The 144,179-nt window shown below is 42.0% G+C and overlaps 1 protein-coding gene and 2 non-coding genes across 3 annotated transcripts; 1 reads left to right on the top strand and 2 right to left on the bottom strand.

Moving 5' to 3' along the window:
- Positions 1-21,361: 21,361 nt before the first annotated feature.
- On the bottom strand, positions 21,362-119,447 carry LOC124613759 (odorant receptor Or2-like). Its single transcript, XM_047142476.1, has 8 exons — positions 119,426-119,447; positions 102,518-102,831; positions 93,533-93,766; positions 67,975-68,240; positions 57,272-57,374; positions 50,707-50,808; positions 27,803-27,958; positions 21,362-21,418 (listed from the first exon to the last, which is right to left on the bottom strand). Exons 1-8 carry the CDS (start codon positions 119,445-119,447, stop codon positions 21,362-21,364), a joined length of 1,254 nt encoding a protein of 417 aa, XP_046998432.1.
- On the top strand, positions 29,182-29,255 carry Trnat-ugu. Its single transcript has one exon. It is a non-coding gene; the product is annotated as a tRNA-Thr (tRNA).
- On the bottom strand, positions 76,648-76,722 carry Trnal-caa. Its single transcript has one exon. It is a non-coding gene; the product is annotated as a tRNA-Leu (tRNA).
- Positions 119,448-144,179: the final 24,732 nt, after the last annotated feature.

Here is a 144,179-nt window from a genome sequence, read left to right on the forward strand (position 1 = left end):
TAGTGGAGAGAGAATGCTACCTTGTGTGAAACACCTATTAGTAGAAAAGATGTCTGAGAACGTGTTATTGATTCTTACTGTCGCTGTGTTGGAAAGACCAGTTGCCTGATCAGGTATGCCAGATGCCTCGGTGTCTCGGCGTATCCATCTCGATGAGGTCAATAACTTTGACCATTTCACTCTGTCTAAAGATCTTGATGTTATATTCCTTTGGCTTCTCTACGAGCTGCCACATGATTGGACTCTGCTCACGGGTTAACTTGCCTGGAATAAACCCAATTTGCTCATATGATAATCTGCGATCCATTTTCCTAACCTCACACAAGTTATATCGCGCTTTACCTCTACGTCAAGTGGTCCACTCCTTTGAATTACTTCTGGGAGAATAAATGGCTTACTCAGCTAATTTTAAGCACTACCACAGGTCCACTTTCGGGACTAGGTTTTGTTTTGACATTGCGGAAAGAGGTTTTCTATCTCTTATCAACAACCCTCTTCCCCCCTTCTCCAGGCAACGTGTCACACCAGACGAGTGTAACTCCAGTGTTTGCTTGGTAGAGTAATTGTGGTGTACACGTACGTGGAGACAGTGTTTGCGCAGCAATCGCCGGCATAATGTAACTGAGGCGGAATAAGGGGAACCAGCCAGCATTCGCCGAGGCAGATGGAAAACCGCCTTAAAAACCATTCACAGGCTGGCCGGCACACCGGACCTCGGTGCTAATCCGCCGGGCGGATTCGTGCCGGGGACTGGCACGACTTCCCGCCCGGAAAGCAGTGCGCTAGACCGAACGGCTAACCGGGCGGGCTGATATTTAAACATAGTATTCATAATGTAAAATTTTTAATCGGTTGCAAACTGCAGCAACCGACTGCCTTCCTCATGACGTATTCCAAGACTATATTGTCCCACAGTCTCACAAAAGTGGTTTTCGATCGAAGTGACTCCGACTTTCGCCCCGAAATCTCCCAGTATGACCGTGACTCGTCTTGGTTTTAAGACTGTAATGCTACCTTTGCATAGAAGTCTTCAACTTCTTCGTCATCTGCAATACTTGTCAATCGATATATATGGATGACATGTAATTTATATGATTTGGTTTTGCATCGTGAGAGGGTCTGTAATCGTCAACATATTGCGCCTTACGTTTGCTGACAAGGAACTTGACGCCATTCTGCCCTGTGATATCCTCTCAGACAATCTATACGATGTGATCATAGGTTTCAAAATGCTCACAGTCATTCCAGCGAGCTTCAGCTAAGCCACATATGCCAATTTGATGTTTAGTCTAGTTCTGCAATGTGAAGTTTCCCCGTTCGAAATAATACTCTCGTGTTCCATGTAGCTATTGTTTTACCTTTGGGAAACTGGCCTGTCTTCGGACGATCAGTAGCAGAGTGACAGTGCAAGGTTTGTTCGTTCGCATCTGCACGGTCGTACATTTCACATCGTTTGGCCTGAACTCAAGTCGACACCGATCGCTCGGCATAACATGTTGCACTTCCTGACGTTTCATGAGGCTTTCGCGGGATTTTGGTTGGTTGATTTAAGGAGGGGACCAAACAGCGATGCCATCGGTCCCATCGGGTTAGGAAAGTATAGGGAAGAGTGTCAGCCGTGTTCTTTCAAATGAACCATACCAGCATTTGCCTGAAGCGTTTTAGGGCAATCACGGAAAACCTAAATCCCGATGACCGGACGCGAGTTTGAACCGTCGTCATCCCGAATGCTAACCACTGCGCCACTTCGCTCTACCACGTCTTTTTAATCAGGGAGTTTCCTCTTTCCTGCCTGATATTAATGCCGTTGGTCATCTAGTGGCTCCTCCGCCTTTAGGGGCAGTTTCCCACCCTAGGGGCATGATGATGCCCTATGCCTGTATCCGGTCACCCGCCCTTCGAAAAGGCCACTGACAGTTGTAGCGGACGGGTTACTTCTACCGGTGGTCAATAATAAAATAACAAATCTCTTCCATATTTATACTGATATATTTTGTTATATTAATACTGACATACACTCCTGGAAATGGAAAAAAGAACACATTGACACCGGTGTGTCAGACCCACCATACTTGCTCCGGACACTGCGAGAGGGCTGTACAAGCAATGATCACACGCACGGCACAGCGGACACACCAGGAACCGCGGTGTTGGCCGTCGAATGGCGCTAGCTGCGCAGCATTTGTGCACCGCCGCCGTCAGTGTCAGCCAGTTTGCCGTGGCATACGGAGCTCCATCGCAGTCTTTAACACTGGTAGCATGCCGCGACAGCGTGGACGTGAACCGTATGTGCAGTTGACGGACTTTGAGCGAGGGCGTATAGTGGGCATGCGGGAGGCCGGGTGGACGTACCGCCGAATTACTCAACACGTGGGGCGTGAGGTCTCCACAGTACATCGATGTTGTCGCCAGTGGTCGGCGGAAGGTGCACGTGCCCGTCGACCTGGGACCGGACCGCAGCGACGCACGGATGCACGCCAAGACCGTAGGATCCTACGCAGTGCCGTAGGGGACCGCACCGCCACTTCCCAGCAAATTAGGGACACTGTTGCTCCTGGGGTATCGGCGAGGACCATTCGCAACCGTCTCCATGAAGCTGGGTTACGGTCCCGCACACCATTAGGCCGTCTTCCGCTCACGCCCCAACATCGTGCAGCCCGCCTCCAGTGGTGTCGCGACAGGCGTGAATGGAGGGACGAATGGAGACGTGTCGTCTTCAGCGATGAGAGTCGCTTCTGCCTTGATGCCAATGATGGTCGTATGCGTGTTTGGCGCCGTGCAGGTGAGCGTCACAATCAGGACTGCATACGACCGAGGCACACAGGGCCAACACCCGGCATCATGGTGTGGGGAGCGATCTCCTACACTGGCCGTACACCACTGGTGATCGTCGAGGGGACACTGAATAGTGCACGGTACATCCAAACCGTCATCGAACCCATCGTTCTACCATTCCTAGACCGGCAAGGGAACTTGCTGTTCCAACAGGACAATGCACGTCCGCATGTATCCCGTGCCACCCAACGTGCTCTAGAAGGTGTAAGTCAACTACCCTGGCCAGCAAGATCTCCGGATCTGTCCCTCATTGAGCATGTTTGGGACTGGATGAAGCGTCGTCTCACGCGGTCTGCACGTCCAGCACGAACGCTGGTCCAACTGAGGCGCCAGGTGGAAATGGCATGGCAAGCCGTTCCACAGGACTACATCCAGCATCTCTACGATCGTCTCCATGGGAGAATAGCAGCCTGCATTGCTGCGAAAGGTGGATATACACTGTACTAGTGCCGACATTGTGCATGCTCTGTTGCCTGTGTCTATGTGCCTGTGGGTCTGTCAGTGTGATCATGTGATGTATCTGACCCCAGGAATGTGTCAATAAAGTTTCCCCTTCCTGGGACAATGAATTCACGGTGTTCTTATTTCAATTTCCAGGAGTGTATTTCTGCACACCTTGAATTAACAGCAAAAGTTACATTGGAATGTAATCAGGTGGAGAAGAACACAAAAAAGATCGAACGGTTTATATGATACACAACCCATAAATATTAAGATAACGGAACGGAAAATGTAGCTTGAAACATGTCGTTGATACCCTCACCCACATCATACAGGAAAAATACGATGTGGAACTTCACGTAAAAATCGGTCATTTATAGAACAGTAATTATAACAGCAGCTTATGGTATCACAATATCAACTTTGTAAGGTTTACCAAAACTCTAGAGCCCAGCCAACACCAAAATTTTTCTAATATTTGAGATCTGCATTAGGTTTCTCTGTCCTCCCACCACCGTCATTAGGAACAGTATGAAAGCAAAGTCTTTGGTTGATTACTCATCTCGATTACTGATACCACTCCACACAACGTATTCGGCAGTTGTCTGGGCAACCACATATTCACGATTCACTAAAAAAGTGTGATTTCCAATTGACTATGAGGATTAGTGCTTACTATAGGTGAATATCCTTTTCTTTACGTCCAGTCTCTAAGTAACGTTATGGTGTGAGCCTTTGTTTAATGCACGGAGTGTAGCCAGTGACTTTCAATAGATTGTCTGTATGCCAATTTTTTATGGTAATCACAACATGTGCTTTCCACTTTTCAGGTCCACGTATCTCGAGTCATCACCTCTCCTAAATACTACTAGAGACTCACTCAATGTACAAGTTCTCTTCCTTCGTCTTATTTGTGGGCTAGGACTATCTAGGGGCCACGTTTCAATCGCCTTTCGTTTTTCTTTAGTTTCTTCCAATATTCCTTCAGTGTATCTAGGAATTTCTTTTCCCTTTCTGTAGATAACTTCGTTCTTGTTTCCTTTGACTTTCTCAAACTGAAATTCCTCGACATTAAAAATATTGTGCTAAACATAGCTCTTCCAACTACTTGTTCTTCTCTTATGCCTATTTCTTTTTAAGTCTTTCTATAGCTATTGAATCCTCGTAGTTGTTGAAGAAGCTTTCGATTAGTCTGTTGCAGCTACTGAGTGAATACTCGTATGTCCCAAAAATAACCATCTCCACCTCCTCACTATTTATATGTTTCTAATGTTCTAATGAACTTAATTGTTACTTCTTCATGGCCGAAATACTGAATTTTTAGAGGATCTAATATTTTACTTGCAATTTATCTTTCAAAAAACTTATGCTTTCCAACCTTATGCTCTAAGCACTTGCAAGGATGTTGGCGTTCCACTGTCAGTAATATGTTTTAGTGCTTTGTTTTAAGACTTCTAGATACGCATACTTTCTTGCATGTTTTCTTAGCTGAATCTTAATATCTTTCCATATCATGTACCCACTCCTCTATAGAAAATTGTACTACACGTCTTTCTTAAATTATTTTCCACAAATACACACATCAAAGGAGTTTTGCATCACCTCGGTTCGAGAGTTCCGGAACCTGTACAGAAAATTGGAATAGAGATCAACATAAACACCAATTCGCCCTTTTTATTGCTCATGAAAGCCACACATAGAATGTTGTACCACCATACAGCGAGATCTTCAGAGGCACGTCCTCTTGAATTGATGCATGCATGATTGTGTCACTCCTAAACGGCGATTCGGCGTAGATCTCTCAGAGTGGTTGATGGGTCACGTCGTCCATAAACAGCCCTTTTCAATCTATCCCAGGCATGTCCGATAGGGTTCATGTCTGGATAACATGCTGGCCACTCTAGTCGAGCGGTGTCGTTATCATAAAGGAAGTCATTCACAAGATCTGCACGATGGGGGTGCGAATTGCCGTCCATGAAGACGGATGCCTCGCCAATACGCTGCCGATTGGTTGCACTATCAGTCGGAGGATGGCATTCACGTATCGTACAGCCGTTACGGCGCCTTCCATGACCACCAGCGGCGTACGTCGGCCCCACCTTGCTGCACTCGCTGGACAGTGTGCCTAAGGCGTTCAGCCTGACCGTGTTGCCTCCAAACACTTCTCCAACGATTGTCTGGTGGAAGGCATAAGCGACACTCGTCGGTGAAGAGAACGTGATGCCAATCCACAGCGGTCCATTCGGCACGTTGTTGGGCCCATATGTACCGCGCTGCATAGTGTCGTAATTGCGAAGATGGAAGTCGCCATGGACGTTGCGAGTGAAGTTGCACATCATGCAGCATATTACGCACAGCTTGAGTCGCAACACGACGTCCTCTGGCTGCACGAAAAGCATTATTCAACATGGTGGCGTTGCTGCTGCGAGCCATAATCCGTAGGTAGCGGTCATCCACTGCAATATCAGGCCTTGGGCTGCCTGAGCGAAGCATGTCATCGACAGTTCCTGTCTCCCTGTATCTCCTCCACGTTCGAACAACATCTCTTTGGTTCACTCCGAGACGCCTGGGGACTTCCCTTGTTGAGAGCCCTTCCTGGCATAAGGTAATAATGTGGGCGGCATCGAACCGTGGTATTGACCGTCTAGGCACGATTGAACTACAGACAACACGAGCCGTGTACCTCCTTCCTGGTGGAATAATTGGAACTGATCGGCTGTCGGGTCCCCTCCGTCTAATAGGCGCTGCTCGTGCATGGTTTGAGCGGGTTTAGTGACACCCCTGAACAGTCAAACGGTCTGTGTTTGTGATACAACATCCAAGGTCAACGTCTGTCTTCAGGAGTTCTGGCAACTGGGGTGATGCAAAACTTTTTTTTTTATTTGTATATTTGGTTTACTTTGCCTTATTTGCTGGCCAGCTTTGATTGTTACAAAATTTCTAGCAGTTTTTACATTAATCATAAATTCTACGTTCTCTGAAGATATTAATGAGCCTGATCTATCGTTTATCTCTTCCAAGAGAGAGTCTTATATTGCTAAACTTCACAGAAATTTATAAAACATTGAAAAATGACTTGTAAACGCTAGACACTGTACTGCAACACCTTTATTACTTCCTCTTAGCATGAGAGCTAACATTGCGTTTTCTTTAACGTTTACACTATAAATTCTAACAATTTTTTCCAGGAAACAGTTGATAAGGAGACTAAGCCGTCGCATTATCTGACACCAATAAAACTGCACTTATTCTGAAAGGCCAAAATGCATTTCTCATAAATTTTACTTTCTTTTGTTTTTGTGTTTAAGAATTAGGTATGGCAGTGTAGATTTAACTCCCAATTAAAGAATAACTTTTCCCTCTTAAAAGAATTTATCACTTCTTTAAAATTTATAAATATTGTGACTAAATGCGTAAAAAATTTATAAATATTATGACTATACGCGTAAAGTTCATTAAACGGTAACGAACCATCTCTTTGAGGTCGAAATCTGCTCAGGACAAGAGCTTCCTCTTTCGAACGCACCTTGACATTCAGCCTGTTGATTGTCAGACGTAGATTTCACCTTTTCACGTAATACTGTTTACAATATTTTACTCTGTCCAGTCATATTAAAGTGACCACCTGTCAAAAGCCATCTGTTGCAGCGCGGACCACTGTGTGACGTACAGCGAGAGAGCCAGTGAATTTCTGGAAGGTACCACCAGGGATGTGGAGCCGTGCCGGCTCCAGTGGCCGTGGCCAGCTACGCTTTGTTCCTCGGTCGATGATCCGTGGCGTGTACAGCCCGATCGAGGTGGTCCCACAGATTCGCGACTGGGCTTTAAAACCGGAAGTTTGGTAGCCAGGGGCGAACGATAACCTCATCCTGGTGTTCTTTTTACCAGGTTCGTACACTGCGAGCTGTGTAATACATTGCTTTGCTGTGACGAGAAAAAAATAAGCTGCATGTACGGGTGGACATGGTCACTAACAACAGATGCATACTTATGTCGGTCCCGTGTACCGTTTATAGTGACCAAATCACCCAGAAAATGCTACGAAATACATTCTTCACACCATAATACCCTCTGCTCCGGCCTGAAACGTTTCAATGACTGTTGCATGGTGTCTGCTTTCAGACATTTAACGCCGTACACGCCAACTGCCACCTATCCTATGGAGCATAAAACGTGATCCATCTGGAAAGGCCACCTGTCGTCACTCACTCCAGTTACGCTAATAATACGCAAAGTCCAGCCTTCGTCGCCAATGAACAGCAGTCAGCATGGGTGAATGAACCAGGCGCCTGCTGCGAAGGCCCGCGCGCAGCAACGTTCGCTGAATGGCCGTTGTGGAGACACTGCTGGTAGCTCCTCGATTCATCTGGGCGGTTCAGTTCTTCCACTCTCGTTCCGAAAGGAAATGATAATGCCATTTTGGACGTCAGATAATCTCTCCGTTTCTGCATTATGGTAAGGACTGCACCGTTTTCTGCGTCCCTCCCGAACCGCTTTGTATACCCTCCACTGCTAGTGCTGCCATCAGCTGTCTTTCAATGGTTATAGCACGTTAACGTCGAACATAGGCGGTGGTCACATTAACCTGACTGGACCGTGCACAAAAGTCAAAAACCTGCCTGCTACCCTTTTTGTGCGGTGGCTGTATTAGAGCTACGTACCATCCCCGGCACATCTTTCCTGTTTCCTGAATTATTTCAAGGATTATGTATAGATCTTAAATGAGTTTTGGGGCTGTTCCAAAAGCTCAACTGTTGGGGAGTCTTTCCCAATGACAGTGATATTTTTAGAGATTTTAATATTTCTCTTATTTCTTTAACGGTAAATGGTGAATCAACTTCTGGGTTTTACGTGTATTTCTAGGAATTCCAATCTATAGTTTGATTCAGGTCTGTTCGTAGGTCTTGGGAGAATGTTACAATTATTTCACAATTCTCGATGTTGTTAAGGCCACTTTTACCATTTACATATGCGAAACAAATAATCGAGGCCTGATAGCTCTTTTAGTTGTTCCTGAGGCTCTGGTAGAAATGATTTTACGAAATTATCCTTAATGTCTACTGGTTGAGAATTTTTCTACGTTATATTTTAACACTCATTATTCTTGTTGATCCTTATCGTCTTAGCGTAAATAATTCATAGTCTTCACTCCTTATTGACTGTTCACCATAACTTAAGTGTATTTTTAGTTCAACAAAATATTTTTTTTACTAATTTTCGATGTGGAAACCAGGTCTGATAATTTTAAAGAATTACTTAATTTCTATCAAACCGACAGTTTAAATGAGTACTTAGTATTGAGCAGTTCACTCATATGTGGCTGAAACGCAAACTTTCGTGTACGTGTGGTTTGTTGATACCCATTCCGAAATTGTGTTCATTGGTAACTATGTCATTCATAAATCTCCTACCATATGATTTATGTTATACACTATTTACTTGGATAATGTGCCCACATAACAGCAGTTGTCAGTGAGCACACTCTCGATACTAGCTACTCATGCTTAATGAAGCATTCATTTAGATTCATTTTATTTGCTGCATTGCTAGTTAGTCTGATACTTCTTGCTACTTACCAACTTGAGCTATTTTCATTTCTTCCTGGAGCTCTTCTATTGTATCTCGAATGATGTTGGACCCGTTTATGTTACACTTCATTACTGCCCTGTTTCTTTTGGGTTTTATTATGTAGAAGTCCAATTTAATTCACTAATTTAGAAACTGGCTTTGCTTTTTCTTCTGAGTTGTCTGAATAAGCTGGTATTAATTTCAGATCAAATGATTTAGATATATTAGTCAGTCATATGTTTTTCTGTGTGTGAGAGAGATATTAACCGAAAATTTTTCTGGAAACTTCCTCTCAGAGTATACCCACATTAAAATCACCCAGTAGAAAGATGATATTTGTTCTTCAGACTCTTGAAATTTAATCGCCCTGGAGATTGCAGTGTTCTTCAGTTTTATTAGCAGTCTTTTCATCTTCATTTGTTGGTGCATTACAGTTATAAAATGTGTACTTTTGTGCTCACATTTGCTTGTTAGAAGTGATAGTCTTTTTGAAGTATATATGAATTCTGTTACACTGTCAACTATTGATTTATAGAAGACTGTACCTAGTAATGGCACTCATTTCACTGTTTACTGACTTGGCTCTTACGATGCGGTAGTCTCTTGTTTGTAACATTTTCGTCCATAACATTTTTGTCCTGAACTAATAAGATTTTGATTACGTATCTTCCTTACAAATTTGTCAGCTTTTACCAAGGATTTTACATTCTGAGGCCATGCAGAGCATTAGTTCTGGATTTTAAGCAGGGAAGATTTCTAAGGCTGTTACGGTCTCATTTTTACTATAGACGTAAGGCTTCTTAAAACCTTAGACCTGACGCACTTTTCTGTATTTATTTATTCCACCCATGGTAGAAGCACTTGGTTTCAGTAATGACCCATGTACAGTCAGTGATTGTTGAGCCATACACGAAGCTAGCTGGTAGTGCGGCAAAGGCAGTCCCAGTTGGACTATTTGAAACGGTCTTTCCAATTTTGGCATTTTCCTTACAACCAATGAAAGTTATAGAAAACCTTGTCAAAAGTCGGAGATGACAACCATGTATGACATAATTTAGGACAGTCTGTCCCAAAAAAAGTTGAGGCCTGTTCCATGTTAAAATCACTCCGGTAAATGACAATCAACGCCTCTGTTGGTGTAAGGAGGGTAAACGTTGGATGATTGAACAGTGGAAAAACGTTGTGTGGAATGACGAATCATGGCACACAATGTGGCGATCCTATGGCAGGGTGTGGGTACGGCGAATGCCCGATGAACGTCATCTGCCAGCGTGTGTAGTGCCAACAGTAAAATTCGGAGGCGTTGGTGTTATGGTATGGCCGGTTTTTCATGAAGGGGACATGCACCCCTTGTTGTTTTGCGTGGCACTATCACATCATAGGCCTATATTGATGTTTTAAGCACCTTCTTGCTTCCCTCTGTTGAAGAGCAACTCTGGGATGGCGATTGATCTTTCAACACGATCGACCACCTGTTCATAATGCACGGCCTGTGGCGGAGTGCTTACACGACAATAACATCCCTGAAATGGACTGGCCTGCACAGTGTCCTGACCTGAATCCTATAGAACACCCTTGGGATGTTTTGCAACGCCGACTTCGTGCCAGGCCTCACCGGCTGACATCGATACCTCTCCTCAGTGCAGCACTCCGTGAAGAATGGGCTGCCATTCCCCAAGAAACCTTCCAGCACCTCATTGAAGGTACCCCTGCGAGAGTGGAAGCTGTCAACAAGGTTAAGGGTGGGCCAATACCATATTAAGTTCCAGCATTACTGAGGAAGGGCGCCAAGAACTAGTAAGTCATTTTCAGCCAGGTGTCCGGATGCTTTTGATCACATAGTGTGTATTGCAGTCGCTCATTTTCTGACTCAATGCGTATATCAAATTCACTATATTCAAACACAGAGTTATTTGGCCACGCACCATTAGTTTCTTTCAGCCATCAATACAGGAAATCACAGTAAGCGCTATCATGACTATTCATATGTCTAGTTACACAATGCAAATTTTCTTTAATGCGTTCTGAGTCGTTAATTTTCCGATAAACGTCCTAGAAATCATAGTGACTTCGTTCGTCAACTGTAGTCGATTCAGATCGACTATGCAAGTCAGCCGTCCGAAGTGGCCGTGCGGTTGAAGGCGCTGCAGTCTGGAACCGCAAGACCGCTACGGTCGCAGGTTCGAATCCTGCCTCGGGCATGGATGTTTGTGATGTCCTTATGTTAGTTAGGTTTAACTAGTTCTAAGTTCTAGGGGACTAATAACCTCAGCAGTTGAGTCCCATAGTGCTCAGAGCCATATGAACCATTGGACTATGCAAGTCAGTTCATTTTATGAAGTTGTGAAAAGCATAGGCACTATTACGCTTTTCTCTGGAAGCGCTAAAAATTGCGTTTCTCCTCTCCTATTGCTACACATTGGAATGTCTTCTGTGTTACGGAATACCTCAAGGATCCAGATATGTTTAACATTATGACTTTATCGGTAACGGTATGATGTAGTCAGCAGAAATAGATATTTCTTTTGTGTCGCAATGGGCACGACACCATTTAATTTGTGACACGATCGTTCAACTTCAATTTCACGGCGGTGTTGTTGAACGGGACCGCTGGGCGACATGGACAGCGCTGTTGCCCCCACCTTGGCCAAGGCTTACGGATACGCGCCGCCCTGGATAACAACCAGTAGGCCAGCGTAGAACACCGGACGTGACAGATTTTGTTGAGGGAAGGACCAACGTGATACATGAGCCCTGTGGCATACGTCACCCCATATGATACTACAGGTTTTACAAGTTGCAGCTACCGTCTCCAGCGGGGAGAGAGTTGCTACGTGAGAGCACTTCAATACTTCGCAGCCACCCTTTTAAATAGACTCACACGCCTGATAACGTATTACAAAGCTAAATACTTTATTGTATTCATCGGACAGTGCAACCAGTGTGGCGTCACAGGTTCGTTGCTGGGTCTGTGTTTCCCATTATCCACATGCGAAGATCACTGATTTCACGATGTGGACTTCTGTGTACCATCGACGCTGCCATAGGATGTTCCCTGCGTTCATTACATGTATCGTAACTCGGTTGTTGTTCAGCGCAATCCAATTAAGTTATTTGTGTTGTGTCACCACAGTCACCAATTACACAGCACCTTTAACCATCGGTACCTTGTCTTAATATTATGTTGGTTAAATCTTGTCCATGTTTTTCCTTGAGACTTGTTATAATATCTTTAACGAACTGTTGCCCTAGCTGATCTTATGCATAAGGATATTTTGCTGTCGTGGGACATTATTAATTAGAACCGCTAGTTAGTGGGGCATGATGTCTTCTTTAAGACAGTGGTATAATCTATGTTTCTAACCTTACAATATAAAATTCCTGAATTTCAGAACGGTTTTAGTGTCATGGTTCATTATTTTTGAATTATTTGTGATCCTCTCATGCCTACATTGAACTTCCAATTTTGAGGAAACAAGGCCAACTGCGATAAATATTTTAATTACCTGTTATAATAGAACTTTCTGAATTACCGTAAGACGTATAGAGTCTGTATGAAAAGTATCGGGAACAACTTCTTCATGACGTCACTGTAGGCGGTTCATGCTTGATGGTGGCAGGGTGTAAAGTTGAAACCGCGCCAGTCACCTGCGGAAGTTCGTTCAGGCGAGATCGTGTTTTTAGTGGAACTCTGTCCAGCGCCTTGGTGCAAATGTAAAATGCAGCGAACAAGTGAACAGTAGTGCTCCATCAAATTTTGTTTTGGACTGAGAAAATCAGGTACATAGATTCGCTAAGTGTTCAGTGATGAAAGCATGTCACAAACAGCAGTTTTTTAAAGTGGTTCAAGCGCTTCAAAGATGACCAAGAGAGTGTGGGAGACGAGCCCAGCGCTGGAGCGGCACTGACGTCAAGAACCGACGACGATGTGCAATGTGTGCGTGAAGTGTTGAATTCATGCCATCGGTTAGGTGTGCCCATGGTCGCAGATGGAATTGGCGTTGATCAGATGACAGTGCACACCGTTATCACTGAAGATTCGGTGATGCGAAAGATCTGCGCTGAGCTCGTCCCGAAGGTCTTCAGTGACGACCGAAATCAGACGCGAGTGACTGTGAAGACCTTGTGCAATGCGTTGAAGAAGACTCGGTTTTTGAACAATGAAATCACGCGAGAAGAAACCTGGATACACGAATACGACTGGGAAAGTAAGCGACAGAATTATAGCCGGCCGGAGTGCCCGAGCGGTTCTAGGCGCTGCAGTCTGGAACCGTGCGACAGCTACTGTCGCAGTTTCGAATCCTACCTCGGGCATGGATGTGTGTGATGTCCTTCGGTTAGTTAAGTTTAAGTAGTTCTAAGTTCTAGGGGACTGATGACCTCCGCTGTTAAGTCCCATAGTGCTCAGAGCCATTTTTTTGACAAAGTTATGAATGGCACGCTGCAGAATCACCTAGTCCAAAAAGGCTCGAATGTGCAAATCTACCATGAACGTCATCCTCATCGTTTTCACGACACCAAGGCTGTGGTGCACTAAGAATTTGTACCTGAAGGGCAGACGTTAAATGATGTTAAAAAGACTGAAGAGAAGGACCAACCATGTTAGGCCATCCATCGCCGGAAATTATAAACTGCATCATGAAAATTCACACCACTACAATTGTTCCAAGGTCACCGACTATCTGACTATAAACGGCATCGTGACGATTCTCCAATTCCTTAAAAGTCCAAACTTGGCACAGGCAGACTGTTTGCTATTCATAAAAGTGAAATTTTCCTTCAAAGGACATCATCACGGGACCCTCAGTGCCATCAAGAAAGCTTCCACGCGTACTCTTAAAGACACGCCGGAATCTGTCTACAGGGAACCTTCGAGTCTGAGAAAAGGGGCTGGTAAAAGTGTACCGACGCTCATGGGCTGTATTTATAATTTTGCGGCACTGCAGCAATAACTCAGAGAAATCGGTTTTTCCCAAACTTTACTGATACTTTTGCAAGCCGAGTACTTCATGCAGTCACTCCAGTTCCACAACTTTCAACAGCATGAGTAGGTTATTTTGGTGTTGTGTTGCACTGATTGATACGATTTTCTTCGTCAAAGATCGAGTTTACTTAGTACCTCGTTTACTTAGGTTATGTTCTGGAACGCAACTATTCCGTGTGTTTATATGACATCATTATGTATTTGTATAATATACAAACACTTCCAATTCATTGGACAGAAGGTATACTTATTTATCAAAAGGCCTGTGAGGGCAGTAGTAAATAGGTACACCTCATGGAGGTGAAATCATAGATTTGAGAACAGAACGTGACTGTATAGATACCTCCCAATTCATATCCTGAAAAGAATCAGGATTCAGTCAATCGCAGCAGCAACAAGTACACAGTTTTGTCAAACCCAAGCGTCAGGCAGTGCCACAACCACGGCCAGCCCTGTGCGCCATATCCATCGCCACAAGCTACGCAAAACCGACTGTGATATGTGGGCTGCGGTGCTACGTAACGTCCATCATCTCTATCGATTAATAGACATCAGTATCTTCAGACCCTTTGAGTCTTAAACAGGTGCATGGATCCCAAAGAGCTCCAGATTTTGTCTGCTTTGGGGTTACAGTTTTAGCTAAACCAGACTGCCGGCCCCCATTGGGTAACGTCGGAAAGGTACCCGTATTTGGTTTTATGCCTGTGTTTTAAAGTACGGCATTGCCTTGCCAACATATTCGGGCTTGAAATGGGGTTTTCCAGAGAGCCCATTGCCCGGTTTTGCTTGATCGCTGTCGGCTGTTTTGACATCTGTGATTTGTTCTCCAGTGTCGGCAAGTTTCGAACGAGTTTCGCTGTGGTTAATGATGCGCGCTTCTCAGGTGTTCTTCACGGATGTGATGGCGGAGGTGGTGTGATTTATTTTCCAGGCCACCACGGACGTAGCTAGCTGAAGTGTTTTCAAAAAGTGCCGTATTTAGGTGATCATTGTATATACAAGGTGTCCCAAAATAGTGTATACACTGTTTAAATCTAAATGTATCTTTAATTAAAGCAGTAACAAAGAAAAGTTTTTGATGTTGTATACATTATGGTGCAACTTGAAATACTGTATGTTCTAACTGAACACCTTCCACCACAATGCATCGTCGTCAACGATACTGAACAAAGTAACATACTAGTTGTATTCTTTCTAATGGAATAGCATTTGCAGCCTTGTTCCATTTGCTCTCTTAAATCATCCAGTATGTGTGTTTTTGCGACGAACACAGTATTCTTGGCAGTATCCCAAAGACAGAAGTCTAAAGGATTAAATCCGGTGATGGAGCTGTGTACTTCAAACACTTCTCCTTCGTCCTCTTAGTCTCGAAGGGATTATGTGTCTGAACAACAGTGATGAGGCCCCTCATCGTGTTGAAAGTAATAACCTTCCATTCCAAAAATGTCGTGAAAACCGGGAGTTCCACACTCGTAACATTTATGAGTAGAAGTCGCCTCTGACAGACTTCAAAGAAATACCACCCCATGAAGTTTCCAGACGACTGGCCATACCAAACTGATAATCGTGGAAGATGCGTATGGCTTTTCGTTGGCACAGGACAGGCATTTATGGTGGTTAATTATTCTGTTAAGCCTAAAAATCGCTTTATAACGACCATGGATCAGATCCTTCTTCTTCTTCCCAAATGTTGATAAACCACTCATAAAATGTAATCCGTCTACAGAGCACGGAAAAGTGTCGGAATAAAAGGCTTCTGTCCGCGAGTCCACAAAATTCTATGAACACTGGTTTTGCTGATCCCAGTCTCACGAGAGCCTTCTCTGACAGACTTCTCTTAAAGATTTCCTCGGGAACTGTGTGTACGCCTGAACCACTGCATCAATATTTACGTTGCATCCGTGTTCACATCATACACCTTTACAAACTCTTCAAACTCGTCTTATAACTGCTGACCGTAAAGGTTGCGGTGTTCCAAATTCAGCTCTCTAACGTCGTCGAACTTCACTCATATTCTCTGCTTACCAGTAACGTTTTAACACCCACTTCCGTTCAACGAGCCACAAAGACATGTTTATTACCAGTACTGCTACAAACGGAAGTTTTCCGCTGATTTATGAATTATTACCAAAAAATGTTAGTTCTATATGATTTAATTGCAGAAAAATACAGTTTCGAAAAGTGTTAAGATCATTTTGGGATACCCTGTATTGTAGACTCCTTGCACAAAGCAGATCTGGAGACAGAAGAAACAGTTTCATCAGATAAAAATGCTGCAGACACCCTTCAGAGAGGTCTTGGAGGTATGAGGGACCACACCAACGATAATGTGCAATGCAACAACTAGTGTATGCACTGAACAAGATTGACGATAAAAATTTTGAAATTGATATCACCGTCTTCTGCAGTCCTGTCGCCCTCAGGTGCTTGTAATATTTCCGTATGTTGATAATGTTTACTTCTGAACCATCTAATTACAACTGAATGAAACACAGTTTTCGTGCCATACGCGTTTCGCCTCTATTCTTTGAAATACGTCTTCAGTGGCAGGTTCCTTGCACGTTGTTCTACATGTTCTGTTTTTGTTCCGTTTTTGACACTGTTCTTCTTCTTATAATTGCCATTTTAAATCATTTGAAGTTTTATTTTCCAGACTTCACAGCACTAGGAACTGAACTCTTGTTTCGATGCTACCGAAAGTAGGTATCACACCGGCATGCTTCCAACGAAAAAATTAAAACAGAAAAAAACGTATTTGGCAGATGTGTGTGTGGTTGGTTGGTTGGTTCGGGGAAGGAGACCAGACAGCGAGGTCATCGGTCTCATCGGATTAGGGAAGGACGGGGAAGGAAGTCAGCCGTGCCCTTTGAAAGGAACCATCCCGGCATTTGCCTGGAGCGATTTAGGGAAATCACGGAAAACCTAAATCAGGATGGCCGGACGCGGGATTGAACCGTCGTCCTCCCGAATGCGAGTCCAGTGTCTAACCACTGCGCCACCTCGCTCGGTATGGGTGTGTGAAACGCCTGGTTAAATCCGCAGGACAGAACAGGTAGTTGGAATTGTGGAAAGGGCCCGAAAAGGAACATCTGTCAGTTACACTCGAACACATATAACTTTATTTAGTTGCCCAAACATTACAGCGCAAATTTCCGAGCTTAACTATCGACCGAATATGTCACACAATTTTATGGCTAAAGAGCACAACCTCTTTAATTTCTTAAAACGGCGGAAGGCCCATGATTTAAAACCCAACTAAAAGCATACAAATTCAAACCATCAGCTATGAGCCATTAAAATACTCAATTAAACACCAATAATAAAAGGCAGTACAGCCAGCGGTGCTCAGAAGTTTCCGGGGATCGGTCTGCACTTGAAATATTAACGTTCGCTTAGGGGACACAGGTAGTCGGCCCAACTATATCCGACCCGCCGGCAACCTATCCAAGAGACAGTCACGTACCCACAGACAAAACGACTTGCTTTCCACCCGACCAGTACACAAGGAACTCCAATGCCAAAACATAAAACGCATAGCCGCCCATAACCAAGTATGCATAAGCTGTCAAAACTACACACTCGTGTTGGACAGCGACAACGCGGTGAGGAAAGGACACTGCCTGAATTTTACGTCAGCAGCCAGGGCAGTTAACCAGACCGCTAACGGCCACAAGGCAGAAAATTCCGCTGGTGCACTTGGATTTTAAATTACCAAAATACAGTTAAACTCCACTGGATGGTGGCCGAACTTTCGCGAACTCGAACACTTGCTGTTGCTCACGGGAATACCCCCAACAGCCAAGCATGAAAACCAATGGCACAATATGAACAGACTGGCTTCAATAATTAAATCACCACTCAGCTCTGATGTCCTGGGTCGGTGACCCACGAACCTCGTAGCAATAGGAACAGCTCCCACACACTCCGACACTGCGTAGAGACCGCCAGAGGACACGGCCCACTGCGCCGCGCGGAGATTTCCTGGCTCATCCACACAAACCGACCGATTCCTCGCAGCCAGTACCCCGACAACAATTAAAATAACATGTCAGTCAAAATCACCCAAACTACACACTGTTTCACGAACCCTTGCACGAAGAACTAGACAATGTTAACGACAGTGACTGTTCAATAACAGTGACGAATCACGAGTCGGCACACACAGCCAACCCATTAGCGATTGTTGGATGGCTGGCCAAATACACGTCATCCGGCAAGACGACCGATCGACGACCAACCAAATCGTCCCCACTCCAGTCACGTGTGTCGGCAACAGTCGGGCGAGACATGGCGGTCCGGACCTCACTGCTGTCACGCCACGACTGAACTTGTGCCGTGTGCCAACTCAAACACTGCCAGGTCCGAACTAACTGCTGACGCGTTCCAACTCACTGGTCGACACACAAGGACTGGGAAGTCATAGCAGTCCAGCAAAGATAATACAGCAGGGATTATATCGATAAACATTGCTGCTGCCGCTCACGGGCAGGCAAAGCAGCAACTCAGTGACACAAGTAATTGAAATGAACATAGCGAGGTGGCAGTACTGCAAAATAAATAAATAAATAAAATAAAATAAAAAACCGGATGTTAAATAAGAGATGGCACGAACACGAGCCACGCACGGCTCAGGGTGCCTTTCAGCTAAGTAAATGTATGTAAGAAAATTTAAATAAGAATATGACCACATCAAAGTTTACAAAGTAATGGGTAGAGATCTCCTATTGTGGAACAGTTTAACTCTAGAACTGAAGTCAAACGTGGTTCGCTCATACTTTTGGCCTCTACGAAAGCGACGCCCTTTACCAAAACGTACGTGGGCCATTTGAACGTACTTGACCACTTTAGCTTCATAGAGTTCTTATTACTCCAAGGCCTAACGTGGAGAGCACACAGTAGGTGACTCCACATTCAGACTGATCGCTGAGAAGTAATGGCATTCACTAAAGCTCCACAATAAAATGCACGTTTTCCAGTTATGTTGTCTTTCACTAACAACTGACGCACAAGAAAGTTGCCTTGAGATAGTAATTAATGGTACACTATTGGTGTCTTTTTAATTTTATGTGTGGCGGACTAAATACTGTAAAATGCAGCCGCATTCTAGGCGCTACAGTCTGGAACCGCGCGACCGCAACGGTCGCAGGTTCGAATCCTGCCTCGGGCATGGATGTATGTGATGTTCTTTGGTTAGTTAGGTTTAAGTAGTTGTAAGTTCTATGGGACTGATAACCTCAGAAGTTGAGTCCTATAGTGCTCAGAGCCATTTGAACGATTCTTTTATAAAATGCAACCACAATAAATCTAGTGATCCAAGATAGATAATTTTCTGCAAACAGAAACAACAGCAAAGTATTTTATTTTCATTCCTACAGATGGCGAAAGTAATCCTTTTATTTGGTGCTAATGGTAAATTTCAAACTCAAGTGCATTTATTATGGTTAATTAGCTTTTCTAGCTGCAGAGCATAATAAATCTATCACTGCTCACATTAGATACGCTACATATTGCTTAATAATAAAAGCACCTCTACTAAATGGCACCGCTACTTCTCCTGCTTTCATCCCTGTCATCAACCGAAATGCTACATGCAGATTACTCCAGAAAAATTGCTTAATAAAAGGCGTTTACAAATTGATAAATCTAAGTGTAATTAGTTCTGCATGTCTTCTAAAAATGCAACAATTGAAAGGTGGATGTTTACTGTTTACTGAACTAATGAATGATGATTTCGATTTTTATGATCTGATCATATTCTTCCAACTTAAATAAATTCGGTCGAGGAAAATCTTCAGTTACCATCTAAATTGGGTTTATCGCAATCTGCTTCCATTCCTTAATAATTCAGTGGGCTGGACAGTGCCTATTTAAAAACTTATATTCCTCTTATACTCAACAATATTCATCCGTGGAATATATATATTTTTGTAGGTGGTTTCTATAATGTACAGTATGATCCTAATTAACTGTTAATAAACGGCAATGTTTATAATTGTATACCGTTCTTAACTCAACAATTATTTTTCTATGTAAATTTCAATGTTCTTCATGTGCCACTACGTTTACCAGTTTGTTAAAAACTTTTTAATTATTTATAGTCCTCTCTTTACCCTTCTCTAAATCCAGATAACATTGTTACACTATGCAGTTTTCGCAACGCTGAATTCTGAATTTACTCGTTGAAGTGGGATGGGCCCTTTCACAAGAAGTGGTTTATGGCGAGGCTGTGTGATATAAATAGACTCAGGAAACGCATTGTTTATTCATTGAGGTTAAAATACGCATTATTCTTCTCAAACAGAGAATTGTACTTGTTTACCTTTACTGTGTCGCATTCTTCACATTCTATAAATCATGTAATATTCGTAAGGATATTGTACGATACTACAGTTCACCAAGGTGAGAAGAAGGCTTCGCAAAACCTATGTATATTAAAAATCTGAGGAATGTTAATCGTTTCTAACACTACATTAAAACATAAATACATTTATTTGTAACAGACAATTATTTATACCATCTCAGCAACAAAATCTGATAGTGGTAATGACATATAATTCACTTTACAGTATTATGTATGCAGAACCTCTAAATATCTAAATTACATATTCAGTAAGTCTACTGAGCATCATTTTTGGTCCCTGGACGAGGTAGAAAGTAGTGGAGTCGAAGAGTTACTTGTCCACTTAAATTGTAATGAACCGGGGATTTGTATACTAATCTGCAGATTTTGTTAGCTTAATATGCCATATTTAGACTTGTTTTACTTTTAATCGGCTTTTTTCTGTGTTTCTGTTCTAGTATTAATTATAAGGATATTCGTTTGGCTTATATATCTTTGGTTTCGTTAGCATGTTTTCTTTGGAGGTGCCGCCGAAAGTATCTGTATCGATATACTCAGTTCCTATGTTAAATGATGTATCATCATCACGACGAGCGTCTAACAGAGTTTCTTGCCTGTAATTTGTTCTCTTACTGAGGCACGTTCATTTTGTTGGTACTCAGCTTTAAGCACAGCGTCAAATATGAACGGAAGCAGTGCTACAAAGTAGACGATGATACAGATAGACGTATTCACCTGTTTCTTTCTAGTTAAATGTGTGACTTACACACAAAAACATGATATGAGTCCCAGACAGGGCAAATTTTGCTACAGCAAGAGAGTCTCTTTCGGTAAATTGCCCCTATAAATACTGTGACTACTTATCAGTTGTTTAAATTCTACATAATTTGATGCAGAGGAAACGTCTATCCGCTGAAACGAAAAGCTAGGTCCTGGAAATGTCAACTTACATGTCCTGTATAAGTAACTCTATATTGTAATATATCTCAAAATTTCATCATTTATTTGTTCTTGAGGATATTGAGCTAGTTAAGAGGAATAGGGATAATATTTTTGAACACATGTACAGTAATATTTTTGAACACATGTAAAGTTTTAAATATATTTACTGTTATAGATTTCCTAATGACCGCTAACATTTCACGAGAATTGGTTTTGGTACTCAATCTTAGCTGAATGCTCCAGGACGTTGACTAATTTGAATTCAGCTGATTCAGCAGTGCGAAGTAGGAGTAGGACGCATTTATCAACTGTAACAGAAATGAAGAAGATCTATTTTAATTAAGCCCAAAGAGGAAAATATATCACGCATGAGCTACATTTATCCCCACAAAAATCCTTTGTTACAAACACCCACGCACGCACACAAACACACACACACAAACACACACACGCACGCACACTCACACAAGCACACACACATGTAAACAAACTTTCTCACCAACGCTAACATAAATATACAGAAACACACTTGCACATGCACCTTTTCATGTAAATATGCGCAAACACAAGCAAGCGCACAGGTAAAAAGAAACAATATGAATATGAGGAATTAGATCAGCATATTAAGCTCTATAGGTTACGACTATTGCCTGACTTCTAGGTGTTTTACCATCAAATTCTGTCAGCAGGATGCAGACAGTGGTTAATAAGGTATCAGTGGTATAATTTAAATGTAATAATTTGAACTACTGATAACCAGCGTGAATATAACAGTAACTGACTAATAAATTGAAAATAAGAATCTCTCCTTTTCTGGTCGAACTTTTCCCTTCAAATCTTTCAAAGTATACATTGTCTGGAGTTATAAAACAGCTTTTTATGACTCGTTGAGAACAACAGTCTTGGAAGTCTTGGTTTAGCTCATAAAGACTGCATACCAAAACAGGAAAGAATTAGCTAAATGTGTTAAAAAGTGACATATGTTTACGATTAATGATTCAGTGAAAAATAATATAAATTCTGAGTGCTAAATCATTTTTTGTCCACAGTAGGCTGTCATAAACTTTATTACGCAGATAAACCTTATTATATCACATATCGCATTACAGTACTGGCAAATTTCGGCTTTTGGTCATTTTCAGATGCAGTTGTGTTCGTGACATGAGTGTCCTCGTATTTAATAAGTAATACGAATTTTATTCCAGCAAGAATAGCTATATGTGTGCCTGACGTGGTGGTATTTCCTGCTATACATTGAAGGACTATAAATGTCAAACCAGCCTGTTGTAGTAAAATCTCGGATGTGAGAGGGAGGTCAAATAACAATAGCACATTTTGAAAACGTTGCAGACCTTCCAGACAAATGTAAAGGATATTCAGAATATAGATTTATGTCACGTGATTTTGTACGTAGACAGCCCGAGTGGAAGGCGAGAGATCCTGATTTCAGATTACACACGCGACCGCAAGCGCCTTGGCGGGGTTTATGACTGAGGCCCGCGTGATTTGACACCTAAGATCGGTTTCACAGGAGTCAGTGGGGGCCAGTTCACACTTCTCTCCACATATGGCAGTGTCTTTGAGACGGGAAAAGCCCAGGTGGTGAAGGCGAATAATGGAGACCTTTTCATGGCTGCATTGCGCAACTACATGAAAAATAAACTTATTCAAAATTAATAACTATGGATTAATATGTGTCATTAAGGAGCTACTAGGCTTACCCTAGGAAGAAAAAAAGGCTATTACGGGAGTGAAGACACGCTCTCGATACCTGCATTAGTTTGAAAGTTTTTGCAAATTAAATATTTTGTGTGGTTTCTGAACCACAAAGGGAAATATCTCGGTAACACATTGTGCAATTGTAGAACGGAATACGTCTATGGATACGTCTCGTCGAGTTGTATCTGACAATTTTAGAAGACTCATTGAAATTGTACACATTTTTAAATAACGAGGCCGAAATGTGTATTTCGCGCAATAAAAACAGTTTTTGCTAAATAACTATAAAAATTCTAAAACAGTGCCAGTGCTACAAACTTGAAATAAGTAGGAAATTATTGGAATGTATAATCTAAATTATTTATTAATATTTACTCTTAAAAACCTGAAAAACTAATGATAGCCACAGAAAAATGTTATTTATAAAGAACCTATGCCAAGTACAAGAAAACGAATGCACTATGTGATTTCTCGGAAAACTACCTTGTAAATTGCTATACTGATGTATAATATGTATGTTAAATGTTTAAATTATGAAATTCAGCAATTGTCTTACTAAGTTGTTTGTTTGAATTCGGCTGTTGTAGATCGGGGGTTTATAAGGGCGGCAGCCATCTTTGAACGAGGAGTTCAGTATAGACGTGTCTTGTTGGCAGTTTCTGTAAGTCGTTGTGTTTGAAGAGTGGCAACACGGCCACTGTTTGTGAGCGCTGAATTATTCTAAGTCCCCAATTTTGGACCTAAAGAATTTCATGCTGGGTCGTTCCTAGGAGCTTGTGAGTTTCTTTTCTGTTTGCGTGATTGGCATTATTCTAGGTTCCCAGTCTGGACTTAAAGAATTTCGTGGTGCGTTGACTGCGAGCAGAACAAGCTGTTTCAGTGAGAAGCTAGAATGGGGCATGTAGTTTGAACTAGTGCTTTGGGACTTTTTCTTTTCTTGGGGAAATCTCATGTCATTTATCGTAAATTAGGTGAGAGCATCCATTGCTACATAATCCCTCGATCGGACTGTGATTTTTTAAGGATAAACTGTGAATTACATTCTTTAATTTTGTTATTTTTCGTGTAAATAGGAAAAGCAATGAATTTCAGTTACAAAACACTTAATCAAACGTGAAACTGTACATAATTTCTAGTGTAGAAATTCCTGCCTGCATTTATTTAAAAAAATATTTCGGGTACATTGCCATAGGTGTGATATGGCTCCCTTGGCTACAAACCGCAGTTACATTATGAAGTCCAAAAATTTCCTACAGAGCCCGAGCCCCATTACTGCATTGTGTTGGGTTGTCTGTGGGTGATATTTTCGTGCACTACCGTGTGAGGGTTCCGAGCTGATTTTTAGAGGAAAGGTGAGCCGACTGACATTAATTTTGGCACCACCACAGCGCTAGCAGAAGTCCATGTACGGTCGTAATGTGTACATCACAATGGGCTAAGATATTAGGAATAGTATACTAGAAATTGTAGTCATTAGCAAAGCTAAATATTTGCAAAACAGACAACAATCTGAATGCACAACACACTCAGTCGAAATAATAAACAGGAAGGTCAGGGTTTAAGGCCCCCCCCCCCCCCAGCAAGGAGGTCAAAAGTGAGTTCGGATTGAGGAAGGATGGGGAATAAAATGTGCAATGTCCTACTGAAGGAAATCATCACAGAGGCCGCCTAAGGCGATGTAAGGGGATCACAGAAAAATTAAGCCAAGATGGTCGGAGGGAGACACGAACCCTGCTCCTCCTGAAAGCAAATCCAGTTTCTTATCACTGTGCCATCTCATTCATTCTGATTTTTTATAATGTTGAGTGAAGAATACATATGAAGATAGCGAGTTTAATATAAGAAACTGGAACACAGAAGTAAACGACTCATCAAACTCGTGACGGAAAAAAAGACGTTAAGATTTCCCTTGAAGACAGTCAGTGCATTGAAGTATTAGAAAGTAATAAAGTTCTTAAACTTAATACTGTTTATAATAAGATGATTCATTTCTGATATTACATTCAAATTTACAAGAAATATACTAGTGAAAGAGATTTATAAAGTAAACAAGTGGTGACAGTTTTCTTTTCTAGTCACAGGCAATTCAGACGATGAGCACAAGCATCGTCTCTCAGGTTGATAATCTGTTACGACGGGTTTGTGAGGTGTTCCCAGTAATTCCATAAGTATGCCCTGAAAATTTCAATGAATGTTATTTAAATTACGTCTGAGGGACCTAAACGTGATAAACCTCGTCTTGACTTTGTGCTTCATAGCTTCAAAAAATTATATGAAAAACATTCTTATATCATCCAAACGTTTATATTAAATGTTATCGTATTCTATAACTAGTTTGTACACAGCAGTTTAATATTTTTAAGTATGTCACATGATTTGGGTTATGATTTAAAAACAACATTTCGATAAAGTAAGACCAACTTCCATATAAAAACATATATGGCATTCGTCTTTCACTTTTATGCGAGGCAGAACTATGTCAGTCGGTATATTCGATACTTCCTGAAACAGTAAGTACTCTTACAATTTGTAGATGATGTGACTAAATTTCGTAAATATAGTTACACTAATATCGACAGTCGTATTAACAAATATGCTCCAGTGTTGGTACTCTATTTGTAATGCAAACAAATGGACTTGAGGAACTACTTAATGTAGCTGAGATTATAACATTACCTGAAAAACTAAAATAATTTCTACGAATTCTAAAAATACAGACAGTTTATAATAACAAGATAATCTTAAAGCATTGAACTCCTTTAAGTAAATGATGTGGTTATTTCGAATCTTTTCGACAAATAACGTAACAGGGAAATGTAGTGTTTCGTGGAATCTTGTTCATTTCAAAATCCATAATTTCAAGATAAACGTATTTCTTTTCAAACAGCTCCATAAACAGAGAAGAGAGGTGCATTCGAATACATGTAAGAAAATTAAGAGTACGTTATGTAGATGAGAGGCTGCAAAATTGTACAGTATATGAAAGCACTCTCTTGATACGTTTCTACTCTCTACTAATAAAATCTCCAATGCAATCACTGATTAATAGAGGAAATAATATTACTCGCAAAGAATTGTTATGTCATCTGCAGTACACCAAATAATCCTGCTTAGGAGAATGAGTGAATATCATCAGAATCTCGTCATACAAGCTGTGGTACACCAAAGAATCCTGCTTAGGAGAACGAGTGAATATCATCAGAATCTCGTCAAACAAGGCCAAGAGATTTGTACCTCTGTCCGCTTAGCACTTCCATACGCTACCGGCCATTAAAACTGCTGCACCAAGAAGAAATGAAGATGATCAACGGGTATTCATTGGACAAATATACTAGAACTGACATGTGATTACATTTTCACGCAATTTGGGTGCATAGATCCTGAGAAATCAGGACCCAGAACAACCACCTCTGGCCGTAGTAATGGGCTTGATACGCCTGGGCATTGAGTCAAACAGAGCTTGGATGGCGTGTACAGTACAGCTGCCCATGCAGCTTCAATACGATACCACAGTTCACCAACAGTAGTGACTGGTGTAATGTGACGAGCCAGTTGCTGGGTCACCATTGAACAGACGTTTTCAATTGGTGAGAGATCTGTAGAATGTGCTGGCCAGGGCAGCAGTCGAACATTTTCTGTATCCAGAAAGGCCCGTACAGGAACTGCAACATGTTGTCGCGCATTATCCTGCTGAAATGTAGGGTTTCGCAGAAATCGAATGAACGGTGGAGCCACGGGTCGTAACACATCTGAAATGTAATGTCTACTGTTCAAAGTGCCGTCAATGCGAACAAGAGGTGACCGAGACGTGTAACCAATGGCATCCCATACCATCACGCCGGGCAATACGCCAGGATGGAGATGACGAATACACGCTTCCAACGTTCGTTCACCGCGATATCGCCAAACATGGATGCGACCATCATGATGCTGTGAACAGTACCTGGATTCATCCGAGAAAACGACGTTTTGCCATTCGTGCATCCAGGTTCGTCGCTGAGTACACCATCGCAGGCGCTCCTGTCTGTGATGCAGCGTCAAGGGTAACTGCAACCATAGTCTCCGAGCTGATAGTCCATGCTGCTGCAAACGTCGTCGAACTGTTGGAGCAGATGGTTGTTGTCTTGCAAACGTCCCCATTTGTTGACTCAGGCATCGAGACATGGGTGCACGATCCGTTACAGCCATGCGGATAAGATGCCTGTCATCTCGACTGCTAGTGATACGAGGCCGTTGGGATCCAGCATGGCGTTCCGTATTACCCTCCTGAACCCACCGATTCCATATTCTGCTAACAGTCATTGGATCTCGACGTACGCGAGCAGCATTGTCGCTGTACGATAGACCGCAATCGCGATAGGCTACAATCCGACCTTTATCAAAGTCGGAAACGTGATGGTATGCATTTCTCCTCCTTACACGAGGTATCACAACAACGTTTCACCAGGCAATACCGGTCAACTGCTGTTTGTGTATGAGAAATCAGTTGGAAACGTTCCTCATATCAGCACGTTGTAGGTGTCGCCACCGGCGCCAAACTTGTGTGAATGCTCTGCAAAGCTAATCATTTGCTTATCACAGCATCTTCTTCCTGCCGGTTAAATTTCGCGTCTGTAGCACGTCATCTTCGTGGTGTAGCAATTTTAATGGCCAGTAGTGTATATATCTAGACAGTAACTTAGGGGGTTCAATGGATGTAATCAGTTTGGTATCACCCAAACTTAGTACCAGTACATGATAGTTGGAGAAAGAATTTTACTAATGTAGAAATTTTTATGGTGAACACACTGTGTTGAAATGCATTTAAGAGGAAAATAAATGAAGTTTGCTGATAATGAGGCCCTGAATGCGATTATCTTGACATAATTAAGCAATTAAAATTTTATGTAGCATATCCTGACGCAGAGAGCAAGTTGTTTTTTTTTTCAGAAAATGAAAATTTGCTGTATGGCTCAGATTTGCTGATCGCTCACCAGTAGGAATGTCTCCCTGGTGATGGTGTAGAACTTGCTGGCGGTGAGCAGCAGGGGACGCCCCGTGCGGCACTGGAAAATGCGCAGCTCCCTGAGGAAGCGCGGGGATCCCCCGGTCCAGTCGCAGCTGTACACAGACACCTGCAGGCGCTCGCTCTGAAAGCACAACGGAAGAAAAAAAAATATCTTGTGATGTTTCTGAATGAAAACATGTTTGCACAACTGCCCGAATTTGTAAACCTTCTTTGTGATAGGCCAACTTCAACAGCTGGGCTTACTCGTTATGTTACCAGAACAGTTTAAATAATTACAATATTATACAAAAGCTATATGAATACATAAACTCACTCGAACTGAAGCAAGCTCCTTTCCACATAATTTTGTGCAAACTGTAGAGTGTCGAAATAAAATACCGAAAATTGTCAAATGTTAAATGATAACTATCACTGAACAGTAATTCTTGCGAGCGTTATCAACTTTAAAACTACCGTATTTGATTCTGAGAAATGGTGATGATTCAGAAGAATAGTAAAATTTGACAAATGCTATTCAACATCTGTCCATATTAGGAGTTTTATTTTTAAAGCTGAGAATTTGCACAAACCTATGTGTAGACATAACATACAGTTACATATATTTATTACCTAACATTCTAAATATTTAAACAATAGTATTATTCTGATAATTCCAGGTGTTTGAAAATGGGATATCAGGCGAAACTGGACAAACATATAGCTCACAAATTTTCTCGGTTGTGGGAGTTGGGTTGGGTTGTTTGGGGAAGGAGACCAGACAGCAAGGTCATCGGTCTCATCGAATTATGGAAGGACGAGGAAGAAATTTGGCCGTGCCCTTTCAAAGGAACTATCCCGGCATTTGCCTGGAGCGATTTAGGGAAATCACGGAAAACCTAAATCAGGATGGCCGGACGCGGGATTGAACCGTCGTTCTCCCGAATGAGAGTCCAGTGTCTAGTCACTGCGCCACCTAGCTCGGTCGGTTGTGGGATCATGCTTTTATTTGAAAAACTGAAATTGCGTCGGGACCCGCGAGGCACGTAATTTATATTGTGGGTTGTATGGTGGAATCAGTTTTCTCGTTTCGAAACGCAAGACACTCCTTAGATTGTTTTATCAAGTGGATAAATAGTCAATAAAGTTTCCATACTAAGATACCATCTTAGTATGTATATAGTTAAGGCTCACCGGCCACTTGACCATCTTCTTCTTATGTGCGAATGCACAAACAGTGCCCGAACTCTTACCGGAATCGGTAACGCGCCGCGAGTAATGAGTGTAGTGCGGGACAATACGTTGAGAATGTGAGTTTCGCGGGAGGCGTGCCAGAGATAAATCCCTGCAGCCGCACTGTCCTCTGTGTCCTCGGTGGCTCAGATGGATAGAGTGTCTGCCATGTAAGCAGGAGATCCCGGGTTCGAGTCCCGGTCGGGGCACACGTTTTCATCTGTCCCCGTTGACGTATGTCAACGCCTGTAAGCAGCTAATGGTATTCATTTAATTGTAATTTCCATTATAACTCTGAAATTTGTTCATTAGACTCGCAACTTTCACTGCTGAAATTATTTCGTGTGTTAATTACTCGCAGGTTCAATTCCAAGATGCACGTCTGTTCCTAGTTATCGGTTTCTACAAACGCAAGCGTCTTTGGGACATCAGTAAGGTTTGGTGGGCGGACTCACTCAGTTATGGTTATACGAGTCATTGAGATTCGTACGCGCCATGTGACGTTGTCTGTGCCGCAGCATCACACAAAAACTTGGGAAGTCGTATGGAGGTGTCTGATCTGATCGGTGCGCTGGCGCTGTTCTCTGGATTGGGCACTGCCGTTTGGTAGGAGAAAGTCTGGTTTTGTAGGCGAAGAGTACATCTGTAATATGAATCTGTTAATCAAATGCTTTACATTGCGAGGTTGGCAATGGAGAATCGCGACGAATCTCTCATCACTGTGAAGAGCGTTCTCGATGTCTCTGTGTTTTTATGAAGAGCGACGACAAACGTTTGCTATTAATCCATCCTAATTGTAGAGCATTTACATTTGTCACACACAGTGACTTTGCGAAGCAGTTCTGGTCTTAAAACCTTGTCCAGTGCAGATATAAACACGCCTGCGCCAATGTTCAATCCAAAAGGTAGAACACGGAATTCGTAACTTCTGCCACCACAAACAAGTTCTGTATATTTTCGACTTTCTTCGTGGAGCTTTATTCGCTAGTAGGACGCCTTGAGATCGGTTATACTGAAATATTTTGTATTGTAAAACTTTAGAAGCTGTTTGTCCAAGTTGTCTGATCTTATGCGTATTGGTACTAAAATTTTATTACCACCTCTAGCATCGAGAACTAATCTTACCGACCTGTCTGCTTTACTTACTGGTAATATAGGACAATAGGGTGAAAAATTAAGGTTGTATAGTTCCCCATTTAATCATATGATTGATGTCTTCCCTTACTGCCTCTCGTTTTGCTCATGGAATAGGATATGACATTACACAAAATGTTTCATGTGAGTATACTTCAAATTTATAATCATAGCCTTTGATTGCTCCTGACTACTTACTAAAAACATTTGCGTACTTAAATAACAAGTTAGAAAGTTCTTGTCGTTGCATATCATTTAGTACCTGCGATTCACTTAGTTTCTGCTCTACAATTTAGTAACTAACGTCAGTGTTTGCTTCTTGTTCAGTATCAAATTTGTTTGTGTAATATACAGTGGGAAACGAATATTGTACTACAACATCTGACTAGTTTTCTTTTGTTGCTTTCATCAGGTGTTTTGACTAAATCAATAGAAAATATATCATCCTTTACACAAAAGAGGCATTTACCATTACCTGTGTCAATCTGTGTTTCGTATGTTCTAAACGTGCCCATGCCAATAAGACAATTATAGAAGTTTTTATCAATTATAAGAAAATTGTACTTTACTGTAAAATGTTCAATTTGTAATGGAATAAGTGTCTCATTTTTAACCATTTTAGTCTTACTGCTTGTAGCAGTTTGCATCTTGCAATTTTGGACGGGAAATGTTGGGAATTTGCCTCTCTTCTTCAATTCACAGAAAAATGTATTTGACATTAGGTTGGTAGTTGAATCTGCATCTAAAATTAACTGTGTGTCAATATTAAATATTTTCCCCTTAATGATGGCTTGTACTTGTTCTCCTGGATATTATTTGTTGTATCCAACTCATGCTGATATAGATCATCCTTGATGTCACCTTGTTTGTCAAATCTTATGAAACATGTTTGTAGTTTTGGTTTGCCCCCACTCCCAGAGAGATCAAGAGCCTGAGGCTTAACTACGACAGGTTGATGTTTTCCGACGGCGTGTGTGACTTAATTCATTATCTGGAGAAATTTCAGTTAGTTGCACTGTGTGGGTACTTCTCCAATTTGTCTCGTTGGCTGTTGTGGCGTTATTTTGCTGCCCGAAGGTCGTGTGCGGTACAGCGTAAGGAATGGCATTGTTCCCGCGCGTCGGCCACTGCTGCGGCTGACTGCTTCTGTTCATGTTCGGCATAGGGCCTTGTGATTGTGGATTGTAATTCGCTCGAGCACTGAAATTACTCCTGTTGTTTTGAAAATTTCTTTTAAATCGTTTGTTTTCTGCGTTCCCGTTACCGTACTCGTCATCTCTGGGTATGTAACTTTGCTGTTGTGTTTACCATCTTTGCTGCGTGTTTGGTTCACGTTTTAGTGACTGATTTACATGACTATGTTGTTGTGACTAATTTTATGTTGTTCTATTGGGTACTGGTCTTTCCACATAGATTAAGTCGATAGACTCAAGAACTGAAAACATTCAGTGTCATGCTCTGGCGTTGTGACTAATTTTTCTCTAACGTGCGATGGTAAACGACTTTTCAAAATTTTTAACACGTCTACGTGTGATACTGGGTTCGTAGTGTGTCTTGTGCAGGTCCATTATAATTATCCGGGCTGTTATGCCGTGGTCGGTTGATGAATTCTGTGGTGATTCCCAACGTTTCGTCTCCGACTGCGGGAGACATCTTCAAGGGGGTCCGTAGCTTGATGGAAGGTCCAACACACACACTGGCTCGCTACTGACTGCCGCTAAATTCCGTGTCCGCGCGCCCCCGCGCCGCGGCGTGACGTCACGTGTTTTGAAAACGTCAGTGCAATTGGCCGCTGTCCGTCGCCGTCGATCGCCGTTGCCATCACCCAGTAGTGGACGGGTGGTACACATCTTCTTTAACACCGGCATCCATATACCGTTTAATTTGACGCCCTCCTCCTTTCGGTTGAAATTATTTGGGTGTTTAGCGATTTCGATTGCCTCCCTGTAGAGCCTTTCGTAGTATCCGCTCGTGGCCGCTAGTACTTGCGTCTCCTCGAAACGAATATTGTGGTTCCCTGGCTGGAAAGCATGCTCCGCAACAGCTGATCGTTCCGTTTCTCCTCTTCTACAGTTTCCCTTGTGCTCTTCCAAACGTTTAGAAACAGTTCTTTTGGTGGTACCCACATAAACATCACCACAGCTGCATGGGATCCTATACACTCCAGATTTTTCCAAAGGTTTGCGAGCGTCCTTGGCAGGCCTAAGGAACCATACATTTGGTTTCTTGCTGGCAGTACCTAAGGCCTGTTCTTCGAATTTCTCCATAAAGAAGTTAGCAATTACGGGACTTAGGGGGCTTCCCATAGCCACGCCATCCGTTTGCTCATAAAACTGTTCATTCCACTTGAAGTATGTGGTCGTCAAACAACACTTAAACAGCTCTAAAATATCGGCAGGAAAAATTCTAATCAGCTGTTCCAATACATCATTAAGTGGAACCATGGTAAACAGCGATATCACATCGAAGCTGACCAATATGTCCTCCGGCTGGACCACTATGCCATTCAATCTGCTGATGAAATGTGTCGAATTCTTTATATACGAGTCCGAACGGCCCACATGTGGTTTTAACAGCGTAGTCAAAAACTTGGCTAACGAGTAGGTGGGCGAACCAATGGCACTTAGTATCGGTCTTAACGGAACATTTTCTTTATGAATTTTGGGCAATCCATAAAGCCTCGGTGGTAGCGCAACCGAACTGCAGAGACCTTTCTGCACACTCTCTTCAATGGAGGACTTTTTTATTAACCGCGACACAGTTCTGAGAACGTTGTTAGTGGGGTCCTTATTCAGCTTCCTATATGCTTGCGGATCCAGTAGATCCGTAATTTTTCTCTGATAGTCGGCCACATCCATAACCAGCGTTGCGCTTCCTTTGTCAGCTGGGAGAACCAAAATACTATCGTCGTCATTCAGGAGTTTTAAAGCTCTTCTCTCACCCACAGTTATATTACTTTTCGGTGGTTTTGCATTGGCTAATATTCTCACTGTTTCTATACGGATGCCGGCCGCGGTGGCCGTGCGGTTCTGGCGCTGCAGTCCGGAACCGCGGGACCGCTATGGTCGCAGGTTCGAATCCTGCCTTGTGCATGGGTGTGTGTGATGTCCTTAGGTTAGTTAGGTTTAAGTAGTTCTAAGTTCTAGGGGACTTATGACCTAAGATGTTGAGTCCCATAGTGCTCAGAGCCATTTGAACCATTTTTTTCTGTACGGATTTCTTCAGCTGTTACAGAATCTACACTGCGAATTCCTGCTTCTACATTGGCTATAATTTCTTCCGCGGGCACAAAACGCGGACTAACAGCAAAATTTCCTCCCTTGGCAAGCGGTATATGGATGCCGGTGTTAAAGAAGATGTGTACCACCCGTCCACTACTGGGTGATGGCAACGGCGATCGACGGCGACGGACAGCGGCCAATTGCACTGACGTTTTCAAAACACGTGACGTCACGCCGCGGCGCGGGGGCGCGCGGACACGGAATTTAGCGGCAGTCAGTAGCGAGCCAGTGTGTGTGTTGGACCCCCTTGAAGATGTCTCCCGCAGTCGGAGACGAAACGTTGGGAATCACCACAGAATTCATCAACCGACCACGGCATAACAGCCCGGATAATTATAATGGACATGATATTTCCGGCCGTGAAAGTTTACATTTTAGTATCTTGTGCAGGTGTTTTTCAAAGTATCCACGTAGACTACCGTATTTGCCACTGAATGGTGCGGGGTTGAATATCTCGTGTCTGAGACTTTCCTGCACTGCCTTGAACCAGAATCTGTCGAGGAAAGCTCGTTCAAATTGGATACAAGCGCTGCAACGTTCGGGCACTTCAGTTGCCCATAAAAGAACGTCACCTTGCGTATACAGGGTGAGTCAACTAACATTACCGCTTGATATATTTCGTAAACCACATCAAATACTGACGAACCGATTCCACAGACCGACCGTGAGGAGAGGGGCTAGTGTAATTGTTTGATACAAACCATACAAAAATGCACGGAAGTATGTTTTTTAACACAAACCTACGTTTTTTTAAATGGAACCACTTTAGTTTTGTTAGCACATCTCAACATATAAACAAATACGTAATCAGTGCCGTTTGTTGCATTGTAAAATATTAATTACATCCGGAGATATTGCAACCCAAAGTTGACGCTTGAAACCTCCGACGTTCAGTTGCTTGTTGTAACAAACACGGGCCACGGTCGGCGAGCAGCATCTGCAGGGACATGTTTACGATGACGACCGTGTTTACGAGTGTGGCTGTAGTGCACTGTTGTGGTTTGGTCTAGCTGTCGCAGTGTCCGCATGTAGCGCTTGCTGCTATTGTTATTCTGCATTCGTCTCCGCACGCAGACCAACTGTAGTACACCGTGTTACTAGACGTCTGTGATAGTGTAGTTAACAAATGGTTCAAATGGCTCTGAGCACTATGGGACTTAACTACTGAGGTCATCAGTCCCCTAGAACTTAGAACTACTTTAAACCTAACTAACATAAGGACATCACACACATCCATGCCCGAGGCAGGATTCGAACCTGCGACCGTAGCGGTCACGCGGTTCCAAACTGAAGCGCTTTGAACCGCACGGCCACACCGTCCGGCGATAGTGTAGTGCTGTAGGAACTGTGACCTTGGTTTATTCGAACTCTGAAAAGGCGGAGATGATACTCATCTATGGCGAGTGTCGACGAAATGCAGCTGAAGCCTGCAGGGTGTAAGCAGAACGGTACCCGGACAGAGAGCATCCAACGTGCCGCACATTGCAAAACATCTACCGCCAACTGTATGCAACAGGTATGGTCGTAGCACGCAAACGGGTCCGTAACAGGCCCGTCACACGAGAAGCGGGTGCAATTGGTGTGTTAGCTGCTGTTGCCATGAACCCACACATGAGTACACGGGAATTGCGAGAGCCGGTGGACTGAGCCAAAGTAGTGTCATGCGCATACTGTATCGTCACCGCTTTCACCCGTTTCATGTGTCGCTACATCAGCAATTACATGGTGATGGCTTTAATCATCGAGTGCAATTCTGTCAATGGGCATTAACAGAGAATGCGTTGCAGTTCTACCTGTTTACCGATGAAGCGGGTTTCACAAACCACGCGGCAGTGAATCTAAGGAACATGAATTACTGGTCCGTGGACAATCCTCGCCGGCTCAGACAGGTAGAGCGATAGCGACCGTGGACTGTAAATGTATGGTGCGGAATCATTGGCGACCACCTCATTGGTCCTCACTTCACTGGAGGGGCCCAAACAGCTGAAACATACATCGCGTTTCTACAGAATGATCTGCCAACGTTGCTCGAAACTGTCCCACTGGAAACGCGTCGACGTATGTGGTATCAGCATGATGGTGCACCTGCACATTCCGCAATTAACACTAGGCTGACCCTTGACAGGATGTTCGACGGGCGTTTCGTAGGACGTGAAGGACGCATAAATCGGCCAGCCCGTTCTCCTGATCTTACACCTCTGGACTTCTTTCTGTGGGGTACGGTAAAGCAGAAAGTGTACCGTAATGTACCTACAACCCCAGACGATATGAAACAACGTATTGTGGCAGCCTGCGGCGACATTACAGCAGATGTACTGCGGCGTGTACGACATTCATTACGCCAGAGATTGCAATTGTGAGCAGCAAATGATGGCCACCACATTGGACCTCTATTGGCCTGACATGTCGGGACACTCTCTATTCCACTCCGTAATTGAAAACGGAAACCACGTGTTTACGTGTACCTCACCCCTCACGGTAATGTACATGTGCGTCAGTGAAAAAGACCAATAAATAGGTGTTTGCATGTGGACGTAATGTGCTGTTCCAGTCTCTTCTGTACCTAAGGTCCATTACCGTTCCCTTTGGATCCCTACGTAATTCGGTGCTCTCCGATACACACGATCGAACAGCGGAGGAGTGGTACTCAAGCGTCAACTTTAGGTTACAATATCTCCGAATGTAATTAACATTTTACAATGCAACAAACGGCACTGATTACGTATTTGTTTATATGTTCAGATGTGCTAACAAAACTAACGGGGTTCCATTTAAAAAAACGTAGGTTTGTGTTAAAAAACATACTTCCGTGCATTTTTTTATGGTTTGTATTAACCAATTACACTAGCCCCTCTCCTCACGTTCGGTCTGTGGAATCGATTCGTCAGTATTTGATGTGGTTTACGAAATATATCCAGCGGAAATGGTAGGTGACTCACCCTTTATACCACGGTACATGTGATTTTCTGTGCTTCCGTCCAGTTGCGTGGAAATACATGACAAAATCACTGACACATACTAGTGGATTCATTCTTTTACCTTCGATACTGAATGTAGGGAACTGTCGATGTCTCAGCAGACGTTCGTCTGCGAAAATAGTTGACAGATACGTGGCATTTTCGGTCGTATTTATGTTGTTATTGTAGTTACCTGTAATTCAGACTGGTAATTGTCCAGGTAACGGAGTTATGGGCATGTTTATATTTTGCACTCTACAGTTGTCACTGGTACCTGCTGTAGGACCCGCTACAATTTGTGGACAAATACCGACAGGTTGTGGTTTGTTCACTGTAGCCTGTGTATCATTTACGTGCATATTTCCAGATCTGGTAACATTTTCTTCTAAAAGACTGCGGATCCTATTTTCCACGACCTGTAGCTTAATGTTTTTCATGTTCGCTATTTCATTTTCTTTTTTCTGAATAGCTTTTTCTACTACATCTGTGTGTAACTTACAATCTGTTAGTAACTTCTCTGCAATGGTGTTACCCTTATCTAACGTACCTGCTTCAGCTTGATTAATATCACTCAGATTTTCATTGATCTTCTCTCTCTCTCTCTCTCCTTCTTAGCGTATGCTGTGTAATCTTCTAATATTGCTACCGTTAAAGTAAGCTCTTCTACCGCTGGAGGTACACTTCATAGACTTCATTTAGTTTGTTAACGACAGTGGTTACCTTGTGGCTTCAATATTTGTATTTGCTTCTGTGATTTTCTTTATCTGTTGTTCTACTAGATCATGAGGGTCGTTAAAAGAATCTGCCTTCTGTTTTAACTCCGTAATGTTACTGTTAACTTTAAAAAGTATTTCATGCTTAACTGTTTTTTCCTATCATTTAATTTTTCGTCGACTTCAGTGCAAAGTTTTTAGCTAAGCCATTGTATTTCTGTGAGACCGTGTCTTGAAAATCCTTGCATATTTGTTTTTGTTCTTGCTTTATTATATTTAGATCTTGTATAACAGTGTTTTGTTGTTGTTTTACCGTGTTCATATCTTGTTTGACGGTGTTCAGATTCTATTTCAAATTGTCAATTTGGTATTCATATCTTGTTTCATATCACTGAAACTGGTGTTCATATTATCTATTTTCTTGTTTATGTTAGATAATAACTGTCATAGCAGTGCGTCAATTACAATGGCTGTGGTTGCTGTCAGCAGTAATTTCCAAGTCAATGTTCGTGTTGTGCCCAAGTGGTGTTCGTAACGTGTTGTCAAGATTCATACTTGAATCGCTCTTCAATGTTTCATGCATGACCGCTATTGTCTCATCAGTTGTAAACATTGTGTCGTCAAGGTCAATGTGTTGTGGAGCATCCCTATCATTTGTCACACTGTGACACTCTGATCTACTTAAACTTTCTGCAGTAGGCATGCGTGGCGCCTGAACTTCAATTGCTCGAACGCGCAATTCTACGCCATATTGGCTGATGGCGTTTTCGCTGACGCTATCAACAACGGACATATATTTTTCGGCCACGTTGTATGAATATGCAAAAATAAAAATTTCATAAAAATGATAAAATTTCATTTTCTAATTATTATAGTTGATAATTGTAGTTTACGTGATGTCAAAGCCTGTTTTACGTCTATTATGATAGACAAACTATTGTGCCGCAATTCTTTATGTTTTACTGACAACGAGTACCACACTGAAAATTTTTTGTAAATTTTCCACAATAAAACCCAAGGAAGGGAATAATGAGGAAACGGTTTCTATCTACATCAAAAGAGGCGCTACCAAGCGTAAGCATCGTAGCTGCCCTACCTTTGCTGTACTGAACAAAGCAGCTTACTATGAAAAATTTTACGTAACCTGTGTCCACTTCTTATTTCTTTCCAAAATGATCTCCTCAATTTTTGCCTTTTTGCTTTACATGCTCCCCGTTGCGATTCATGCAAGCAGAAAATATAGACAATTATTTTTATGACTAATAACAATGTCACAGAAAATTACATACATACGAATGGAAAAAATATAAAGGATAATACAATTGCATTATTAAAAATGTTCTGCTTGTATGAATTTAGGTTATTCGGACTTCCTCTCATACATTTCAATTGTAGATGCAGGCAGCCGATTTCAAGGAGACCAGTGCGTCTCAAAAAATAAAAAAAAAAGCTCCTTACTTGGCACCACTTCACTTCAATAAAAAAATACTTAATACTGTTGTTAAGTCGCCTCTCTTATTCAGACAAACATATAATACATAACACTCGTAGTACTTCATGCTTTAAGCAATACATCTTAACCATCCTTCTATATACGAGAGAGTCAAAACAAAATCATATATAAAGAAAAATGAATGTTTTTTTTTTTTCATTTGTCTGCGCCTTACCACGCGTTCATAATTAACGTCTTTGCCGACGCTTATGGTCGATCGCTGTTTAATTTTTTTTAAAGTAAATTTTAACCTTACCATATCCGGGGGGGGGGGGGGGGGGTCTATCACCATGTACCTACACAACGGCTCACTGGCGTGAATTTCTGAAGTCACAGCCATACATTCTCAGTTACTTTCGTTAGTAAAACATGACAAATTTCGTCTGATATCAAAGTAAAAGAAAGTAAACCTGGAGAACACATGTCCCATCCACGTACTATCTATCAGCGGCGATTCCTGGACCAATACTTCGACCTGAATTTTATGGGACACTTTTGTTTATCAATAGTTTAAAGAACTTAAATTTACAGTTGGACATTTTACAGTTGTACATTACAAGGACCGGTCTAACAGCGAGCTCGTGCAGAACCACAGCTGACAAACGTTTCTTTCAACTTTAAGCTGCATATTAGTGGTATTTGTGCTTGGTGTTCGCGAAAATCTAATCTGAAGAAACAAAAATTAGAGTTTAGTGCTCGGTAATTGACGAACATTAAGATGCAACACAAGCTTTTATCGGATCAGTGTGTTAAGCCATTTAGGCGAATCACAGAAAGATTAATTGATATGGTCGGATGGAAAGATGAACCCCACTCTCTCTGAAGGCAAATCGACTTTCAATTCACTGAGCCCCTCACCCTGTTATAGAATATATTACTTCTTGAGGAAACTTTACGACCCCTATGGCTCTATCAGCGGATTTGTGGCATCAGTCATAGCCCACGAACCGACGTTTTGTACCTTTGCTGATGGTCGCAAGCCGCCCAAGATTGGCACCTGTCATCGTCTATATAAGAAAGAAATTTTGTACAGATGCCAGATCACGAGGACTGAATTTCAAGTTCACCACTTTTTATGACATATCATTTTATTTCTAGTCAGTTTTACTCGACTTCCATACCTTTGACTGCAGATCGAGTTAGATTCCAGGGACGGTTCCACGCATAATTCAAACGTCGCTGTAGTAATTTTCGTTCTTCTTGCTGACTATTAGAAAATAGAAAAGGCATAGCCGCCATTGCATGAATCCCACTTGTCCGTCAGATCTCAGTTCTATGAAAGCCCACTTCGGCACAAATTTTTCACAGGTCTTACTTCAGCATTAGAGTTTATTGGACTGGTCAGATAATATACACATTTTGAGAATTATTTATTGGCAAAAGTATAATTTATCTTTGCGATGTAGTTACGTGGAGTTCATTCTAACATGATATACGTTTACTGTGAATAAAGCCATAGATAGTTGCTATTAATTATAATTGTGTTTTATTTACTTATGGGCATTGAATTAAAATCTAAGAAAGGGCGTCTAACTTAAATTTCATGTGCACTTCCGTAATGTTATCTGGAAGGCTTGAATTTGACAGTCGCTGTTCATACAAGTATTTATTCTGACAATACATGAACCAACTAGACATGTCAAATATAATCGTTCAGATCATTAAAATTGAAGCTTCCGAAAACTAGTAACCTTTTCCAATCCCAATTTGAAAGGTATATACACAGGGTAAAATTTTGTAAGAAAAGTATATATTGAACCAAAGATGATCAAATGTAGTATCGATTGTGTAGTAGCGTCGAGGCTCAACATCGATCGGTGGTTCAAGGTATTATGGGTAACGTGTTAGAGTAAATTTAGATAGAGATGTATGGAGGACTCTCAAGTGCAAAGACGTGGTGTCTCCGATGTGTGCAATTACTAATGAAACTGGTACGTGACCATCAGCACTGGACGTTTATGCAGTGACAGAGCGTTGCCCGGTCTGGTGAATCCCGATATCTTCTTCTGCACGCAGATGGGAGGGTGCTGGCCCCCAACTCGCCAGGTCTGAACCCGATCTAACATATCTGGGTTGTGATTGAGCGTGGTGTCATAGCTCTTCGCTCTCCTGCCTCGAATTTACAGAAATTTCATGACTTGGGTGCTTAGACGTGGTGCCAACTCCCTCCAGCTGCCTACCAAGGCCCCATTGCTTCTATGCCATGTTGCATCGCTGCTGTTATCCGTACCAAAGGTGGACACATGGGCAGTGGGTAGTGGGTCATAATATTCTGGCTCATTAGTGTATTAATGTTTTGAAAACGGTTAAGAAAAATTCATAATTTTTACTTATCTGACAACTGATTTTTATAGTTGTGAAAAGACCACGTACCACACGTGTTGAACAGCAGCTATGAATATACTATCAGTGTTTACACTGTTTTATATATATATATATATATATATATATATATATATATATATATATATATATATATATCAACCCCTAAATAACGTTTCTAAATGAGCTATGTCGTATTGACGAGCTAATTGTGAGAAAGCTCTAAGATTGGACAGGCTGCCATTACATAACTAGTCATAATTGCCAACTGCCACCTAGCAATTTGATCGCCCTTCATATTAGGGAACCTATGTAATGGGCGTGGGAGAGCCAGTCCGGAAAAACTCTACCATCTGGTGAGCAAGATGTATGAAATAGGCGAAATACCCTCAGACTTCAAGAAGAATATAATAATTCCAATCCCAAAGAAAGCAGGTGTTGACAGATGTGAAAATTACCGAATTATCAGTTTAATAAGTCACAGCTGCAAAATACTAACACGAATTCTTTACAGACGAATGGAAAAACTAGTAGAAGCCAACCTCGGGGAAGATCAGTTTGGATTCCGTAGAAACACTGGAACACGTGAGGCAATACTGACCTTACGGCTTATCTTAGAAGAAAGATTAAGGAAAGGCAAACCTACGTTTCTAGCATTTGTAGACTTAGAGAAAGCTTTTGACAATGTTGACTGGAATACTGTCTTTCAAATTCTAAAGGTGGCAGGGGTAAAATTCAGGGAGCGAAAGGCTATTTACAATTTGTACAGAAACCAGATGGCAGTTATAAGAGTCGAGGGACATGAAAGGGAAGCAGTTGTTGGGAAGGGAGTAAGACAGGGTTGTAGCCTCTCCCCGATGTTGTTCAATCTGTATATTGAGCAAGCAGTAAAGGAAACAAAAGAAAAATTCGGAGTAGGTATTAAAATTCATGGAGAAGAAATAAAAACTTTGAGGTTCGCCGATGACCTAGTAATTCTGTCAGAGACAGCAAAGGACTTGGAAGAGCAGTTGAATGGAATGGACAGTGTCTTGAAAGGAGGATATAAGATGAACATCAGCAAAAGCAAAACAAGGATAATGGAATGTAGTCGAATTAAGTCGGGTGATGCTGAGGGAATTAGATTAGGAAATGAGGCACTTAAAGTAGTACAGGAGTTTTGCTATTTGGGGAGCAAAATAACTGATGATGGTCGAAGTAGAGAGGATATAAAATGTAGGCTGGCAATGGCAAGGAAAGCGTTTCTGAAGAAGAGAAATTTGTTAACATCCAGTATTGATTTAAGTGTCAGGAAGTCATTTCTGAAAGTATTCGTATGGAGTGTAGCCATGTATGGAAGTGAAACATGGACGATAAATAGTTTGGACAAGAAGAGAATAGAAGCTTTCGAAATGTGGTGCTACAGAAGAATGCTGAAGATTAGATGGGTAGATCACATAACTAATGAGGAAGTATTGAATAGGATTGGGGAGAAGAGAAGTTTGTGGCACAACTTGACCAGAAGAAGGGATCGGCTGGTAGGACATGTTCTGAGGCATCAAGGGATCACCAATTTAGTATTGGAGGGCAGCGTGGAGGGTAAAAATCGTAGAGGGAGACCAAGAGATGAATACACTAAGCAGATTCAGAAGGATGTAGGTTGCAGTAGGTACTGGGAGATGAAAAAGCTTGCACAGGATAGAGTAGCATGGAGAGCTGCATCAAACCAGTCTCAGGACTGAAGACCACAACAACAACAATGTAATGATCTCCACTGGAAAAAGCCATCACTAGTAGCAATACTGATTATTTATGACTACATGTAAGGCTACAGTGAATTTATTAGAAATAAAACATTTTCTGCATCAGTCACTTGTTTATTTTGCCACTATGCGTTTCGATGGTTCACACCATCATCTTCAGGTAGAGAGTCATTTATTCACATGTTTGGTGTTAGTGAGGAGTACAGACGTCTTTTCACAGTAGCAGACAAAGGTCAGTGTAGGTTATTTTGCGTCTTTTGCTAATTATGCTGGCGTAAGCTGTCGCCTGCACACCGGTCGGCAAACATGAAGAGCAAAGATCGATTATTAGGCTTTGGATTAAGCGCGCCTATAACGAGAGAGACCAGAGACAGCCACAAGCAACACGCGGACAACGCCTCCTCGACATCATGCATTTAGCCCGCCGCCACTGACTGGAGGGCCTCACTCAATCATCCAGTTTGGTGTCTGTGCGTTTAATCGCAGAGCGGGTTTAGTTCATCACAGGCTACAACAGTACACAGCGACAGGCTTAGCGACTATAGCGGCACTAGTTTACCTCAAGCAGAATTGTACTTTACTAGCAACGAGAAACTAAAGTTTGTAGTAGCAAGACTGCCAAGACTGACATTACATCAGTCTGCAAGAGGACTGTTACTGCTGAGCATGAACCGCAGAACATGGACTCTATTCAAGTTAAGTAAACGTTCCCAGTTCATGTGTTGTAGAGAGAGGATATCGACCGCCCATAACAACATACTCTCCCTTGCTTTCTTGCGGTACAAGACTCTACAGTGGCGAACGATGATAATTCAGTGGCGATCGAAGATGAAAGGTAATCAATTTGGCTGAAGATTTTGGTTGCTTCTCTTGTCTTTTAGCTTGTAGGAGTGATTGCGTTCAAGTGTTTCTATTTGTTAATTTGTTGTTGTTGTATTCTTGCATGTGTACCAGGTTGGGAGCCGCAGAACTTACCAAATTTCTGTTTTCAGACGCTTTGCTTGCTTTTTGATGTAACGTATTTGGCGACACCATGAATTCCCCGCCTCCTTTACCCCTTGTCCCAGCGTCTCAGCCATAGACGGCCAATGTGATGGATCTGACCCAAGCGTAACCAACAAAAAAAAAGCTACCGTACTGACGACGGTACAATAACTACTGGCTGCACAAGATACGTCGACCGCACAACCACAACCGACAACCAAACAGCCCAACAGATGCCGCCAACCAGTATACCACCGTTCCGCAATTTAAGAATACAGAAAAGTAGTGGCTCAAAAATGCATTGCTTAGTGACAGACGTTTAGTGCATTTTTACCCCGCCGAGGCAGTAGTTTCACAAGTCGACGCTTTTTCCTAAGGAATCGGCGCTGTTCTTTAGCACAGAATTGGTGCACAAGACAGACCCGTTGCTTTTGCCTCAAAATTGCTCACTCGAACTCAGCGCAATTATTCTCAAACAGAAAAAGACATAATTGCTACTGTGTATTGTAGGACAAAATTCCATCACTATTTGTATGGTCGCAAGTTAGTGACAGATCACAAGCCTTTGCAGCCCTTATTTCATCCATCAAAGCCGGATCCTAGATACACTGCTCAAAAATTGCAACGTTGGGCTTTGTTGCTTTGGCACTATCTGTATGAAATTGTGTACGGCAAAGTTCGGCAATGCAGACGCCCTATCTCGCCTTCCGATTGGTCCAGACACTGATATTAATGCATCTACCGCGTCTTGTTGCCAAATCGATGCACAGGACTCTGAATTGCCTGAATCTTTTCCCTTGCACTACAAAAATGGTGCACAGGCCACAGAAGCAGATCCGGATTTCAAGATTTTGTTGCATTTCATTCGCACGTCTTGGCCTCGTTCGTTGAACAGTATCCAGAACTACACAATTTTACGTTGTCGCATTGTCGAACGCTTTTTCCAGGTCAGCACATCCTATGAACGTGTCTCGATTTTTCTTTAGCCTTACTTCCATCATCAATCGCAAGGTAAGAACTGCCTCAGTGGTGCTTTTACCTTTCCTAAGGCCAACCTGATCGTCATCTAACACATCCTCACTTTTCTTTTTCCTTCTTCTGTGTGTTACCCTTGTAGGCAAATTGGATGCATGAACTGTTAAGCTGATTGTGTGATAATTCTTGCACTTGTCAGCTCTTGCAGTCTTGGAAATTGTGAGGATGGTACTTTTCCGAAAGTCAGGTGATATGTCGCCAGACTCATACGTTCTACATACCAACGTGAAAAGTCGTTTTGTTGCCACTTCCCCAATGATTTTAGGAATTCTGATGAAATGTTACCAATCCCTTCTGCTTTATTTGATCTTAACTCATCCAAAGCTTTCTTAAATTATGATTCTAATATTGGATCCCCTATCTCTTCTAAACCGACTCCTGTTTCTTCTCCTATCACACCAGACAAATCTTCCCCTCGTAGAGGCTTTCAGTGTACTCTTTTCACCTATCTGCTCTCTCCTCTGCATTTAACAGTGGAATTCCCGATACACTCTTTATGTTACCACCGTTACTTTTCTTGTTGCCGAAGGTTGTTTTGACTTTCCTGTATGCTGAGTCATTCCTTTTGACAACCATTTCTTTATCGATTTCTTCACATTTCTCATGCAGCTATTTCCTCTTAGCTTACCTTCACTTCTTATGTATTTTATTCCTCGGCGACTTGTATATCTGTATTCCTGAATTTTCCTCAACATTTCTGTTCTTCCTTCTTTCATCAATTAACTGAAGTATTTCTTCTATTACCCACGACTTCTTCGCAGTTACTTTTTTTGTACCTACGTTTTTCTTTCTAGCTCCTGTGATTGCCCTTTTTTAATTTCCATACCTACTAAACTTCACTGCCTACTGCCTACTGAGCTATTCCTTATTACTGTGTCTATAGCATTAAAGAACTTCAAGCGTATCTCGTCACCCCTTAAAACTTCGGTATCCCACTTCCTTGCGTATTGATTCTTCCCGACTAACCGACTGTGTGTGTGTGTGTGTGTGTGTGTGTGTGTGTGTGTGTGTGTGTGTGAGCGTGCGTGTGTATTCTGGTGAGCGCGTTCATATATTTTAAAGAGGAGAAATAATTTTGTAGAAACCACTTAATCTTGTATCTCTGTATCCAAGGTAAAGAAACATATCTGTAGCATGTACAACTTCTTTGAAAACACAGTGTAAATGTAATGTGCAGTACAGGCGACATACATCAGGCAACAGTATGAAAGCCTTTTACAACTCTGTCATCACTGTAAGTACAATACCCTGCCAGGAATTAATGTTTTTAACCCCTAAAGTGTCTTTCCTAAATCAACAATTTGTATCATTAGCAAAAGACGCAGAATAACCTACACTAACTTTGGTCTGCGACTGTAAAAAGACGTCTGTACTCTTCACCAACACCAGCCACGTAAATAAATAATTCTCCACTCGAAGATGATGGTGTGAACCATTTAAACGCATAGTGGCAAAATAAACACGTGACTGACGCAGAAAGTGTTTCATTTGTATTGATCAACAGTCGCAGCCCTCGTAATGCCGTCCCTTATGGACGAAATATTCAATCTTCAGTGAATTTAGCATTAAAGGCAATCGTATGTTTAATTCCAAAGCGTAAGATGGATATGGAGTTCGGTAATTTTACCTGTCACACACACACATAAAATAAAGCGTTTCACTTCCTTCTTGCAGTATTGTTTTGATGCTAATAAATGTCTACCAACCAACAATGATTGATCATCGGCGGGATGAAAGGCGCAACTAATTCTTGCAGTATTGTTTTGATGCTAATAAATGTCTACCAACCAACAATGATTGATCAGCGGCGGGATGAAAGGCGCAACTAATTTTCCGTTAGCAAATCCTTCTGAAATAAGTACTGAATTAAATCAGTCGCCATTCCTGATGGGAAAAATTCTGAATATTCTTCCGTTGATGAAATGGATTACTTTAATAGAAGCTTTCTCTTATTCTTACAAAGAAACAAAGTAATCGACCCATACTTATAAATCATACAAAAGACTGGTAAGTTGCACAGTTCATAACACACAAGGAAGGAACTAGGAGTAATCCACTTATTTAAAGACACATCTCACTCACGTCGATTTACAGTAGGATTATGGAACATATACTGTGTTCGAACATCATGAATTACCTTGAAGAAAACGGTCTATTGATATGTAGTCAGCACAGACTCAGAAAATATCGGTGTTGTGAATCCAATTAGCTCTGTATTCGCACAAAGTAGGGGTTGATATCGATACGGGACCACAAAGTGATTCCATAATTTTACATTTCCAGAAAGCTTTTGACATTGTTCCTTACAAGAGACTTCTAATCAAATGTACTGATCTTATAAAAGTAATTCAGTTTCGTGACCGAAGCACAACTGAACCGGTTTTTTTTTTATTTTTTTTTTTTTTACCCCTAAGAAAATTTCATTTTAGCCCTCAGGGGATAATTACCTCCATGGTGGAAAACATTGTTGCAGCAAATGTTACAAGACCAGGCACAACATTTTACGCCGCGAACAGATCCTTGACTGGTCTATCCAGTCTTTTCATTCGGCACTCATAGAGCATGTCTGGGTGCGATGGCTAGACGTACATTTCCATACCATCCTGCAACCAGCAATCTTCGTGAGATAACACAGCATGTGTTGCAGACATGGATACGAATTCCTCGACGGATACTAGAGTGTATTTGTGGGGGTCACACATCACGTCGATGTTGACCGTCAAGTCTGAATGGAATAAAAGTGTTATGATTTTGTACTTGTTACGTGATGAATGCCAACGGCCTTACTGAAATGGTAATACAGGTTCCCATCAACCTATATATTATCGTCTCAGTTGTGCCACGGGATTCGTGATGTCCTACAGCATTTAGTAATCGACGGAATATCATATAGTGAAACAGGAGTGATACGCGACTTTTCCAAGGAAGTGTTACAGGCCCTCTGCTGTTTCTAATGCATATAAACGATTTAGGGGACAAAATGAGTAGCCCTCTTAAACCGTTTGCAGGTTGTGCTGTCATTTACCTTACGGTAAGATCATCAAACGAACAAAACTAGTTGCAAAATAATTTACACAAAGTACCTGTATGGTCTGAAAAGTGGCAGTTGACTCCAAATAAGAAAACGTGTGAGGTCATCCGTATGAGTACTAAAAGAAATCCGTAAAATTTCCGTAACACGGTAAATCACACAAATTTAAGGCTGTCAATTCGATTAAGTAACCAGGAATTACAATTACGAACAACTTATATTGCAGCGATCACATAAATTATGTTGTGAGGAAGGCAAACCAAAGACTGCGTTTTATTGGTAGAGCATTTAGAAGAAGCAACAGGTCTACTACAGAGAGTATAGCTGTGTGATGGGATACTTAACAGACAGGATTGACGGAGGACATCGGAGAAGTACAAAGAAAGGCAGCTCGTTCTGTATATCGCAAGACGGGAAAGGGAGGTATAATTTGTGAGTTGGCGTGGCGGTCTTTGAAACAAAGGAGTTTTTCGCTGCGGCGAGATCATATCGCGTAATTTCAGTATAATACACTCATGGAAATGGAAAAAAGAACACATTGACACCGGTGTGTCAGACCCACCATACTTGTTCCGGACACTGCGAGAGGGCTGTACAAGCAATGATCACACGCACGGCACAGCGGACACACCAGGAACCGCGGTGTTGGCCGTCGAATGGCGCTAGCTGCGCAGCATTTGTGCACCGCCGCCGTCAGTGTCAGCCAGTTTGCCGTGGCATACGAAGCTCCATCGCAGTCTTTAACACTGGTAGCATGCCGCGACAGCGTGGACGTGAACCGTATGTGCAGTTGACGGACTTTGAGCGAGGGCGTATAGTGGGCATGCGGGAGGCCGGGTGGACGTACCGCCGAATTGCTCAACACGTGGGGCGTGAGGTCTCCACAGTACATCGATGTTGTCGCCAGTGGTCGGCGGAAGGTGCACGTGCCCGTCGACCTGGGACCGGACCGCAGCGACGCACGGATGCACCCCAAGACCGTAGGATCCTACGCAGTGCCGTAGGGGACCGCACAGCCACTTCCCAGCAAATTAGGGACACTGTTGCTCCTGGGGTATCGGCGAGGACCATTAGCAACCGTCTTCATGAAGCTGGGCTACGGTCCCGCACACCGTTAGGCCGTCTTCCGCTCACGCCCCAACATCGTGCAGCCCGCCTCCAGTGGTGTCGCGACAGGCGTGAATGGAGGGACAAATGGAGACGTGTCGTCTTCAACGATGAGAGTCGCTTCTGCCTTGGTGCCAATGATGGTCGTATGCGTGTTTGGCGCCGTGCAGGTGAGCGCCACAATCAGGACTGCATACGACCGAGGCACACAGGGCCAACACCCGGCATCATGGTGTGGGGAGCGATCTCCTACACTGGCCGTACACCACTGGTGATCGTCGAGGGGACACTGAATAGTGCACGGTACATCCAAACCGTCATCGAACCCATCGTTCTACCATTCCTAGACCGGCAAGGGAACTTGCTGTTCCAACAGGACAATGCACGTCCGCATGTATCCCGTGCCACCCAACGTGCTCTAGAAGGTGTAAGTCAACTACCCTGGCCAGCAAGATCTCCGGATCTGTTCCCCATTGAGCATGTTTGGGACTGGATGAAGCGTCGTCTCACGCGGTCTGCACGTCCAGCATGAACGCTGGTCCAACTGAGGCGCCAGGTGGAAATGGCATGGCAAGCCGTTCCACAGGACTACATCCAGCATCTCTACGATCGTCTCTATGGGAGAATAGCAGCCTGCATTGCTGCGAAAGGTGGATATACACTGTACTAGTGCCGACATTGTGCATGCTCTGTTGCCTGTGTCTATGTGCCTGTGGTTCTGTCAGTGTGATCATGTGATGTATCTGACCCCAGGAATGTGTCAATAAAGTTTCCCTTTCCTGGGACAATGAATTCACGGTGTTCTTATTTCAATTTCCAGGAGTGTATTATATTTTCTCCAACTTACATGGCTAGAAATGATCATCGTAATAAAATAAGGGAAATCAGAGCTCGTACAAAAGATTTAATGTCTATTTTCCCCACGCGCTATTTGAGGGTGCCACGGTAGAACAATAACCTGAAGGTTGTTCTAAGAAGCCTCTGACGGGCACTGAAGGGAGAAGTACAGAGTAATCATGTAGATTTAGACGTGAATGAAGACGGACGCAAGCAGTTACTTTGATTAAGTAGCATTCTGATTATAATTTTGAAATTTAATTTGATTCGACTATTGGAAATAATTAGAGCTAAATTTTGCTTTGATCAAAAGTGAATTCAAATGAACCAAGTCAGAAAAAGGCGTACGGAAAGATGTAGGTGTTCGTTCTTTCCGCGCGCTATACGAGTTTGGAAAATAGAGAATTGTGAAAGTGGTTCGATGAACCCTCTGCCAGGCACTGAAATGTGATTTGCAGAGTATCCATATAGATGCAGATGTAGAAAGGCGACAAGTTCTATTGCAGTGATTTCATTAACAGCAGATTATATTCATTTAATGAGGAAATCCGTTGTTTTAATTGCACAAAAATTATCAATATTTTCTCCTTGGTTTCTGGGTGACACGTGAGGAAATTTTTCTCCATTGATAGGTACCACTAGTCTCAGTTGTTTGATGTCCACTGGAAATATATTTTTATAGCCTCTTCTTAAAGAGTACATATAATTTCCGTTTGTTCGGGGAATAATACTTCGCCAGTGCAACCGCATTGAGCCAGTAGTGTCCAAAACTGGATCAGAATCCTGATCTGCAGCCGCAGGTAAGATCACATCAAGCGTCGCATTGGAAAGGATTAAGTAAGGTTTCCTAACGCGAGTGATGTGCAACGCTGCACATGTATTAACCCAAATCCTACTGTGCGCAGAGTAACTACACGTAACTGCGATATAAGCTCACTCACGCTAGGCAAAAGTTTTCCTCCGTCTATACAGTGAAGACTGACTGTGCATGACTGTCACAATATGCTGCACTGTTAGCCACATACCTCAGCTAGGATCTCATCTCCGAACCAGCAGTACAGGAACATCTGCTCCGCAATCCCAGAGAGGTAGGAGCCGTACTTGAAAAGCCATCCTGAATCCGCCTTCTGCAAAGGAATTCGTCGTTGTTTGTAAACTATTACATGTATCGATACTCAGCAGCACAACTTACGCTTCAGTAATTTACTATGGTTGCCGTTGCAGGAAAAATTCTTACAGAAATAAAAAAATTGGTTGCAGATTTTGTGTCGAGATATCGTCTTCATCAAAGGAAATCATCTAAATGGGTTATACACAATGTTCAGAAGTATTTTATATTATGCGTATCCGTAGCTCTTGTAACTGTCACAGATCCAATACTTTATTCGCAGTAAAACTGCAAAAACAAAGACAACTGGATGATGTAGTTTAAAGTCAATAATTCCATACACTTCTTATCTACGGTGGTTTATACTATTACTGGCTCCAGTGGTCTAGTGTTATGGCTGGTTTTTCATACTGCAGTGAAGTCTGTCTTGTTGTGAAACTTCATAACTGAAATTTCGCATACGGATGGAACTCGAACTTGAATCTTTGGGCTACGCAGACAGTGCTGTTACTAACTCAGGTCTCGTCACAGCTTCCATATGCCACAACTACTCCCTCTTCCACGGTTTTTCTAAATCGCAACAAGTGAATGGCCACATGGTGACTCAAAAGTCAAACCCTTTCCTTGTTCGAGATTAACCAACTGATTAACTAATTTGGCACACTGTTAAACACCTGGTGACCACGAAACATATTGCGAGAAACGTCTGTTGCAGTATCGCAATTGGTCAAATGGTTTCCAGAAGTCATTTGTCGGACGAACACTGTGGGGGAGCAGTAGCAGATACAGTGCCGAGAATTCTTTAGGGTTACATGGCCGTGGTCCATGGAACTCTTCTATCCCTGACGTTTAGGGCAGAGCTACGTTGGACATCTTCTGAGGTGCTCCTGGTTGTGCTGAGTCGAAGAACGGCCTAAATACTGTGGAAAGTGGTCGTGGTCTGAATTTCACGTGATAGCAGAGGTAAACCTTGTCAAGGTAGATGTCCAATGCAGCTTTGGACGAAACGTCGGGGATGGAAGAGTTCCATGGACCACGGTCATACAACCTGGAAGAATTCTCGGCAGCTGAAACATCCGGTCGTGAAAGCCTTCATTGTATGAACAGATACACTGCCGGGGAAGAAAAATCGCAGCACCGAAAGATAATTAGTGTAAAGTAATTAAATTTCTGGAATCCGTTTGCGCAGGTATTTCAGTGATTACAATGCAAGGTCACAGGTTAATGTAAGCGCCAGATGAGGCACTGCAAATGGGAAAAGCTGGTACATTAATAAGCGATGTAGCCATCAGAACGTTTGATGCAAGCATGCAAACGTGTGTTGTACAGGTACCGGATGTCATGTGGGATGGAGTTCCATGACTGTCGCACTTGGTCACTACAGGGACGATTAACACTGTTTGCGGACGACGCTGGAGTTGCCGACCTTTGATGTCATATACGTGCTCGATTGCGGGCAGGTCTGGTCATAGAGCAGGCGAAGACAACATGTCGACACTGTGCAGAGCATGTTGGGTTGCAACAGCGGTATGTGGACGAGTGTTATCCTGTTGAGAAACAGTCTCTGGCATGCTATTAATGAATGGCAGCACATTTCCACATAAAATCTTTTCTTTATTTGTGTGTGAGGAAATTTTCCTGAAAGTTTGGCCGTACCTTTTGGTAACACCCTGTATACAATAACAAATGAGCGGGTACTGAAGCGAACTGCGAAAAAGTTGTGCCATAATTATGGCACAACTTGATGAGTTGATACACACATTCTGAGGCATCAAGGAACCGTCAGTTTGGCAATGGAGAGAAATGCGACGGATAAAAGTTGTAGAGGGATACCTAGGTATGAATCCAGCAAACAGGTTCAAATGGATGTGTTTGCAGTAGCTACACAGAGGTGAAGACGCTTGAGTAGGATAGACTAGCGCGGAGAGGTACATCAAGCCAGTCCTCGCACTCGAGAACGAAATAATATTAATAATGATAATAATAATTACTTCTGTGTTTTCTGTCATGTCTGTCACTTTCATGGTTCTGTGGCTGTGAAAGGTAATTAACCCTTAAATGCATGATTTTTTATTTCAAGCTGTAAAAATTACCATGTTTAGTTTATAGTGCCTACATTTCGAAAAAAATATTGAAAATTTTTTAAATTAAATTAACAAAGCACTATTGTTGAAAATCGCTTTGTAGCTGATCAGCTACATTTTGAGTTAACACCTTACGAGCCACAATAAATGTGCTTATTTTGCTCCCTCAATTTTGACCAAATCTCTCGTAATTTAATTGTTGATTATGATTAAATACTTTGTATAGGAAGGGAAAAATCCTAAAATAATAAATAGGACATTAATGTTGTAAATATTGAGCATTTACTGTATATTTTATACACTTTTATATATGAACAATAAGGTATCTAGTTCCAACAGGTTTGTACCCAAGCATGTGATAATCACTTTACATGAAAAGTTTGAAAACAGTTCTTTTGTTTGTGCAAACACAATGCAACTGCACATTTATTACACTGAACCCAGGAAAATCCCTTGCATCCTAGCATTTTGCACCTCTGTCTCACTTGCAAGTACGAAGGCAGGTGACCTACTTGATCCAGCCTTACATCTTGTGGAGGTACATGTGCTGTGGGCCCCTTTGTCTTCTTAGCTTGTATTTGGTTTTCGAGTTCATTACTTGGCCTTCCACGTTTTGCTGAAGTTTGACCTGAGCGACACAAACAGTGAGCAATTTCCATTCGAAACTCGGAGAGTTTCATAGTTCTCCTAATCCCTTTGGTTTCTGCTACTCTCCTATACAACAGCCAGGAATTGACTATTGCCATGTCCAGGATATGGTAAAACAATCTTATATACCATTTTCGACTTTTCACAAGAATTTTATGTCGACCCATTATGCTGTCAAGAAGGTCAACACCTCCCATATGTTTATTGTAGAGCTTAATTATTTGTGGACAAGGTATTGTTATTCTTGACTTTGTTTTTTTGTCATACCTCCCTGCTTCATGAATAGGCTGCTGTCCAGCAAGTGTAGAAAGCAACATCACACTCTTGTTATCTTTCCACACTACATTTGATATGTCGACACCATCCACTGTTGCGACGCGCTCTACTGATGCACCTCGTGCCATTTTCTCAGCTCAGCTTCTGAAGGGAGCTTGCAGTCTGGCACTCTGTTTCTTCTGACTGTCCCAAGTGAGTAAATTCCTTGTTTATGTAACCATACAAGCAGTGGCAGACTTGTGTAATAATTGTCACAGTACAGTTTGTGGTTCATATTTCTTGGTAGTATCCTACTGACTCGAACTACAACATTTGCACTTGCTCCCAAGTCTTCCTCCCCAGTCACTCTTTTTTCTGGTTCATTTCCATCTCCAGTGAAAATCTCAAAATCGTAGGCATAACCAGATATGCCACTAATAACAAATAATTTGTATCCATATTTATGAGGCTTGTTTGGCATGTATTGTTTCAAATAACTTCTAGCCTTTGTTGAACATATCTGTTCATCAACAGAAACACACTCCTCAACAGGTATTGTTTGAAACCGAGATCTCATCAATTCTATTATGGGTCTTATCTTGAAAAGTCTATCATGACCTTTTTCACCCCTGGGTATCATTGCACTGTTGTCATTGAAGTGAAGAAACTTACGTATTTGCTCATACTGATTCACTGTCATTGTTGTCTTGATCAGATGAGTACCAGTAACTTCTCCCCAGTAATCCCTCGTATTAGGTACATGAACTATTGACATTACGAGACAGATGCCTATAAATTTTTTATGTCATCACAGGATAAATCTATTGGTCTATCAGGATTACACTGCACACTGTATCTATGAGACTCTTCGACAATTAGATCAAACAATTTAGATGGAAATATATGTTTGAAGAATTGGTATGGAGTATTTAAGTTTATTACTTCTTCTGGTAACGAAGTATTGCCATGAAATTTTGACTGCAGTTCGGGAATAATCAACTGTTTATCTTTCCAAACCACACTCCTGCTGTTTTTGGTAACATTTTTGCTGCTGCATGGCAGTTTCAGAGCATTATCAGACAACTGTGACGTCGATTCCTTCATTATAACATCAGATTGTCTTGTTCCAGAAACATCTTCAGTCCTAATTACTGGTACTTGACTTTCTTCGTCACTACTGTCACTATCACAATCAACAGATACTGGAGCAACATATGTCTCATCTTGAATGGAATCGTCAGAGAAACACTCAAGATCATCATCACTGCTTAGTGGAATCTCTAACCATTCCATAAGCATTTCTTCTTGACTCTTTCGAGACATTTTTACGTCAGCACCTGAAATGCAGTAAATGAAAAATGTAGCTGATAAGCTACATACACAAAAACAGGCCTCATTTCAAATCTATCGCAAAGACACTCGAATTAACTGTTTACACCATATCTACTTACGTTTTCAAAATGAAAAAGTAATTTTCAAACCCAGAAATCAGTGCACAAACACCAAAAACACACCTCAACTTTCCGCCAAAACACACACTTGGCAGTATGTCCACACAGCTCACTGTCGAACTGCTTCAGCTCGTCCTGCCATCTATGATCGCTATGAAGAACTACTAGAAACTGCAGCGGAGTGTATACACTTAGCTACATAACGAATTTGATCGAAAATGTTTCTCCATATGGAATAAATCGAAGAAATGAGGTCTGTAGCTTATCAGCTACAGTATGCATTAAAGGGTTAAAACCAGATGATAAAATAAGAGGTTGAAAAACTGTCTGTAAAATAAATAAATATTGTGGAAGTTTTTTAATCAGACATTTATCTTCCTGCGATATCTATAACTAGCTTAACCTAATGAATTCGTCCGGCATGGAACTCCTTTGTGTCAAGTGTAGTTGTCCCTCTAACTATATTAATACTTAATTGTCCACTGGTACCTTGTTAAAAGTTCTGATTTTCATATTACGTTTCAATACAAACAGCTCTACTGGAGAGGAAGATGGGTGAAAGGCGTCTATTGGGGCCCACTTGTATGTGGCACCAGAACAAGATAAGAATATTAATCAATTAAAATGAAACTAGTCGCTGTCTGTGAGGGAAAGACGATGCAGTAGGCAATTTCTGTGGTGTGCTGTTTGAAGCCACCAAGAGTTAGATTAATGTAGGTATGTCAATATTGTTGAACATGAAACAGAAATCTTCAGGCAAATAAGGTAAAGATGTTCAATAATTACGATTTGTCTTTTTCCCGACATGTTAAAATAGATGAGTTCGCTGATAATTCATAATTGTTGAGTAACCCCAGAATGTGCGTAAACGATTTTGATAAGGAGGCTAGTTAAATATTTCATTTTTGTAATGCTTTTAAGATTTGTTAACAGAGCTATGTGTAATTAGATGCAGGCCGGTGTGGCCGTGCGGTTCTAGGCGCTTCAGTCTGGATACGCGAGACCGCTACGGTCGTAGGTTCGAATCCTGCCTCGGGCATGGATGTGTGTGATGTCCTTAGGTTAGGTTTCAGTAGTTCTAAGTTATAGGGGACTGATGACCTCAGATGTTAAGTCCCATAGTGCTCAGAGCCATTTTTTTGTAATTTGATAATTTTCATGTATGTTGGATTGATGCAGTTAGATAATACTTGCTGGTTAAATCTCATTGTTTGTGAATCGATTGTGAGTTATGTAACTTCAATTGTCAGATGTTTTTGAAAAGCCAATCATAACTTGGAATACAATTTTGCTAAAAAAACTGAGTGTTAGTAATTCACCATGATCAGTACCGCCTCCCAGTCCCAGTCCTATATTTTTTAAAGAATTTGTATTTTCTTAAATGTTCTTGTTTATCAGCCAAATGAATTTCATGTGCATTTCAAGTATTATGGCCATCATTGCACACTGCTGAGCCTGTAGCTAGCATTTACATTTCTTTTTTTTTATGAGAGACCAGAATATATCTCGTTACTCCGTTACTGCTTTAGAGGTAAGAAAACTTAATTTATTTGCTATGTGCAAAGGGACCAAAGTTATCAGTTGAACAGGGGCAGATGATTCAGTGCCTAAGGGGCTGAATGTATTTTGCAGTGACTGTATTTCATTATTGGAAGTGGGAGTTCCATTGCCCAATCAATTCGTGTAAAGTTTTGCTAACAGTAGCACAGAGTAAGCACACCAGTTGCAGTTACAACACGCAACACGACATTCCGAGTTCCCTATCCATTACACAAATCAGACTTTCATTCAAATAATCAGAAAACAAATATTTTTAAAAGAACGTTACATGGGAACCTAAGATAAGATAATTGTCCAGCGGATGACATGCGGTAAAATAAACATGAGTATCGTCTCTTGTTGTTCCTCAATGTATTTATGTCGTCTAATTTATTTGTTAGCTTGATGATGAAATCGTGTCCACAGCTAAGCTTGCAATATATTGTTGCGCCCCTTACTCTTAGTTTGGGACTTTGTGACGCACTGAGTGGGTAGTAGATCTCACCAGAGTCGTGGTGACGAATGCGCTGACGCTGACAGTGATCATGTCAGCTAGAAACTGGCCCAGCATGATGGGACCCACCAGTGTACTCAGTCGCTGGATTAACCTGCAACCAAAAGATAGCTCGCATCACGAAGGCACGCGCAGCGGTGCGTCTACCTGAGTGAATAAAAATGGTTATAATGTATGCTAATTGTTACACTGTAAGAAACATTAAGCATAACTGATTAAACTTAAAGCATCGAAATTGTAACTCCATTCCTTCCCAACTTACTATGCAAATGTAGACGAGATGTGGCTCAAATTCAAAGATATAGTAGCAACAGCAATTGAGAGATTCATACCTCATAAATTGGTAATAGATGGAACTGATCCCCCATGGTACAGAAAACAGGTCCGAACGCTGTTGCAGAGGCAACGGAAAAGCATGCGAAGTTCAGAAGAACGTGAAAGCCCGAAGATTGGCTAAAATATACAGACGCGCGAAATTTGGCACGGACTTCAATGCGAGATGCCTTTAATAGGTTCCACAACGAAACATTGTCTCGAAATTTGGTAGAAAATCCGAAGAAATTCTGGTCGTATGTAAAGTACACAAGCGGCAAGACGCAGTCAATACCTTTGCTGCGCAGTGCCGATGGTACTGTTACCGACGACTGTGCCGCTAAAGCGGAGTTATTGAACGCAGTTTTCCGAAATTCCTTCACCAGGGAAGACGAATGGAATATTCCAGAATTAGAAACACGAACAGCTGCTAGCATGAGTTTCTTAGAAGTAGATACCTTAGGGGATGCGAAGCAACTGAAATCGCTTGATACGGGCAAGTCCAGGTTGTATACCGATTAGGTTCCTTTCAGATTACGCTGATACAATAGCTCCCTACTTAGCAATCATATACAACCGCTCGCTCATCGATAGATCTGTACCTACAGATTGGAAAATTGCGCAGGTCGCACCAGTGTTTAAGAAGGGTAGTAGGAGTAATCCATCTAACTACAGACCTATATCATTGACGTCGGTTTGCAGTAGGGTTTTGGAGCATATACTGCATTCAAACATTATGAATCACCTCGAAGGGAACGATCTATTGATACGCAATCAGCATGGTTTCAGAAAACATCGTTCTTGTGCAACGCAGCTAGTTCTATTCGCACGAAGTAATGGCCGCTATCGACAGGGGATCTCAAGTTGATTCCGAATTTCTAGATTTCCGGAAAGCTTTTGACACCGTTCCTCACAAGCGACTTCTAATCAAGCTGCGGGCCTATGGGGTATCGTCTCAGTTGTGTGACTGGACTCATGATTTCCTGTCAGGAAGGTCACAGTTCGTAGTAATAGACGGCAAATCATCGAGTAAAACTGAAGTGATATCAGGTGTTCCCCAGGGAAGCGTCCTGGGACATCTGCTGTTCCTGATCTATATAAATGACCTGGGTGACAATCTGAGCAGTTCTCTTAGGTTGTTCGCAGATGATGCTGTAATTTACCGTCTAGTAAGGTCATCCGAAGACCAGCATCAGTTGCAAAGCGATTTAGGAAAGATTGCTGTATGGTGTGGCAGGTGGCAGTTGACGCTAAATAACGAAACGTGTGAGGTGATCCACATGAGTTCCAAAAGAAATCCGTTGGAATTCGATTACTCCATAAACAGTACAATTCTCAGGGCTGTCAATTCAACTAAGTACCTGGGTGTTAAAATTACGAACAACTTCAGTTGGAAAGACCACATACATAATATTGTAGGGAAGGCGAGCCAAAGGTTGCGTTTCATTGGCAGGACACTTAGAAGATGCAACAAGTCCACTAAAGAGACAGCTTACACTACACTCGTTCGTCCTCTGTTAGAATATTGCTGCGCGGTGTGGGATCCTTACCAGGTGGGATTGACGGAGGACATCGAAAGGGCGCAAAAAAAGCGTAGCTCGTTTTGTATTATCACGTAATAGGGGAGAGAGTGTGGCAGATATGATACGCGAGTTGGGATGGAAGTCATTAAAGCAAAAACGTTTTTCGTCGCGGCGAGATCTATTTACGAAATTTCTGTCACCAACTTTCTCTTCCGAATGCGAAAATATTTTGTTGAGCCCACCATACATAGGTAGGAATGATCATAAAAAAAAGAGAGAAATCAGAGCTCGAACAGTAAGGTTTAGGTGTTCGTTTTTCCCGCGCGCTGTTCGGGAGTGGAATGGTAGAGAGATAGTATGATTGTAGTTCGATGAACCCTCTGCCAAGCACTTAAATGTGAATTGCAGAGTAATCATGTAGATGTAGATGTAGATGGTATTATTTCTGCGAATCTGTATGATCTGTAATGCAGGTTAACTTACTAATTTTCAAATCACGTTTCGTTTTGGACACTTATTGATGCATTTAATCACAAATTACTAGTACTAAATAACTGTTTTCACAAGAGCATTGCATTATTTGGTGACTCAGAGCATCATTAACAAAGGAGAAGCTCTTAGGTATGAAAAGTGACTCTGGAAGAATTTTTTCTGCCTAAAAGAAATTTACAAGGAAGAATTTGATCTTTACTTGTTTCCATTTACTAGCCGTTGGTCTTTATTGCCCATACGACGTCCTGGTTTTACTAGACGCTATGGGCCTACGGGGCTGTGGTCACAACCTTACGGAATATTTCTCACTGTCGCGGTGCCTTAGGAGCGTGGGCAGAGTTCTGTCCCGGAAGATGCCGTTAGATAAGAGGATAAGGACTTCAAGCAGCTCTGTTAATGTGGATTAGTAGAACCTTAATAGATTTAGATGAAGTTATTCTCACGCAACTTGCAGCGTCGATTTCTGCCCACACTCGTAAGTAAAATATAGGCATCGTGGCAGCGGGAAAAATTCTTGAGTTCGAAAGGAAGTGGATCTAGACCGGTTCTAGATCTAAAAAGACGAAAACTGCCCACGGTGTCTAGCGAAATTAGGATGACGTGTGGGCAACACAGATGACTGCAGCCTTTTTACATTTTTATTAAATCCACCTAATTCCTTTTAGAACATTATTTGAAAAGCATGCAGTTTGAAATATTCAAGCACATCAAAGCACAACTTTTCTCATACTAAAAATCGTGATCGTTTTAATTTATCATTATATATTGCATTTTATTACAACGCAATCATTTTTTATGATGTCATTGTGGCAAAAATTTAAATCCACTTGAATTTTACTGTTTTTTATCACTGACGGTGCTTCTCCACAACGTAACATGGGCCATATATCTTTTGGCATTGATACTGTGCATATATAACCATTGTCTCTTCCCCTATTACATAATATATTTTTATATCCGTATTATGCAGAGAGAGTCACAAAAGAAGTAACACCTTTTTTATTTTGTGAACGGTTACATACATCGAAACGCGATTTTCTGGAAATGTAAGAGCGTCAAGGGGCACGTATATTTTTGTTTAGTTAATGTGTTTAGCGCTGGTATCAACGGGGATAGTGAAAGACGTACTATTTTTAAATCGGACCCTATACTTTTTATAACTGCATTCGATAGCTCTTGAGAAGAGAATTAAAGTGATATAGCGTCTCTTGATGTTGACATTGAAACCTGTCGTAAAATATTCGAGAAATGTCCTAGAATGTGAGAGCATCGCTGTAGGCCTGCGCTTCAGCTTTATTTCCCCTTTGAGCAATTTACGGCCTAAATGGTGGTCCACCTACGAATGTAGTGTTTGAAAATACGACATAGGCTAGAATCTAGCGTATCACAAAGGGCTTAAGAAAACTATTGCATATTTGTCTGTACTCCCAGATTTATGTGAGCTGAAACAGAGAAATCAACTGTTAATTCTTCAAAAATAACATCGTCTTAAAGCAACTACTGTATGAAAGATATAAATATTAGAAGAAAGACTTTACCTGGCTCTTCCTGTACGTAGCTGTGTGCTTCTTAGAGGTAAAATACATGCTGTCGGACACCTGTATCTACCTAAATTGCTCTAAATTATATCATGTGTGGTACATTTGTTGAAGTACACATGTGGTATCGACAGCTACGATGCCACAACGTAGGTGCGCTCTGCTAGGTTGGTACTACGACACCGACATCGACGATGCGCCCTCTAGCCGGCGCTGTGCAGCTCTACGAGCGCCGCTTCCGATTCAGCCCATGTGATTCCGACGAGACGACCTAGCAACATTGTTTTTACTTCATAGGGAGCTAGTCATTACAGACTTTGTTACTTCAGTTACTTCAAGGATAGTTTGTCCAACTACTAGTGGCTATTAGCGTTGATGCCTACCCAGCTTCGCACCTACGTGCTCTTCAGTGCAAAGCTACATATGTCATTGACTACTATTCTCTATTAAATGTTCTGTAAAGTTAAACTTAGTATCGAAGCATTTCACCTTTTCCTGCTCCTACTTACTTCCTACATTCGGCCTACCCTTCAGTTTACAGGAGCAGACCCACGCGCCGCCTTCCAGGCGGGATACAAGCAAACATTTTATTCAGAATACTTTGGTGATCACCTGTACACCACAAAATAAATATTCTTCTGAACGAAACGTCGTTTCATGCTGAACGTAAGCGCGTAATGACTGTGTTACCAGCTATGTGCAGTACACGCTGAAGAATTACTTGGTAATGCAGTGCAATTTGGTACACATACAAATGAAATAAACAATTTACAAGCAATGGTTTGGTAACCATCCAGATCATATAACACAAATTTTGTCCTCCAAAAAAACAACTTCACCTTTTATTTGAGCATGTGTTCAAGCTGTTTACCACGGACTGAAAGACACATTTGCAATCATCGTTGGAAAGAACGATGAACAGATGTGACTACAGTGGATGATATGATAGAGAATGTACTGGCGATTCGACGACACATAGCGCCTGGGGTAGTTGGAGCTTCGTCATAGACTGCATCTTTGAGTGCTTCCCAAAGAAAGAAATCTGGAGGAATCAAATCGGGGGCCTCGCACGCTATTTGAAAACAGAATTTCATCTTATCCAACATCCAGGAAAGTTCATTCAGTATTTGTATTGCAACACGGGACGAGTGAGCTGGACAACCGTCGTGTGGCAGCCACATACACTATCGAATACCAAGTGGTACCTCTTCTAGAAGAATATTCGTCAGAATGTGTACGTACGTATGTCTGTTTAGAGCCCCTGAGACTAAGTAAGGTCCCACAACGTAATTTCCAATGATGCCGCACAACACGTTTACGCTCCACGACAATTGATGTTGCACCTGACGAAAACAGTAGGGCACGGTAGTGCACGTTGTGCAAATTTACATTAGCGTGGTTAGTAAACGCTGCTACATCAGTAAAGAGCACTCGTTGGAAATACGTAGCCGCGCGGGTTTAGCCGAGCGGCCTCAGGTGCTGCAGTCATGGACTGTGCGGCTGGTCCCGGCGGATGTTACAGTCCTCCCTCGGCCATGGGTGTGTGTGTTTGTCCTTAGGATAATTTTGGTTAAGTAGTGTGTAAGCTTAGGGACTAATAACCTTAGCAGTTAAGTCGCACAGGATTTCACACACACATTTGAACATTTTTGGAAATACGTAGGGTGGACTCTCAGCTGCTGAATGGCAAACCGGCAAAATTCTGTACGACGTTCGAAATCACGGTCGTCGAATGTCTCAGGTAGAGACAGATGATAGAAATTGAAATTCTGTCTGTAACGCCGGAAATGCATATCCTGTTTCCATCTACTGCACTGCAAATTTTTTTCCTTATTTTGTTACCTGAAGATATAACATTTCTGTGTCTTTGTATATTGTAATTGTTTTACTATTTGTATATACATGCATTTATGTCGATGTATAATTGGTTTGTTTTGTGAATATTATTTGTATTTATACGCTGGGTCTGGCCTAGGGAAAACCATACTATCGAACGAATACATCGATAGGTCGTGTGGAGAACGAAAGTGTTTAGGATCTTTGGTAGTGTTAACTCTGCCGCGTGGAGCGCGGGCTGAGCAGAGAGGGCCTGGCTGGGGTGGTGCAGTGGAGCAGGTGTGTTGTATGAAGCTCCTGCGAGTTGCCGCTCTTTCGGGGTTTGGCAGCATGTAATTGCGCTCGACTTGCGATGATAGTTTCTGACATGGTGTCGCGGACGGGAAGCATTAGCTGGCGCACATCAAGAGCCCGTTTCGTCTGGTGACCGTGTCGAGAAGAAGGCGCGCCAACATCCAGCTTCTGCAACAATGACGGCCGACAATGAGTGACTGTCGCCACCTCCTCGATCGACGGCTTCAAACCTTCAATCAACCAACAAGGAGCCCGCATCTCGTGGTCGTGCGGTAGCGTTCTCGCTTCCCACGCCCGGGTTCCCGGGTTCGATTCCCGGCGGGGTCAGGGATTTTCTCTGCCTCGTGATGGCTGGGTGTTGTGTGATGTCCTTCGGTTAGTTAGGTTTAAGTAGTTCTAAGTTCTAGGGGACTGATGATCATAGATGTTAAGTCCCATAGTGCTCAGAGCCATTTCAACCATTTCAACCAACAAGGAAGACTGGAAGCACGTAAAGTTTTAGAACTGTATGGCAGACCTCAGCTTTTCAAACTTTTAAAATTGTTGCATCACAACATTACAGCAACTTAGCATGAACGTTTGTTGCTCATTGTCCCAATTGCATTACCAAGCAGGGTCCCTTCCTTTTCCGGAATGAACCCGAGTGTCGTTGAAATTCAAACGCCAGCATCATTCGATTTCACTGCTTTAATTTCAAAGTTCAGTTAAGGTATTCGTAGCTGGCTACAATATTTAGATTACACAAGCACAAATTAAGAGTGCGAGTTTTGTTACCGTATTTTAGCTTACCTGTGACTGCAGCTCAGCTTGGTACGTACTAAATTTTACTACTGTTAATTGTTCAGAATCATTTAATTCAAGTTCAAAGTTAAATCCCTTATTTCTAAATTGCGTAGATTCAAGTAGCTTTTGAAATGATTGTTGAGGTAGTCCAAGACTAACCGTATTTTACTGAATTTCGACGTGCTTCAGAAAGAAAGCTCACTATTAACTTCAGTCACTAAATTAACTTTCGATTTTCCCGTTTTATTAATTCTTTTGCTAAATTAAGTCAGAGTGTTGCGAAATTTATTACTTCTGACAAACTTTCAGTTTTCACACTGCACGTGTCAACCTTCAGTTGCCACGCTTCTAGTGATAATTATATGTGTAATAACCTTTCTTTTTCAGTTACTATAGTAATTGTCCTTAGGAGTGGCGACCGTAATTTCCCCCAAATCTCAAATATCTAATTACCGCTAGTTAATTGTTAACGTAACGGCCGCACATTTACTGTCTTTATTAACTTTACCCCTTTTCAAAATTAATTTCCACTTGTTTCATTAGCATTTTTCCTTTCATTTAGATGTAAGGCTTTCCTCCCTCTTTACCGACAGATTAACTTCGGTGACGATTGCTTTTCCCAAATTTCCATTAGGTACACGCGGTTTAATTTTTCACTGTCATCAAGGTCGATAAGTGAGGGGGAGGTTACATGTCGTTGCAGGATGCGACTGACCCTCGTCTAGCTGATTCCACATTGCTTGGCAATACGTCTCGTACGACTGTGCGGATTCATTAGCGTCGTAGCCAGAGCAGCTTCTTCGTGTTCTCTGTCAGTTGCAGTTTTCTTTCTTGTTCTCCTTTTGAAGTTCTAGCAGCATGTCTGGACCAGCGTCAAAATAAATCGTGTAAGTGCCTGGCGCTTCGGGCAGTGGCGATACGAATAGATAGCCCTATATCGCAATATAGTTTTTTACAGCAATTCTTTTACATTCACCGTATAAAAGTAGTATGTCCAACTTCTCCCCATTGGTGCACGCAGTGAATGCTACAGCAGAAATGAGCGGCCTGCAGTGCAGAAAAGAAACCAGGCAGATATGTTAGCGTTCGACACAGCGTAGCGTGAGAGCAGTCGAGAGCTTGGCGGTATTTGCACCGCTAATGCCGTTTCCGGCCGCACTCATCTCAAATTCTAGGACATATCTAGAGTTTCTTACAACACGTTTCAATGTCGGCATTGTCTTCTAAAGAGTTGTCAAACGCAGTTATAAAAAATATATGGTTACATTTTTAAAAAAGTACTTCCTCCAATATCTCTGCTGATACCAGCGCTAACTACATTAACCAAATAAAAAAAAAATCGACCCTCTAACTTCCGTCGAAAACCGCGTTTCGATATGTGTAACCGTTCACTAAATGAAATGGGTGTTACGTCTTACGTGAAGATGATGTTTGGCTTGTGGGGCGCCCAACTGCGCGGTCATCAGCGCCCGTACGAATTCCCAATTTCTACACAGTCCGAATGTTTTTACACAGTCTAGTCTGGCCGCTGTCACGAATGATGATGATGATGATAACACAAACACCCTGTCCCCGGGCACAGAAAATCCCAACTCGGCCGAGAATCGAACCCGGGACCCCGTGATGCAGAACAGCAACGCTAGCCAGTAGACCACAAGCTGCAGACTACGTCATACGTGACTCATCCTGTATAGTGGCAGTTCCAGATACACTTCACAATGGTCTAATGAGAAGCCGGCCTGTGTGGCCGAGCGGCTCGAGGCGCTTCAGTCTGGAACCGCGCGACCGCTACGGTCGCAGGTTCGAATCTTGCCTCGGGCATGGATGTGTGTGCTCTCCTTAGGTTAGTTAGGTTTAAGTAGTTCTAAGTTCTAGGGGACTGATGACCTCAGATGTTAAGTCCCATAGTGCTCAGAGACATTTTTTGAAGCCTAATGAGAAGACCGAAAGCGGTCGTGTGGACCTAATAAAGTTCTTATTAATCGCCTGCAGCAGCTTTTCATTAATAAACAATATTGTCGTTCTGAGGAAGATAGGAGAAACGTCAACGATTCCTCGATGAAGGAACTCCATCGGCATTTACATAATTCGGTAACTGACAGAGAAATGATGGAATACTAATACTACGGAAACCAAACTGTAATTAGAGCCAGTCACCCTGATCGCACTAATCGGTATTTCGGAGAGAGGCTATTGGGCATATTGGGCTATGTCTCTGAGGCTACATATCCTGGTATTCAAAGTTTCACCGTGATTTCAGGAGGATTTTCTTTGGTCAATTTCAAATAAATGAGACACGTGACTATATTCGGGGAGACAATTATGCTGGAACATGCATAAATAAGAAGCTGCTCTATTGAACAATCCTTCGTTCCTACCTGATGTTGCGAAAAGCTACTGGAGTGTCAGCTACACCAACGTATGATAATTCACTAGAACAATAGACTTCCATGTCTAGCAAATATTGCAGTATAACCATTAGCCGTTTCTCTCGTTTCTAGAACACGTAGAAAAACATTGTACATAGTTCAAATGGTTCAAATGGCTCTGAGCACTATGGGACTCAACTGCTGTGGTCATTAGTCCCCTAGAACTTAGAACTAGTTAAACCTAACTAACCTAAGGACATCACAAACATCCATGCCCGAGGCAGGATTCGAACCTGCGACCGTAGCGGTCTTGCGGTTCCAGACTGCAGCGCCTTTAACCGCACGGCCACTTCGGCCGGCGTACATAGTTCAGAAAACATTAATTAATAACTTACTAGCGAAAGAAAGTATTGTATTTCAATTCGTCCTTGAATTTTAATCATATAATTATGTTCAGATATTCATGTTTTCTGGACTTTACATCTTTATTCATTGCTGACTTCCATTCCACTGTTACGAAGGCGACTGGTATTGTAAGCGATTCGTAACTTAAGAAATGGATTCTTGTTCAGACTATCTTTTCTGTGCACATCACCAGACTTCGTTCACAAAACACGGAAAACCACACGTGCACGCAACAGTTACCGTACCAGCTAGTACTCCTTTTCCCGATAACGTCCGATAGCTTTCTCACGCCCAGCTGAAGCCGAATATATGATATACGCAGCAGCTAAATTAAGATTCACAAAACCGGCGGATAAATCAGACACCATGAGAAAATGAAAAATGAGAGAAACGGTGTTTTGGGATGAAAATAGTGTGTTTTTAGTACATGTGAGAAATCAGAAAACAGTAATAATGTCTTCACGTGTGGTATATATGGAGGTTTTGCAGTAGACAGATCTACGTAGCAAATTACAGCGCTTTGGTTGCAGAACAAGGGACTGATTGGAGCATGTATGACTTTAAAAAAAAGTTGGAGGAATTTTCACGAGAGTATTGGCGGTTCCTTTGTTCTTTACGCGTTTCTGAATAACCTTATTTAACCTGCTTGTTTAATTTAGTTATAGGAATGTAAGTATGCGACGCGAAATGACGTTAATGTGTCAAAATATTTTGGAATGAACAACTGTCAAACAAACTCTAAATTTCAACAAAGTTCAATTTTCTTTCATTATTGTTAGTATTGGCCCTACGATACCCTTTCTGAAGCAACCATGCCTGAATGGATTTGTTGTCCATTCCCTTAGACGATGGAAACTTTAGTCTACAGAGTTTAAATATTCATATTTTATGAGTGATTATGAGGTAGGAAAAAGTGTGCTTTTTAGCGACACTGAAGATACAAGTAACACAGTTTTAAGTTGCAATGTCAAACCTTATGGTGTGCAATTTACGTAGAAACTGTTCAGCTAGTACTGAATGCGCATATTTTTAACCAGTTACGCTACCTCTACAAGGTACGTGCGAACACTTGGAAATCTACGAGCGAAGTTTTTGACTGAGCTTAAAAATTGTGAAGGGTTGCAGTGAAGTTTCCGACAGACCTCTCAATATCATTGTGATAGCGAACGCACTCTCGAAGGCAACTCCTCATTTGCTCTTCGGAATCTGTGGCGGGAGTCACATGGCGACCAGGTGGAGTCCTGTTCCTGCTTCCATTCTGCTCGCCGCTGCACATGTTCCTTGCCATGAAGTTGAGGAATCGTAGGTGGCCAGCCACATAGATCATGAGTGAGCAGAAGGCGCCGTCTAGCGAGACGGAGATGAAACAGCCGTAGAACAGGCCTGTCGACACCACAGCGAATACCACCTGCGAACAGTGTGTCACGCAAGGTAACTGGAAATACTTCTTCGCATTTTCAGGACAACGCAGAAAAACAGTTAAACAACATTCTGTCACGGTCGGAAACAAAGATCTAACTTGACCTCGAGCTTGCTCGACAGAAAAGCACATTGGACATTAACTGGGTGAAGCACCTATTTACGAAGGGCGTTTGAAAAGTCCGTGCAAAAATAAAAACTTTTTTTATTTTTCGACATAGCCTCCTTTTAGACTGATACACTTCGTCCAACGCTGTTCTAATTTGTTGATACCTTCCGAATAACAGCAATTGTCCAAGTCTGCAGAATAGCTTTTAGTTGCTGCAATCACCGCCTCATTTGAATAAAATCTTTGTCTCGCCAGCCATCTCTTCAAAACGAGAAACAAACAGTAGTCTGCGGGAGCCAAGCCTGGAGAATAGGGGGCATGTGAAACGAGTTGGAATCTTGTTTCCATTAATTTTGCGATCACAACTGCTGAGCCGTGTGCTGGTGCATTGTCGTGATGGAAAAGGATATTTTGCGTTCCAATCGCCGGCGTTTTTCTTGCAGCTCGGTTTTCAAACGGTACAATAACATGAACAATATTCACTTGCAATAGTTTTACCCTTTTCCAGGTAGTCGATGAGGATTATCCCTTGCGAATCCCAAAAGAGTCGCCATAACCTTTCCGGCCGAAGGACTGGTCTTCGCCTTTTTTGCTGCAGATTCTCCCTTGTTAACCCATTGTTTAGATTGTTGTTTGGTCTCAGGAGTATAGTTATGTATCCATGTTTCATCCACAGTGACGAAACGACGCTTAAAGTCCTGCGGATTCTTCCTGAGCAGCTGCAAACCATCCCTGCAACACTTCACACAATTCCGTTTTTGGTCAAGCATAAGCAGTCGCGGAACCCGTCTTGCGGATAGCTTTCTCATGTCCAAATGTTTATGCAGAGTATTATATACCCGTTCATTCGAGATGCCCACAGCACTAGCAGTCTCACGCAACTTAACTCTTCTGTCATCCATAACTATATCATGGTTTTATCAATGATTTCTGGAGTCGTAACCTCCACAGGGCGTCCAGAACGTTCAGCATCACTTGTGCCTATATGGCCGCTCCGAAAATTTTGAAACCACTTATGAACTGTTCTAATCGAAGGTGCAGAGTCACCATAATGTTTATCAAGCTTCTCTTTAGTCTCCTGAGGAGCTTTGCCTTTCATAAAGTAATGTTTAATCACGACACTAAATTCTTCTTCGTCCATTTTTTAATAATCACTCGACTTCCTTGATTCACACGAATGCCAAACACAAAGAAATAGACCAATATGGCTGAAAATTGGTGTACCTTCTTTCCCAAGATGCTACTAACTAAACATGACCTCAATACGCGCCGGTGGTGCCATCTCTCGGTCTTTGCCCGGACTTTTCAAACTCCCTCGTATATGTGTATAAGAGAACGTTGTTTAATACAGTTACAGACAGAAAAAGTGCCACACCCTGAAGTGTCAGTCGGATATTTATCGAACTTTGTAGATGTATTCATCACATACAAAACTAAATTAAACTCCGTCCGAACAGGTCACGGAGGACACTAACGCTACAGACCGACCACCATGTCGTCCTCGGCCTATACGCGTCACTAGATGTGAAGATTGCTGGCTGCAGAATGGTATGGAAATGTACGTCTTGCCATCGCACCCAGACGTGCTCTACGAGTGACGAACGAGGAGACTGAATGGAAGTAATTACCCCCTGAGGGCTAAAATGGAATTTCCTTAGGGGTAAAAACAAAAGGATTCAGTTGTGCTTCGGTCACGAAACTAAATTATTTTTATAAGATCAGTATCACTGCTTCATAAGATTATAAAACTGATTACATTTTTTTTCGAATACTAACAATTAACGACCTGGCGCAGTGGTGATGGGTGTTAAACCTTGTGAAACGAATGCATGAAAAACACATTCCTCACACAGTCCACGCCGAGCGAGGTGACGCAGTGGTTAGCACACTGGTCTCGCATTCGGGAGCACGACGGTTCAAACCCGCGACCGGCCATCCTGACAGGCTTTCCGTGATTTCCCTAAATCGCTTCAGGCAAATGCCTGAAGGGTTCCTTTGAAAGGGCACGGCAGACTTCCTTCCCTATTCCGATGGACTGATGACCCCTCCCCGAAGTTAACCAACCAACAAACACACACAGTTCACGCGCTATACACGTATTTTGTGTTTGATGCCACATATCTATGGAAGTAAACTGGAGAGATACGTCACAAGTGCATAAATGTCTAAAGAAATTCTTTCTCCGACTTACAGGTAGTTCTCGCAATGCACCAGAAATTGCTTCATTATTCACTTCACAACAAATAAACGACCTAATTGACAGCAAAAACCAACAGTTGCTGTGTAATGCCTATTACGCATTGCATTACTATTGTTATTTTTATTATTACTGACATGGACAGACATAAAGCATCGGAAAACTGGAGTCTTCCGATTTCTGAAAGTTCAGAAGTAATGAATCCAGCAATCAAGTGATTTATCAATTGTACTGCACACATTTTCAGTTGGCTGATTTTAAATGGGGGTGCAGGGTGTGGGTAAAGCAAGTGTCGCTTGAGAACGGAATGGTTGCAGAGGTAGCATGTTACGTAACAGGTGTCGGCCCTCAATGTGAATCGTCAGCTTTCTTTTCTGAGAAGTTGTAGGTAGCACTCGCAATTGACTGCGAATTTCCTCACCATTATTTAAAAAAAGGTTGTTAGAAATAAACAGTAGCCGTTGTCTCATTAGTTCACGTTTTAATGAAACACATACAAAAACTAAATATCATTTATATTTCGTCATTTTAAAAACTTAAGTGCGCTCTCTCTCTCTCTCTCTCTCTCTCTATTCTCTTTCTCTCTCTTTCTAAAATTTATCTGGCGATAAGACAGTTGATGTTGGGGGAAGGGATGGATCGGGGCTGGATGCGGGGCAAGCACTAAGTAATCTCCGATTGCATTCCAGAGTAAAGATCTCAGAAGGATTGAGAAACACTAAACTAGAATAAGCCACTTGGTACTTTGGTCATGAAGGGTAGAGAACAGGGTTTACCGTTCTCACTGCATACTAGTGAGCATTCAGCTAAATTCCAGCAGTTACCAAATAAATACGGTTGTTACATTCAGTAGCCCACGACTCCGTGAGTCCAGACGAAGCAAACTTCTACTTCTAGCAAATCATACGCATAAGACCATTTGACAGGATTTGTTTTAAGTCTTGAAAACTGGGTTCTTGTTATATTGCACTTCATTTTTTTTAATTCGTCACTCTTTTGACTCTCCTGATGTGGCCCGCCACGAAATCCTCTCCTGTTTCAACCTCTTCAGCTCAGAGTAACAATTGCACCCATCTTATCAGTTATTTGTTGAATGTATTCGCTTATAGCTCTTAGCCTCTAAAGCTGTATCAAGTATCACAAAACTTATATCATGATATCTAAACTCATGATATCCAAACCCATGTCTTATAATCCCAGCTTCTCTTTTAGCCAGTGTTTCCCACATACCCTCTCGTCGCTGTTTCTGTGCAGATCTTCCGCATTACTTACACTATCAGTCTATTTAATTTTCACCATCCTTCTACACCACCATATCTCCAACACACTTCGATTCTCTTCTTTTACAATTTTCCCACAGTCCATGATTTTCTGTGATACAATACCGTTCCCCTTGCTTACAGACTCAAAAATTTCTTCCTAAAATATTATGCTTGATACCTGATACCAGCAGAGTTCTTTTGGTGAGGAATGCCTTCTTGGCCTATGCTAGTCTGCTTTTTCTGTCGTCGTTGCTTCGTCCGTTACGTACCATTTTGCTCCCCAGATAACAAAAATCCTTCAAATCGCTTACTTCAAGGTTTCCAATACTGACGTTAAGTTCATTGCAGATCACATTTCTACTGCTGCTCATTACTTTCATCTTTCTTAGGTTAATTGTCACTCCATAGTCAAGATAGCAATATATTCAAGAATATTAACTTTTATATCCTTTCACTCTGAACACAAATCATCCCTGGATCTTTCTTCTATTTCTGACATTCTTCCTTTGATGTATAGATTCAACAATACACCTACATCGATATGTACATACACACTCCACAAGCCACAAGATGGTGCATCGCGAAGGGTACCTGTATTTTCGTTGGTTCCGTTATCAAGTGTATCAACAGAACTACCTCTCTGGTGTCTTTCCCTTTCCTAAAGGTGAAATGATCGTCATCTAACTGTTCCTTAGTTTCTTATTTCATTCTTCTGTATATCATTCTTTTCATCAACTTGGAAGCATCTGCTACTAAGTTGATTGTCCAATCTTTGTCACACGTATATTCACTTGCCATTTGGAGAGTGTGCAGAAGATATTGTTGCGAAAGGCTGATGGTATGTCTCCAGACCTTGTGAAACAATTCCAATAATAGTTTGATTGCTACTTCCCTCAATGGTTTTAGAAAGTCCAAAGGAGGCTCGTCTAAGCATTCCACATTATTACAAGTTTTGCAAACCTCTTTTAACCCTTCAAACACAATGAGGTCTCTATTGATCCAATAAGTTAATTTTCTCGAAACTAAATCTTGTACTCCATACTTCAAAATTACGGAAAGTTGGACATTACCAGTTATAAGTAATAGTTTCACACCACATTACATAACTGTTGAATATATCTAGTTTTGTAGAAAATCACCACTGGACACTACTGGGGTCATATGCAACCCCACTTCTCTCTTTGAGTTCTAAAATACATTAATGTTGTTTTACAATCTATAATTCTTGCTGTACTTGCTTTGTTACATTATTGGAAATATTGTTGGCAAGTACGATTGTTGACAGGACTTCATTTACCGAAGTTATTCTTTACGTGCTTGTGGAGACTACTTCTGTGTCTGCTGCGTTTAGTTGAACATGTCGTCTTTCCGGAAAGAAAGTCCTCGATGCATTACACCAAGATAATCCTCTCTGGAGAATCAAATAGTGATATTAGCGATATAGATTCTGATGACTAATGTAGTAATGGTGAAATGGACGTCTTAGAAGAGAATATTCCTCAATCAGACTGAAATTAGCAAGAAGATTTGGGCAGTGCAAACATCCAGCCTGCAAAGGGAGTGACACATACTTCTTTCTTTGACAGGTAAATTTGTATTGTGCTATAAGATACTATATTCATGCAGTAGTCTTTAATGTCACAATATATTTTTTTATCTATTTCCTGTAGATTAAAAAACAAAGAATAAATGTGGCACAAACAGGAGTTGACAAAACATTGTGAAAGATAGGAAAGATAAAACATAAAGCGAGCAAAACCAAGCCCAACAAAATTCCCAGTAAAACATGTGGGCAACATAGAATTAGTGTTTCATTTCTTACCCCTAGTGCACAAACAAAGAGGAAATTCTTTTTTATAGTAGTAGAAGTAGACTAATAACTGCCGCTGTACTGACATACTTTGGTGCTAGCAGCTGCGTCTAACGTTCACAATGAAGCAATTAAACACCTTTGAAACACAAAAAGATGGTACACTCATATTTTGTTGTGCAATGGCTACAAATCGCTTTACCCGAATTGAGATATGCATTGGATTTGAAGACTCAGATGCAAGACGTCGCAACTGTGCTGATGAAAGGCTGGTACCCATCAGAGAAATAAGTGAAATGTGAGTCGACATTGCAAGACACTCATGTTTCTAGCAGCAACGTAGCAGGCGACGAACAACTTGCGAAATTTCGGGGTGGATAGCAATATATTCCATCAAAACTAGAAAAATGCGGGTTGAAGTTATGGGCTGTATGTGTTAGTGCAACGTATTACATTCTCAAACACTGGTCGACAAGAAAATGAATCACATGAAATTGGTCAAGGAAGAGGTAAAAGGCATAGAAAACAATGGCAGAAAAAAAAACGTTGAAAATTTTTTCACAAGTCCTAATTTGGCGAGAGTACTTTTGAAAATCGATAACAGACTTTTAAGAACAGTTAGAAAGCAACAAGGGAGGACTACCTGAAAATTTCACTCAGAACCAATGTTGAGTCAAATATTCATCCATATTTGGGTTTCAAGAGCATGCATCAATTGTTTCGTATTGTCTAAAAACTGATAAAGTTGTAACATTGCTAAGTACATTGCATTCAAGGAAGGAAGGAGAAGATCATAAAGAATACGAGACAATAATGACACTGGATTATAATAAAACAAAGTCAGGAAGAGACACAATGGACAAGCTAGTTAGAACGTACGCTGGGCAGAAAATACTAACTGCTGGAGACTGGCTTTCCTCGTACAACTAGAAAACCACCTCGTTGTAAAAAGCTAGACAATATTAGTTCCGCAGTACTTTTATCAACACCACATATGAGAAAGATTTGTGGTCAGAAAATGCACTGAAAAGCTTTTAAATGTGAAGATCCTCTACGTAAAAATCACCTGGAATTTTTTTTGCCTTAAATGCAATGTCTCATAATCGTCACTTTCAAATTTAATCAAAAATATTTGTAGTTTCACAAGAGTCGTTAATTCCCGTTACTGAAATAGATGATTAAAGATAATTACATTTTCATTTATGCTCATGCAACTGTCGTCAAGTTTTAGAATAGGGAAAAATATAAGAGAATTGACTGTATTCAACACTTATAAAAATTATCCTTAATAAAAGTTTGATTCTATTGGGGTCATTAGAGCCTCCAGTGGTACTGAGTAACAAATAATATTCGGTATTTGGAGGGATAAACTCTGACACTAATACAAGACAACCTTCCACTTCAACATCAGCGCCTACCTCTATCACATGATTTGTCCCTTCCCCTCGTACACGCGTTCAATGTGCTACTTCCACCAATCCGCGCTCTCCTTTACGTTCAATATAGGAACTCCTATTTCTCTCTTAATGTTGATGCCTATACTTTTCGTCTCATCGAAGGTTGTTTTTATTTTTCTGTACACTGAATCAGTCCTATTGATGGCCTCTCTTTATTCGATTTCTTTCCAGCACCCACTTCGCCATTTATTACATTCCTAGCTGACATACCGTCGCATTCGTGTTTTTGTTGAATTTTTTTGGAGTTCTTTCATCAATCAACCGAAGTATTTGTTGTGTAACGCAAGGCCTCTTCGCAGTTACTTTTCTTTGAATTATGTTTGCCATCCGACGTCTGTGCTCTTTTTAGATATTTGCATTCCACTTCAAATGAAATACCTATTGCGGTATTCATTGCCGCAGTATCTAAACCCACTTCTTTCCACTTGATCTCCAGCACGAAATGTCTCAACTAATCGACATGGAACAAAGAAAATCAACTACTGCATACACTGTGTAGTTGATACACTCGTGATTTTTGAAGATACAGACATTTGAATAGAAGCATCAGACCTCAACAAACTACTTAAAAATCTTATGTTAGGATTTGGGCCTAAAGGAATAAAAGCATAAAGTTCCTTGATCTAAGGAAACTCTAAACATCAATTTATATTTAGAAAACCTACGACAACAATTGTCAGCATTGACAGTTGACCATGTCGACCCACCCAACACAATATGACGTATTTCAGATCCTTGCTACCACTAATAGGCAAAAGTTTCCTGTGACTTCCCCAGATCAACAAATTGAAAACATAATAATAAAATATTTCTCTATAACAATGGCTATGATCCTGCACTAACTGACAGACTCTATCACAGAATAAGAATAAAAACCACTATTGTTTCATGTACTGCCCTAATGTTCCCAGAACGACAATGAGTGCAAGAAAAAAAACATAGATGTGCCACCATATGTACTTCCTACATCAGTACAGAAAGTGGTGCCAATGGAAGCTGTGCAGTTTATATCTTCGCAGTTCTATTATGGTTTCTTGCGATTATTGCTTACCAACGGCTATTCTTGCGATTATTGCTTACCAACGGCTAATCTGTGAGGACAATGAGTGTATCCAAAATTGTGCTCTAAACTAGGGAAAACTGCAGAGGAAATGGAAAAAATGTTTCTATAAGTTGTTCTAGTCGTTTATATACCAGCGTTAATAAAATGGACGAATTTCGACTCATGAGGACGATGTTTGAAGACCTACGGCTCATGGCGTCACACCTCAAAACGTTGTTCAAATGACGGATCTGTCTCTACTGGGCTGTAAGTAGACAAATCTGCTTGTTTGTTCCCGTGGAGCGCAGTTCCACACAAGGTCGAGCGCAGTACGCTTAGTGAATGGAGTGGTAGTTCGGGGTATTTTGGAACAGCTTTTGGACTTGATACTGAACCTGCGGATATAACTTAAAATGTCTTCCTTAATGGGGAGAAATCATATGTAACAGTCCAGAATGAGATTTTCACTCTGCAGCGGAGTGTGCGCTGATATGAAACATCCTGGCAGATTAAAACTGTGTGCCCGACCGAGACTCGAACTCGGGACCTTTGCCTTTTGCGGGCAAGTGCTCTACCAACTGAGCTACCGAAGCACGACTCACGTCCGGTACTCACAGCTTTACTTCTACCAGTACCTCGTCTCCTACCTTCCAAACTTTACAGAAGCTCTCCTGCGAGACATGCAGAACTAGCACTCCTGAAAGAAAGGATATTGCGGAGACATGGCTTAGCCACAGCCTGGGGGATGTTTCCAGAATGAGATTTTCACTCTGCAGCGGAGTGTGCGCTGATATGAAACTTCCTGGCAGATTAAACCTGTGTGCCCGACCGAGACTCGAACTCGGGACCTTTGCCTTTCGCGGGCAAGTGCTCTACCAACTGAGCTACCGAAGCACGACTCACGTCCGGTACTCACAGCAAGGTAGGAGACGAGGTACTGGTAGAAGTAAAGCTGTGAGTACCGGACGTGAGTCGTGCTTCGGTAGCTTCGGTAGCTCAGTTGGTAGAGTCTCGGTCGGGCACACAGTTTTAATCTGCCAGGAAGTTTCATATCAGCGCACACTCCGCTGCAGAGCGAAAATCTCATTCTGGAAACATCCCCCAGGCTGTGGCTAAGCCATGTCTCCGCAATATCCTTTCTTTCAGGAGTGCTAGTTCTGCATGTCTCGCAGGAGAGCTTCTGTAAAGTTTGGAAGGTAGGAGACGAGGTACTGGTAGAAGTAAAGCTGTGAGTACCGGACGTGAGTCGTGCTTCGGTAGCTCAGTTGGTAGAGCACTTGCCCGCGAAAGGCAAAGGTCCCAAGTTCGAGTCTCGGTCGGGCACACAGTTTTAATCTGCCAGGAAGTTTCATATGTAACAGTGATTTCGCGAGTATGCCGAAGCCCTCATGGTGATTCCGTGATGGTGGAATAAATTTTCAGAGGAGATAGAGAAGGGTAAATGTGTCAATCTGAGGTAAAGGATCCTGGTGTGGAAACGACCCAATCGAAATTTGTAAGCGAAAATCGTTTCATACTGCTCTCTGACAGTGGAATACTTGTACAGCTACCATTGTTGCTAAGACTGGAAGGTAGAAAATACGGATGACCACTTAGTTGTACATGTTGAATTAATAACTTGATGAGTCCAATGCAGATGGCGTACTGTGGACGGACATGACCAATCATGGAATACAATGTCTGAACTGTAGTAGACTGTAGTCTGAGTTTATAAGTTCAGGCACTAACATCAAAAAATGGTTCAAATGGCTCTGAGCACAATGGGACTTAACATCTGAGGTCATCAGTCCCCTAGAACTTAGAACTACTTAAACCTAACTAACCTAAGGACATCACACACATCCATGCCCGAGGCAGGATTCGAATCTGCGAGCGTAGCAGTCACGCGGTTCCGGACTGAAGCGCCTAGAACCGCTCGACCACCGCGGCCGGCGTGCTAACATGATTTTCGTGTATGGGCAAGCAAATGGAACCAGCAGAAATGCGGAAAGGTTGTACAGGACCAAATATCAGCGTAGAACCATGTTTCCAAGACGGTTCTAACCATTAAGTGAAAGAGGGCAATATGTATCACAAATCAGTGAATGTGGCGGACAACGAACTACATGGACTAGCTACTTAGAAGATGCAGTGCTTGTTGGAGTAGATGAGGTGCCTGCAATTAGCACCTGATCAGTTGCACATGAAATGAAAGTTTCGCAGGGTACTGTGTGGCGAGTATAACGGGAAATGTTGCTACACCCGCATCATCCACAGAAAATGTATTCTTTGACTCCTGCTGGCTCCGGATGTTGTGTCATGTTCAGCCAGTGGTTCTTTCAGTACCTTATGGTCGAGCCGTACTTTTTTGCGTATGTACTTTTCACGGATAAAGCCTCTTTCGACAGAGACAGAATACCGATTAGTCGCAATAGTTACATATGGGATGAGATTCCCCACACTATAGTTGTAAGGAGCCGTTATCACACATTACCAATCAATGTGGGAGTATGTAATCATTGACTGAATTTTTCTGACGTGCCTCACTGTTGTTGGCATATTAAACTCTTAAAAAATATGGTTTTAGGATATGTGTTATTTAACAAGCGGTCCATGTTACAGCATTATTAGATTGATCAAAACTGGAAAACAAAAAAATTAAAATAATTTCACCTGTACTCGGATTCGAACTCTCAAACTTGAGTATTTTAAACCAGAACTCTAGCCCCTGCACTGATTGGGAAGCACAACTGTTGAATATTGGATGATAATCTTAGTTCACCTTGTATACGAGGTGATTCAGCTACACCTACTCATAGGTTTTATACATTCCGCAACACCTTCAAATACCATACACAGGATTTTCATATTCTCTGACTTGCTATGTGCAAACTACAGGGTGTTTCAAAAATGACCGGTATATTTGAAACGGCAATAAAAAGTAAACGAGCAGCGATAGAAATACACCGTTTGTTGCAATATGCTTGGGGCAACAGTACATTTTCAGGCGGACAAACTTTCGAAATTACAGTAGTTACAATTTTCAACAACAGATGCGCTGCAAGTGATGTGAAAGTTATAGAAGACAACGCAGTCTGTGGGTGCGCCATTCTGTACGTCGTCTTTCTGCTGTAAGCGTGTGCTGTAGACAACATGGTTTATTCCTTAGAACAGAGGATTTTTCTGGTGTTGGAATTCCACCGCCTAGAACACAGTGTTGTTGCAACAAGACGAAGTTTGCAACGGAGGTTTAATGTAACCAAAGGACCGAAAAGCGATACAATAAAGGGTCTGTTTGAAAAATTTCAACGGACTGGGAACATGACGGATGAACGTGCTGGAAAGGTAGGGCGACCGCGTACGGCAACCACAGAGGGCAATGCGCAGCTAGTGCAGCAGGTGATCCAACAGCGGCCTCGGGTTTCCGTTCGCCGTGTTGCAGCTGCGGTCCAAATGACGCCAACGTCCACGTATCGTCTCATGCGCCAGAGTTTACACCTCGATCCATACAAAATTCAAACGCGGCAACCCCTCAGCGCCGCTACCATTGCTGCACGAGAGACATTCGCTAACGATATAGTGCACAGGATTGATGACGGCGATATGCATGTGGGCAGCATTTGGTTTACTGACGAAGCTTATTTTTACCTGGACGGCTTCGTCAATAAACAGAACTGGCGCATATGGGGAACCGAAAAGCCCCATGTTGCAGTCCCAACGTCCCTGCATCCTCAAAAAGTACTGGCCTGGGCCGCCATTTCTTCCAAAGGAATCATTGGCCCATTTTTCAGATCCGAAACGATTACTGCATCACGCTATCTGGACATTCTTCGTGAATTTGTGGCGGTACAAACTGCCTTAGGCGACACTGCGAACACCTCGTGGTTTATGCAAGATGGTGCCCGGCCACATCGCACGGCCGACGTCTTTAATTTCCTGAATGAATATTTCGATGATCGTGTGATTGCTTTGGGCTATCCGAAACATACAGGAGGCGGCGTGGATTGGCCTCCCTATTCGCCAGACATGAACCCCTGTGACTTCTTTCTGTGGGGACACTTGAAAGACCAGGTGTACCGCCAGAATCCAGAAACAATTGAACAGCTGAAGCAGTACATCTCATCTGCATGTGAAGCCATTCCGCCAGACACGTTGTCAAAGGTTTCGGGTAATTTCATTCAGAGACTACGCCATATTATTGCTACGCGTGGTGGATATGTGGAAAATATCGTACTATAGAGTTTCCCAGACCGCAGCGCCATCTGTTGTTGAAAATTGTAACTAATGTAATTTCGAAAGTTTGTCTGCCTGAAAATGTACTGTTGTCCCAAGCATATTGCAACAAACGGTGTATTTCTATCGCTGCTCGTTTAGTTTTTATTGCCGTTTCAAATATACCGGTCATTTTTGAAACACCCTGTAATAGTACTACGGAAAATACGAACTGGAACTTTTTGTAGGAAATTTAAATTTTGTACCGGGATAAGGTGTTCGCTAGAGGCAGCAGTTTTCGAATTTCTCAAGAGAAACATGTACAAGTGACACTGAAACGCGCTTTCCTTAAATATGTTGAAAACCGTGGCCTCTAGCGAAAACGTACCCCAGTAAACCATTTAACTGCATTATGTTTCCTATAGAAGGTTCAAATGGTTCAAATGGCTCTGAGCATTATGGGACTTAACTCCTGAGGTCATCAGTCCCCTAGAACTTAGAACAACTTAAACCTAACTAACCTAAGGACATCACACACACCCATGCCCAAGGCAGGACTCGAACCTGCGACCGTAGCGGTTGCGCGGTTCCAGACTGTAGCGCCTAGAACCGCTCGGCGACCCCGGCCGGCGCTATAGAAGGGTCCTGTTCAATGTCTCCTATAGGAAGGTCCTATTGATTGTGTCTGTAGTTTGCGAGTAGCGAGAGAGAGAAAATGAATATTACATGATTTATGAAAATGTGGCAGGTTGCATCAAAGTTATCGGTAGGGGCAGCTGAATTACACACAAGGGGAGGCCATGACGTTTCGAACGCAGATTTACTGCGAAGTTCGTACACACGTAGTACTCCATTAGGACAACAAAATGTGTAAGCAGTAGCGCGTACTTCTCAAGTGTCATTGAGAAAATTGCAAGATAATTTCGGTCGTCAAATATATATCTGTGCGTGGCCGTTACTATCACAAAGCGGCGGCTGTTGGTAACGCGAAGCGGCGGCGGCTGAGTGGTTAGCGTCCAAGCCCCTCAATAATAGGTCGTCGGACGCTGAATCGAGTCCTGTTCGTCTTCTTTTTTTTTACTATTGATATTACAGTTGATATAACGGGAAAAATACGAGTAATCAGATGAACTTTTATTACATTTAAAATGTTATTTGGCAGTCTACAAAGTTTTATTATCACAAATAGTATAATATTCATAACTACCGACTAGTAAACGACCAACGAGGGGAGGGCCAGGCTCGAACCGGGGTAGAATGGGGATAATTCGACGGTTAACTCGCACAGCGGTGAGACCTTGCTTATGTAGCAGAAAGAAATAACGTACGTGCGAATTGTTCGTGAAGTATAAAACCTTACATCGTGACCAGAAAAATGGAAGTGACACCCGGTTCGTCGAGAACTGCGGACGAGGAATGTCATGAATATTCAATCCATAGTGCAGCTGCGAAACATCGTTTGAAAGATGCGTTAGTATATTGTGGGAGTCTTCTTCAAGAAGCGGACGTCATTGATACAGAAGCAGCAGCAACGATTTCTGCCGATGCAGTGGTGATTGGAGAAGAACTGTATCGGGCTACCATGGAAATACTAGGAGAAAAAATACTCATCATTGACGAGGACCTTATACATTTTGATGAAGTAGACAAAGAAGATCAATTCCGTGAAGTCGAAGAAAGTTCGTCCGACGATGAAAATTATGAGACAGCAGAAAAGGCGTCAAAAGGTGATTATGTTCCGTTGGGGACCAAAATAAAAATTGTTAAAGTGGCGAAAGAACACCCCAAATGGAGTCTTCGAATTCTCCAGATAAAAGAGTCTAGAAGATTGAGAAGAAAAGAAGAATTGAAGAGTTTGGAAGAAAACATAAAATCTGGAGTATCAACGGTCGATAAATATTCGATAATTAATTGATTCGTGGACCTATGACCGTTTAGTGGAGTCTCGCCAAACTTATCAGCAAGTAAGTGTTCATTTTTATCACTCTGCATCTAATTTTCTATATCTTCAACAACCTAATTCGAAGAAATAATTATACTAATAAAATGAAACTTTGATTTACTTTTCAGGTAACAACCAGAAACCTACAGCAGTGGGCTCTGGCTGCTGCAGGCCAATTCCAATCGGAGCACTTCATCTTCAAAGCATCGCTTTCATGGATAAAAAAATTCAGATTACGGCAGAGGAAGATCACGCAGTATGTGAGTTTGAGGGAATGTGTGTCTGCGGAAGAAACGCTGGAAGCCGCGAGAAAGTTTCAATTGCAGACGAGGACAGTCATCCGGAATTTCGAAAAAAATTTTGTTATTAGTACAGACCAGACAGGTTGCCACTACCAGTCCACATACAACAGAACTCTCGCCGAAAGAAATTCGATGACCGTGTTTGTCAGAAGGCTCGACATGAATAAGGTGACACACTCGTACACAGCACAACATGCGATAACATCAGGTGACCAATTATTGCCACACGTGTTTCTTTGTTTGCGAGAAGCCACGGGGAACTTTGGACCAAAGGTTCAGACCACCGTTGACAAATTAATGAAAGATCTTCCGAATGTCGTCGTAACGTATTCGAAATCCGGGTAACTTACCACGCAATTATATTGTTCATTTTTGTCTAGTGTCATGCTTCCCTACGCGAAGAAAGAAAAATTCTTATTAATAATAGATTCTTGGGAGGTCAGACGAATCCTGTTTTGTACGACGAAATTTTCTCCGATGACGAAGGACTTGGAACATTTACGGTTAAAGTCGTACCTCCGAAATGCACGCCAATTTGCCAATCGTGCGATGTTTATTTCTACAGGCAAGTTAAACATTTCATTGAAATGGAAATGAAATGAAGTCCCATGCTTCTTTACAGAGCGTAGGGGAACATCTTCAAAATTGTTTTTATTTAATCGAAAGAGAACGAGAAATTGCTTCTCGTGAAGACGCTATTAAAATACACTCGATACTATATGGGACCGATGACCTCTGCAGTTTTGTCCCTTTAATCCTTAAACCAACCAACCAACCTATATGACCAATTGGTTGGTTGGTTGGTTGGTTGGGGGAAGAGACCAAACAGCGAGGCAGCGAGGTCATCGGTCTCATCGGATTACGGAAGGACAGGGAAGGAAGTCGGCCGTGCCCTTTCACATGAACCATCCCGGCATTTACCTGGAGCGATTTAGGGAAATCACGGAAAACCTAAATCAGGATGGCCGGACGCGGGATTGAACCGTCGTCCTCCCGAATGCGAGTTCAGTGTGCGAACCACTGCGCCACCTCGCTCGGTATATATGATCAATTATCAGCTCCGATATTTAAGGAAATGCTGTGTTATGCAAGGTTTGCTTCCAAATTATCGGATGAAAGAGAGGTTTTTAAAAATGTTTGCGAGGTTTGTTTTTCCATGGAAAACCTCAAAAGACCTTGCGTACGTGGAAACATAGCATTTATTCAATGCAGCTGGTGCCGTTTAACTTTATGTTTTCCATGTTTTTACGAAAAATACCATCCTGCAGCTTGTACTCGAAATGTTGAAAGCGACGATTAGTTGTACGTCTTTCGACAGCTGTCTGTGGCAGTCAAAACTTGCAGGTAACAAGTAGTTTCGGGCTCCTTCCAGATATAAGGAATTTCTCAAATCACGGACAAGCAAACATTTTCAGTATCACTTTATGCGTTTATGTGGTTTATATGGTGCGAAGACCTGGACATTGAGGAAGGAAGATGAAAGAAGATTGGAGGCTCTAGAGATGTGGGTATGGAGAAGACTGGAAATAGTGAAATGGGAAGACCGAGTAAGGAATGAAGAAGTATTAAGAAGAGTTGGAGAAGAAAGAAATATGCTGAAAGTTATCAGAAAGAGAAAACAGTACTGGATTGGACATTGTTTGAGGAGGGACTGTTTATTGAAGGAAGGAATAGGAGGAATGGTGGAGGGAAAAAGGGGAAGAGGAAGAAGAAGATATCAAATGCTGGACAATATCAAAGGAGACAAATATTCGGAAATGAAAAGATTGGCTTCGGACAGAGAAAAGTGGAAGAGGCTTAACCCATGACAAGACCTACCGTAAGGCAGAATACCATACTACTACTACTTACGCGTTTGGTCGTTTACTAGTCGGTAGTTATGAATATTATATTATTTTTGATAATAAAAATTTGTAGACTGTGTTGTAAAAAAAAAAGGAAGGTAACCAATGAGACTCGATCCAGCGACCAACTACGTACGATTACGGGGCTTGGACGCTAAACGCATTTTTTTAAATCTCATTTTGTTCGATATTGTTCGTTGAATTTGTTCGCGGCGGACGTCCGATGACACCAGTTCAGGTCTTTTGTAAATCATTCACACAGTTTGTTACTACAGAGGGTAGCTAAAGCCTCTGGCCGAACACGCTGAGCTACCGTGCCGGCACCACCCAGCTGCCGCCGCTTCGTGTTACTAACGGCCGCCGCTTTGTAATAATAACGGCCAAGCACAGGCACATATTTGACAACAGAAATTATCTTGCGATTTTCTCAATAACGCTTGAGAAGAACGCGCTGCTGTTTACACATTTTGTTGTCCTCATGGAGTACTACGAGTGTACGGAGTTTACAGTAAATCCGCAATCCAAACGTTGTGGCCTCCCGTTGTCAGTATATAGGCAATGTCTCAAAATATTACTGCGCCTTAGAGACTGTACAAGGCGGTGTTGGATATGTTCTGTAGACATATCCAAGGATCTTGGAGTCGCAACTGCAATTCTTGTTGAGCAGTTTGTTGTGCATTCAGTATATGCGTATGGGCAGCAAAACATAAATTCTAGAATATGTTTGGGTTTTCCCTGGGGTGAAACTATGCCCATAATCTGATTTTGTCCATTATAAATGGTTTTTGAAAGCCTGGGACTGTAGATACAATAGGTTTGTTTATAAATAAATAATTCTTCTGCTACCAGTCACGATTTTCTTTATTTTACTATTTGCACGACGCGTTTCGAGAAATAATTCCCATTTTCAATGGACCATTAGAAAATTGTAAGTACAAATTGTTCTCAAACCTTAGCCACTAACCTCACAGAAAATATTGATACCCAACTAAAAAATCGCGTTTCTTATGTATTACAGTAAAAGTCAACAAAACGAAGCAGACTCACACACACTGACAACATCAAAAGAAATGGCTTAACACACATCATAAAAACGCACTTGAAAATGGGAATTATTTCTCGAAACGCGTCGTGCAAATAGTAAAATAAAGAAAATCGTGACTGGTAGCAGAAGAATTATTTATTTATAAACAAACCTATTATCCCCATAACTTTACTGAAGTGTTCATCAGGCCAACTGCGTGCGACGAAAGATTTCTGAAATGTCGGGTTGTTCTGTTGAAATTTGGCGTCTCCTTCGGGGTACTCCAATGCCAAAAAGATTTGCAGACTGTCTGCAAGAATGTCCACACACTGCGCATCTGCCGTTCGGTTAAGCAGTCAGGCAATGAGGCTTGAAGGTGATCATTAGAAATCCCAGAGCACTACTAAGCCACCACCTGCTACGAGACAGCCTTGTTGACACACAGAATCCGTAACACTGAGCATAAGCATTATTCTCAATTATTCAGGAGTTCGACACAGCTGAAACTTGGAATCGTTGGACCATCCTACACAGCATAACTGTTTGATGTTACAGTGATTATATTCGTGGATCTAAACGAGTAGTTGGGCTGTGTGTCGAAGTGCTATCCGAGGTCCACAAATCCATCCTCCACTGCTGAGGCTTAGCTAGGCGCGAATTGAGACGCGTATAGCACGTTGACGTGACACGACTCTACAGCGCGACACGCACGTTCCGCACAGGTCGCAGCGCGTATTGCGATGCGTACACCACACTTCGCACTCTCCGGCTGACGACGCTCCGCGCTGACAGAACCGAAGCGCGCCCAACTTGTTGTCTTTCTCTAACGATTTTACAGAAACTATTCACTCAAAATATATGATTTTTGCCTTACTTGTAGCGTTATATGTCAGGTTCGTGACGAAGTGCTCATCAACTCGCTAATGACCGTTCTTATTGTGATGTACACATTTTAGTAAGACACTGCGCAAAACTCAAAAAGGTTGGAACGAAAATTAGAGGTCGCTGTGATTTTGCGTTTGGTGCGTATTATACCATATGTTGCTGCGTATGAAATTTAGCTAGCATGCTGAATTTTTGTTTAGATTTGGGAGGAGGTCTCTATCTGCATCGGATCTCGAGAAAATGGATCCCATGTAGCGCGCTCACTTCCGATCTCACGACCGCGAGAATGAAATACTCGCAACATCCCTCATATCTCCTAAACCGCTCGAGACATCGAAACGAAAGTTTGGCTAACGATAGCACACAAGGAGGAGAGTGTTTTGTCAATTCTGAAACACACGGAACTTTCTTACCTATGGCGATATATCAGTACTTATACTTCCCTTTTTATTTATTTCACTCCAGTGACTGTAATTTTTTAAGAATTATCGACAGCTAGCGAAGCAAGAGCTTCCTAGTATAAAAATAAACATGAAATTTCTTCTTTTATGTTACTGCAAACCGACACTATGAGGTTTTTCGTAAGCTATTGAGCTCTGTGATTGCCAATTACTTGTTTAATGAGGCAACACACACATCCATGCCCGAGGCAGGATTCGAACCTGCGACCGTAGCGGTCGTGCGGTTCCAAACTGAAGCGCATAGAACCGCTCGGCCACACGGGCCGGCCCTACGGCTTGCCAAACTGACAATGTGTGATCGCGAATAAAATAGTTGTTATTGAGAAAAATAAACAATTGATCTGTCGCACAACACAATGGTCAGTGTATTGTCAGCAGCGGAGGATATTGCGTGCGACAGCCATGCACAAGCTAGTCATGTGCGCCTTGTGAGTTGGAGTTCGAAAAACATTGTCATGAAAGTAGATCTGCCTTTGTCAGCAGTACATTTCAACAAATTAAATATGTCTAATTATAACACTCTTTTAGGATATTCCTACTTTCGTAATAATACCGACCATTGTCTTCATTTGTATAGCCTGTTGTATAATTAGTTTATTAATGCTGATAATGTGCATGCACCAATTGAAATGCTTTTTCTCATCACAGCGAACCAATTAGAACATCGTTATTTGTGACTGCTTTTCGACTGTTTGTAGCTTGCAGTGGAAATGTGATGTTCACATGCATGTAGTACAGTGTGTCGTATTACATCCATATCAGAGTAATGACAGTGAGACTTCTATACTTCACATCTTGGACGCTTTTTACCAGGAGCACAAAGGTATCACACCTGTGGAGATTATCCATTTCTAAATTTTTGTAACAGATCGTACAGATACGCCAGCATACTAGGCAGCGAGAAGATAACCTTGTTTTACTTTCCTACCTTGATTCTCAATCATATGAATTTATAATATTCCTTGCGTCCTTATTCACTACCCTCTGTCCCTTCTTACGATCTGAAAACATCGTGGAGGCATATGATACAATTCCAGCGGCCAATGGCTCATCAGTTACTGAAGTATGCAGTTTTCTTGACAGAAGAAAAACAAAACAAAACTATACATACATAAATAACATAAAAGTATAATGTACTAACGAAGAAAAATGGAGCGCTTAAATGGCGAAAAACGAAACACTACCCCAAGGCAATGAAATTTAGTGCATAGTAAGGCAAAATTTGTCGTATGGGCTGCTCATATGCGCCGTTCCGATGTGAGCATATGGCCGGGCTACTTTTCCGCTCCCCGCCTCAAATTTCCCACGGCGCCAGCGAGGCACGCGCGACGCGCAGCTTTAGAAACTGTGCCTCAACCACAACGCTGCGCGACCTGGCGCAGGCGCGTGTCGCGTCCCAGTCGCGTCGCGTCCCAGTCGCGTCGCGTCCCAGTCGCGTCGCGTCGCGTCGCAATTTGCGCGGTCCCATTTAAACCGGTGATGTTACAAAAACGCGCGCGCGCTGTGCTGCATCGCGCCGCACGCGCTATACGCGTCTCAATTTGCGCCTAGCCTAAGGGTGCACCTGTCTCGTTATAATCCTAGAAGAAAAGGGGTCCCTGAGATCTGACTCATCGCCGATCGCCCTATATGACTCTGCAGAGGTGACGTGACATTCGTTTCTCAAACACGTGTGATCGTGCTGTGTTGTGGTTAACGGGTGTGAAAACATTGTCTTTGCGTTACTGAAGATCCATCCTCGACATTGTTGTTCCCGAAAACCCGATTTGTGCAATAATCTCCGATATACTGTGACCCAAGCCTCTTGCTCTGATTTTTACGCCACGTTCAAAGTCGCTTAACTAGCAACGAACTGCGTTATTCACTAGACACCTGTCTGTAACAGACTGGTCAGATGCTATGTCCATGTGCGTATACACAGGGTGATTACAATTAAAGTTACACTTTCAAACCGATGTAGAAATAACACCACTCGTCAGAATGACGTCAAATTGAAACGGAATATTATCGGGGAAGGGGGAAAACGTATGGCAGAAGAAAAGTGAGTAATTACAAAATGTAGCAATACATGGCGCTGTAAGCATCATAATTTAATAGTGGTCGACTACAAATGACAAATGAATCATACAACAATGCCTAAGGTGTACGTTTGACGTTAAACAAATTGTGCTACTCAACGTGCATGGGCGTACAGATGTGATACTGTAAGCGCATCCACCACGGCACATCGAATGGAAAAAATCTGTTTTTAACTTCCTGAGGCAAAAAACCGCATTAAAAGCATCAATCAGAATCAAATCGGATTATTAATTTCCGTGTGACTGGTGCAAAACGAGTTCAATATGCTATCCACCGTTTTTGCAACATGTTGAAATTAAGAAACAGCACGTTCCACAACTGATCGAAGTGTTTCCGGGTTCACGTTCAGAATGTGTTGCGCAATGCGTGCCTTCAATGCAGCCAAGTTTGCAGCTGGAACACTGAACACAACATCTTTCAGATAGCCCCACAGCCAGAAGTCACACAGATTAAGATCAGGTGTTCGGCACGGTCGGGCTGTAGGGAAATGGCGGCTGATAGTTCTAGTATTTCCGAAATGGCGCTTCAGCAGCTGCTGAACTGGATGTGCAATGTGAGGAGGTGCGCCATCTTGCATTAAAATGATCCCATCCACACATGCACGCTGTTGGACAGATGGACTGACACTCATAGCACTTACCAGTGACAGCACAGGTAACAGGACTGGAAGCACCTGTTTCTTCGAAAAAATGTGGTCCTACGATAAATGATGCCGTAAACCCGTGCCACACAGTGACCTTTTCAGGATGAAGTGGTATTGGTTGATTTGCGTGTGGATTATTCCGTTGTCCGTATTTGACAATTCTGTGTATTGACATGTCCTGTCAGATGGAAGTGGGCTTCGTCTATCCACAAAATCTTCCACGGCCAGTCATTGTCCACTTCCATGCGAAGAAGAAATTCTAAAGCAAAGGTCCCCCTTGCTGGCAGGTCAAAAGGAAGCAACTCGTGCACATGGGTAATTTTGAATGGGTAGTAAAGAAGGACGTTTCGTAGGATTTTACACACGTGCTCACGGGTATGTCGAATGTTCTAACAACTCTCCGTGCACTACACGTTTGCACACCACCACTCGTCTCCTCCTGCACTGCTGGGGTCACTGCTTCCACTGACGTCGAGCCAATTCGTTTCCTCCCTCTACCAGGTTGCACACCAATAGGACCCATATTTTCGAATTTCCGAATCATTTTCTCCAGACCCAGGGCAGTCATCGGATGAACGCCTTTTATAAACCCTTCAGTGTCCGGAACTTCTGCAAAGCGACGTGTGCACGGTCATCATTCTTGTAATACATCTTTACAAGCGGAGCGCGATCCTGCATTGAGACAGTCATGGCGAACGTCGTAGACGCGAAAGGAGGAAAAGCCGTGCACCCGGCGTGTTTATACTAACTTCAGTGGGTCGTGAGCATGACAGGTGTTTTCATTTACGTATTCTGACACACACAGCACCATCTATTTATCAATTTTCACATACTTTTTTTTTTCTTCTGCTATCCGTTTTCTCCCTTCTCCCATAATATTCCGTTTCAAATTGACGTCATTCTGACCAGTGATGTTATTTCTACAGCGTTTTGAAAGTCTGACTTTGCCGGCCGCTGTGGCCTTGCGGTTCTAGGCGCTTCACTCTGGAACCGCGTGACCGCTACGGTCGCGGGTTCGAATCCTGCCTCGGGCATTGATGTTTGTGATGTCCTTAGGTTAGTTAGGTTTAAGTAGTTCTAAGTTCTAGGGGACTAATGACCATAGATATTAAGTCCCATAGTGCTCAGAGCCATTTTTGAAAGTCTGACTTTAATTATAATCACCCTGTATTATACAGAATGTTTCATGAACGACGCAAGTTTTGTGATCAGCGACACACGACACCAACAACGCCGGCTGCAGTTACCGCATACGCTCGACCCAGTGCTCGAATTCTGGCAGGTGCCGCATCGTTTCAGCTGAAGCAAGGTGAGTTAGGAGCAACCTTACAGAGAACGAGCAAATCGTTACGCCGTTTGGCACTTATGACTGACGAGTCATTAGCCTCTGCTTACAGATCTGTACCCTACTTCAAAATGAAAGCTGACAAAGTGACGGCAGCGCATCGAGTGACCAAGTAAGATATGTTGCTGGACGTCATTCGTGTCAGAAATACACCAACAATGCTTCAGAGCCAATTTTAGGCGTGGGTTATGTTCTAACTGACACAGGGCTGTATTTTAAAAAGTTCTAATAAATCATTTGATGATGGTAGTAGATGAAAAGTCGTAATAACTAAAAACACGAGAAGCGGTCTAATGACGACGCCTCATTCTGGGACAAATTCAGTGCGTAGCCATAAGCTGAGAACTGTAGTCATAAGCCACATGTTACGCACGTCCTGCAATTTAGCGAGATTTATCATCTTCTGGAAATTAAAATGGCATCATTCTGCGTGGTCTTTTTCAGGCTGGTGAAGAAATATAGATACGCATAGAATTTAGCTTGTGTGGCTCTGCTTTTTTGATATTGTTCTCATAAATATCATATTTTATCGACTTCCAATAAAAATATTCTAGCGAGATTTTCTTGAGAATTTATGGGCAGAGTCGAACGTAACGTGGCCATATTATTTGACCATGATCAAGAGAATAATCCAACATGACAACGCACAATGTCGTATGGATCACGATTTATAGTGATTGATGCCGCTTCCAAATGTACCTATCCGGTGGAAAGCCGTATCACGCAAGGGGAACGTATCCAGCACTTCTAATTTTGGTGAGAAAAGATACTAATTTCTCTCCTCGCGGTATATTTGCATTTCTGTCGTTGGTTTTCAATATCTTGTACAACGTATTAATGATTGTTTCAATGTGAATCTGGGTTGAGAGATGATGTGAGATGATTGAAAAAGTATATTGTGACTATCAGTTGAACAAGTCATTTCATTTTTACACATTTATATATTTGATAGTGTCATAGTAGTGAAGTATGGTCCCTTCCTGAGGAAGAAATGTTTTATTATAGTCAAAAGAGTGTTATTCTGCCAACGAAACTGGGAAGCTACTAGCCTGTGAACTGACAAGCTTTTTCCCCGTTCGTTTTCGTTTCTGGAAGTCTTGTCTTTCGAACGACGAGTACTGCAAACAGATTGCACTCTTCAAGAATTTAATATTGTCTGCTAATAACTGCATATTGTGGAGGAAAATGATAGTCAGTCTCTGGCAGTAATTAGTCGTCTCATGTAAATCGTAGACGTTGATGCAAGATATTTGCAGGCAAAATTATGGTGCTGCGACAACTGCACTACCTTGCTTCGGGAATGATTCCAAAAGGTGGACAATATGATGTGCTTGGTCTGTTTAAATAGTATAACAAATTAAGAAACTATGGAAGTAATTTCACACAACGTTCTCTGTACTACACTGCTTCTCACAGGGTAAACTACCGACAGTTTATTTCGTTATTATTAACGTAACAGTAGTCCCAGACCTTTGTTAACAGAAATTGTGGTGTCTGATTTTGGATTTATACTCCAGTAGTTAATTCAAAAGTGTGTCACCTTTTTATATCTCATACCTTATATTTATTCTGCTTAAATCCTAAGTAACTGCATTTAACGCTATGTTTGTGGGGTTCACTTACCTAATAAAATAGAGAAACGCATCTTTGATAGGTCGAACTGGAATAGTAATCGATTAAATTCTTTTGCTTATTTTTCCAAGACTAAGGCAAAATCAGTCAGAAAAGGATAACTAACTTTATTTTTATTTGAAAAGCTTCGGAAAGTGACTGTTAAAAACGTCGTTAAAAATCCTGTGAGCTTCATTTTAGTACTAAAAGCTAAAACTGATTTATTCAAAAATAAATTCACTAACTATTTCAAATTTTATGAACACTATTATTTGCAAAATTTGTCCCTTCAGGACTGACGATCGGTATTAGAACGTGGAATTATTTATCTTTAGAAGCAAAGTTCTCAGGGAGAGTTGGTATTTGTTCTGGGCCCAGTAGTAAACTCTGGCACTGTGTTTTAGTGGCAAACATTAATTGTCGCAAAGATAATCAAAGGTAAGGAGTGAAGTAAAGTGTTAAACTTGATTTCTGGTTAAAATAACAACGATAGCGTAAATAATATTCAAACAGACACACGCATTTAACAATATTCTCAAAATGTAAATTTTATTATTCTTTCCGAGTCCAAAGTTAGACTCTACGAAAGCCACTCAAGATCGAGCAAGGTCACGCAGTTTTGCAGGCGCGATCAGCCAGAGGTAATAAAAGATGATAAAACTACATTACATTTACGAATGGCTAAGAGGTGTGCAGGGTCGTTAAAACAAGAATGTGCAATCATAAACACAGCCTCGGACAATAGATCCTTAAAAGAATTTAACGACTTGTTTTGAAGAAAGTCCTTTAGCTCCTGGTATTGCAAACACTGAAGGGACATGTGGCGTGCGAGTGAAAAAAGAAAAGCATGCGTCACTTCCAATATGAAAAGCTACAAAAAATCCCAAACCGCGAAATACTGGAACTGAAGTACAAAAAAAAGAAACATTTGGAGGGATAGAAGGGCCAATTCACTGGCATGAAAATCACTGCTATTAGTCACATGTAGGTGTCATGCTCCTCGGCTGCTTCGCGAGACTTTCTGAAGTGAAACTTATATCGTGCATTAACAGAAAGAATACCATGCTCCTTGAGTACCTGGTAGAGTGGCGTCTCTGTGAAGGAGAACGGGTACCAGACGAGCGCAGGGAAGCCGCTCTGGATGCGACACTCTGTGCTGGAGCAGCTCTGAACACGCAGGAGGGGGACCACTTCCCAGACCACGTATATGGACACCCCAACGAACAGCTGCATCTGGGAAACGCGCCGACTTCTGCGAGCGCACGTGCCGAATATGGACGCCTTCTGATGTGCGTAATTCTGCCCGTAGCACTGCAAAGACACTGTCTGCTTACCAACCGCTCCGGTTTTCATAAATTGAGCAAAAAATCTTAATAACAAATGATAACTCAGATATATAAGTGAAACGCGTGGTTAAATCCGCAGGACAGAACAGGTAGTTGTAATTGTGGAAAGGGGCTAATAATGAGCGGCTGTCAGTTACACTCGAACACATACATTAGTTGCCCAAATATTACAGCGCAAATTTCTGATCTTAACTATCGACTAAATACGTCACACAATCTTATGGCTTAAGGGCACAACCTCTTTAATTTTTGAAACCGCTGAAGGCCCATGATTTAAAACACAACTACAATAAATTTTCAAAACGCAGGAAGCGCAAGGTATTATCCTTAAATAGTATTTCAAATGAGGCTGAAGTCCCAAACAATCTAAGACTTAGCAAGTAAGGAATTTTAATTTTAAGACGGCTGAAGGCCTCTGATTCAAAACCACAACTACAATGAATTTTCAAAAGGCAGAAGGCCCAAAGCTTCATCCAAAAATATTTTAAATGAGGCTGAAGGCCCAAACAATCTCATACTTAACAAGTAAGTAACTTTCAATTTTAAAACGGCTGAAGCTCATTATTTAAAACCCAACTAAAAGCATACAAATTCAAACTATCGGCTATGAGCCATTAAAAAAACACAATCAAACACCAATAAGAAAAGGCAATACAGCCAGCGGCGCTTAGAAGTTTCCGGCGGTCGGTCTGCACTTGAAATATTAACGTTCACTTAGGGGAGACAGGTAGACGGCCCAACCATATCCGATCCGCCGGCAACCCAACCAAGAGACAGTCAACGGACCCACCGACGAGACGACTTGCTTTCCAGCCGACCAGTACGCAAGGAACTCCAATCCCAAAACGTAAAAGGCGTAGCCGCCCACAACCAAGTATGCATAAGCTGTCACAAGTACACACACGTGTTGGACAGCGACAACACGGCGAGGAAAGGACACTGCCCGAATTTTACGTCAGCGGCCAGGGCAGGTAACCGCAACGCCAACGGCCACAAGGCACAAAATTCCGCTGGTGCGCTTGGACTTCAAATAACCAAAATACAGTTAAACTCCACCGGATGGTGGCCAAATTTTCGCCAACTCGGACATTCGCCGTTGCTCACGGGAGTACTCCAACAGCCAATCATGAAAACCAATGGCACAATGTGAACAGACAAGCTTCGGTAATTAAATCACCACTGAACTTTGATGTCCTGGGTCGGCGAGTCACGAACCTCGTAGCAATCGAAACGGCTCCCACACACTCCTACACTGCGTAGAGACCACCAGCGGGTCCGGCCAGCTGCGCCACGTGGAGATTTCCTGGCTCATCCACACCAACCGACCTACTGCCACACATCAGCACGGATACAGGACTAAAATAACTGAGCAGTCGACATCACAAGCTACACACAGTTTCACGAACACTTGCACGAAGGACTTGACAATACTAACGGCAGCGACTGTGCAATAACGAGGACCATGAGTCGGCACACGCAGGCAACCCAAAAGCGATCGCCTGCCAACATATACGACCGACGACCAACCAAGGTGGTCCGCACTGAAGGGGTATGTATCGGTAACCGTCGGGCGAGTCATGGCTGTCCGGATTTCACTGCAGCCGCGCCCCGACTGAACTTCTGCCGCGTCCGAAGTCAAACACTGTCAGGTCCGAACTGCACTGCTAGCGCCTCCCAACTCACTGGCAGATCCGAACTAACCCCGAATACACGACAACCGGGGAGTAATAGCAGTCAGCAAAGATAATACGCCAGGGATTATCCCGATAAGCGCCGCTGCTGCCGCTCACGGACAGGCAAGGCGGCAACTCAGTGACACCAGTAATTGAAATTAACATAACGAGGTGGTAGTACAGTAAAAACAGGATGTCTAATGAGATATGGCACGAACACGAGCCACGCACGTCTCAATAAGTGACGAATATAACAATGCGAATTATTTGTGGTGTGCACTCAAGAACGGCCTGCGAAGGCCTATTTAAGCAACTGAGGCTACTGAATACTGCTACTCAATATATTTTATCTATAGTCTGAAATATGTTATAAGTACACTCCAAGATAAAAAGAAAAGACGCAACACGAAGGATTAATCCGAATTTTACGGAGATCGTGAGATGTGATATACTTGTACAGGCAACAAGTATTGGCAATTTCTGAAAAACTGAATGATTTATTCAAGAGAAGGAGCTTCACAAATTGAGCAAGTCAATACCGTGTTATTCCACCTCTGTCCCTTATCCAAGCAGTTATTCGGCTTGGCATTGTTTGACGGAATTGTCGGATGCTCTCCTGAGGGATAACTTGCCAGACTTTGTCTAACTGGTGCGTAGGATCGCCAAAAGCTGGAGCTGATCGGAAGGCCCTGTCCATAATGCTCCAAAAGTTCTCCACTGGGGAGAGATCTGGCGACCTTGCCGACCAGGATAGGGTTTGGCAAGCATGAAGACAAGCAGTAGAAACTCTCGCCGTGTGCAGGGGGATTTTATGTTGCTGAAATGTATGCCCAGAGTTGCTTGCAAAGAAGGCCGACAAAACGGGGGGTAGAATATCGTCGACGTACCGCTGTCTTGTAATGGCGCTGCATATGGCAACCAAAGGTGTCCTGCTACGAAATGATATGACACCACAGCCCGTAACTCCTGGTTGTCGGGCCTTGTGTCGGGCGGCACTCACGTTGATATACCACCTCTGTCCTGGGCGTCTACAGAAACGGCATCGACCTGGAATCTCATTGGCTGGAGTAGAATTCTCTTCAGTGTCGTGTCCCGCTTCGAACTCAGTCAATGACGAGCGAAGACATGGCTGGAGACGCCCCCGACAGCGGTGGGATACCAAACCGACTGTCACCCACCTGGTGGCCCAGGAACCAGTAGTGATAGTCTGATACGCCATTTATTTTCATAGCAGAACCGCCTGGGTGGTCATCAGCGGTCTCCTTACGGCACAGCAGTGCATCGACGATATTCTAGTCCCCGTTTTGTTGCATTCATGAAAAGCCGTCCTGGTCTTACCTTTCAGCAAGATAATGCCCAACCACACAAGGCGAGAGTTTCTACTGCTTGTCTGCGTGCCATAGGTCCACTCAAATACGACTTAAAAGACCAAAATGTACCACCACAGGCCCTTAAATGGTAGCCTGCGATGAGATACACAAATGAGCCAAAATATTACGACCACTTGCTTAATACTTTGTTGGTACGTCTTTCGAACCAACTACATCACTGATTCTGCCTATCAGGGATCCGACAGCTTGTTGATAGGTTTGTGGAGGTATGTCACATTAGATGTCTATACACAGGTCACGTAATCTGCGTAAGTAGAAGGCCATTGATTTAAGTACGAGGTTGTGGCAGCCTGTAGCGACCCAGATGGGTTCCATAGACTTTACATGAGGCGAACTGGTCGCCGAGACAGCGTGAACTCACTATAACGCACCTCAAATCACTGTAGTACTGTTGAAAGAAGACATCCACATCGCGGAAGACATCAAGCATGAAGGGATGCATGTGGTTCGCTGCTTTCAGCAGGTCTTCGGTTACTACCACTGGTCCCATGCAAGGGCAGGAAAACGCCTCTCATAGTAAAATAACGTTCCCACCAGCCTGCGTCAGTGGTGCGCTGCACGTTTCCGGCGATGACGGCGTTTATGGAGCGTCCACCTATCTAGTGTAGCGAACAAGTGATTCATCCAGAGAGCCGACAAGTTTCCATTGACCGACAGCTGAATCCTGATGGTTCTGTGCCCATTGAAATCGTAACCGACGATTTCGTTGGGTCAACATGTGAACACGTAGGATTCGCCTACAGCTGATCTCCATGTTCATCAATCTATGCTGAACGGTGTGCTCCGTAACACTTGTCCGTGCACCAACATTGTGCTTTTTCGCCAGAGAAGCCATACTTTACAGAGCAGACAAGCCTCCGAACCATACGATCTGTGGAGAGTCGCGGACGTCCAGCCACTTAGAGGCTAGTGGAGTTTCATTATCCTTCTACCTGTCCCCGTAGATGCTCACGACCATAGCAGGTGAAAATTCGACCAGCCTCGCCGTTCTTGAGGCACTCATTGACAGGCTCCGCGTAATAAAAATCTTCCCTTTGTCAAAGTCACTTATTCAATGGCTTTCCCCTTTTCTAGTCTATATCTTCGCTAGGGTGATGACCGGTCCGTATCTACGCCGCTTGCATACTTTTGTTACCGCGTCACGTGCCCACAACGCCACAAGGTGGCATCCAACGTCGCGGTGGGCAGATGTCACAATGTTTTGGCTTATCAGTACATGTTAACAGACCAGTCTCGTGTATTGTTTCACTGTCGTCCTAACTGATGAAATGATCACCTACTGCATTTACAATGTTATGTAGACGCATCCACTTAAAACTGCTGAAATGACATGGTCTACTGAAATATTTACAAGCCAAGAGACAGACGCGGCTTTGCCCGAGGTCATTCGTTTAACAGTCGTTTCTTGGAACAGGTGTTCAGCTCAGAACGATCTCTTATTTGTCTTTTTTATCTTGACAGTCCCTATGTGATCGACACTTAAGGTCAGAAATATTTGTAGATTCCGTCCTGAATGTCTGTTTTTTTTTTTTTTTTTTTTTCGTCTCATCTGGACAGGACCTCGAGAAGTATCTGACGTCTTCACGCAGATCTACCTATCATCCGAAATGGTTGTACCGACTGCAAACCTTGGCGCTGACACCCGTTCCTCTCCGCCTGTATTCTTTGTTAGATATTTTCTCCCACTTCGTACATCGCTTAATATTTGTGTAAGTTAAATAACAGGCCCAATGGTCATTTGTGTTTAGCACCCTCAGGCAGAAGTATTTTCTGTTGACTTTCCATATCAATTAGCACTATTTAACTTCTTCTTTTGATAACGGCCATCTCCGGACGATGTTATTTCAACTCCACTTTTCCTTTCCCTTGGGCTTGGGCTTTAATTTTAGCCCAATATTCGTGCTTTTGATTGCTGTGCTGCTTCTTCGTCGCTTCAGTCGACGTTTTGCGATTTTTTTTTCAGTCTTGGCTTTTCTTGGTGTTTATTCTTGAGCGAAATGTGCTTATGAATATCCTCCAATGTAATCACTTCCTACAGTTTTCCTACCTCGTTGGACCACGTCTGCTTGGTTTTCGTGTTGAGAAAGTAACGGAAGATCCAGGTGTCAAGTACAGTACTTTCCCTTCATTCCTCTCATGATTTCAGACATCTTGTTCTACGAGGGCAGTTCAATAAGTAATGCAACACATTTTTTTTCTCGGCCAATTTTGGTTGAAAAAACCGGAAAATTCTTGTGGAATATTTTCAAACATTCCCGCTTCGTCTCGTATAGTTTCATTGACTTCCCACAGGTGGCAGCGCTGTACGGAGCTGTTAAAATGGCGTCTGTAACGGATGTGCGTTGAAAACAACGGGCAGTGATCGAGTTTCTTTTGGCGGAAAACCAGGGCATCTCAGATATTCATAGGCGCTTGCAGAATGTCTACGGTGATCTGGCAGTGGACAAAAGCACGGTGAGTCGTTGGGCAAAGCGTGTGTCATCATCGCCGCAAGGTCAAGCAAGACTGTCCGATCTCCCGCGTGCGGGCCGGCCGTGCACAGCTGTGACTCCTGCAATGGCGAGATGATCGACGGATCACCATCAAACAACTCAGTGCTCAACTTGACATCTCTGTTGGTAGTGCTGTCACAATTGTTCACCAGTTGGGATATTCAAAGGTTTGTTCCCGCTTGGTCCCTCGTTGTCTAACCGAACACCATAAAGAGCAAAGGAGAACCATCTGTGCGGAATTGCTTGCTCGTCATGTGGCTGAGGGTGACAATTTCTTGTCAAAGATTGTTACAGGCGATGAAACATGGGTTCATCACTTCGAACCTGAAACAAAACGGCAATCAATGGAGTGGCGCCACACCCACTTCCCTACCAAGAAAAAGTTTAAAGCCATACCCTCAGCCGGTAAAGTCATGGTTACAGTCTTCTGGGACGCTGAAGGGGTTATTCTGTTCGATGTCCTTCCCATGGTCAAACGATCAACTCTGAAGTGTATTGTGCTACTCATCAGAAATTGAAGAAACGACTTCAGCGTGTTCGTAGGCACAAAAATCGGAACGAACTTCTCCTTCTTCATGACAACGCAAGACCTCACACATGTGTTCGCACCCGAGAGGAGCTCACAAAACTTCAGTGGACTGTTCTTCCTCATGCACCCTACAGCCCCGATCTCGCACCGTCGGATTTCCATATGTTTGGCCCAATGAAGGACGCAATCCGTGGGACGCACTACGCGGATGATGAAGACGTTATTGATGCAGTACGACGTTGGCTCCGACATCGACCAGTGGAATGGTACCGTGCAGGCATACAGGCCCTCATTTCAGGGTGGCGTAAGGCCGTAGCATTGAATGGAGATTACGTTGAAAAATAGTGTTGTGTAGCTAAAAGATTGGGGAATAACCTGGTGTATTTCAATGCTGATTAAAACAACCACTGTTTCAGAAAAAAAATGTGTTGCATTACTTATTGAACTGCCCTCGTACACTGCACTGCCGAAAACCTTTTCAATTTGCAAACGTATAAAACTCTAATCCCTTTCATTCGTGTTCTGATTGTTAAGGAGAGATCAGATTATTTATCTTGCACAGTAACTTATTTTGTCCACAGGCTTTCTGTTCCTGCCACCAATAAGAAGGAGTAGCAATGATAAGACTACTTCGTCGAGTGACTGCCAACTTTTTATCTAACGGTTCGAAAAGTACGCGCCGGCCGAAGTGGCCGTGCGGTTAACGGCGCTGCAGTCTGGAACCGCAAGACCGCTACGGTCGCAGGTTCGAATCCTGCCTCGGGCATGGATGTTTGTGATGTCCTTAGGTTAGTTATGTTTAACTAGTTCTAAGTTCTAGGGGACTAATGACCTCAGCAGTTGAGTCCCATAGTGCTCAGAGCCATTAGAACCATTTTTGAAAAGCACGCAATAGTCTCAGTGCCGTGAAAGATTGCAGTCTCTTATAGGGAAGTAGATGACACCTTAGTCGTGTAGAGTCTTTGTGAGGAACGGCTCTGTGACTTCCTGAATCCTCCGAATAACTAGCATCTCGTTTACCATGGAAGTAGAGAAGTATAAGCAGCATCACTTCCTTGAAGTTCTAATCACGAGAAGTGGTTTACACTTTGGCAACAGAGGTTCCAAATGATTGGAAAAGTGCACAGGTAGTCCCAGTCTTCAAGAAGGGTCGTCGAGCAGATGCGCTAAACTATAGACCTATATCTCTGACGTCGATCTGTTGTAGAATATTAGAACATGTTTTTTGTTCGCGTCTCATGTCGTTTCTGGAAACCCAGAATCTACTCTGTAGGAATCAACATGGATTCCGGAAACAGCGCTCGTGTGAGACCCAACTCGCTTTATTTGTTCCTGAGACCCAGAAAATAGTAGATACGGGCTCCCAGATAGATGCTATTTTCCTTGACTTCCGGAAGGCGTTCGATACAGTTCCGCACTGTCGCGTGAAAAACAAAGTAAGAGCGTACGGAATATCAGACCAGCTGTGTGGCTGGATTGAAGAGTTTTTAACAAACAGAACACAGCATGTTGTTCTCAATGGTGAGACGTCTACAGACGTTAAAGTAACCTCTGGCGTGCCACGGGGGAGTATTATGGGACCATTGCTTTTCACAATATACATAAATGACCTAGTAGATAGTGTCGGAAATTCCATGCGGCTTTTCGCGGATGATGCTGTAGTATACAGAGAAGTTGCAGCATTAGAAAATTGTAGCGGAATGTAGGAAAATCTGCAGCGGATAGGCACTTGGTGCAGGGAGTGGCAACTGACCCTTAACATAGACAAATGTAATGTATTGCGGATACATAGAAAGAAGGATCCTTTATGTATGATTATATAATAGCGGAACAAACACTAGTAGCAGTTACTTCTGTAAAATATCTGGGAGTATGCTTGCGGAACGATTTGAAGTGGAATGATCATATAAAATTAATTATTGGTAAGGCGGGTACCAGGTGGAGATTCATTGGGAGAGTCCTTAGAAAATGTAGTCCATCAACAAAGGAGGTGGCTTACAAAACACTCGTTCGACTTATACTTGAGTATTACTCATCAGTGTGGGATCCGTACCAGATCGGGTTGACGGAGGAGATAGAGAAGATTCAAAGAAGAGCGACGCGTTTCGACACAGGGTTATCTGGTAGGCGTGATAGAGTTACGGAGATGTTTAGCAAACTCAAATGGCAGACTCTGCAAGAGAGGCGCTCTGCACCGCGGTGTAGCTTGCTGTCCAGGTTTCGAGAGGGTGCGTTTCTGGATGAGGTATCGATATATTGCTTCCCCCTACTTATACCTCCCGAGGAGATCACTAATGTAGAATCAGAGAGATTCGAGCTCGCACGGAGGCTTTCAGGCAGTCGTTCTTCCCGCGAACCAAACGCGACTGGAACAGAAAAGGGAGGTAATAACAGTGGCACGCCACACACCGTTGGGTGGCTTGCGGAGTATAAATGTAGATGTAGATGTAGATGTAGTCTATGTTAATCCTATGTACACGGACTGTTGTTTCGATAAGCTCTCGAATCATCTTTCAAGACAAAAGACGTGCACGACATTTTTAAAATATCGTAGAAAATTCACATATTAGGACAGTGTAGTCTTATGAACTTGTAGACAATGATACACAGACGGCAGTCCATAGTACTTACCTCCATGCAGCGGTCAAGCTCCTCGATGAGTTTGTTGGTTAATGGGCGCATCTTGAGCAAGACAATAAACTTGAAGGTGGACATGGCGTAGGTGAAAGTGACGCAGGCGTTGGTGGTGACGCTGAGGATGTCTCCCCAGAAGTGCAGCATGGCGGACAGCTGGCTGGCCAGGAACACCACCACCGAGAGCACCACGAGGCCAGAGTAGGCTCCGTAGCCGTACACCAGCGACGCCTTCCCGCCAGTCGGCGCCCACACGCCGGCCACGCGGAGCGCCTTCTGCTGCAGCCGCAGGTCTGTCACAGCAGGCCGCCCTGCGGAGGAGCACAAACGGCAGCTCGGGAAAAAAGTGATTTACGGATAAACTACTTTCCAGCTAGTAATAGTGTTTTGATTGAACACCCAAAGATTTGAAGATAATTTTAGCTCCCCTCACGTACAAAAACCACTGCTCTCGTAAATTTTGCGACTGATCGCTAAGTGCGGGGTACGGTGCTTATATATATATATATATATATATATATATATATATATATATATATATATATATATATACAGGGTGAGTCACCTAACATTACCGCTGGATGTATTTCGTAAACCACATCAAATACTGACGAATCGATTCCACAGACCGAACGTGAGGAGAGGGGCTAGTGTAATTGGTTAATACAAACCATAAAAAAATGCACAGAAGTATGTTTTTGACGCAAACCTACGTTTTTTTTTTTTTTAAATGGAACCCCGTTAGTTTTGTTAGCACATCTGAACATATAAACAAATACGTAATCAGTGCCGTTTCTTGGATTGTAAAATGTTAATTACATCCGGAGATATTGTAACCTAAAGTTGACGCTTGAGCACCACTCCTCCGCTGTTCGATCGTGTGTATCGGAGAGCACCGAATTACGTAGCGATTCCAAAGGGAACGGTGATGGACCTTAGGTACAGAAGACACTGGAACAGTACATTACGTCCACATGCTAACACCTTTTTATTGGTCTTTCTCACTGACGCACATGTACATTACCATGACGGGTGAGGTGCACGTACACACGTGGTTTCCGTTTTCAATTGCGGAGTGGAATAGGGTATGCCCCGACATGTCAGGCCAATAGACGTTCAATGTGGTGGCCATCATTTGCTGCACACAATTGCAATCTCTGGCGTAATGAATGTCGTACACGCCGCAGTACATCTGGTGTAATGTCGCCCCAGGCTGCCACAATACGTTGTTTCATATCCTCTGGGGTTGTAGGCACATCACGGTACACATTCTCCTTTAACGTACCCCATAGTCCAGAGGTGTAAGATCAGGAGAACGGGCTGGCCAATTTATGCGCCCTCCACGTCCTATGAAACGCCCTTCGAACGTATACCTCACCCCTCACGGTAATGTACATGTGCGTCAGTGAAAAGGACCAATAAAAAGGTGTTAGCATGTGGACGTAATGTGCTGTTCCAGTCTCTTCTGTACCTAAGGTCCATCACCGTTCCCTTTGGAATCCCTACGTAATTCGGTGCTCTCCGATACACACGCTCGAACAGCGGAGGAGTGGTGCTCAAGCGTCAACTTTAGGTTACAATATCTCCGGATGTAATTAACATTTTACAATGCAACAAACGGCACTGATTACGTATTTGTTTCAAATATATGTTCAGATGTGCTAACAAACCTAAGGGGGTCCCATTTAAAAAAACGTAGGTTTGTGTTAAAAAACATACTTCCGTGCATTTTTTTTATGGTTTGTATTGACCAATTACACTAGCCCCTCTCCTCACGTTCGGTCTGCGGAATCGAGTCGTCAGTATTTGATGTGGTTTACGAAATATATCCAGCGGTAATGTTAGGTGACTCACCCTGTATATATATATATATGTCAATTTCCCGCCATGTCGTTGTTCCGCCGGAAGTCGCGATTGGCGTTCTTGAAAGCCTAGGCATCCAGGAAATAGTCAGGACCTCAAAAATGGCCGAGATGTTGAGGGCAAGTGCGGAGTACACGTGGAGAGCCGCGATTATCGAAAGTCTTCGTGCTGGGCGTTCGCCCATTAAAATAGTTCGCTTCTTCGAGTACCCGAGATCGACTGTTTACGATATTGTGACCAAGTATAATGCTTCGGAGAAGTCTGGGGTTTACGTCCTCGTTGTTGTGTCCACTGAGGGCGATATCATGCCGCTACATTTCTTTGAAAAGGGACAAATTGTCACAACAGAAGTTTATCTGCAAGTTTTGACGAATTTCGTGAAACCGTGGATGGTAACTCGGGGAGACAATATGTATTTCAACAGTACGGTGCACCGGCTCATAAGAGCCATTTAGTTCAAAACTGGCTCTCGGATAATGTTGGCATGTTTTGGTCAAAGGAGCTCTGGCCCCCGAATAGCCCCGAATAGAACCATCATAACGTCGTATCACTACGCACGGCTATCGAAGCAGCATTCGCGAATATGGACAGCGCTGTTTTAAAGAGTGCTTGCGATCGCTTCAGGACAAGATTGGAGACGGTCACTGCGGCTGAAGGGGATTACATCGAGTAATCTTACTCTTGACAGACACCTTTACTTATACACAAAAGGATTTTCAATTTCATTTCTATTTTTCTTTTAAAAAGAGTTCCATTTATCCAGATTTAAGAACCGCACCCTGCACACAATAGCGAAAAAGCCCATACGATCCAATAATGGAAATCGTTAACAAAGCTGTGAATATCAGTTATATGTTAAACTGCTTAATCTACATGTAACCAGCACAATTATTCTTTTTCTTTCTGAAGCTACTGTTTCTAGATATATTTGTCGTTGATTACTAAGGACTATTCAAAGATATCCAGTTTATAATTTACACTAACCAAGCAACGCAAAAAAGATACAAATCCTTACCCGGATTCGACTTATCAAGCCGCTCCTGACGTTACGACTCATTACGGGAGTACACACTGGAATACGGGCTTATCTCCGTGTGATATCTCTCAAGCTTCCATTTTTTTGGTACCTTGCTTTTTATATATATTTATTACCATTCAACACTAACGTTTCAATTATTTTTCCTACATAGTACCATCATTGTAATAACGATACATATAGTTCATAAAGAGTTGTTAATGAATTTTTTGTGGATTTTACGAGACGTTTTAAACGCATGGCAATGTCCGTAAAGTATAGAAATCTGCCCTGTCTGCTAATCAGAACTCGAGTCCCAACAGCGACTTGAACTAACTTTAACGTCCCATAATTTATTGACAATAAATTCGCTTGGAACAAGAATGCTACAAAACTGCTGAAGCACTTAGATACATTTTACACTATACCTTGCATAAGTGAGAACTATACCTTGCATAAGTAACATTAAAAATAAATAACGCTGCTCTACTTTGATTACTTCCATACTGCAACATCACGCAGTATCAGGTTCTTAAAAGACTCCTCAAAGGAGTCTCAAGTTTTTCCATTTAAAACAGATTCGTGCAAATGCTACTTGATCTGCATTCAGGAACGACCTGCGGAAACCACTCAAAAGAATTTTGTACAGAATCATACGCTTTGTGATCAAAAGTATCCGAACATCTGGCTGAAAACGACCTACAAGTTCGAGGTGCCCTCCATCGGTAATGCTGGAATTCAATTGATGTTGGCTCACCCTCAGCCTTGATGACAGAATCCACTCTCGCAGTCATACGTTCAATCAGGTGTTGGAAGGTTTGTTGGGGAGTGGCAGCCCATTCTTCACGGAGGCACGCAGCAAGGAGAGGTATCGATGTCGGTCGGTAAGGCATGTCACGAAGTCGGTGTTCCAAAACATCCCGAAAGTGTTGTATAGGATTCAGGTCAGGACTCTGTGGAGGCCAGTCCATTACAGGGATGTTATTGACGTGCAACCATTCCGCCATAGTTCGTGCATTATCAACAGGTGCTCGATCGAGCTGAACGATGCAATCGCCATCCCCGAATTTTTCTTCAACAGTGGGAATCAAAAAGGTGCTTACTGCATCAATGTAGGCCTGTGCTGTGATAGTTCAGCGCAATACAACAAGGGGTGCAAGCCCCCTCCATGAAAAACACGACCACACCGTAACACCACCGACTCCGAATTTTACTGTTGACTCTACACACGCCGGCAGATGATGTTCAGCAGGCATCCGCCATACTCACACTGTGCTATCGGATCGCCACATTGTGTGCCGTGATTCGTCACTCCACACAATGTTTTTCCACTGCTCAATCGTCACTCCTTACACCAAGCGAGACGTCGTTTGGCATTTACCAACGTGATGTGTGGCTTATGAGCAGCCGTTCGACCGCGAAATCCAACTTTTTTCACCTCCCACCTAATTGTCAAAGTACAGTGGATCCTGATACAGTTTCGAATTCCTGTGTGATGATCTGGCTTGGATGTCTCCCTATTACACATTACGATCCTCTTCAACTGTCGGCGGTCTCTGTCAGTCAACAGACGAGATCGGCCTGTAGGCTTTTGTGCTGTACGTGTCCCTTCACGTTTCCACTTCTCTATCACATCGGAAACAGTGGACGTAGGGATGTTTACGAGTGTGGAAATCTCGCGAACAGACGTATGACACATGTGACACCCAATCACCTGACCACGTTCGAAGACCGTGAGTTCAGCGGAGCGCCCCATTCTGCTCTCTCACGATGTCGAATGACTACTGAGGTTGCTGATAAGTACCTGGCAGTAGCTAGCAGCACAATGCACCTAATATGAAAAACGTATGTTTTTGGTGGTGTCTGGATAATTTTGATCACATAGTGTATGTCCCTATCACCAATTACCAGATCACTCCAAAGAGTCAATATGAACAACAACAGGAATGAATATCTGGGTAGATGTCTCCCTATTACACATTACGATCCTTTTTCTGTGCTACTCAAAGGGTCAGTCGCAGAGAAAAATGTATTTTCAGTTACTTATGAATGAGCATAAAAACTGAAGATACAACAGAAGAAGCGTACTAAACAGATTGTGAGGATTTATTGGTAATTAATCCCTTCCACGTCAATAATGAATTTCTTACGAAACTAATTTACCTACATATTACTTGACGTTTAACAAAATCTGTTCAGAGTTTTTATGCTGATACTATCAAAATACTGGTCAGCCCAATCACCGCCCATATTATTTTACGAATATATAAATGACATTTCCACCAAATGGCAAAAGAAAATCGAAGATTCCTACTAACCAAGATGTACTATTATTAACTTAGCCCTTTTTGCAGAGGAGCAGGTTATACTCATGGACACTGAAGACAGCCTTCAACGGGCTGTGTGGTCCTCACATTTAATGGCAAATATTATCTACCCATATCAGAAAGAAAGTAAAAGTTATGCCATTTTGTGAAAAATAACATATTGGAGCTGATATGTTAACAGAGAAAAACTTAGACTGGAAAGAAAACATAGTAAATGTTGTTGGGAAGACGAACCAAAGACTGCGATTAATTGGCAACACACTCAGAAGATGCAAAAAATCTATTAAAGAGACTGTCTACACTACGTCTGTCCGTCCTCTTTTGGAGTACTGCTTAGCGATGTGGGATCCTTAGCAGACAGGATTAGCGGAGTACATCAAAAAAGTTACAGTAAGAGCAGCACGTTTTGTATTATCGAGAAATAAGGGAGAGGGTGTCACGGACATGATACAGGATTTGGGGTGGATATCATTAAAACAAAGACTTTTATCCTTGCGGCGGGATCTTTTCACGAAATTTCAATCACCAATTTTTTCCTCTGAACGCGGATATATTTTGTTGACGCCGATCTACGTAGAGAGAAACTACCATCTTAATAAAATAGGGAAATCAGACTCGCACGGAAAGATATAGTTTTTCGATTCTTCCGCGTGCTGTTCAAGAGTGGAATAATAGGGAATTATTGTAAAGGTGATTCGATGAACCCTCTGCCAGGCACTTAAGTGTGATCTGCAGAGTATCCATGTTGATTTTGATTTAGATGTGGATGTAGATGTAGAGAGTAATATATTGGAACAAGTGCATGTTTTCAACTACCTGGGCTGTGATATCTTTAGTTCTTACGTTAATGATCCCGAAAAAAATACACGTGTTAAGTACGATTAACAGAATGCTCTTTAACTCTGCTGGAGAGTTAAAGTGAAGTGAACTGAACATCTTCAATTCGCATGAAGTATTGTATATTTCGAGAATAACTGTCTTATTTTCTGTTTTCGACTCCGTGTCACCTTCCAATATCTTAAGTGTGCCAGTACTGTTCGGGTTAGCAAACTGGACTTCATAAATTAAATAGCTGGCGGGTCCTGAATAAGTGCTACAATTCGAAGCAATCTCAGTGAGATAGACGCAATATCGGCCGAGCAAACTTCGTTCAGGCCCGTTACTACCGCTCGTGTTGTATTGCCCACCCGCATTTCGTTACAAAACCTGTTAATAACATATAAAAAGTATGTCATTAGCATGAAATAATAAAATATTACACAATGTGGGAAATAAATGTAGTGGATGCTGTTGTTGAAACGCACTTACATAAACATACACGTCTTAGCCGTACAAGGCCAGGTAGAGGAGGATGAAGAGGAAACTAACAGGTGAATTTTGCTAGACAAAAGACGAATATTAATTTTACAAAGATGATCCTCTCACTCACTCTGTTCTTCCGAAGTTAAACTGATACCATTTCTTTTCTTATTATTCTACAATCAGATTATTATATCTGTTCAAACAAGAAATAAATTTCCTTTAAACAAGAAAAATAAGACTAAACGTTATTTTGTCTATATAGCTCCTGAGTAAAACCAGAGTAGAGAGAGTACTTCAGTTTTGCAACAACATGACTGTATCTTTACTGCCCTCTGAATCCGAAATGCGGACACTTACAAGGAAACATTTCCAGAGAATCGAAGCGGTAGCAATGAGACTTCTATGATCTTCCGTAGAATACAAATTAGAAAATTGTTACAAGAACAGTGAGATAAGAGAAGAGCTGCATGTTCTAGGAATAGTTTGAAACATACAACGACACAGAAGGAAAGCTATGATCATCTGCTACGCGCAGATCGAAGCATGATACCAAGGAAAACCTGTGAGTTCAGTCTGAGTGGTAGAAGAAGAATACGAAGATCACGAAGAAGATAATGCGATCAGCTTCAAATTGCTTGGTTCCGGAACAGGCAAACACGTCTGACGCGGAAATGTACGTAATGATGATTATGATGATCTTTATTAATAACACCAGTGCTGCATTTGTCTTCACTACATCTGAAACAATATCATACAATCAGTAAGAGAGGCTGATGTAATCCCTTTTCTATTGACATAGCCTAGGTACAACCATTTACGAATTATCCATTTAAATACATTTATAGCTTTATAATTGGACAGTAGTGATTCAGTTGCTAAATGAAATACTTTTCTGACTTGCCATTAACACATACTTGCGCAAACGTCACCTAAGCTCTGTGAAATCTACATTAGGTTTAACGATATTAATTTCAAATTCTGTTCTTATAGCGTTTTACAGATCCATGAGGTTTTTCAAATTGGTGTGTGGAGTTATCTATGTACATACTCTAATATAACGTTTCAGATAAAATTATTTAAATACTTTTATTTCTCTGATAACCTACAGAATGTCGGTGTTTGTATAACACATTACAGGCAATGTCCATCATAGCTTCTATAAATGTCTCTTTTAAAAAGTTCATCAGTTTTAAGCTGATTTTTGAAAAGTCTCACTGCCACTAATTAACAGTTGAGTTAAGAATAACGCATATCGAAGTGAGAGACAATTACAGCTTCATCTCATTCTGTCCGATTTGTTTAATATGCCACGTGATTGTTCTTTTTATTTATTCTCTTCCATTTCAGACAGTTAGCTATCAGATGTGAGTCGCTGTTCGCCCCGGGGTTTCAATGCGGCGTAGAATTTTCTTTTTAAATGTTCGTTGAACTTTCGGTTACGCTTGTGAGATTCAACTCACTAAACCATGACAGCAATGTTATAATGGAATAATAGTTTCCGAATCGTCTTCCCGAACCTGGTGGAGTGATCATGCAACACTGTAATATCAGCTCAGTGTGCCTCATCGGCCGAATACAAGTCAGTCTATTGGATGCCACTTTGGCGCTTTGTGTCTCTTTAACCGTTAGCAGTTATCCTCCAGGAGAAGGGGGACCTACGGATCAACGTGGAATCTGACCCAAGCTTCGCACCTGGTGACTCCCCACATCGTTGAGTGGTGGAGGCCGGAATAAAGGCGGAGTGAAAATTTCCGTGGTCCTACAAGAATGCGATCAATCTCGGTTTGCGGGCGCATAGTTTACCACTAGGCTACCACGCCCGACTTTCCCAACACCGAATCACTGTTGAAGGACTTGCCTAATTCATGGACTAGAATACAGAAATATTTCTCACAGTCGCCTTGTGAGATAGACAATGAACGTATAAATTTTTGTAATTATTACAACATTTTCTGATCGCGAATGTTTGTTTATCCAATTATCGGTTTCAGTCACTGTGATCATCTTCAGATTGATCTGTCTTAACAAAATAAGCAAATAAAATACGAGGGCCGTTCAGAAAGTAACCTCCGGTTGATTTAAAAAAATACACCAAGTTAAATAAAAATATTTTAATATATACATCTTACAACTACATCTTTGCACTATTTTTCTACATAGTCTCCATAGCGATTGAGGCACTTATCGTATCTCTTCACAAGCTTTGAAATTCCTTCTGCATAAAAATCACCCGCTTGTGCCTGGAGCCAGCCTGTGACCGCATCTTTGAGCTCTTCGTCGTCATCAAACCGCTGTGACCCGAGCCATTTCTTCAAATGCATGAAGAGGTGATAATCACTTGGCGCCAGGTCTGGGCTGTAAGGTGGATGGTTGATAAAGTCCCACTTGAAGGACTCAAGAAGGGCCGTTGTTCTGCGAGCAGAGTGAGGACGGGCGTTATCGTGCAAAAAAACGATACCGGAAGTCAGCATACCACGGCGTTTGTTCTGTATAGCCCGTCGTAACTTTTTTATTGTTTCACAGTACACGTCTTGATTAATGGTCGTACCACGTTCCATGAATTCAGCCAACAACACCCCTTTGGCATCCCAAAACACCGTTGCCATCAGTTTTCTGGCAGAAAAATCTTGCGAGGCTTTTCTTGGTTTGGTAGGCGAATTAGAATGTGCCCACATCTTTGATTGTTCTTTTGTCTCAGGGTTCACGTACTTAATCCAGGTTTCGTCACCGGTCACGATTCTGTTTAACAATGGTTCTCCTTCGTCCTCATAACGTGACAGAAAGTCTAATGCAGAGGCCATTCTTTGAGTTTTGTGGTGGTCGGTAAGAATTTTGGGCACCCATCGTGCACAGAACTTACGGTAACCCAATCTTGCTGTCACTATCTCGCACAAGAGAGTCTTAGAAATCTGTGGAAAACCAGTAGACAACTCCGACATTGAGAAACGTCGATTTTCACGAACTTTTGCATCAACTGTCTGAACGAGTTCGTCAGTCACCAATGATGGTCTACCACTCCTCTCTTCATCATGAACGTTTTCTCGTCCACTTTTAAATAAACGTACCCATTCACGGACAACTCCTTCACTCATAACTCTTGGTCCGTACACGGCACAAAGCTCACGATGAATAGCTGCTGCAGAATATCCTTTGGCTGTAAAAAACCTTATGACAGCACGCACTTCACATTTGGCGAGGTTTTCTATTGCAGCACACATTTCAAACTGCCACAAAAACTAAACTAGCGCAGGTACGAAGTTCACTCGACCACGGCTTGATGCCGACTGACCTGTTGAGTGCGTGAACGCACAGATGGCGTCGCTACTCCCCCCACAACCCGCACTGTGACCAATCGGAGGTTACTTTCTGAACCGCCCTCGTATATAGCCATAAGGGGCATTGGCACATAGAATAAAAACAAAATAAGACATGTAATGTCAGGTCGTTGTGTCGCTGGCGGTGATAGGACATTACGGGTCATTAGTGTTTGCCACCTTATTCTGCTGAACCTGAACCTCTTGGTCGAGTGGTGTAACACGTGTAAAATTCAAGTAGATCCACAGAAAAGCGAAGCCACCATCTCTGATGGCACCACTTGCCGTATCCGTGGTCCAGACTTACGCCTCTCCGTCTGCAAGACTGGCGCTCCGCCTCGCCTTCCTCATCTGTCTGGCCGAGCGGTTCTAGGCGCTTCAGTCCGGAACCGCGCGACTGCCACGGTCGCAGGTTCGAATCCTGCCTCGGGCATGGATGTGTGTGATGTTCTTAGGTTACTTAGGTTTATGTAGTTCTATGTTCTAGGGGACTGATGACCTCAGATGTTAAGTCCCATAGTGCTCAGAGCCATTTGAACCTCATCTGTCTACCCTTCCGAACTTGCATCCTGTACCAAGTATTCCACTCCCCTCGCCTTCCTACCCACTAATCACCAGGCCAGGTACGCTGCTGCATTGCTAGATCCTTATTCCGCCTTCCATGCAGCTTCATGCTCTACTCATCCTCTACCGCCAGAATTTCAACCAGCTCCCTCTCCCCAACAATGAAATCCGTCCCGACATATACCTCTCTTTCCACCCAGCACCACACAATCCCTCCATTTTGATATTCTCCCATCCTCTACCTTCCTGACTTTCAATCGTTACCTGTGGTTCTATAGGGCTCCATAGCCACATTCATCATTGCACCTTCATCATGGCAATTATTTTCATTACCAGCACCACTAATGCACGATGACATCATTCACATTCATCAGTGACTGCATTTAACTGTAATATAAAAATAAATCGTCAAGCAAGTTTTAAAAACCATCACTATCTTCCATCCACGTGTTTTTTGCAAAACGTTGTTTATTGTCATCTATCTGTAGGTAAAAATTGCAGATATCGTCCACCAATGTGTTTTTTACAAAAATCATCTGCTATTGTTATATTTCTTACATACTTTTAATCATATTTTTAATATATGTAACTTTTACTGAAGAGCTGTTTTCATCCACTGACAGTTCGCTTCCATTGTGAGGAATTAAAGTAACAATAAAGAAAAAAAGAGTAAAGCGTTTAGCTCTAGCCCTCGACGGAAAATTAAGACGGAATTCACACCTCCTCCCCCCCACCCCCCACCCCCCCCATCAAATAGCGGCTAATGAAGGAATAAATCATCCGTACGAGACAGCGACCATTGTGAATACTTTGTAAACAAAGATGTCAAGATAGCTAATATATTTTTTTGTTTATTACGCCGGTTCGGCTACTGCCATCATCCAAACCAAATCTTAGCACTTGCAAAACTGTTGACGTCACGATTTCTGATTAGTTTTTGATGCTGACACTGAACCTTGTTTCGGAAATTCTAAGTTTTCACCCGATGACGGCAACAGCCGAAACGGCGTATTAAGTAAATACACATAGTAAGCGATCTAGACAGTTTTATTCACAAAATACAACACAAAGCCCGAAGCTGACTAAAATGCCAACTGCCTGCATCTGGAGTCTACATTCTTCTACTGTTATCATCTATAAATCCTTCATCTGCCCCAGCCTACGCCAACACTGCCTGGCTCTGCCTCTCCTAAAGGCTACAAATCCGTTGACTTCCTGGAAAGACGTGGACTCCGCTTCGCCTTTGCAACCAACAGCCTTCCCCGTTTCGCATCCTACGCCAATTCATGAATTACCCACCCCTTCTTCTCTTCTTGAAATACAATCGGATTCGATAGGTTTGTCCGCAGCTCGTGGTCGTGCGGTAGCGTTCTCGCTTCCCGCGCCCGGGTTTCCGGGTTCGATTCCCGGCGGGGTCAGGGATTTTCTCTGCCTCGTGATGACTGGGTGTTGTGTGATGTCCTTAGGTTAGTTAGGTTTAAGTAGTTCTAAGTTCTAGGGGACTGATGACCTCAGATGTTAAGTCCCATAGTGCTCAGAGCCATTCAATAGGTTGATGCAAAAGTCAGTTCCAGCGCCAAAAATCCGATCACTAACCCGCAGTCCAGGTACCTTGCTGCGTCACTATATCCATATCCCACATTCCATGCACCTTCATGACTTATCCATCCTCCCCCAACGGAACTTCAGCCAACTCCCACAACCCACTTCATACAATTCTTCCACTTATCTCCCTCCCCCGTTCTCTCTCTCCTCCCCCCCCCCCCCCCCCCCCGAGTGACTTTTAGTCGCTACTTGCGGTTCCACAAGCCCCTATAGTTTTACGCACTATTCCACCTCCACCATGGCCATCGTCATTTTCGTGCCCGACGAGCATCACCATCATACAATAGTAGCATTAGTTTCCTAAGCGATTATATTTTAACTATAACATAAAATCATCTAAAAAAATTAAAAACTGTTAAAAAACGTCCACCTAAGTGTATTTTACGCATCATTTATTTCCACCTGCTCGTTGTCTATTTTACAACTTCTATTAAAAATGTAAAACCCTTGTCTGAACGATTTCAGCAACTGCCATCCCGCCCCTGCGTACAGAACAGAAATAACATTAAAAAAAGATATGTCGGCACTTCGCTAGGATATGTAAACAGAGAGAGGGTAGCGTTTCCGAAGCGTCTCGCTCATGCTGCGATCTTATGCGGCAAGGTAATCACGTGGACTTTATTGTACCCTGTGATAATGTTATTTCTCGCCAAGGTAAAATAACATTAACTAATTAAGGAGCCGAAGAGGAGGGAGGAAGGTAGTAATGTTAATCCATTGATAATACTTAGGTTTCGTTGAACGTATATTTAATCATTCGCAGGTACGAGGTGCGCCACGGAAGCTAATTTGATACGCTGGCACCATTACATTTACATCTACATCTGTATTCTGTGAATTGTTGTGTTGTGTGAAGCAGAACTATTTTTTATTTTTCCGTGGAATAGGACTCAACCGCGCTCCATTCACAGATTGTGTGCTCCTGTGTGAGTCGGTGCGTGCCTTCATTTACTTGCATGATATTTGCTTAATGGCCATGTATGATGTTGCTCCTGCCATGAAAGAAGGCTCTTGAAGTTTCACGAACTGTATCTCTAGATAAAATTTTTGAACGTTCCTGTTACGTTGTCTCACTAGTCAAAAAAACCTTCATTCGATAAGCATTCTTTGTATGCGCTAGACGTCCCTTGTGTGAAGACCTGGTTTCATACACTTTAGTAGTATTCAAGGATTTGCTGCACAAGTAATTTGCATACAGTCCCTTCTGTAGGTAAACTGCTATAACCCAGTCCCTAGCAATCAACTGTAGCTTATAATTTTCCTTAGCGACAAGTTAGCGTATGCGGTCTTTTCACTTCATACACAACATACGCTGCTATTCTCAAATTCAAATGGCTCTGAGTACTATGGGACTTAATATCTTAGGTCATCAGTCCCCTAGAACATCGAACTTCTTAAACCTAACTAACCAAAGGACATCACACATATCCATGCCCGAGACAGAATTCGAGCCTGCGACCGTAGCAGTCGCGCGGTTCCGTACTGAAGTGCCCAGAACCGCTCAGCCAACGCGACCGGCCGCTATTCTCAGATACACTATGTGATCAGAAGTATTCGGACCCCTGGCTGAAAATGACTTACAAGTTCGTGGTGCCCTCCATCGGTAATGCTGGAATTCAGTATGATGTTGGCTCACCAGTAGCCTTTATGACAGCTTCTACTCTCGCAGTCATACGTTCAATCAGGTGCTAGAAGGTTTGTTGTGGAGTGTCAGCCCATTCTTCACGGAGTGCTGAGGAGAGGTATCGATGTCGGTCGGTGAGGCCTGGCATGAAGTCGGTGTTCCAAAACATCCCAAAGGTTTTCTATGGGGTTCAGGTCAGGACGCTGTGCAGGCCAGACCATTACAGGGATGTTATTGTCGTGTAACCACTCTGCCACAGGCCGTGCATTATGAACAGGTGCTCGATCGGTTTCAAAAATGTAATCGCCATCCCCGAATTGCTCTTCAACAGTGGGAAGCAAGAAGGTGTTTAAAACATCAATGTAGGCCTGTGCTGTGATAAAACCAGGCAAAAAACGAGGGGTACAATCCCCCTCCATGAAAAACGCGACCACACCATAACACTACCGCCTCCGAATTTTACTCTTGGAACTGCACACGCTGGAAGACGACGTTCACCAGGCATTCGCGATACCGACACCCTGCAATCAGATCGCCACATTGTGTACCGTGATTCATCACTCCACACAACGTTATCCCACTATTCAATCGTCCAATGTTTACTCTCCTTACACCAAGGGAGGTATCATTTGGCATCTACCGGCGTAATGTGTGGCTCATCAGTAGCCGCTCGACCACGAAATCAAACCTTTCTCACCTCCCGAGTAACTGTCTTAGTACTTGCAGTGGATCCTGATGCATTTAGGAATTCCTGTGTGATGGTCTAGATAGATGTCTACTTATTACACATTACGACCCTCTTCAACTGTCTGCGTTCTCTGTCTGTCAACAGACGAGGTCGGCCTGTGCGCTTTAGTACTGTACGTGTCCCTTCACATTTCCACTTCTCTATCACATCGGAGACAGTGGACCTAGGGATGTTTAGGTGTGTGGAAATGTCGCATACAAACGTACGACACAAGTGACATCCAATCACCAGACCACGTTCGAAGTCCCTGAGTTCCGCGGAGCGCCCCATTCTGCTCTCTCAAGATGTTTAATAACTACTGAGGTCGCTGAAACGGAGTACCTGGCAGTAGGTGGCAGCGCAATGCATCTAATATGAAAAACGTATGTTTTTGGTGGTGTCCGGATACTTTTGATCACATAGTGTAGTTGAATGATTGACTTGTGACTCAATAATGCCACACGCAAAGCGTAATGCACTTTTACATGTTGCAAAGTACACTACACTAAGGGCTAGTTGCCTTTGTTTCCACCAGGTCGAGACTTACTGGATATTGCTGGGCATTTTAATGAATATTATTTCCTCTCAGACTACTGCATTATTTGCGAAACCTCTGAAAGTGTAACTAACAAAATGTGATATACACTCCGCGGAGAATATATATTTGAAACATACACTTATTTTAGCTTTATTTCTTCTAGTCAGTCTTCAATTCTAAAGCCCAGTAAGAAGATCAGGGAAGAATATTTACAAGCAAATAGTTATGACGTAATGATATTTGCATAACTTTAGTTTGCCCAGCTTGAGGTTGGAAGAATATTAGTCAAATGTATTACAGAATAATAGTCCAGATTCATAACATAATAATTTAACAAGATACGTAACTAAAAATTGGCAACTAAAGAGGCTTTCTCATTCCCCTTTCACACTTTAATGCAATTTTGGTCTTTTCGATCAGTGGGCGACGTCCTACCGACAAGCACCTGCATTACTAGACTACGAAAACATTCAGTCTCTAGGGATCTACCTGCTGAAGATACAAAAACTCCTCTTCTTCACCTTGGATATGTGAAGGAAACCGTATAGACTGTTTTTGCTTTACTATCTTCTTGAAGAGCCTTACGAAAGTTGTGATTCTGTTGCTGTACAATTAATATGATTCTAGGACATTTCAAATCTCAGAGAAACAACGAACTTCTCCTCTTCAAAAGAAGGTGAATGATTCACGTCTAATCTCAAAAGAAATCCATTCTATAAATTTAACTGTCACCTATTCCCCTCTGACTATATCCGCGTGCCTTTCCTTCGTAATTATTTCTTGGTAAACAATATTTCTTACACTGTGGTCCAGCATGTGCAAATGCCGAATGTACTGAAGTTCTTTACTACTGATATTATCTTTTATTTTAATATGTTACCTTTACCATTATCAGACTATCCGTTTACATGATTGCTTTCATAATGATAACACATCATAGAAAATGTTTTCAGTGTAGTCTGGAACCGCGCGACCGCTTCGGTCGCAGGTTCTAATGCTGCCTCGGGCATGGATGTGTGTGATGTCCTTAGGTTAGTTAGGTTTAAATAGTTCTAAGTTCTAGGAGACTAATGACCTCAGATGTTAAGTCCCATAGTGCTCAGAGCCATTTGAGCCATTTGTTTTCAGTGAGTTTTCCTTATTTCTTTTCTAGCTGTGCTGGTTATTCTGCAAATTTCGAAAACTATTATTATTAATATATTTGTAGCTATTCTGATAATTCCTGGTTTACAATAACTAGTATGGGCAAGAAACGACGAGCTCTAAAAACCATATTCTGTGCGTCAAGTTCCTCGTTGTGTTTAAGAATGATTCTGAAAGCGCTATACCGATCAAGCTGAATATAAAATATACTAATACAGGTAGATTATTGTAAGGAAATGATTGATCTCTTCCCAGGAAAGTTAATGACTCGTATTAAATATCTGTATGAACGAAAATAAGACGCTCTTAAAAATTACTACAAAAAGACGAGGGTATACTATTGTGCAGAGGTTGTTGGATGTTCAACTGAAAGGCTATTTTATTTGTGTATTCGGCAGTAAACATATTTCAGGAAAAGTCTTGAGTCTTCTTGAGGGATTCCAGAAACTTAATGAGATAAGGTGGAGCAGTAAAGACACACATCTCTCAAATTTAAATCCTCTGACGCACAATAAAATATGAACTTGTTTCTTTCGTTAAGTTTCGCTGTTCTTTAAAGAGCGACCTTCCAAATACAGAAATTGTTTTCATCTTGTCTCACAAATTTCCGTTAAATTATACTATGAAAGGCTATTGCAGCTGCGATTTCTTTTTTCTTTTCTGATGCGCAGAAATGTAACAAATATTATATGAATATATGAAATCTACAGTACTTACATTGTCATCCCATTCGGTTTACATAGATTAACTCTCCCCTTATGTAAGCTTATATACGCATTAATTTAAGGTATTTAACTTCCAAAACAATGCCCCGTCACACCTGGAGTTCCGAATTGAAAATTTCTTTTAAAGTTTTGAGATTACCTAAAACTTAAAATTTTACCTGCTCCTGGGAGCTTCGACATGACGAAGTTCACTGTTCGCGCTCCCTTGTAGCAATGACAACTCCTTAGAAAATGCTCCTAAAAATCCCAGAAGCCGAACCATTTATCATTCCCTTTGCTGTCGTGACCTCTAGCCGATACGTCAGTATTAACGCGCTTTTGGCTTCCTGTGTTTCGTACTCAGCTATAATGAAAAATTAACCCTAGTGCACACGAAATCTGTTCCAGATTTTCGTCTGACCGAAGAAGGAATTTTCTTGTAGGTCAGCTCAAGTTGTTACTTCCTATTCCTTTTGCTGGAAAAACTTACCACCTGAAAGAGCAAGAAGAGAGATTCTGCATTTTTTATTTTGATCTTGAGTAATTAGAAACTCCGCGCCCTGACCCTTAGAGATGTACTTCCTGGTTGAAACAGAACGAATTCAGAAGTTACTTGGCGACTGATACTTTCTCTAAGCACGAAAACGATATTGTATTGTCGTTACTTAACACTTTTAAAGTAGGGAGTAATTTATTTACAAAAGAATAATGTTCTAAGCTTGAACAGCCATTACTCTATTGAAGCACGTGTGTGACTACATAATTTTAAGATTAATAATTAAAGTAATCCATAACACTACTTTTTTCTCTAGCGCAGTTTCAAACATTAAAAATTGTTAACCCCCTTCACTGAGAAGTAAACACCCCCGTGGCTCACAAACAAATCCTTACTTTATTTCTTCACAGTGCTTTTCATACCTCATGATTTCGCTTTCTCTAGTGGGTAGCGTTTAAACATAGCTATGCCAAAAGCTCATAATGACGTTAATTTTTAAATCGCACTTCAATCTGAATGTGATTCACGTGGCTCACAAAGGTTTATTCCTGAAAATATTTTTCTTAGGAGGGCGTTCTTTTACCACTACACTGTCTGATATGTGAAGTCTCGTAAACGTTTACTCCCTGAACAAAATGAACAAAGAAAGTCACAGATAACCCTGGTCAACTTAAAAGTAGAATTTTCTGTGAAGCAGGAAGACTATAGCTAAATTTAGTTATCTAAATGGCTACCTTCAAACTTTCAAACAGAGTCACAGTGTACTTATTTTATTCAGAAGTTACAATGTATCCACAATTCTTCTGAAGTAACAAATTGACGCCAGAATGCCTTCAACTGAAGATTCATTTTCCAAACACGATTCTGAATTGTTTTTTGTCGAAGTAGTATAGCATCAAATCTGCGGGTAACGTACACTCCTTTTCATACGCTGAGCGTCATTCAAAATGTGAAATTTTATTGTAAATTCTCATAAGTAACCTTAATCAGTCGGCCGGAAATTCCCAAACGATCATATTTAAGAATATTTACCAAATAATAATGAAAGCTGCGTACTGGTACAGATACTGCACGAATTTGCTTTAATTTAGTTTTTAGTTGGGCTGTAGTTATCGTTTTCGGATGAAAAAATGTTTTATGTCAGTCCACACATGTTCTAATCTATAAAAGTTCTACAAACTCAGTGACCTGGACCAATTCAGTTAAATACTACCAAAAATTGTTGGTTTCAACAAGTTTATAAATTTGGACATAACTCACGGTCGCCAACAACCGAGACGACAAACAAAATAATAAAGAAACTTTGTCATTTTTCATCATCCAATTATTGTAACCTGTTAGAGCTTGTAATATCGAAACTGCAAGTCTCGGAACGGGATGTACAGAAATAATAACCGCCGGGGATGCAACTGTCTGCTTACACCTACAAGTACAGTTCAAACATCTTTCCAGTACACATCAAATTTGTATATCGCAAATACTGAATGAGTGACATTTAAGCGTAGTAAATTGAAGCTGTCGTCAGCCATATCAAGCCACATCAATTTATGAAATCTTTACCAAATCAGTTTTTCTAAGTTTCTGTAGTTGTAATTGCCAATTGTAACAACAGCGAGTGAGAGAAACTGATTTGGTATTGTTTTCGCTAGTTAATACGTTGTTTGACGATACAGAAAGCTTTAGTTTACTGCATGACAATATATCTCTTTCACTATATATAGTTTCGTGTGTTTTTTCATTCACAATGTAGAAAATATACCGAGCGAGGTGGCGCAGTGGTTAGCACAGCCGGCCGAAGTGGCCGTGCGGTTAAAGGCGCTGCAGTCTGGAACCGCAAGACCGCTACGGTCGCAGGTTCGAATCCTGCCTCGGGCATGGATGTTTGTGATGTCCTTAGGTTAGTTAGGTTTAACTAGTTCTAAGTTCTAGGGGACTAATGACCTCAGCAGTTGAGTCCCATAGTGCTCAGACCCATTTGAACCATTTTTGGTTAGCACACTGGACTCGCATTCGGGAGGACGACGGTTCAATCCCGTTTCCGGCCATCCTGATTTAGGTTTTCCGTGATTTCCCTAAATCGTTTCAGGCAAATGCCGGGATGGTTCCGTTGAAAGGGCACGGCCGATTTCCTTCCCCATCCTTCCCTAACCCGAGCTTGCGCTCCGTCTCTAATGACCTCGTTGTCGACGGGACGTTAAACACCACTAACCTAACCTAACCTAATGTAGAAAATACTCGGGCAAAAATGAATGGAAAAGTCAACCATTGCTATATTTGTAGGTTGTATTTACTTTTCAAAGAGCAATTATTGTAGTTTCAATTCTACTGTTTTGTACCTTTTTAGAGTACAAGGACACACATTTACAGGTTTTTCTAGTATGGTTCTTGGAATTACGACCGTTAGTAATTTAGCTATATACCTCCTCTAGCGTTGTAACTGTGGACACTACAATTCTTCTGTAATCTCGATATTTATGACGAATGTTAACAAGCGAACACAGATATTATTAAGATGTACAATTACAATGCGCAACTAATTAAAAAAGCTTAAAAAAATGTGTTTTAGTCTATAATCGCAATTTACCGATTTCGGTACACAGCAGCCTCTTCATGCCAATATATGCTCAAAAACTTCTATTACATAGTCTGTGGAGCAGAGCAAAAGAAATATTCAAAAACATTATACTCTCTGACAGCAACTGTTTGGTATATAGTGAACATCAAAATGTGTAGTTGTTTTACCCCTGGCACGCAGTCGTCACACTCGCTTCCGAAACAGATGTGTCAAATACTAAAAGAGTTATCAACGTTGAGCTTTATAGATGTAAACTGCTGTCAGCAGTGATAAGAGTGTCAACATATACAGAGTTTATTTTAGTTTATTTATTCCCTATTTCACCTTTTAAAAAAGTCGCAATATAAATTACATCTAAAAATAGCATAACATTTGAAATTAAGAAATTATATAACAAAATAGTTCCCAGTGTAATAAAACATTAAAAACAAAATCGCAAACGTGTTTAGCCGAGTTTAAAATTTACCTTTATATACCACTGTACAACATCGATGTCACCATGAGTCACACACATCGGGAATATGTACATATAGAAGCGTCCATAAGATTGTTACCAAACTTCATGTATTTTTTCTTCCTATTCCCTGTTGTTTAATGTATAACTTTTCTCTTAAGTGATGAGATCCTCCCCTCTCCAGTCACCCCTTTCTTTCTTCATAAGTGCTAAGTGTTACCCGGCATATTGACATTCGTTTCCGGACCTCGGTTTTGTTCTGCATTGGTTTTTCCTCCAGTCGGTCATATTCTAAATTAATTTTTATTCAGTCGAGTTTAGTGACATTCGCTGAAATCAACAAGTAGAAATTACGTTGTATATCTATGAGAGCCACACAGTGTCAGAAAGAGTGAAATCCAAGTTACTACAGTGAGTCAGTACCCAAGAAACGTCAACAGTCAGGTGCAGATGGTCGTATATTAAGGATGCACGTTAATTCATCTGTTGCCTAAACTCTTCTTTAATGTCCTCGTTTCTTTTGACTGATATATATAGTCTCTTTCTATTTATAGTCAAATTCTCCGTAGCATAGAATCCCTCTGGTTTTCCAATTGTACCGTAGTGTCTTGATTCCAATGCTCAATGACTTCTTATTACACAAGGTCTTTTTTTTAATTTATGAAAAATTTATTTTTAAATAAATTAAATTTCACTTTGAGTAATTACTTCAAAAACCTATCAGAACCAGAACATTTTAATGATACAATTTTCATCTTCATTTCAAATTTCATCATAATATTATTTATACTCGCTCCTATTTGGAGCGTCTGAGATCATAAGCCAATCTTCTGGTAGGTATCTAAATTTTTTCTCACAATTAATCTTCTGTTGGTTTACAGTCATCCATTCTCGTCCATCGCTGATGTTTCACGTGGTTTTCCTTCTCAAAGAAGACCTAGACTTTCTCTGTCAATTGCTGAATCTTTATGGTTCCTGTATTTACATTTACATTTATACTACGCAAGCCACCCAACGGTGTGTGGCGGAGGGCACTTTACGTGCCACTGTCATTACCTCCCTTTCCTGTTCCAGTCGCGTATGGTTCGCGGGAAGAACGACTGTCTGAAAGCCTCCGTGCGCGTTCTAATCTCTCTAATTTTACTTTCGTGATCTCCTCGGGAGGTATAAGTAGGGGGAAGTAATATATTCGATACCTCATCCAGAAACGCATCCTCTCGAAACCTGACGAGCAATCTACACCGCGATGCAGAGCGCCTCTCTTGCAGAGTCTGCCACTTGAGTTTATCAAACATCTCCATAACGCTATCACGGTTACCAAATAACCCTGTGACGAAACGCGCCGCTCTTCTTTGGATCTTCTCTATCTCCTCCGCCAAACCGATCTGGTACGGATCCCACACTGATGAGTAATACTCAAGTATAAGTCGAACGAGTGTTTTGTAAGCCACCTCCTTTGTTGATGGACTACATTTTCTAAGCACTCTCCCAATGAATCTCAACCTGGTACCCGCCTTACCAATAATTAATTTTATATGATCATTCCACTTCAAATTGTTCCGCACGCATACTTCCAGATATTTTACAGAAGTAACTGCTACCAGTGTTTGTTCCGCTATCATATAATCATACAATAAAGGATCCTTCTTTCTATGTATTCGCAATGCATTACATTTGTCTATGTTAAGGGACAGTTGCCACTCCCTGCACCAAGTGCCTATCCGCTGCAGATCTTCCTGCATTTCGCTACAATTTTCTAATGCTGCAACTTCTCTGTATACTACAGCATCATCCGCGAAAAGCCGCATGGAACTTCCGACACTATCTACTAGGTCATTTATATATATTGTGAAAAGCAATGGTCCCATAACACTCCCCCGTGGGACGCCAGAGGTTACTTTAACGTCTGTAGACGTCTCTCCATTGATAACAACATGCTGTGTTCTGCTTGCTAAAAACTCTTCAATCCAGCCACACAGCTGGTCTGATATTCCGTAGGCTCTTACTTTGTTTATCAGGCGACAGTGCGGAACTGTATCGAACGCCTTCCGGAAGTCAAGAAAAATAGCATCTACCTGGGAGCCTGTATCCAATATTTTCTGGGTCTCATGAACAAATAAAGCGAGTTGGGTCTCACACGATCGCTGTTTCCGGAATCCAATTTGATTCCTACATAGTAGATTCTGGGTTTCCAAAAACGACATGATACTCGAGCAAAAAACATGTTCTAAAATTCTACAACAGATCGACGTCAGAGATATAGGTCTATAGTTTTGCGCATCTGCTCGACGACCCTTCTTGAAGACTGGGACTACCTGTGCTCTTTTCCAATCATTTGGAACCCTCCGTTCCTCTAGAGACTTGCGGTACACGGCTGTTAGAAGGGGGGCAAGTTCTTTCGCGTACTCTGTGTAGAATCGAATTGGTATCCCGTCAGGTCCAGTGGACTTTCCTCTATTGAGTGATTCCAGTTGCTTTTCTATTCCTTGGACACTTATTTCGATGTCAGCCATTTTTTCGTTTGTGCGAGGATTTAGAGAAGGAACTGCAGTGCGGTCTTCCTCTGTGAAACAGCTTTCGAAAAAGGTGTTTAGTATTTCAGCTTTACGCGTGTCTTCCTCTGTTTCAATGCCATCATCATCCCGGAGTGTCTGGATATGCTGTTTCGAGCCACTTACTGATTTAACGTAAGACCAGAACTTCCTAGGATTTTCTGTCAAGTCGGTACATAGAATTTTACTTTCGAATTCACTAAACGCTTCACGCATAGCCCTCCTTACACTAACTTTGACATCGTTTAGCTTCTGTTTGTCTGAGAGGTTTTGGCTGCGTTTAAACTTGGAGTGAAGCTCTGTTTGCTTTCGCAGTAGTTTCCTAACTTTGTTGTTGTACCACGGTGGGTTTTTCCCGTCCCTCACAGTTTTACTCGGCACGTACCTGTCTAAAACGCATTTTACGATTGCCTTGAACTTTTTCCATAAACACTCAACATTGTCAGTATCGGAACAGAAATTTTCGTTTTGATCTGTTAGGTAGTCTGAAATCTGCCTTCTATTACTCTTGCTAAACAGATAAACCTTCCTCCCTTTTTTTATATTCCTATTAACTTCCATATTCAGGGATGCTGCAACGGCCTTATGATCACTGATTCCCTGTACTGCACTTAAAGAGTCGAAAAGTTCGGGTCTGTTTGTTATCAGTAGGTCCAAGATGTTATCTCCACGAGTCGGTTCTCTGTTTAATTGCTCGAGGTAATTTTCGGATAGTGCACTCAGTATAATGTCACTGGATGCTCTGTCCCTACCACCCGTCCTAAACATCTGAGTGTCCCAGTCTATATCTGGTAAATTGAAATCTCCACCTAAGACTATAACATGCTGAGAAAATTTATGTGAAATGTATTCCAAATTTTCTCTCAGTTGTTCTGCCACTAATGCTGCTGAGTAGGGAGGTCGGTAAAAGGAGCCAATTATTAACCTAGCTCGGTTGTTGAGTGTAACCTCCACCCATAATAATTCACAGGAACTTTCCACTTCTACTTCACTACAGGGTAAACTACTACTAACAGCGACGAACACTCCACCACCGGTTGCATGCAATCTATCCTTTCTAAACACCGTCTGTACCTTTGTAAAAATTACGGCAGAATTTATCTCTGGCTTAAGCCAGCTTTCTGTACCTATAACGATTTCAGCTTCGGTGCTTTCTATCAACGCTTGAAGTTCTGGTACTTTACCAACGCAGCTTCGACAGTTGACAATTACAATACCGATTGCTGCTTGGTCCCCGCATGTCCTGACTTTGCCCCGCACCCGTTGAGGCTGTTGCCCTTTCTGTACTTGCCCAAGGCCATCTAACCTAAAAAACCGCCCAGCCCACGCCACACAACCCCTGCTACCCGTGTAGCCGCTTGTTGCGTGTAGTGGACTCCTGACCTATCCAGCGGAACCTGAAACCCCACCACCCTATGGCGCAAGTCGAGGAATCTGCAGCCCACACGGTCGCAGAACCGTCTCAGCCTCTGATTCAGACTCTCCACTCGGCTCTGTACCAAAGGTCCGCAGTCAGTCCTGTCGACGATGCTGCAGATGGTGAGCTCTGCTTTCATCCCGCTAGCGAGACAGGTAGTCTTCACCAAATCAGATAGCCGCCGGAAGCCAGAGAGGATTTCCTCCGATCCATAGCGACACACATCATTGGTGCCGACATGAGCGACCACCTGCTGATGGGTGCACCCTGTACCCTTCATGGCATCCGGAAGGACACTTTCCACATCTGGAATGACTCCCCCCGGTATGCACACGGAGTGCACATTGGTTTTCTTCCCCTCTGTTGCTGCCATTTCCCTAAGGGGCCCCATTACGCGCCTGACGTCGGAGCTCCCAACTACCAGTAAGCCCACCCTCTGCGACCGCCCGGATCTTGCAGACTGAGGGGCAACCTCTGGAACAGGACAAGCAGCCATGTCAGGCCGAAGATCAGTATCAGCCTGAGACAGAGCCTGAAACCGGTTCGTCAGACAAACTGGAGAGGCCTTCCGTTCAGCCCTCCGTAATGTCTTTCGCCCCCTGCCACACCTTGAGACGACCTCCCACTCTACCACAGGTGAGGGATCAGCCTCAATGCGGGCAGTATCCCGGGCAACCACAGTCGTAGTCTGATCGGGGGATGCGTGGGACGAGCTGGCCGTCCCTGACAAACCCCCATCCAGACTCCCACAGTGATGCCCATTGGCAACAGCCTCAAGCTGTGTGACCGAAGCCAACACTGCCTGAAGCTGGGAGCGAAGGGATGCCAACTCAGCTTGCATCCGAACACAGCAGTTGCAGCCCCTATCCATGCTAAAAACTGTTTTGCAAAGAACGTCTGAACTAATCTACAGAGAGCGCAAACAAATCGACAAAATTTAAACGGTTATTAAAATACAAGATTGCCTAGTAAATCCAGTAATGCTGCTACTTGCGCACTGCTGACACTGCTCGGCGGCGGAAGGAGACTACCCGAATTTACACTATTCAGGTACTAAAACGCGATGCTACAACTCTCAAATACTATAATACGCCCGAAATTTATGAATTAAACAATGCAAGTACCAAAAACACGCAAAGAAATTAAGAATTAAACTATGTAACAAATGAGTGAGCTAGGAGTATACGACTTGCTGCTGCAGCAGCTTGTCCAACGGCGGCAGGGAGCACACTGACTGTGACCAACCGACACTGGCCGTTCAAAACAAAAACAGAAGACAAACGACTACGCGAATTTACACTACTCAGGTACTAAAACGCGATGCTACAACTCTCAAATACTATAATACGCCCGAAATTTATGAATTAAACAATGCAAGTACCAAAAACACGCAAAGAAATTAAGGATTAAACTATGTAACAAATGAGTGAGCTAGGAGTATACGACTTGCTGCTGCAGCTGCTTATCCAACGGCGGCAGGGAGCACACTAACTGTTGACAAAAATGACTAGGTCGTCAGCAAAGTCAAGCAGTCAACATGGATTCCTTCCAGTTTGGATCCTGGTCTGAACCATTCTTCATTCTTCTCTCCTTGGGTCAGTTTTTTTACCCCATTCTTGACTGACATTTTTTGGGACACAATTAAAAAGGAGTGTAGGAAGTCCATCAACTTGCATGGCGCCAGCTTAGAGACTGCTCTGTCATATTTCTGGATGCATCATCCACTGCAGAATTATTCCACAACGTCCAATAGTAGCTCACGATCAACTGGGTAATACGCTTCTTCAGGATCAATGAGCGCAACAGCAAAGTAGTACCTACCTGTCGCCTTCTACCGGATGATATTCTTCACGTTGAAAATCTACAGTGGGGAAGAACGCCCGTTGCTAATGCTGGCCTGGTACTCACTAGTTTGTTTATCATAATGATCTTCATTCATATTTTGGAGAGATTAAGAGAGGAACTTGTATGGAACACGTGCTAATGATATAACACTCTAATTATTAACGTCCTTTTAGCCTCCCTTTCTGTGGAGAGGGTGGATTAATGTTCACTGCCGCTCAGAGGGTATCCCATCAGCTGTCCATAACTTTTCACATTTTGAAATAGAATTTATTTTGTAAAAGGCGTCATGCGTGGCGCTGGTGGCGATGTGTGACGACGCGGCGTGTAACAGTGTTTATTTTAATGAATGTTTTTATGCATTATGAAATTTCTTACCAGATTTTGGTGGAAGGCGAGACACTTGACGCTATTGGGTAGTGTGTGACACATAACACAATCTGTGATGTTTGTTGCTGTTGGTTTACATGCTTATGATTAAAATATTTATTATAATCTTTCACGTGTATATGAAATTTATAAAGTCACTTACACTGATATACAAAACCTAAGGACGAAAGTAACTTTCAGATGATATGTCTCTGCTAACTAACATAGCTGATTGAAACTTGGACCGCACAAAAGTAGGGACATTGTTTTCCCAGGGTGCGTGATCACCATGAACAGCAATGCATGCTCTGCGATGTGCTTTCCCCGATGTGATGCGCGGTTGGCGACTGCCGCATGGTCGCTGGTGCATGTGGACGTCCTACAATACGTCTCCCCGATGAATCCCACACGTGCTCGATGGGATTTAAGTCGGGAGGTAAGGTCAGGCCAGTCTACCCGCCGGATATCCGTTCCAAGAGCTAGTCCATCGCAGTCTGATGTTGTCTCACATCACATCCATAAGAATGACGTAAGGACAGAATGCACTCCTGAAAGGAGGCACATTAGGAAAGAGGAAGATGTCACAATGACGTTGACCAGTGAGTGTACCTTGATCAGAGATGTGGCGTCAGTCTGCCCGTGCAACATTATGCCAACCACATTGCGGCGAGAGACTGGAACACATAAGGTGTCCAGTGCCACGATCGCTTTGGTGGTGCAGTTGTCATTGTGTGAAGCGCTAAAACGTTGCATATCTTCCAAATCAACAGTAATCACACCACATTCCAGTTATCATCTTGATCTTAGCATTGACTGTATATTTAAAGCTGCATGATGCGAATTGCTGTAGGCAGACTGAGTTTATGGTGGCCATAGCTGTATGACTAAGTTGTTGAGTGGTTGATACGAAATTTTGTGTGGTGGAGGAATTGGATATGTGTGTAAATGGATATACGTCCACTAATTCCAGGTCCGTTAAATTTGATTCTAGAAGAAGAAATTCAATACAGTGTGAATCTACAGATGGTAATCTCAAATGTATCGTTCCTCCAGGAGGCCTGATGCAATACTGACTGAATGTAAAACTTACAACAACAGTTATTCGCAAACGGTTATAGTCATTTCTTGGTTGATCACATTGTGAAGAAACAACGATTATGTTTTAACAATTTTATCAAAACAAAATAATATTTCTTACATAATTGTAATACGTCTTATTTCCATCCACCGTATCGATTTTTACTTTCTGATTCTAAAAGTTTATAAATACGTGTCGTCTTGTAGCTCAGGCAGTAAGGTAATTCCACAAAAAACAGAATACTGGCTAAAGAATAACTATACGACTGCCCATTTTCATCAGGATTTTACTTGCATGGAGAAACCTATGTCATATAAAAAGAGTGTCCGTTGTTTAGGGGGAAAAATAGTAAACTATGGTCAAATTACGACATTCGTTTGTAAAACTAATAAGCATTACTGAAACTATTGCATTTCCAAGTGTGGGGTGTTTTCGGAAGAATTGTAATTAACAATGTTTCCAGGACCAAACAAGGCTGACATTTTGGTAACACCAAATTGAAACATAAAGCGTATAATGCAGTAGTCATTAAACGCTTTTGCTCAAGAGCCAATATTGATATTGTGGAGCGGCACCTGGGGACGTATATGTACCGATGGTGTCAGAATTAATTTTTCACTCTGCAGGGGAGTGTGCACTGGTGTGGAACGTTCTGGCAGATTAAACGTCTGTGTTAGACTGAGGCTCGAAACTCGGGATCTTTGCCTTCCGCGGGTAAGTTCTCTAGCCACTGAACTATCCAAAGCATTAAACACGACCCGCCTTCTCAGCCTTACTTCCACCAGTACTTCATCTCTTACCTTGTTTCCAGAATGAAGTTTTCTTTCTGCAGCAGATTATGCACTGATATGAGAGTTCCTGGAAGACTGAAAGGCAGGATATGAGGTACTGGTGGAAGTAAAGAAGTGAGGGGAGGCCGCGAGCCGCGCTTAGGATAGCTCAGTCGGTAGAGAACTTTCTCACGAAAGGCAGATGTCCCGAGTTGGAGTCTCGGTCCGGAACACAGTATAATTTACTAGAAATTTTCATGTACAGATATTATTAATTGGTAACCCGTGTAGATTGGTATGTTATGAGTACCCAATAAAATAGCTATAGCAAGTGTGTGATAAGTTGGCCTCTGATTTCCAAGTTCTGAACGTTAAAAGTCAGCACCTCTTGGAACATTCGTGTCGACTGTTCCACGCATCCTCTGCGACCGCACAATAACTACATGACTCAGTGTTTTGTTGTTTCCGTAAGCAGGTGATCGGCTAACTAACAACAGTTATTGTACTTACATTTTTATATATTATTTGATATCAGAGAAGTTCAAAAATGTTTACTAAATGTTTTGAATTTCATTTTCCTTCCACTCATTCCGTTGCGTTACTGCAGCCTAAATTTAATGTTGCTTGGTACAAGTACGCAGCACATTTTAAGCTGACCGTCTCTGTAGTGTGCATTCACGAATTCATGTTAGTCCGATGTCAAAATTCATGTCATAGCGGCTGCAAAACATCACACTCACTAATCCTCCAACCCCGCAGTGCCGTGCCACTTACTCCTCCGCCGTGAGGTAAGCAGCAACTTTAATTAGCTCACGGCTGAATTCACCAACTTCATTTAAGCTAATCTCACCTCAAAATAATACTCTCATGATAAGTATTTTTTCTTATTACTGAGCAGGAAAACTTCACTCTCTTAAGAAGATCTTAATATTCTTTGACATTTTTGGATTCGTATGTTAGTTATTAGATGCATATTGTTATAAAATACGGCTGAGAAACGCTGGTTGCGTGAATACTCGTATTTGGCCGCATGCACCGCGAGGGCCTTGGTTTGACGACCCTAGGAACCTAGAGAATTTTAGCAGTACATTCGTTCAGTTGATTGTAGTTATATTAATTCACCCAAAAATGTTTTAATATTATTTGTTCTTTATATTCACTAAATAAAACACCTGTAATTTCTCTGTATAGTCTCATACCAAAGTTGTGTATCTTTCAACATTAGTGATTTATGTAGTTTTTTTATCAAAAATTGACGATTGCTTCCTGAAAGTTTGCTTGTCATGCTGCTTTGTAAATTTCTTACTCTCTCTCTCCAACACACATCTTTATTTTCCTTAGTGTTGCCTCTGCTAGCTTGGCTGTTGTTTTATTTTTTATTTATTTTTTATTTTTGTTTCTTTAGTAAAACACGTGTTTGCATGTTTATTGGAAGGCTTGAAGGACTTTATTAAGATGGGAGGCACTATCTACTGTAAAGATTGTATGGCAGCCAGAATTGTGTAGCTTCATAATCTTATTAGCAAATTACGGTGTTAGAATACTTGCTAATGAACAACACTATCTCAAACAGGTTGTTACAAAGAACTGGGTTGACGCAGTGAAGCAGGGAACCTAAAAGCTTTACACAGTTTAAATACAGAATGTCTCATGTTATAACAATGCTGTCTAGATCTGGCAGTGAAGTAATGACGAAAGCGACTCTGCAGGGGCGCTAACCACAGCAGAGAGCGTCAACCCACAATACAGGCTAATGGCATGCAGAGCCGTGCAGAATCACATCACAGATCCAGAGTTGAGATGACTCACAGCACTAGCAGTTTCTGCACTCATGAGCAGATGATGGCAGCTGAGCAGCTACACAGCCCAGGTCCCTAATGGAGATCACAAGGATAGGAGGCCACCAACAGTGGAGATAAGTCTACAGGTGGCCCACCAGTAGGAAGACCCCAGGTCCGCAGCATTTGTCTCAAGTGTACAACATAGGCTATACTAGCAGCAGCAGAATCCGCAGATGGTGGCTTGTTGATCCATATAGATTCATAGACTGCCACATGGCCACCCTTGGTGCTTGTAGCTGGCATGTCTGTCTGACCAGAAGTGACTACTATTTATGAGGATTTTGTTCTGTCTTTGTTTCGCTAAAACATTGGTTTCTATCACATAAGCCGGAATATAACTAAGACTCAGATGTGAATCAATGCCACAGCAGCTTTCCCTCTCTGCTGCGTTAATGCTATTACACTTCTGGTGCCTCTGTTTGGCTGCAGCAAGCGCTAAACATCTTGACACCTTCAGACAGTACTTGTCATATCAGCTTGGAACCCGTGATGTAACTGCATTTGGTTGGCTCTGGTCTGAATAGCTTCCATGGCCTTTTGCATTAGCTGTGGCAATGTCGTTATTTTATTCATTCAGACCAACAAACAGTGGCAGCACTATACACTTCCCATCTTTGGTAGATGTAGCCTTCAGAACTTAGCTCATGCTAATTCTGCGAAGGCTTGACATACATCCTATAAATTCACAGTAATGTGTAGTACATTTAGATTTTCCTTTACAGTACACAACTTAATCCACGAACTTCATTGGCTGTAACCTTAAAGCAAATGGCATTTTTACGGGATTGTTCCACTGGTTTCTTTCCATTTTACAATAATATATCGAATTACCACTTATTAACTAGAAATGTGATATTACCAGATTCCTTACACTTAGCTCATCCTCTAATGAGTACGTACCTATAGATATATTGAAACTACCTCTTTAATTATTTTATTAAACAATGGCCCACAGAATTTTCCCTGACAAGGACAACTCAAACTTAACCTATTCATTTATTACCCACAATATATAATCCCAACGCAATCTGACTGCTATACATTGACGACATGACTTCCAGTAATTAACACAAAAGAACGACCCTAAATTGTGAGAAATCCTAACAATAATATAAATCCAAAACAAATTAAATTAAAGAAATCTGAAACTACCTCCAACTCTGTTCATTGCCTAACCTCATTTCAGTCACGAATCCTGTAGTGGAAACCCCATTATTTTAATACGTCACTTACCTCACAGAAGATCTTGATAACACGAACTACAGCAATTACAGCAAGTGGCAAAGACAGCCAGTTAAATAAAAAATTTTAGCTACTATAGAGTCTAACTACTAGGAGGCATGCGGTTAGCAAAACCAAAGATTTTGTTGAAGGACAAACAATGTGTTTAGAAAATTCACCTTATTCATGTCACATCCAGTTCCAAAAATTATATAGTTGGCAATAATTCCACTACACAAACATTATCAACCATACATCCATCCTCATACATTTCCTTGCATATTTTCTTATAAACATATCATTTCATCTCACTTTACAATGCATGTCCTGCCAACACAGAGTCTCCACTAAGAATATTATGTCCATACACTTCCCTAGCCGCTCGCTGACTGCTAGTCCGTCCAAACACAGAATCTCTTGCCGAGGGCGCAGAGTGCTGTCACCGATATTAACACAGTCTGTAGCGCTGCCAACGCTGCCAACATATAAACCGGCTACTTACAGTATTAACTCAAGAAGTTCCTCACACTTATCAAACAGCATGGACACCAAAGTTCCACTTAACTATACGTTATTGGTTAGGGGTAATCCAGTCCAATAACAGTTCATGTATTGAAGGTTCACATGGGATGACAATTTTCTGACTAATGTGGCTGAAGTCTGCACAAAGCAGAGTCAGAACAACCAAGGAATCCGATATTGTGACACTCATGGCTGTGACTCTATGATGCTGGTTGTCTCGGTACTCTTTCAAGTGTTGGAATGACTGTTCTGCAGAAATGCATCCGTCTTATACATCTATTTGTCACAGGGTATCGTCGAGCTAGGTCAGGTTCTCGAGTGGAAGTACTTCCAATGGTCTGTCTGGTTAGAGCAGTTTACAGTGGTGACTTCACTAACTGTATGTGAGAGCTGAAAAGTTGAACCCATACTGTCACCACTAATCAACATTCCACTACTGTGTAGCTCTATCTGTACTGTGTCCCTAGGGTCTCTTGTTCACACCAATGTATCACTCAAGAAAATATACACTGTGCACTCTGGTTCTTTAAAAATAGGGTTGCAGCTGTAGGCTCCCAAGTTGGGCTGTACCACTCAGGCAGGGCATATGATAACCTGCTCTCTCTGACACTGATGCTCTTTTGCTGACATTAACATACCTTCCCCATCCTTGATAATCAGCATTATCTTCCTTGCTCTTATCTGTACATGCTTCCCCACAGCTTCCCATTCCACAGGCTAGGGTTGTATTGGGTAACACTGGTAACATCTGTGGGCTCTTGCCTTTGGAAAATCTTATGCAAGCCCACAAGAAATTTCTGATGAGTCATTAGCATAGGACTTAACTGCCCATGCACTGCATGAGATATGGCCTCTTTCCACCCTATCACCTCTCTTCATACGTACTCTATACTTGTTATGATCACACATATGTACATATATTCTGAAAGTTAAATCCACTGTTAAATTGTTCATACTGATGCTGTCGGATAATACAAGGTGCTTTGAGCATATGTCAGGTTCAGATTACTGATAAATTAATTTAATAAAATTGATTAGTGATCGATAGTCGGGTCACAAATGCTGTAATAAAATGAGTAGTTACATTTTTGTACTATAGCATTAGAAATGATTTAGACTTGGTGACTCAATTGGTTACGCTATGTATATCCTCAAACTTCTGATATAGACTTGATGCTGGAATTGTTTTGTCTGTTGTTTCGGTTTTATGCTTCCTCGTGTTGTATTTCTCACTAAATGGTTGGTTTGTTGTTATTATGTGATACTGTTCAGGCATAAAAACAATAAGTCCTCCATTTTAAACTTCGTATCTGTCCTTGAGTATGAAGATGGGAGATCGTCGAGGAAAGTAGCAAGCATTGGGAAATCCTCTTGCACGTCGATTGTTTGCGAAAAAGCAAAATGTTGAGATTAAACCGACAGTTTGTCTTCATTTAAAGCAAACGATGACTGGCTACGGAATTTCACGGCGAGGCACAGTATTCGTGAGCTGGACACAAGTGATGAAAAACTAGCAGCAGAGAACTTCACTGAAAAATACAAATTTGAAGCACAATCTTACGAATCCGAATTTTTATATAACGCAGATGAGAGACTCGTGATTTGGAAGGCTTTGTCTTAAATAACTTTAAGAGTGAAAGTAGTCGTCCTGGCCATACGTTTAGTAAAGACCGTGTTACCACGCAGAACTCTGCGAACTCTACGGGAAGACACAGCTTACCATTTCTGTTGACAGGGAAACCGCAAATCCGCAGGCTTTCAAAAATGTTAAAAAATAAAAAACATGACGTAGTTTACAAGAATTAACCAATGGCCTCTTTGATTGTTATTTTGTCTTGCGAATGGTACAGTTTAGTTTTCTCACCTAAAGTAGAAAAGTACCAACAGGCCATAGGGGGAGAAGACGGTAAAGTGAAGTTAATTCTAGACAATGCTATGTACTACCCAACAGAAATCGTTCTTGATAGAGAAGAGGGACGGTTAGAAACACTCTTCCTGCCACTATACCTAACGAGTTGCTGCAGTCAATGGATCGATCCGTTATCGAAACTTTAAAGCTACATTACAGAACACTACTGTTGAGGAAGATTTTGATAAAGACTGAAATGAAGAAGGCATTGTGGTTCATCAGCGAAAGTTTAATTTAAAAGACAACTCTTACATGGTGGCGGAAGCATGGAATTTGTTGAAGACTACCTTACTAAAAAGAGCTGTGAATCAATTGAAAGGGAAATCAACCAAGGATCATGTACAGAAGATGAAGAGTCGAAGTATGATTGGGAAGAGGAAGAGAGAGAAGCGGTGGAGGACAGAATATTACTTGAGGACGTAAGAAAGAGCTTTTTGAAAATTCCTCGACATTCCAGCTGCAGTGGAGAGCATACAGGAAAGTGGTTTGTTTGTGATTTTTCGGAGACAAGATTCCCAATTCTCGGTGGCCATGATATCATACAAAATGTCAGAGAATAAACTGATGGCCAGGAGTGTAACGTTGCCTCTGAAGTAGATGCGAGACAGCCGGCTGGTGAGACGTTTGTGTATCTTGACACTGCACTAACAGTAATGGAGCAACAGCCTGAGTGTGACCACATACACCCGCTCGCTGTGGAATGCTTGTGAGACATGGCTGCATGGACATAACTGTAGACAGAAAAACAACTGACTGACCGATATGTTCTAGAACTGAAAACATATATGTAAGTACAGTACTGTACAAAATCTTAACAACATTGTTTACTAGTAATCATACAATGTCAGTGTTGTTTTGTAGTCATTAAATTAATATTACAGCAGTATGAACAAACAAATTTGACTTTTTTAAAGAAATAACCCGTTTCCTTGATTTATCCATTATCCAGATATTTGGTTATCTGGATATTTGATTACCTGAATATTTGATTATATGGATAAGGTCTGGTCATGAGCCATCCAGGTAACTGTAGTTCTTCCATATTTATAACATTATTGTCTCATCACATGCACCAAGTGCTGTGAGTGTCCTCATATGATTGGATTTTTGCTGTGATAAAACACTGAATTCTTACAGAGTTAAGAAGCAGTTAAATATCCTCATCTTCCATCACATAGCAGGCCATCCTGTCTGGCCTTGGCCCACCTCAGATGAAGCCACACTTAAATTCCACATTTCAGACCTTGTCAGCATATGTGTATCGTTACAACCTGCGCAAAATGAATAAACACCCAGTGATCTCTAAAGGGACTGAACCTGGCCATAACAATGACACGGCTTACATGTCAACAGATATGTGGCTCTATTATGAATGCAAAAATACACATCTGTAACAATATGAACTGTAAGAATTCACATTGCTTTTGATATTACATAAATAAATGTGGCAGAGAGCAATTCAAGCAAGCCAAGCACCAGTAAATCACACATTAGTAATTGGACCATGTGAGATGTAATGCATGTCTGGATAATCTTGTTTCAAAACGTCTTGTATAGGCAAGTGAGGTATGAAGGCTCAGTAATGAATAACTTTAAAACTGCCATGGTTTAGTCATGCATTAATTACCAGACTTAGAGAATTTGAACATGTATACATTGCTGATTATTGTTATTAAGAACTATAGTAATTTTGGAACACTTTAAAACAACTTCCCCTTATGTTCAGTATTTTAAAAAGAAACGGGTAGAGCGCATTCAGAATAACATAGCTAATAGATGTGCATTCAGTAGCGCACAAATGGTGAGAGGAGTAGTGGTGGGGGTCGCAGACAGGCACTGTAGGGGAAATGGTGAGCACAGGAGGGGAAGTGCCACTCTAAGTTGAGCCTTTTGCTCACATTTTTTCTAAATATTGAGTGGAGCCTCTCCACATCCACACTTGCACAGTGACCATTCAAAAAGATCTACTGCCTTCTCTGCTTTGGCTGTATCTAAAAAGAATTCCGATAAAAGTGTAACAAAAGCAGCGATTTATTTTCACCTCCCTTGTTAACCAATTACTCGTACAAACTTTCAGAGAAACATATTGAGTGGCGAATTTTCAGTGGAACTTACATTTTTCTTGTTGCCATATTACAATTTGCTTCTGTTGCTAAAACACAGCACAATTTACACTATTTCACCTCACTAACATGTTGTGCAGACGTGATTGAGAGAGAATTATCAATCAGTGGTTTATTAAGTGAGGAACTGAGGAAAGGTAAAGTCAATAGCTTATGAAAAAGCATATCCTTGGTACAAAGATAAACGTTTAATAGCTTCACTTACGTTACCCCAAAATCCCCAATATTTCTCGTTTCACCAGCTGCCGATGGCCCTCAAAAATTATTTTCTTTCACAGGAGGTGTCTGTCGTTAGTGGAATAACACCGTACATAATGAAGCTACTACAATCTCATTTCAATATCTCAAACAGTTCATGAAATATGAGGATTGTTATGGATATTTCATTCTTGCTTTATAGTTGGCATGTGATCACATCAGATCAGTTCCATCGAGACGGGAGATATATAGAGGCCTCCACGAAAGTCTAAAGAAAAATTCAATATGTTAGATAAATATCGTATGCAGCAAGGTATTATGTAACATGCACCAAACGCAAAGCATAGCGAACCCTATTTTTCATAGCTAACTTTCTCTAATTTCAGCCAGTGTCTTGCTTAAATGCAAGCATCACAATAACGACGACCACTAACGAAGCGATGGGCAGGCCGTGAAGCTGAGATTCAAATCTATAAGTAACGCAAAAATTATTTTTTTTTACAGAATAGTTTCTGTAAAATCGTTTGAGAAAGACTACAGGGCGTGTGCCTCGATCTGACGTCGCCAACGGGCCGAAAGCCGGTGAACAATGTCGATCTTCTCATTTGAACGAACGAACGAACTCGTCCAGCGGTTTGGATAGCACACTGCGCATCGGCCACCGTATCCTGTGTGGACTTTAAAGAGCGATGTGTTCCTTTGCTGTGTTCAAGTATATTATGAACTGCTTAAATCGACAATGTTCTGAAAGCCATGACACAAGGTACACTCCTGGAAAAGCTAAACCAGAAAATGCTTTCCAAAGATCCGCTCCTTGCAATGCCAGTGCACGTGGATGCATAGTCAGATATTACCGTACTCGACACGTTCCAGGCTGCAAGAACTGCATTCCGAAATCAAGCCACCACACTAGCCCGGTGAAAGTCGAGAAATTCAATCCGTGAAACGCTCGACAAAAAAAGTGCTCTCCCGTGCATACTGACTACTCGACAACAATACAAACTTTGGAATCCAACGACACTACTCTACACAAGTACTTATAAAACAGACTTCCTATGGCAAATATAACAAATAAAACCGCGAACTCTCATTATAGAGACACCTTACGGAGGCCCCTGGTTCACTTAACCTGTTGTCAAAACATGTACTCAGGATAAACGTGTTCGTTGCCAGGGTGACTATGTTGACAAGTTAATAAATAAATATCTAGGTGTGAAGAATAAATATGTAGAATTATCATGTCTGTTTGAAGAGCTTTAGGAGTTTTCATATAAAAAATGTCGAGGAATTACTTTCCAGTATGCCCTACTTCTTTAGCTATAGCTACGGGTGAAGAGACCTCATAGTTTAATGAGACACGAAGAGGCACATTTTTCTTTCAGGGGAGGAAAAGGCAGCCTGAGCCAGGTATTCTCACCCTCATCCCTCCCTCACAGTGCTGCTGCTGATAGAAAGAATGCATTCCATCTGCAGTCAGGCAAATAGTTCAGCCGTGGGCTTCGGCGGGGCTTTTATACTTTTTGATTGCAAACAATCATTTCATAGGGAAACATTAACTAATGAGAGAAATTCGTCTAACATTTAGATCGCAGTAACACGCAAGTTGTCTCTGCAAGGTATCTTGAGTCTGCGAGTGGACTCAGCCAAAGCAGTGTTCTGCGTATACTGATATCCAACACATTTCGTCCTTACCACATTTTGCTCCATCGACAGCTTCATAAGAATGTCTTGCAAAATTGTCTACAGTCCTCCGAGTGGTGTCTACGAAACCTGAAAAGTGATGCAGAGTTTCTGTGGAAGATTTTGTTTTTGGTGAAAGTGTCATTTTTAAACCACAGGTAAATTAACATTCGCGATATGTCCTAATGTCAGCTGAAAATCCGTTCTAACTAAGTAACAGATTAAAAATGACACTGGACTGTGGGCTGCAGACTTTTCAAAAATTGCGTCATTGGCCTCTTTTTTGCTTGATGGGATTCTAAATCTAGTGTCTATAGTTCTTAGCCGGTTTGCTGCTACCTGTAAAGGTAGACATTAAAAGGAACATAAATCAACTCATGAGGTACCATCAGGATGAATGTTTTGTCCTTCTTGCTCCAGATAATAACAACGCTCTGAAATAGAAAATATGGAGCGGTCGTTCGCAGAGCACAAAATGGCTTGCATACACACCGGCCTTAACCACCTTGAGTTTATCTGGTGGAAAAATCAAAGCAACAGGTCTACTAGGACAGTGATTTGCAACACGGTAGTCTTGTAACATTTCATAATGTTCCATACATGTTACTTCGCTGATGTGCTGTTCGAAGACTCTTTCCATTGTCACACAGAATAGTCTATAGTTTCAAGAACATAATAAAAAAGCAAGTCGGTGTCATAATTCGGCAGCTATAAACATTTAAAAGTTCCTTGCATTTGTCAGAAAATACGTCACGTCGCCCATTGTAACTTGGCGAAAACAGCACCTCGATATATTTAGTCAATCTAGATACATTTTTTCTTAGCTGGCTTACTCTGTACGTAGGCCTACATATCAAAGCACTTGTTTATCACCCCATATGTATTCATTTTAAATATGAAAACTGTCAATAAATATTTATAACCTGAATTCCATTCAGAATATGTAACAATACCAACAAACACTGCTTGATGTATTAGAATTCCTTAACTTATCGACTGAAGCAAGTTTCACATACAGAGCAAAACACGAGATATGCTCCAAATTTTTCATGTGAAAATTCTTTAAGCTTTTTAAATAAAACAGACATTATTAATATTCAACATCATTACTCATCATGTCTACATATTTGCAACCCTCTGCCCCTAGAGGGCTCCAAATTGCTGCGTGGCGGCATGTAACGTAACTATGTCGCGAGAAACAGCTTGCTGTAATCGAGTTTTGAATTAGAAGAGTTCTTGCATGTATGGAGCAACCTCTCCTTCAGCAGGACAATGCCATGCCAGCGCTGCGACAACTGCAACAATCTGATGCCATTGGCCCATTGTCATCGTTCATTCTCCATACAATTACGACTTGGCCATATCCGATTTTCATTTGTTTCCAAAATGAAAAGAACACCAAGGATTTCATTTGAAAGTGGTGATGCGATGCAAGCACTGGCTCCAACTACAAAGTCAAACATTTTAAAGGGACGGCATCAACAAACTGTTTTCTCAGGATAAACGTGTTCGTTGCCAGGGTGACTATGTTGACAAGTTAATAAATAAATATGTAGATGTGAAGAATAAATATGTAGAATTATCATGTCTGTTTGAAGAGCATTAGGAGTTTTCGTATAAAAAATGTGGAGGAATTACTTTCCAGTATGCCCTACTTCTTTAGCTATAGCTACAGGTGAAGAGACCTCATAGTTTAATGAGACACAAAGAGGCACATTTTTCTTTATACAGAGGTGTGCAGAAAACATAATCTCTTTTTTGATAGTTAATATCTTTGGAACAAAGAAACATATCGTTACAATTTTGTGCGGTAGCGTAGTGCATTCTTTTCTCAACAGATATTCGCGAGCGTTTCCCGGTAGATGACAGTACAGCAACGAATGAAGTCAGATTGTCGTTTGAGCAACGCAAGGCCGTAATGAAATGGTACTGTAAGTACGACAACGTGACGGAGGTACAACGGGAATGGCGTAATGTGTACGGAATTCAGTTACCAACAAGTACAACAATTTTTCGTATTCGGGATAAATTTGAAGCCGACGATTGCAGGGATTGTTACCTGGTCTGAAGAGGTGCAATTCAAACTGAACTGTACTGTAAACCGCCACAACTGTACGTACTGGGCTCCTAAAAATCCTCACGTTCACTTGGACAAACATGTTAATCTTCTGCGTTTCAATGTGTGATGTAGTCTGTCATCGCGCGGTTTGACCCGCCCATTCTTCCTTGCAGGTACCATAACTGGGGAGGTGCACCTTCATATGCTGCAAACATCGATTTTACCCACCATCCGAGAGGTGTTTCGTAATGAAAGATTTTACCTACAACAAGATGGCGTTCCGTCGCACTAGCACAGAAATGTGAAGAGCCCACTTGGATAAAAATCTACCTGCACGATGGAGAGGTCGCAGAGGAGCTGTTGAGCACCCACCACGGTCTCCAGACTTTGCACGTATTGACCTTAGAAATTAAGTTTACCAACAGAAGACAGATACAGTGAATCCGCTACGAGAAACCATAGAGACGTCCTCATCACAACGGCAACACTGACAGCTGCAGTTCGGTCTGCAGCTCAGTGGCATCGACGTTGTTTGGCTGCTAATGGGGTTTGCTTTGAACACATAAACTAACTCTCCCCCCAGCGTAAGAGCAGTAACGGTATGTCAGTCTGTTCCATTAATACTATTAAAAAGTGTCTACACTTTTCTGGACCTCTGTGTATTACTAAAAATAAAGTTCTTGTGCTCTTGAAAGAAGTTATTCATATGAATTTCATAAAATTTTTAACTGTCGTCAAACACGTTTACCTATTACATTTCTTAAAACACTGTTGTTTGAAAGACCAATGTAAAAAATAGCAGGTGTCATAAAAGCACAGACTACATGTGCTAAGCAATGACGCAAAACACAGTCAAGTTTCATTAGTACCCTCGAATATCTTAAATAAAGAATGACGTAAAGTAGACTTACATCGTTCATCCGCTGTGAATGGAGTCTAGTGAATCTTCTCACACAATTACAATGACATTTAATTTGATATGAAGTCAGATTTTGTCCTTTCTGCTGGATTTCATTAATCAATTAGAGCATTAGGAGAGCTTTCTTCTTTTCTCAAGAAAATTATGTTTTGTCCTTTCACATTGAAGCCCATTAGTAAATTAGTTGCACAAACTTTTGTTTACCATACTACCACTTCACAAATTGGGATCTAAATTGTGGTTTCAGTTCCTTTGTATTTCATTGGAAGAGTCTATTGTAGACTAAAATAATTTAAAAATATTTCTGGTAATATTTGAACTTGAATGAAACGTTTCATCTGTACTCTCAGATGTACAGGGTGTTTCATAATTATATGGCAAAGTACTTGAACAGACTCCTTGTGCAGTAAATAAGAAAATAATAACTGAATTTTCCATCAGTGCTCACAATAGTGTTAAGTAAGAATCACGTTTCTCGTTCTCTGCAAATACTCATTTTATAACAGACAGGGTTTCCAGTGTTTAGGCCGTCGCCGGACGACAAGTCACATGACTTGCGACTTTCACAGGTGTTAGCAATACTGATAAATACAATGATAAGGAATAGAGTGTTTCGAAAGGGAAGTATTACTTTTTTATATTATGTAGAAATCACTATATTTAGCAAAGTGTTATAAATAAAGTCTTCTGTGTTAAGTAGAATTCGTTACATTCAATGAAAGATAAAAATATACTAGAGTTTACTATTGCAGACGACACTTAACTTAAGAGGAAGGAAAAAGAAAGTATGTTTTGTTATTGAAAAATAAGCTGATTTCGCGTGTGGCACATTTATTGATTTTCAACTATTTCCAGTAGGGTCATCTTCCTGATTTTATTAACTGTTTGTAAAACGTCAAAACGTACTT

The sequence above is a fragment of the Schistocerca americana genome, chromosome 4, assembly GCF_021461395.2.
Source record: "Schistocerca americana isolate TAMUIC-IGC-003095 chromosome 4, iqSchAmer2.1, whole genome shotgun sequence".
Taxonomy (NCBI): Eukaryota; Metazoa; Arthropoda; class Insecta; order Orthoptera; family Acrididae; genus Schistocerca; species Schistocerca americana.

Coding starts and splice junctions, on each gene's coding strand:
- LOC124613759 (XM_047142476.1), bottom strand. CDS start 119,447: ATGTCGAAGCTCCCAGGAGCAG. Junction 102,832..119,425: donor GTCGAAGCTCCCAGGAGCAG/GTAAAATTTTAA, acceptor GCTCCTCCGCAG/GGCGGCCTGCTGTGACAGAC. Junction 57,375..67,974: donor TATCACAATGATATTGAGAG/GTCTGTCGGAAA, acceptor TTTTGGTTGCAG/GTTAATCCAGCGACTGAGTA.